General features: G+C 31.4%; 14 protein-coding genes, 1 long non-coding RNA gene and 1 pseudogene across 25 annotated transcripts; 10 read left to right on the top strand and 6 right to left on the bottom strand.

Annotated features, from left to right (window-relative positions):
* The first annotated feature begins 12981 nt into the window (after nt 1-12981).
* LOC107908885 (cyclin-D3-1) lies at nt 12982-14947 on the top strand. Of its 2 annotated transcripts, none has more exons than XM_016836171.2 (4): nt 12982-13786; nt 13876-14077; nt 14164-14294; nt 14377-14947. In XM_016836171.2, exons 1-4 carry the CDS (start codon nt 13316-13318, stop codon nt 14728-14730), a joined length of 1158 nt encoding a protein of 385 aa, XP_016691660.2. In that variant the 5' UTR covers nt 12982-13315; the 3' UTR covers nt 14731-14947. The 2 variants fall into 2 exon arrangements, with proteins under 2 accessions (XP_016691660.2, XP_016691661.2); XM_016836172.2 differs by having other exon boundaries at nt 12983-13786; nt 14383-14947.
* Nucleotides 14948-21948: 7001 nt separating this feature from the next.
* LOC107908883 (putative ribosome biogenesis protein slx9-like) lies at nt 21949-23591 on the top strand. Of its 4 annotated transcripts, none has more exons than XM_041089194.1 (5): nt 21949-22110; nt 22221-22279; nt 22381-22430; nt 23007-23125; nt 23232-23591. In XM_041089194.1, exons 1-5 carry the CDS (start codon nt 22091-22093, stop codon nt 23434-23436), a joined length of 453 nt encoding a protein of 150 aa, XP_040945128.1. In that variant the 5' UTR covers nt 21949-22090; the 3' UTR covers nt 23437-23591. The 4 variants fall into 4 exon arrangements, with proteins under 4 accessions (XP_040945128.1, XP_016691658.2, XP_016691657.2 ...); XM_016836169.2 differs by having other exon boundaries at nt 23004-23125; XM_016836168.2 differs by having other exon boundaries at nt 21950-22110; nt 23007-23137.
* Nucleotides 23592-23650: 59 nt separating this feature from the next.
* On the bottom strand, nt 23651-24625 carry LOC107908884 (stress enhanced protein 1, chloroplastic). Its single transcript, XM_016836170.2, has 4 exons — nt 24439-24625; nt 24254-24358; nt 23978-24162; nt 23651-23886 (listed from the first exon to the last, which is right to left on the bottom strand). The coding sequence occupies exons 1-4, from the start codon at nt 24482-24484 to the stop codon at nt 23779-23781; spliced, it is 444 nt and encodes a 147-aa protein (XP_016691659.1). The 5' UTR covers nt 24485-24625; the 3' UTR covers nt 23651-23778.
* Nucleotides 24626-25308: 683 nt separating this feature from the next.
* Nucleotides 25309-29225, top strand: LOC107908881 (sodium/proton antiporter 1). The gene is made up of 10 exons (XM_016836166.2): nt 25309-25737; nt 26341-26517; nt 26625-26753; nt 27113-27289; nt 27462-27568; nt 27684-27804; nt 27893-27954; nt 28064-28366; nt 28545-28839; nt 28921-29225. The coding sequence occupies exons 1-10, from the start codon at nt 25507-25509 to the stop codon at nt 29038-29040; spliced, it is 1722 nt and encodes a 573-aa protein (XP_016691655.1). The 5' UTR covers nt 25309-25506; the 3' UTR covers nt 29041-29225.
* Nucleotides 29226-29914: 689 nt separating this feature from the next.
* On the top strand, nt 29915-32328 carry LOC107908879 (protein TIC 21, chloroplastic). Its single transcript, XM_016836163.2, has 4 exons — nt 29915-30391; nt 30758-31015; nt 31610-31813; nt 32059-32328. Exons 1-4 carry the CDS (start codon nt 30092-30094, stop codon nt 32170-32172), a joined length of 876 nt encoding a protein of 291 aa, XP_016691652.2. The 5' UTR covers nt 29915-30091; the 3' UTR covers nt 32173-32328.
* On the bottom strand, nt 32193-33711 carry LOC107908880 (reticulon-like protein B11). 2 transcript variants are annotated; one of them, XM_041089193.1, is made up of 5 exons: nt 33462-33711; nt 33092-33272; nt 32809-32950; nt 32703-32736; nt 32193-32574 (listed from the first exon to the last, which is right to left on the bottom strand). In XM_041089193.1, the coding sequence occupies exons 1-5, from the start codon at nt 33517-33519 to the stop codon at nt 32402-32404; spliced, it is 588 nt and encodes a 195-aa protein (XP_040945127.1). In that variant the 5' UTR covers nt 33520-33711; the 3' UTR covers nt 32193-32401. The 2 variants fall into 2 exon arrangements, with proteins under 2 accessions (XP_040945127.1, XP_040945126.1); XM_041089192.1 differs by having other exon boundaries at nt 32667-32736; nt 33462-33702.
* A 1489-nt stretch (nt 33712-35200) lies between these two features.
* Nucleotides 35201-36634, bottom strand: LOC107908878 (PRKR-interacting protein 1). Its single transcript, XM_016836161.2, has 2 exons — nt 36282-36634; nt 35201-35781 (listed from the first exon to the last, which is right to left on the bottom strand). The coding sequence occupies exons 1-2, from the start codon at nt 36522-36524 to the stop codon at nt 35506-35508; spliced, it is 519 nt and encodes a 172-aa protein (XP_016691650.1). The 5' UTR covers nt 36525-36634; the 3' UTR covers nt 35201-35505.
* Nucleotides 36635-42816: 6182 nt separating this feature from the next.
* LOC107908876 (transcription factor MYB73) lies at nt 42817-43924 on the top strand. Its single transcript, XM_016836159.2, has one exon. The coding sequence runs from the start codon at nt 42927-42929 to the stop codon at nt 43635-43637; it is 711 nt and encodes a 236-aa protein (XP_016691648.1). The 5' UTR covers nt 42817-42926; the 3' UTR covers nt 43638-43924.
* Nucleotides 43925-53625: 9701 nt separating this feature from the next.
* LOC107908875 (uncharacterized) lies at nt 53626-55096 on the bottom strand. Its single transcript, XR_001687118.2, has 2 exons — nt 54682-55096; nt 53626-54564 (listed from the first exon to the last, which is right to left on the bottom strand). It is a non-coding gene; the product is annotated as an uncharacterized lncRNA (long non-coding RNA).
* Nucleotides 55097-60777: 5681 nt separating this feature from the next.
* LOC107908874 (cinnamyl alcohol dehydrogenase 1-like) lies at nt 60778-62761 on the bottom strand (annotated as a pseudogene).
* A 7837-nt stretch (nt 62762-70598) lies between these two features.
* Nucleotides 70599-72303, top strand: LOC107908873 (UDP-glycosyltransferase 84B1). Its single transcript, XM_016836157.2, has one exon. It carries the CDS (start codon nt 70754-70756, stop codon nt 72149-72151), a length of 1398 nt encoding a protein of 465 aa, XP_016691646.1. The 5' UTR covers nt 70599-70753; the 3' UTR covers nt 72152-72303.
* Nucleotides 72304-84383: 12080 nt separating this feature from the next.
* On the top strand, nt 84384-86040 carry LOC107908872 (gallate 1-beta-glucosyltransferase). The gene has a single exon (XM_016836156.2). The coding sequence runs from the start codon at nt 84436-84438 to the stop codon at nt 85915-85917; it is 1482 nt and encodes a 493-aa protein (XP_016691645.2). The 5' UTR covers nt 84384-84435; the 3' UTR covers nt 85918-86040.
* Nucleotides 86041-90370: 4330 nt separating this feature from the next.
* On the top strand, nt 90371-92024 carry LOC107908870 (limonoid UDP-glucosyltransferase). Its single transcript, XM_016836155.2, has one exon. It carries the CDS (start codon nt 90401-90403, stop codon nt 91820-91822), a length of 1422 nt encoding a protein of 473 aa, XP_016691644.1. The 5' UTR covers nt 90371-90400; the 3' UTR covers nt 91823-92024.
* Nucleotides 92025-105722: 13698 nt separating this feature from the next.
* LOC107908869 (uncharacterized) lies at nt 105723-107645 on the top strand. The gene has a single exon (XM_041089191.1). It carries the CDS (start codon nt 105926-105928, stop codon nt 107525-107527), a length of 1602 nt encoding a protein of 533 aa, XP_040945125.1. The 5' UTR covers nt 105723-105925; the 3' UTR covers nt 107528-107645.
* A 1392-nt stretch (nt 107646-109037) lies between these two features.
* On the top strand, nt 109038-112057 carry LOC107908868 (uncharacterized). 5 transcript variants are annotated; one of them, XR_001687117.2, is made up of 4 exons: nt 109108-109325; nt 110092-110252; nt 110527-110597; nt 111824-112057. XR_001687117.2 is itself a non-coding variant. In XM_016836153.2 (4 exons), exons 1-3 carry the CDS (start codon nt 109171-109173, stop codon nt 110547-110549), a joined length of 297 nt encoding a protein of 98 aa, XP_016691642.2. In that variant the 5' UTR covers nt 109108-109170; the 3' UTR covers nt 110550-110597; nt 111824-112057. The 5 variants fall into 5 exon arrangements, 4 of the variants coding, with proteins under 4 accessions (XP_016691643.2, XP_040945124.1, XP_016691642.2 ...); XM_016836153.2 differs by having other exon boundaries at nt 110092-110210; XM_016836154.2 differs by lacking the exon at nt 110527-110597 and having other exon boundaries at nt 109038-109325; nt 110092-110210.
* An 898-nt stretch (nt 112058-112955) lies between these two features.
* LOC107908867 (homeobox protein HAT3.1) lies at nt 112956-119328 on the bottom strand. Of its 2 annotated transcripts, XM_016836151.2 has the most exons (10): nt 119222-119281; nt 117841-117952; nt 116326-117636; nt 115329-115494; nt 115088-115211; nt 114865-114977; nt 114207-114752; nt 113669-113995; nt 113408-113497; nt 112956-113281 (listed from the first exon to the last, which is right to left on the bottom strand). In XM_016836151.2, the coding sequence occupies exons 3-10, from the start codon at nt 117621-117623 to the stop codon at nt 113162-113164; spliced, it is 2784 nt and encodes a 927-aa protein (XP_016691640.2). In that variant the 5' UTR covers nt 117624-117636; nt 117841-117952; nt 119222-119281; the 3' UTR covers nt 112956-113161. The 2 variants fall into 2 exon arrangements, with proteins under 2 accessions (XP_016691640.2, XP_040945123.1); XM_041089189.1 differs by lacking the exon at nt 117841-117952 and having other exon boundaries at nt 119222-119328.
* Nucleotides 119329-126948: the final 7620 nt, after the last annotated feature.

Raw genomic sequence — 126948 nt, 5'->3', positions numbered from 1 at the left:
ATTTTTTTATAGGAAAAATTATGGTTATCGGAATCAAATCGGATCGGTCAGTTCGGTCGAGAATTGTTTGGTTTACTAATCTAGAAAAAGCCTTTAGGCTAATTGAGTCGGGAATTGATATAGACCGGTTCAATTGGGGTAAATTCAAGTAGCTTTTAATATTGTTATTTTTATTAAATTTTTAATGATTTATGTAATTGAATCATTCGGATTGATCATACCCATGAATCAATAGCTTGATCAATTTGTTGTCGATTTGGTTTTGAAAAGTTTAAGAAAAACTTGGAATTGACTTATAGGTGAAAATTTTGGGTTTCATCTCAATAGTTGAATATCTTTATTTTTGAAAAAAAAAATATTAAAGTTGGGTGACTAAAATGAATATATTTAATGACAAATTAACAGTGGGTGACTAAAATAATATAAGTATGTAATGGCAATGCTAAAATTACTAATTTTTTATTTTTTGTGCTCAAAATGAAAATTTATAAACATTGAGTGACCAAGTGTGTAGTTTACTCTTTTCTTTTCTTTACCATTTAAGAAAAAAAAACCTTACTTCCCTTATTAGTTGTTGTATCATGGATTCACGGGTAAATTTTAGGACGTTGAAATTTCGGTTAAAATTAAATTAATAAATTGAATTAACCTAATTCGATTGGAGGTTAGTTAATAGTTTTTTGAAAGTTTAGTTATCAGTTAATTCGGCTCAAAATTAGGTAATTGAATTAACCAAACTTAATAATTAGTAATACAAATTATATGTAGTTTTAATTCAAATGATTTGGTCAAATGAACATTATCAAATTATTTTTACATTATTTATACTTTTTTAACAAAAATACATATATAAATTTCGATTAACTGACCGAATTAACTGAAATATTTCGGTTCAGTTAATTTTTTAAAAAAAAATTTAGTTCGATTAATGGTTAAATGATTAAAAAGTTCGGTTATTTAGTTAATATTAATTCAGTTCTGTTAACCGTTTCAACACCTTTAGTAATTTCTATATTCTAATTTAATTAAATTTAGGTTTTGTATTTTTTAAAATTTAAAATTTTAAAATAATAATTGTTAATTTATTAAGTTAAATTTTTAAAAAATATTATGCAATAAAAATATTATCATATATATAATATTAACGTAACTTTTTGTTTCCACGTAATACTAAAAAAACCTAAAATTGAATTATTTGGTTGTTGTTTGAATCCATCAAATATTTGAATTTAGCAAGTCCAAAATAATTTAAAATAAAAAAAATGAAAAGTATAGTTAATAATTAATTCGAAAATATAAGTCTATCATCTATAAAAAAGTAAAGCAATTTCGAATAATAGATATCCAAATTCAAAAGGGATAAATATCAAAATTATACATGAATTATAGTTTAATGTGTAATTATATATATGAACTTTGATTTTGTGCAATTTTATACATAAAATTTTGATTTGATCCAACTCTTGTAAATTATTAACACAATGATTGATATAATATTATTTTATGTTTATATATTGCATACATAAAAAAATTATATTTATCTAATATAAAAATAAATTAATATATTTATTTCTTTAAATGTGTATGATTAAATTAAAATTAAAGTTTCAAGTATACATTTGAACCGCAATTAGAGTTTCACGTGTATAATCGCACCAAATTAAAATTCATGTATACAACTGCACATTAAATTAAAATTCATGTATAATTTTGAAATTTATCCTATTATTTTAAAAAATAAAACGAATTTGAATAAAAAATAACCAAAGGTTAATATCCACATCTACAATGATTTTCTACTAATATTATTAGAATATCTAAATATTATGTGAATCTAAAATATTTAAATTCAATATATATGTTTGAATTCTAAGTATCCATTATCATCATAAAATTAAGTGTCAATTGCACGACAACACCAAAATTCCCGCGTTACGTTGCGATGTCGAGCATTTAATACGGTTGCTAGGTTAGACTGAACGAAAGACTTCAACCCAGCCGAATGAAAGTGAGCTTTAAAGTTCACTCTCAACTCTAGAGGTGCTCATGGATCGAATTTGGGTCGGACCCATGTAAAATATTTAGATTAATTTTTTAAATTTAAGTTTGGATCGATTCAAAAAATGGGTCTATCTTTTTGTCCAAGTTTGACCTAATTTAAGAAAGGTAACCCCGGAACTGGCCCAGCCCATATTTGATTCCTTTTAGATTGTTTTTATTTAAAAATATTTTTTTAAAATATAATGCACTAAAAAAAACTAAAACAAAATTTTTTTAACACATTAAAAAGTATTTATATTAAAAAAATACTACCGTAAATATAATAAATGTTTTATTCTATTAAAAACACAAATAAATATTTGTCATATTAAATATAGTTTTAAAACTTTTATATTTTTGGTTGGGGAAATGTTTTTTGTTTTTATGTTTTGGGTAGTGAGTTTAATTATTATTTGATACGTGATTTAACATAAATATAAATATACATTATTATTTAACATATTAATTAATATAATATTTTTATAACATAATATATTTGTGCTAGGCTTTGGCCAATGTATCTTGCCCAAGGCCCGACCCATATAAAAAACGTGCATTAAATTTTACCCAAGCCCATTTTTTTAGCCTCGTATTAGATCTAAACCTTCCCATTTTTTAAGTGGGCCTTCGAGCCTGGGCAAATGACCTGACCCATAAGCAGGTCTACTCAGACTTATAGATTCACCCTCGGGCATTCAAGCCCATCATTGGGCTCGAGGGCCTGTTAGCTAGCATATAGGAGTTAAACAAGTAACTTGAGTACCACTTAATCCCGCACTAGTTATAGGACATGGGTTCGAATTCCACAAAGCACAAATCATGGATTTGCATAATGGGTGAAGGCATTTCCCTTCCATGAACCTGATGCAACTCTCGACAAAATCAGAAGATAAAGTCTAAAATTAAAATCGAGTATGAACACTCTCAACTAGATACCATATTTAGTGACGGGATTTATCAACCCTCAACAAACGCCAAACACTTCAAAAACATTTCGTTGGAAAAATCAAATTCCCCTAATAAAACCCAGGAGCTGAAATTGATTGGGTAGCTCATAAAGTAACATTTTTACAAAACGGTTCCAATTGAAGGACCATAACCTGAAAACAATGGCATTCTTGTATGGGAAATGGTGATTTCTTCTTCTTTTTTTGGTCCCAGTTCTTGCAGCACAAACTGCAATGTGCTTTGATGTTGAATGCATGCATAAACATATTAGATGAATCCTATGTTGTAATGTCGTATATAATCATTTGTAAAAATAACATGTTCTAGACCTTCTTTGTAAAATAATAAACATGTCCTAAGTTTGTAATATGTCACATATCATAATCATTTGCCTACTATATGAATCTTAATGATTTTGCACACATGTTTCACCTACTGGATTTGGTTAAAATTCTGTCTGTTTTTTGAAGGAATTTTTCATGGTAATCATCTTTTGTCTTTACAAGGACAAAAACAGCTACGAACTAGCTTGATTTATGTCCAAAAATTTACAATATTCTTCTTTGTTGGTTGTTTTAACTAATGATTTTTGTGTTTTTACCCTATAATGATGACTTTGTTTTTTCCCCAACATGAAACAGTTGTTTCACCAGCTCCATGCATAATATAATAACCTGTTCCCACTTTGTACTTCCTGGAATATATATATATATATGTGTGTGTGTGTTAATTTTATATTTTTTTCATTGATTATTGTAATTATGACTTGTTTTTGTCAAACCAGCCTGTACTCATAGCCAACCAGATTGTTAAAAAAAACCTTGAGATCTTCCACAACTGTGACCATTATGATAGTGAATACGTATTTGGGTGCGTAAAAAATTACCAACTAAATTATTAGTTAATTTATGTTTTTATTGTTTAATTTTAAAAGGTTATAAAATGATCTTTAAGCTATCCGAAAGTTCTTATTTAAGTTTAACTGGTGAGCGTCAAGTGATGAATCGGAAATTGATATGGTGGATCAGTATCCATTGACGAGCAAAACATATCTTAGATCTAAGTCAATATGATAGTCGGTGTTGGGGATTAGAGAAAAAAGTTGTTTGGATTTTGGTTAACAGATTTTTTATGTTTAAAGCTATAAGCTATTTCATGAAAGAAAGAGTAAACTGTAAAAGAAATGGGAAAAAAGAGCTCTCAATTAGTGTAAGTGGTGTGAATAAAAAAAGCTACACAACAGCAATTTTAACAGTCCAATGACTTAAATAAAAATTTTCAAATAACTTAGTAACAATTTTATAATTTTTTAAAATTAAATAAGCAAAACATAAATTTACTGATAATTTAATGAACTTGAATATAACTTACTATTACCGTAATTATAACTTAATTTGTCAAACCAGTACTCACAGCCAACCATATTCAAAAAAAGAAAAAAGAATTTGAAAATCTTCCAAAACTGTGTCCATTAGGTGGGTAAAAAATATTAAGTTTAAACAAAATACACTCAACAATACATATCACGTAATTAGCTCGAGTTTTGTGAATAGAGAAATAAATGTTAAAAGAATTTTCTTCGACCCGGGTTAAAGATATGACTCGATTTAACTCTAAATTTAATTGGATCCAATACGATTAGCACACAACCAAAAACAGTGGGAAACAAGAAGTAGTTCCACACCTCCCATCTTTTTCCACTTCATTTCAAGACAGTGGTTGGGGCTGGTTTCACTAATGAGTTCATTAAGTCAAGGATGTCAAGCTCTAGCCATTGAAAGACATGGTCGGTTGGTTGGTTTGGTTTTTCTCTAAATTCTTATAGTTCACATTTTTAAAGGTATGTTTGGTGCTATTGACTGATTTTAAAAAATATATCCGAAATTCGAATTTCAACATCCACAATCTATTTATTTCGATGTGGAAATTGAACCTTGTCTCGTGTATATATATATACACACACTCTCCCTATTGTTTCAATATTCTAGTGTGATGGGAACAAAGACAACCAAACAAAAAAACCTACTTACTGAAAAGTGTTATTGAGCAGTTGACAAGTGCTTTTCTCCTCGTTTTATCAAGTCTTTGTGTATTCCCAAAACACAAGACTTTACATTTCTATATTTTATTAAAGTCATAATTTTAATATATTTTAATTAAATCCTTAAATTATCGATATTTTTTCATTGTTAAAACCATTAATTTAACTGTTAAATGAAATGTCAAATCTTATGTACTATACTTTAAAATAAAATTTTTAAAGAAAAATAAAAACTAAAAATTAAGTAAACTCGAAAAAAGAGAAAACAATAAAACTTCTATGAAAGTTTTCAAAACTTCAAAATCGACATTTTTTTACAATATTCATTCTTATTTAAAATTTTCATTTTAAATTATATTCACATGATATATGACTTTTAATTTAACATTTAAATTAATGATTTTAATAACAAAAGGACCTTATTGATATAACATTGATAATTTAGGATCTAATTAGATTTTTTTTAAGTTTTGAAAACTAATTTAGAAACTCAAATATTTAATATGATGTCAAAACTGAGATATCTTCACTATTTAACTATTTTTAAGTTGATTTGGATGGAAAGTGAGATTAACATTGATGAGATTAAAAAACAGTGACGATGATGAAATTAATTATTGTAGTGACGAAATTGAATATTGTGATGTTATTTTACATTTGTTGCAGATTAATTTAAGATTAAATATTTAAAGGTGCAGCCGATTAAGTATTAGCTTATTTCCATAGATATTGTAGCCAATATAAGAGGACATGGGTTTGAGTTCGTTGAAGTATATTATCCTTCTACTTATGGGTTGGGAAGTACTCAAGCTCTCGACAAAGTCGAGAGATAATACCAAATATATCAGGAATTCTCCATCTCTACTTTTATGTTTTGCAATTTTTTAAAGATTTGGTTGTAATTAACTTTAAAAAGAAAATCAAATCAATCTTTCGGGGGAAAGTGAATGATTTAGTAGCAGCCACCTAATTACCTGTTTGATTAACTGAATTGTAAGGGGTGTTGGCACATCAATTAGGGAATAATAAACATTTTAATTAGCTGATCTAATTTTGGTACGTACCAAATCTAACATTATTATTATTACTTCTCTTTTTTGTTATGCGTAATTTGCTTCTTTTCATGCAACGTGGTGGATTTAATGATGGCTCTCATTTTTCAACGTTACTTCTCATATTATATCGTCCACCAAATACTTCGACCCACATTCTATATTATACAATTTATTTGTCTTTTTATACATCAAAATTTATTAAATCATAACTAAATTGGGTCAATTCAGATTATTTTGAAGCAATCATCGTAGTTTTCGAAGAATTTCGTCCGAGGGTTGCATATAGCTATACATGTCTAGACACCTTGAAAATGTCATTACTGCCAGTCTATTGGCTACTCGATTAATCTCTCTGAATACACGTGTCACTCTAATCATCCAAGGCCGTCGAATAATTTCTTTAATAACTCGTACCACAATTAAATGATATAATCAACTGACTCATCTTGAATCAACTCGATTGTAGTCATATTGTCTATCTCAAGCACAATCCATCCAAGACTTAGACTCCAAACAATTTAAAATAATGTTGGTGGTAGATTCACAAACTAGAACACTTTTTAACCCTAGCAAACAGTCAAACTCTCGGTAAAAGTAGGAGACAAAGTCTCCTACCGAAAAAAATATCAACCCATTAAAAGATATATCAATTTCCAGCAAGCTTATTTAAAAAAAAAAGTCAGTCTCCTCTCAATAAATATTAATGTTTTAAAAAAATTTTTTTTTGAAGTTTTGGTAAATTGAATTATGAATACATTTTTAATATTATTATATATTTTACTTTGAGAAATTGAGTTGGATTTTGGCTGGCAGCCACGTTAATGAATTCCATCTTAATTTTTGTTGGTGTAATTTGATATCATGCATGCATGATGATTGCCATGCAAAGTTTATTGAGTTTATTCCGACTTCTTCTTCTAAAAATAAATATATTAAAATAATAAATAAAATAGATTAACAAAATTAAAAATAATAAGCAAAATGTAACTATCTCATACCAAATTTATATTATATATTACGTAATTTAGTTAATTATTTTAGGAAAGAATCTTTCGTCAATAAAATTTTTAAAATTTCTAACATTAAAATAATATTATTATGGTACAAAATAACTTTTTAAACTTAAATATCTACGAATACGTTTGTAAAGTCATAAGGTAACCAAAAAATGTAATCGTTTATAATTACTCATGTAATTACTCAAATTCTCACTCCCCCATAAGAATTGGGGATTGTAATTAGGGTATTTCGATTAGGCTCCATTCAACGGGACCCATTAATTACAATGACTACTCAAACATGTCACAACTGTGTAATTATAAGTAATTACACTCAAATCTGATAACTAAGTGGCTTTTCAAATATGCCCTTAGTAATTGAATTTCAATGAAATTACTTGTAATTGCGTTTTTGTGTTTCTATAACATGTTTGGGTAATCACTGTAAGTAGTGGATTCTACTAATTTAAGGGTAATTGGAGCACCCCTATTACATTCTCCAGTTATTAAAGAAATGGTGAGAATTTGAGTAATTATGCAGATAATTATAAATAATTATACTCAAATCTAATTATCCCATGCCTTCCAAACTTACTCATACATGATTTAAGTTTTAAAAGTTATTTTTATACAATAAAATTTTAGAATATATATTTTATTTTTAAAATATAGTCATACACTATTTTACTAATTTCGTTTAAATAGTCTAAAATTTTTATTAACAATAGATATTAATTTCTAATATAATTTGACCTGCTAAATAATTAACTAAATTACATATTATTTATTATTAATTATTATATATTTGGTTAAGGACAAATGGACGATAACAAGGAGTTTATGATTGATGTTAGAGAGAAAATAACTCGACAAATATGAAATGATAGAGTAATTATTTTATTAATAATTGTATTATTAAATAAGCTCTTTGACTAATTAAAGAAAAAATTTTCAATTATTATTGATAATTATTATAATAATAAATATTTTTAAAATTTAAAATTTATATAATTATATAATTACAATTTATATTACTAAAAATAATATAAAAGTACGATATAATTAAATTCCATCAGTCAAACACGTTTAGAAAATTAAAATTTCTTATAATTACGATTTGTAAAATCTTGTGGTAGGTTTGATTAGAATAAGAAGATAATAGGAAATGAAAAATAAAAAGAAATTCACCAAAAATAATAAAAGAAAAGGAAATGTGGGAAAGGGAGAGAAGAATAAATGCGAAAGAAAAAGGAAAAGATATAAAGAAAGGAAGAAATGGTGGGACTCGCAATAATAATAGTAATAACCTTAAATTTTTAAAGAAATGACATCTATGTCAGCAATTGATCAACGACACAGTGATCAAAATGTTATAAATTGATAGTTTTAATAATCGTTTTATAACAAATTGAAGTTTAATAACTAAAATGTAAACTTAACCAAACATAATTTATTATTTTTATAGTTTACCTTGAGTCGTAAAACATCAAAACGGAGTCATAAGAGGCAATTTCAATAAGTGCTTATTATATAGGCAATGAAAAAGATATGATAAACAACATTTTTTTGAGTTCAATGTTGTGACGTCCCACGCATAACTTTGTGGCATTACTCCTTAATTATCAACGAATCAACATAACAATAGTCAATGTCCTGACGTTCTATACAAAACTAACCATTTTTTCAACATTAATCTCGTTATTGGTTTTTATAATATTTGCTATTTTTATATAATGCTCAGAACTGTCATAGCCTCTTCCCAATCCTTAAATAGGAGGATAATGCGTTTCAACACACTTAAACCCACGTCCTCCTGCATTAATAACAATACCAATACTAATCGAGCTAAGACTCAATCGGTTAAATAACATCTTTTAACTATTCATTTCTCAACAATGTGAGATTAATCAAAACTATAAACTACCAACATAAAAAATAGTCAAGTAGTTGTTATTTGGTTTGTAGTAGTTACTTGATTTAGTAGAGAGTATCCTACTTCCTAGAAAATGTGGGTTGAGAAGTAGGGAAGTTGTTAATTCTTTAATTTATTTAAATTCTTTTATTTTTGTGAATTAAAATGAGGGTAAAGCCGTAATAGCAACGCGAGTAACGCGACTCAAACTCAAGTTATATTTAAAATGATGGACACTCTAATTATCAAACTAATACACGAGATTCATTTAAACCTTTGTTAAATCATCAATTAAGAACTCATTGGTTCATTCTATTTCTATTTCAGAATCTTTATTAACTTTGATTGGGACCTAACATGTTTCTATTCATTTCCAAATTTACCTTTTGAGTAAAAAAAGTAAAATAACTTTGGAGAATTACCTTACCTTGTACTCCAATGACTAATGGTAATTTCTATGTAAAATCTTGTTCTTCACTCTTTATTCTTTTTACTTTTTACCTTTTCCACTTCTATTGAGATTCGAGAAATTAGTCAAATCCGTCCTTTTTTTTTCATTTAAATTTTCAGTAAATTCTGAGTTTTAAATACAACTAAATTACCATTAGGCACTAAATTATAAATAAATTTTTATTTTTATCACTTAATTAAAAAAATTTCAATTTAATCACTAAAATTTTCGAAAGGATTTTTTTGATCATTTAATTAAAATTTACTCATAATTTAATGATTAATGATGTAGTTTACACTTTAAATATTTGAATTATATCATATCAAATGGTAAGAAATTCGATATAATTTAAATAAAGTTTAAATTTGAGTTTATTGTGAGAATTTTTATTTCGTTTAAGGATTAGACTCTCAATTCCGAATTTAATGGAAACCCAATATAATTATCGAATGTTAATGAATCTACCAATATCTATTCCCAGGAAAAAACACAAGTTCGAATTTAAAAGACAATATTATTGAAAAAGATAATCACGAATCTTGAACATTAACAATAAGACCTAAATTAAAATATAAAAATATTTAAAAAAGAAAAAAACAACGTTTGACTGGTAAATAACTGCTCAGCAGCTCTAAAGTCTAAACAGAATGGACAATCGACCTACATTTGTCTTCCCATATGTTCCCTGTGATCAAGTATAATAATATAAAGCAAAGTTTGACTTTAGATATGATAAAACTTAAAACATTGAAAATTTCTATGTAACTATTATTATATTCTAAATATCATAGCAATTTGCGGATTGAATATTAATTCAATTGATATAAGTATTATTATTAATACAGAAAAATGTAGGTTCGAGTATGTTAAAATACATTGTACATTGTCCTCTTATTTATAAGTTGGAGAGTGACACTAGGTAATTCTAGACATTATATTAAAAAAGCGGATATAACCAATCACGTGCCAAAGTTCAAAATTTCCTAAATTTGATAATATGTATAGTTTAATTGTAAAGTTCATGTCAATACGACCAGTTTGGAAGAGTTTTTTTTTTTAATAAAATTCAAGCAATCATTTTAGGCAGAATAATTAAATTTGTAAAATCAATATTCAATAGTTACATCAATCTCAAACTAAATCTAGAGTCAAGTTTATTGGACCCTTAAATACGGGGCAAGTTCTCCTAGAATTGTTCTCTCTATTCACAAGTAGGGATAACAAAACCCAAATCGCCCCATAGATTTCGAATTGATCTGAATTATTTTTTGACAATAGATATGGAACAATTATGGTAATTGATTGCCACACCTTATTTTACGGTTATATATAGCTATTAAAAATGTAAAATCATGTTATAGAGAAAACTCATATGCTTCATGTTTAAAATTTTTTATAGAAAAATATGTTTAACTTTGGTTGAAAATATTATAAATAACTAGCAAAAATTAAATTAAAACGAGGTAAGGTGAGGCGAGAATGAGTGCATCCAACATTTATATAGGTGGTAATGATTTTTAAAATTACACATCCATTATGGAGTGAAACGAGTGGTAAGCAAACTGTATAGTATGCCAACTGTAGAGAGATGGTAGATTTGATAACATCGATCTTCCCCTTGCTTTGTTGCATACCCATTCACGAAGCAAAACTCACGACACTTAAAATAAATAAATCAAATTTCTTACCATTCAACCTAACAATTATCGGTAAAAGTATCATGAAGGCTCTATGTTAAGAGTCAAATTACATTTTACCCCATCTATTTAAAAGTGAGAAAATTAGTCATTGTACATTAGATTAAAGAGCAAAATGGTCATTTCTATTAAAAATTTCATCTATTTCTATTATTAAAAATTAGTGTTACTTACAAAATAACTAGCCACGGGTACCTCATTCTCTTAAAAAAATATAATGTCTTTTACCAACAATTATCTTTAACCAAATTTAATATTTTCATGTCTTTCAATTGGTTAACACAACATATTGCAAATTTCAAAAAAGGATTCTAGTTTTTTTTTTGGAATAATCTTATTATAAGTTCTAGAACTACCCATAATTCATTCACAATTCATAAATAGGAGGACAATGTGCTTTAACGCACTCGAACCTACATCCTCCTGATAACAACGTCCATACCAATTAAACTAAGACTCAATCAGCAAAATATTAACTTTTTTTAAGCAGGAGTTTATAGGCATTAATCATCATTAAAATAAATGTTTGATGATGTAAATTAAATTATATCTCTAAGTAATTGACTGTCACCCACTTAGAAATCTAAATATTTTTAATATTCCAAAGTTCCAAACTCTCTCTTTCTCTTTGTATTTTCTCTTTTTTACTTTTATCATGGAAGAATGAATGGTAAAAGCACAGTGCATAATTTTATATTGGTGGGCAGAATAAGAAGAGTAATTATCATGGAGGATTTCAGGTTTGAGCTTGGTGTGTGTGCCGCCCCGTTTACCTTCTGCCCCGCCCAACCATTTTACTTTACACCGAAACCACCACCATAGACTTTTCTTCCCAAAAACACATAATAATAAATATATTTTAAGGGTGTTTTCATTATTCATTTTTAGATAAATTTTAAAATTGAGTGCGTCTTGATTCGGATAAAATGAGTTCCATATGGAAAAATTAAACTTGGATTGAATTGTACAAATCAGGCGATAACACCAACTTAAAATTGAACTGAATAATATAAAATTTGAATCAAATTGAATACATCTGTTTGATTCGGTTTTGTCAATCTCTTTCTCAGCCTTAGTCTCTATCTGTAAAATTTAACTCGAGATCTTACTTGAAAGGTATCAAACTTCGGAATTGAGTAGGGTCGAACATTTAAACGAAGGCAAAACTCATTCAGTATTGTTTTTTTATTCACAAGACTCAAAATCATGCTCAGAGAGAATCAAACTTTTTATCACTGGACAAAAACAAAAAAAAACAACAAAAAACTCAGCTTATATATTGATATTATATTAAAAATTCTAATTAAATTAGCATCACAAGTTAATTGGACACAAATTTAATAAAAAAATTGACAAGTTTTGTTCAAAATAATAAATATTATTATAAATAATATTTTTATCCTTTTACATTTTTATATAAAATCTATAAAATTCCTAAAGTATAGAAATTTATTTTGGTTTTTAAAACTCCAAATTTATAGTTTTAATCAAATAGGTGGTCAAACCAATCCCATGATTAATTTCATTGGTTGATCCAATTTTAATTAAATAAATTATAAAAAATTTATCAAAAATAAAATGAAAAATATATTTAAAATTAAGAAAAAATTCAAATGGCTCCAACCAGTTTACCCAATTTAATTTAAAATTGATTCAACTCTTTTTCTGAATCAATATACTAACCGATTTTTAATTTAATCAATTTATTCGATTCGATTTTCATAATATAATATATATGTGTGTGAAATTGAAAAAAAAAAGCATGAAAATTGACGATTCACAATTTCAGAAGCATACAAAATAATATTTATTGATAGAACAAAAAAGGACAAGCGTGAAACCCACTCTGATATCAATCCCCTTCTCTTCCCCCTCTTTTTTTTCCCTTTCCCTCCCATCTCTGCCTTTTACTTTTTTCCCCTTCAAATCCCCATCCCATCTATAGCTATTAGCCACTCTACAGACCACTCTTTTTTAAGCTTCAAGACTTCCCCCTAATTAAAAAGCCTGTTGCTTGTATACATACATTCTCAGCACCACCAAGAAAAAAGAGAGATATGGGTCTCTCTCTCCATCACCTTTTCTTTATGGATGTTTCGTTTTGTATAATGACTTAAAAGTAAGAGGGACTAAAAAAAAAAACAAAAGAACCCCTCTTCGTCTTCTTTAGAATATGGCAATTCAACAACATGAACAAGAAGAATCTTACCCTTCTTTCTTACTCGATGGTCTTTACTGTGAAGAAGATGAAGTTTTAGAAGAAGGGAGTTCTTTAAGTGGCTGTAACAATGTCGGAGACATTGATTTGTTTTGGGAAGATGAGGAGCTTGTTTCGTTGTTTTCAAAAGAAATGGAGTTGGTTCATCTTGGTCCTGAAAATGTGGAAAGTAAAGATGATGAGTTTTTGACAACGGTCCACCGTGAGGTCCGTTGTGAGGCGGTGGAGTGGATGCTTAAAGTCAATGCTCATTATGGGTTCACCACTCTCACGGCGGTGCTTTCTGTTAATTATCTCGATAGGTTTTTAAGTAGTTTCTGTTTTCAAAGAGATAAACCATGGATGATTCACCTTGTTGCTGTTACTTGTCTCTCTTTGGCTGCTAAAGTTGAAGAAACCCATGTCCCTCTTCTTCTGGACTTACAAGTATGTGTGTATCTGTATGTGTATCTGTATGTATATATGTATGTATGTTTCATTTGGAAACACGATGACATGTTTTGGTTCTTTTATAGGTTGAAGGGACAAAATATGTTTTTGAAGCTAAAACCATTCAAAGAATGGAACTTTTGGTTCTTTCAACATTGAAATGGAAAATGCATCCAATTACTCCACTTTCATTCCTTGATCATATCATAAGAAGGCTTGGATTAAAAACACATCTTCATTGGGAGTTTCTTAAGGGATGTGAACATCTTCTCCTTTGTGTAATCTCTGGTAAGTCTCAAACAGGACAAAAAAAAGATACCCTTTTCTGTCTTGTTTCTCATCATTTGGTCTAAATTATGTTCCTTTGTTCGTAGATTCAAGATCTGTGCGGTATCTTCCCTCTGTATTGGCTACTGCAACAATGATGCACGTTATAGACCAAGTTGAGATTTTTAACCCAGTTGACTACCAGAACCAACTTCTGAATGTTCTTAAAAAAAACAAGGTTTGTATTTTGTAATTGTTAATGTAGTTTATAAAACTCATTAAAATAAAAACATTGTTGAATTTATGTTCTTTTGGAACAGGAACAGGTAAATGACTGTTGCAAGCTGATTCTTGATTTATCGACAGGACCCCAAAACCAAAACAATGCGTGTAATGGTTTTTTTTTTGGCCGGGCACTTGCCCACCATAACCACCATAAGAGGAATCTTGAGACGGTTCCTGGTAGTCCCAGTGGGGTGATTGATGTTGATTTCAGCAGCGATAGCTCGAATGAGTCTTGGGTTGTGGGGCAACCGCCTTCATCGGCGGCGCCGTCGGTTTCGTCGTCGCCTGAGCCACCGTTTAAGAAGAGAAGAGGTCAAGAACGAGGGATGCGTTTGACATCATTGAACCGCGTGTTCGTTGACATTGTTGCCAATGGTAGCCCGTCTTAATCCTCACTGTCCAAAAAAGGAAATTCCATATTTATTACTATGTTTTAATTGCAAGAATGGTCCCTTATATTTTAATTATTATCAAAGCAATGGAAGTGGAGACTGGTGGAAAATTAGACCAAGAAAAGAAGGGTTGCATTGAAGAATGTATGCAGTCTGGTCCTCTATTTTTTTCTTCTGCAATTGTCTTTTCAAAGCGTACCCTTTATTATTATTATTATGGATATATATTTATTGTATCGGATATTATATTAATACATAATTGGATACAAATTAAATTGGTTGGATCGAAAAATCAACAGCGGATTTAAATTGCTTTAAACTTATTATTAAATTAATATCTCATTCGTAAATGTTAATTTTTTATTAAATGTTATTTGATATTAAACTTAATATAAAATAAAAAATTAAAATAATAATTATAGGGATGTTTCCACCCTAACTTTTATTTGAGCCAATAGAGTCTTCTCTTTTCTTATCCTCTACTTAATTAGATTAGACTAAACTCCTATTTAACCCACCATTATATTAAAATAAAATAAAAAACTATTTTATTAATTTTAAAATAATTTTTTAGTATATTTTATATTTAAATAAGTTTTATCTTTTTATTTGTGTGCAAATTTAATTGTTAAGAATTTATTTTGATATAATAAAGTATGAAAATTTATTTAAAGAAAATGATAAAGTTAATATTTTTATTAATTTAAGGATAAAAAACCAAAAAAAAAATCATTTCAATGTTCTTCCTTTACCTTTTTCTTTTTTCTTTATTTGTTTTTGCTAATTTGCGCATTTTAATTAAAATTTTAATAATTTTTTTAAAAAAAGTAGAATCTATTTTATTTAAAATAAGAATAAATAAAAGGACAGTATCTAATCTCTTTAGAAAGGTGAAGAACAATTTCTTTTGCTTTTTTCACGTGTTAGGAGATTGCATTTGGGATAAAGCAACATTTAGTCCTTGAGTTTGGTGATTTTTTAATATGGTCCCTTAAAATTTTTATTCACTTTAGTTTCGGAATTTGATAATTTCTTCTAATTTGATTCTTAAATTTATATTTCGTTAAAATACAGTCCCTGAACCTACGTTTTCTTACATTGACAATAATACCTACACCAATTGAGCTAAGACTCGATCTGCTACTTCATTTTGATTTTAAAAATTAAAGTGTTGTATAAGATTACTAATAATATACATGATGACAAAAGAATTATAGCATAGCATTGAGAATACAAAGCCCCACATGTTGTAATTGCTTGTTTAACTTCTGAAATTTAATTAAATTCCAATTCTTTGTCATTTATTTATTTTTTGTTTATTCTATTTTTATCTATACATATATTATATATTTCTTGCTTACAGCTGTAAAGGTTAAAATACAACAAAAGAGATGACTATAGGGGTTTATGGGTCCCTATTCCAACTCTTTTTTTTTTTTACTGAAAAAGAAAATAACTTAAAATTTTAAAAAATAAAATAAAATAAATATTTGGGTTACTTTTTTTTTATTACCCTACTTTAGCTTATTCCATGTATTAAGTATAGCACTTGGGTGTACTTTTTGACCCAAAACCACTTACCAAAATGTTATGATCATTGATCCCCCAACCTTCTTTTTTCCCAACAACATAAAATTCAACATGAATCATGGGAAAATATTCCACCTTTATTGACTCCCTCACAATTGTTTTCTGCCATGTAAGACTTACATCTCTCTCCCAAAGTTAAAAATTTTGTTTAAGGGTAGAGATAAAAGAGTATAAAATTTGAGAGGCCAAAGCTAAAATTTTTATATTAAAAATGGTGGCTGTTAGAGTCCAGGTTGAGCAGTAATGTTTGTTCAGTTATTTGATCACTCAATATACAAGAGAGCTTGAGTATATTTATATGTTGTCTTTTTTGACGTGAGTTTTATTGGATGTTATTTTAATAAGCAAATGACACATTGGACATTCTTATTCTAGTATTCAAAGCTAAAATAAAAAAGGTTGTATTTATGAAGAGTATGTGGAAGAAGTTGAATTCAACTACGGCTTTTGGTGAGAAATTTTTCGATCTCAAAGGCATATATCATGACTTTTTTTAAGGAGATTAATTCTACTTTATCTAAAGATAAGATTGAAAGCTATTTATCCTGATTACTTTATTGAAGAAGAATAGTTTATATTGGACTATGGTAATGGAATAGACTATTATATTAAGCTTATAAATAGTATGCCAATTCGCATGGAAAGGGTATCGATTTAAGGGAGTGTTGTGCTAATTTCACACTCTAGTAGGCTTTCTTTGTGAGGGATTGAACTTAGGTTTTTGGGATGAGTGATTTGTAACGATTGGAGTCAATATTAGGGCTACAATTATTTCTTTGTGTAAGGGTAGATTGGGCTTGAATCAATAGGTGATCTGAAAGATTGTTGAATAAGAATCATTCACTAAGTGAGGCTTCGTAGAGTATGATTGTTTCTGAATTGTATTAACAAATGACTATATGCAAATCTCTCTTTACTTTCTCTGTTTTTCGTTTCCCTTCCACTATCTGATCAATACTGTGATTGAATATAACATTAACAAACTTATTAAACTTATAGTAAATTGACATGTTTTGTCAATGGCACCTATTTAAAGATCTCATTATAATGGATCTCATGAAATCCTTTTTATATCAATAGTTGAAATGAAAAGGGAGAAAAAAAATCCATCATTAATCATGCCATGTAGCATTTGTATTGCGAAACATGAGTTTACCTTTTAACCAATTCAATCGGTTTCAACACTAAAGAAGGAGAGAATCTAATTTCTATAGGAAAATAACGTATTTGATAACTGATTTAACAGGTTCTAGGTCTCCTCATTTCTGTCATTTATCCACCATCGCTAATTTAAAAAGAATCTCATGAGATCCCGCTATAATAAGATCTCACCTTAGACGTTACCATTAAAAAATACTTAAATTAAATTATTAATTTTTCAATAAGATTAAAATTAATTTTTTTTTATTTTAATCAAAAGCTAAAAAGACCTAAATTGAAACCAATTTACCCATTTAAACAAAGGAGGCCAAGACCTCTGCTACCCCTAGTTTGAATGAGAGTAAGGTTCTTTTAACGATGGTTTTTTTTCTATTCACAAGATTTGAATACAATATTTTTTACCACTTGAACGAAGAAACATCAATAAAAACATGTAATATTTGTCTCAAAATCTATAAGGACTATAAATCTTCAAGGGGACAAGGGGATTGTGCCCTTTTGTGGCAGCATTGGCCCCAAAAGAAATCAGAAATGGAGGCCTCAATTTAAAACCACTTTCAAATAACTTTGAATCAAATAATTGTAGCAAGTCAATTCTTGTTACATCCCTTGTATTAAAGAGTTTATGTAGGATACTTCCATCCAATAGGGCATCCAATGTTTGGGCAGTGGTCACTATCTACATGAAATGCCAAGATTGCAAACTAAGCACATGTAACTTAACCTTATCTTCTTCAATTTTTCTAAATTATATAAAAAAAATATATTTAAGTTATTGGGTTGTGAAGTTTCTTTTAAAAAAGTTCGAGTATCGAGCTCCAAATAACAATTCGACGATTAGTACGACGAGTCAATACGCATCGACGAGTAGAATAACATACCTTAGATCCAAGTCAATCTGATGGTCAGTGTCGAAGATCAGAGATGAAAGTTGTTTAGATTTTGGTTCATAGATTCGTGACGTTCAAACTTGTTTCATGGAAAAAAAACTGAATTTTAGAATAAAAGGGGAATGAAAACTTTCAATTGGTGTAGACAGTGTGAACAGAAAAGGCCAGACAACAACAATTTCAACATCCCAATCACTTAAATAAAAACTTTCAAATAATTTAATAACTATTTTTTAACTTTTTAAAGTTAAGCGAGGTTGGGTTAATTTACCCAAAAAAAGAAAAAGAAAAGTGGATGTAGTTTATAGTTAAATGGTGATTTAATCCTTTCAATTCAACCTCAAAGTCGCTATTTTTTTTTTCCATTTTCAAATCTGATTTATTGTTGTTCTTAATACAGAGGAGGAAGGATCTGATGCCTGAGCAAGAGGACGATTTGCAAAACTCGTAAAAAGCTGTGGAACAGCTCATCGGTGAGCTTGATTTTTCTCATCAATTAAAGGGAAAAAAAAAACCCACATTGACCCATACATATCTTGTTCTTCATCACTTGAATGTTTGTCCACCTTTAAGACAACCACGTCTTAAGAATAATTGGAACCACCATTAATCCGTATCAACATAAAAATATTATGGAAGTTTTTGTACGATCAATAAAATTGTATTTTATATTTTCTACGTAAAAAACGATTAAATTAGCTCATTTATGTTAGAATAAATGGTAAATTAATAATTTTTATTGTTGAAAATTGGTGTAGTTGATGAAATAACCAGGCAATTACATGTGACGTGCCACATGTACAGGGGCAAAGCCTGAATTTATTTTTTTAGGGTTAGAATTAAGTTATGTATTTTTATAAGGACTGAAATGTAAATTCATCATTATATTAGCTTATATTTATAATTTTTAAATAATTAAATTAAAATTTTATCATTTTGGAATCAAAGTGCAATTTGACCTTCGAATGGGAAAAATGTTATTTCTGATTTTAGGGGGCTTTGCCACTGGCCCACTGCCAGTCCCTGCACGTGTAACTCATATTGATGTATAGAAATTAATTTTTAATAGTAAAAATTAATATTTTTTAATAAAAAAACTAATTTACTATTTGATCTATCGTTCAAACTAAACTTTACTATTACTTTAAGCTTTAGTACCACCACCCCACCAGTCCCATCGCATCCATAACATTGTTCTTTACCATTATTTCTTACATTCAATGCTTGTTTCATCGTATCACAGCTCATTCAAAGAGACTTAAGGATGGATTATGTTGTGTTTTTTCATTACTGTTTTTTTCTTTCGTCAAAGTGGTGAAATTTCTTTGTAATAAGATGTTGTAGTAATGTTGAATAGGCTTTTGGTTTTGGGCCTCAACAGTCCCTTTTTAAATGGCCAGAGAAAAAGGACAAGTGTGCAGTTTTTTTTAGGTCAGCTAATGTACCAAAATCTTTGAAACTAGGCTGTCCCCTCCCACTGTTACCATGTCTGGTTTTCAGACAAAGATTTGAGTATCTTTTGGCAGTCTTAAGGTGACCCCCAGAATCCAGATCATAATCAAGCTGGTTTTTTCAAACATGGTCTTGTACTATTAGGTTTTTTTTTGGGTCCTTTTTGTTATTGAACCCCAAAAGTCATCTTTCTGATATATAATTATAATCAAACCATGTTCGTGAAATGCTTTAGACCCATTCCCTCTCTTTTTGTAGATAATATATGCTTTTAGGTGAACTAGGAACATGGGGTTTTTATTGACAGTATGGGAAGACAAAGATTGAGACCAATAATCTAATCAAAATATTAAAAGAATAACAAAATAGGTATTGGGTTGAAAGTTAGAGGTGAGTTCGGTTCCATCTGATTCGTTTTTTAAAGTTTTTTTATTTTTTATGATTATTCGATTTGGTTCTTAGGTTTTTCATATTAATTTTGGATATTTGGACTTTATTTTGAGAAAATTATGAGTTTTGGATATTATTTTATAAAATTTTAATTTTTTAGTAAATATTTCTAAAAGGTATTAATTTTTCAAGTAATAAAAAAATTAATAACGTAAAAGTACTATAAAGGCTCCTGTATTAGGAGTCAAATTGCATTTTATTCTCTCTACTAAAAATAAACAAATTAGTATCTGTACGTTAGATCAAATAACATGTTGGTCTTTTTTGTTAAAAATTTTATCCATTTGTACTTTTAAAAACTGGTGTGGCTGATAGAATAACCAGACAATAACGCGTGACGTGCTACATGTACCTCATGCTGATGTACAAGAACCAATTTTTAATAGTAGGAATGAATGAATTTTTTAATAGAAGGATCAATTTGCTCTTTGATCTAACATATAAGGACTAATTTGCCCATTTTTTGAATAGACGAGCCAAATTATAATTCGACTCCTAATACAAGAGCCTTCATGGTCTCTTTCATAGAATTTCTGAAATTAATCTTTTATATAATATCTTAAAATTATTTTTACCTCATTAAAAAAATAAAATTAATTATAAATTAAATAAAAATAAAACTTGATTTGTTTAGACTCCACTCTTTAAACTTTCTTTTCTAACAATCTCATTATAGGTTCTAATTATATCTACTTTTTTTGAGCACAATGCCTAAAACTACTCATAATCCATTTTCAACTTATAAATAGGAGGATAATGTGCTTTAGCGCACTCGAACTCACGTCCTTTTACATTAACAACAATATCAATATCAATCAAATTAAGATTCAATAGACAAGTCCGCTATTTAAACTTATATTCTAAAAAACAATATTAATTTGTGTTCATAATGTGGTGTGACATAACACAAACAATGTAAGAACCGGATGGGTGTACGGGCCATGCCAGTGACCTAACTATGCTTGTTTTGGTTACGGATGGTAACAAATGCAGTAAAAAGGCTATTGAATGAACTTACCCTTGGAACATGGTGAAGAAGTGCAGTAAACTCCATTCTGCTTGGTTAAATTTACAGAAGAATTTTCTTTTTTCTTTTTTCACTTATGATTGATGTGTCCTTTGCTGTCTTTACTGTAATAAATTTGCAGAAACATCATTTAGGTCAGTTTCACAGTCTTTTAGTAGTTCATTGCCAACTATTTCTCAATTAGTTAATATGTCAAAATCCTTATTGACCCACAACACTACAAAAATAGAGATTTTTAATCTAAGGTTTATTTATTTATTTAATTTTTATGATTGGTAGGATTAGTTTTGATGAAAATAAAAATAACGGTGAATCGAGAATTGAAAGTACATTAACTCGATATTAGAAATGTTCATAGGTCGAGTAACTCGTTCGATGTTAGATCGGATTTGAGCTTAAGTTTTTTAATCTCAACTTATTTTACCGTTTAAACATAATAAAAAGTATAAATATATTAATATTTATATAGTATTAAAATAAATGTTAGTAAACACTTTTAAAATTAAAAATCAAGGAAAAAGAAAGTTAAAAGCCCACACATTTTACCCAATCAAAGTTTTGTGCAGATTAATGGCCCATAAGCAGTAAAAACCCTAATTTTTCCTGGGCATGTCAAGAAGGCCTGAACCCTCTAAACAAAGCTAAAATAAATGGGTTTCGTTGCAGGCTGAGCGTTTTTCGTTTTGAGTTACTTCTCTACTTCAGGTTGTGCTTCAATAATAAAAATCCTAAAAACCCTAACTTGGGTTCGTTCCTTCAAAGTTGAAACCTCTGAATTTATTCAAACATGGGGAAACCAAGCTCCAGGTGGGTGTTTTGTTTTGATTTTTTTTTCAGTGTAAATTTACTTTCTTGATTAATGTTAGAAACTTGGGTTTCTGCAATTTTTTATGAATTTCGTGTAATTTTTTTGGCAGACCAGATTCTTCTTCTAAAGCAGATAAAAAGTTCGATAAGAAGGTCCAGTTCTATGCCAGTGAGTTCAAAGTTCAAACTCAGAAATTAACTTTTAGTTAAATTTTTCTGTGATGTTTTAAAGTTTCAATAACTATTTGTTTTATATATATATGTGTGCAGAGGTTAGAGATACTGTTGCTTCATTGACTGCCAAGAAGGACATTACAAAGGTGATAAGAATCTTCTTTACTTGAAAAACACTTTAAATTTAATGATTTATGTTACCATTATCGATTGATATGCAAATATATATGTATTCTTATTTTGGGTTTAGGGTTCAATGCTGGAATTTTATGGCAAATTCTTTTGATGCCATGATTTTTCCATTTTTGCCTATATCTGTGTCTATTTATGTCAATTATGTTATATGTAATTCAGGATTTCGGATATATAACTTATCCGATATGGCTCGTTTCTTTACTGATATCCGTGATTATCAACTTCATTACCATTCGGAAATAGAATCTTACCATATAGATGATTGTATGAATGTATGATTGGGATGTAAGATTACTAACAGTTGGTTTTGATAATCAGTAGTAGAATAATCAATTCTTTGTTATTGTAAGTTACTCGAAAAATTAGACATTGAAAGACCAGATAAAGAATATTTCAGAATTCTAACGAGATTTGTACGGTACCGCTGCATGTCTGTTGGAGCAACTGCTAAATGTGGATTTGGGGTGGGGTTTGGTTGGTCAAATAATACGAAGATTTTTGCTAATGAGCTTGTTTATGATCAGAAGAAGAAGTTTCGAAGTCGACAGAAGAAACTGAAAGCATATGACCTCTCTGCTCTCTCGGAGTTTCTCCCTGAGTTGAAAGCTCCTAGAGCCAATGATTTCAAGCTCAACTGCAAATCTAGGCAACAATTAATGTGCATCCGTTGGTTTTGTGATTCTATCTTTTGTTATAATGTTCAGTTATCTCTCGTAATAACTAACTGATTTTAGTGAATGAATTCTTATCAGATTGAAAGAGGGAAAACAATTGAGTGCAGTTCTCGAGCATCCTGCTTTCCAAGCCGATCCACTAGCTGCCATTCATCAACACTTACAGAACACACAACCTGTTTTAGACGAGAAACCGAAGAAAAAGAAGAACCAGAATGGTGGGAGGAAGAAAAAGAGTAAAAAGTCGAAGGCTTTGTCCAGACAACAATCCATGGATATCTGAGCACATTGACTTTCTGAATTGAAAGCTTTTTAAACCCTTTGAACCCTTCATGAGATATAATGTGTAGTTCACCATTCCCCTTTTTTGTTAACAATGCCATCTCGTCTCTTTATTGATCGAAATATCGAAATGCAAAATGAAAATTTTGGTTAAAACCATTTCATTGCAACTTTGTATCTATATTCTATCTTTATGTTTATGGCTGAAACAGTGCTGAAAATGAAAGGCATTCATTCAAAAGTTGAATTTCTTATACAATGTTAAGCTTATCCTATTGATGACAAAGACAATTGAAGAACATTCAATGAACCAAAAAAGAACACAGCATTAAACATATAAATCTTAAGAACTTTTAGAAGCTGATTGAAAGATGAAAATAGCTGTCAAAACACCAACCAACGCAGTCACTACTAAGGCCACTGTAGGCAAAGGTGTTGTAAGGCCAAAATTCTGCAAAGGACCAAATTGAAAAAAAAACATGTTTTAACATAAAAACACATAAACCAGAAACAAAAATGGGCACAATGGGGGTAGTGGGTACCTCCAAGAGTCCTTTGCCAGTGGATATTTCAACAGTAATGGCTACTGCAAAACCAACCATAGCAAGCCTGCCAAGCCATACATCCAAACTGTTGCTGCTACCCCCCTTGGTGCTTTGCTCACATTTAATGGTAAATGTTGTTGCTTTACATATAGGTTTCCTTTGGTTAAATGATTCCCTTATCACTACAAAAAAAAATATATATACATAAAATGGTTCATTTGTAACGAAAGGAAAGAAAAGGGTATAACATTAAGCAGAACAGGATTCGCTTACAGAGAGGGGAACCAGTGGCAAAAATGGAACCAGTTCCTGAAAAACTGGAAATGGGTACACGAGAAAATTTGTGGGTTGTTGTTGGAGAGATGATAGGGGATACATCTGCAAAGAAAATTGTAATGAAATGGGTTATTAAAATAAACCAAAAATATGAAAGAGACGAAGAATTTGAGAGACAGTACCATGCACGGTAAGAGAAAGGGAAGCTGAGACTTGAGCTAAGGCCATGTTTGCAGGTAGCTCTGAATTTGATTTTGGTTGTTCTGAGGAGAGAGGCGGCCGGCCTTTCTAATCTAATCTTTTCTGGACATTACGCTAGTTGGCAGAGGACCAGACATATTTGAGACATGGAAGCTAACCACGTGTCTTGTCTTTATATCTTAATAATTGTTACTTTCTAAAATTTTACGTAAGGGTTAATTTACTAAAAGTCCTCAAACTATGAATCAGATTTTAAATTGGTTCATAAACTTAAAAGCATTTTAATTGAATACTACTGGTAGTTTAAGTGTTAAATTTTAGAGTATATTTAAAATAAGCGGATTTTGGATAAAAGTATTATGGAGGACTCTATATTAGGATTTGAATAGTATTATGGTCCTACTCATAAAATGGGTAAATTAATCCCTATATATTAGATTAAAGAGCAAATTAGTTCTTATGTTAAAAATTTCATCTATTTTTACCATTAGAATTAGCCCATGTACGTTATCACGAGGTAATAGTGCCATGAATTAGGCTGATTTCACTTGTGTACTTAGCATATGCATGAATGACTTGGATATGATGTATTGAGAAAATAATCTCTTAAATTTTAACAATATTGTTTGTTTTCTTAACATGCTAAATACACACATTCTTACAATTTAATCCAAACTAGCGTATAAAGTCTAAATTGTTGGCTAAATTGACGAAAAGACATGATAGATACAATACAAATACTTTAAGGAAACAATCCGAAAGTTTTGAAGTGTAGGGACCAATATAGAATATGAGCAATAGTTTGGTGATGTTTAGTGGTATTAACCCTTTAGATTCCTTTACAAAATCCCAAGCAGAAAAGAAGTTCTACTCTTTTGCAATTTGCACTCTCATCACCACTGCTTCCACACTCACGTGAGACTGAGACCTTGCAAGTGGCAATAGCAGTGCCCATATTACCATCGTCCCAGATGACTTGTTCCTTGTGAGTGAAAGGCACTCTCTTTCAACCTCCAACTACTTTCCTTTTAAAAAAATCCGGGCTTTTAATGGCTGCCTTATCAATTGGGACTCATTTTTCACCCTCATGTCGTTTCAAGAACCGATCTTTGCACGCGCCTTCTGTCTACTCCTTGCCTAGCTTTGGAACTTCCCTTTATAGAATCAGAGCCCCAAGGTTGCTTAGCAATGGTGTTATTGCTAGAGCTGAGGATAAGGCCAGGGGCTCTTCTTCTCCAAGTCAACGACAAGTTCAACCCAACAATGAAGAGCAGATTAAGGTTTTTGTTCTTTCTATCCCTATTTCTTTAATAAAAATTCGTTTTTTGAGTACCCATTTTCTTGTTTTCTTAATTTATGGATTTGGGTGAGAGCCTTTTTGCTTTGATTTTGTTTGTTTTGTCATGTTTAGTTAAGGGTACCTATTTGCCTGTTCTTTTAGTTCATTGAGTTTAAGATTTTATCTTGGTAGTGTATGTTTAAGTTTGAATTAAGACAGTAAACGAGGAGCTCGTAGAATTTGATGTAGTTTTCAAGCGATTACTATTATAAATTACCTTCTGCGGATGTTTAGAAATAAGATTGATTTGCCAACGAGGCCTTGGCACAGTTGGCAAAGGCGGAGGCTCCGTGTCTTCATTACCTATGTTCTAGATGCACTATGTGCAATCATACGCGTGGGTCTCCTATGTGTGGGTTTTAGTCAGTCAGTTAGTTCTAATCTGGATTGTTTTACTTCTTAGCCTGTTTGTGCTGTAATTGTTTGATTCCATACTTTGCTCCAGTTCTTAGCCCGTTTGTGCTGTAATAGATTTCTACACTTTGTGATTGCTTGGACATGTACTTGTATTTGTATTTTGATTGTTCGTGTAAACTTTCAACAGGGGCTGTCCTCAGAATCTGGAACATGTGATCCTTTATGTTCGGTTGATGAAACTAGCTCGCTGGAGTTTGAAGATGCTTACCAGCCAAAGACTGATTTATTGAAAACTATTGCGGTTTTCACAGCTGCTTTAACGGGGACTCTGGCAATTAACCTAACATGGGTTACTGACCACCAGGTTTATCTTTAGTTTCTTGTGTATTCCTGTCTTTGGGTGATGTTTTTCGTATTATTGGATTATGCACTGAAGTCCCTTTCTTGATTTTATTTGACTTCATAATGCAGGATATTGCTATGGCATTGCTTTTTGGAATAGGATATGCTGGCATTATATTTGAGGAGTCTCTAGCCTTTAATAAAAGTGGTGTAGGATTGTTGATGGCTGTGAGTTTATGGGTAGTACGAAGCATTGGGGTAAGACCGATACTTCTAGTTGTGTTTATGAGCTACTTTCTATTAACATTCTCGTAAATTAGGATGAAAACACAAAAGGCAGTTGTGTATTAGATACTTCATTCAAGCACCGTGCTGGGTTTCTACCTGTTTAGGGTTTTGGGAGAGCTAAATTATGTGTTCATTTGTCTTGTTATTCTATATAAGGATTATGCAAATGATGACTATGACTATCTCTCTTAATTTATGGCATTCTACGGTAGTCTACATATGCCGATTCATCAGACATTTTTCTATTGTTTTCTTACTTATTTTCCAATTTTATCTATCTTTACTTGTTTGATAATGCTGGGGCTGTCACATTTTATTTTCGCTTTTAGGCTCCTTCAAGTGATATAGCTGTTTCAGAATTGACACATGCATCTGCAGAAGTCAGTGAAATAGTGTTTTTCTTGCTTGGTGCAATGACCATTGTTGAGATAGTTGATGCCCATCAAGGATTTAAGTTGGTTACTGACAACATAACCACTCGAAAGCCGCGAACTCTGATTTGGGTGGTGAGTTGATTTCTCCTCAAAACGGTCATATTGACTATCTTATCATTGATGGTTTGCATATGCATCTTATTGAAGGTTCAATCATATTTAGTCTTATGAAGAAATTTTGAAAGTGTGATATATTAGATGAGATTTTGTGTTAGCTGTCTCACCTGCACCTTGAAAATTTCAGGTTGGTTTCGTGACGTTTTTTCTTAGTTCTATCCTTGACAATCTGACATCTACAATAGTCATGGTTTCTTTGTTGAGGAAACTAGTACCTCCATCGGAATACCGCAAGTACGTTACACAATCGAGTCAACTCTTGGTATATTAGGATAGTACATTGAGAACCATTAGTAACACGTTGATTCAATTTTCTTAAAACCATTTATATGAATATATATTGCAATAGGCTTCTAGGAGCTGTTGTTGTGATAGCAGCAAATGCTGGTGGTGCTTGGACTCCTATTGGTGATGTTACTACTACCATGCTCTGGATACACGGTCAAATATCCACATTGCAGACTATGAAGGTTCTTTCATAATTCTCAAGGGTTCACCAATTTTTCGTTTTTACTGACTTTAGGTGGAGTTAATTAACTTTGATTTCGTTGCTAACAGGGTTTGATAATACCTTCACTTGTTTCTCTAACTGTTCCGTTGGCGCTTATGTCATTGACTAGGTATGTTCCTTGCATGGGCAAGACATGTTGGGAAAGTTCAGTTTTAAGAGGTTACCTTAAACTTCACAAAATACTGTTGAAATGATGCATGTTTTCTTTCCTCGTTCAGTGAAGTAAACGGGAAAGGACAAGATTCTCCCAATATTTTGGCATCTCAACAAATGGCTCCGAGAGGGCAACTTGTTTTCTGTGTTGGTATTGGTGCTTTGGTTTTTGTTCCAGTGTTCAAGGCTTTAACCGGTTTGCCTCCTTTTATGGGCATGTTGTTCGGACTTGGAGTTCTTTGGATTCTGACCGATGCTATTCATTACGGTGAATCCGAAAGGCAAAAACTGAAAGTTCCACAAGCTTTATCAAGGATCGATACTCAAGGAGCTCTTTTCTTCCTCGGAATCCTTTTGTCCGTGAGCTGGTAAATACAAGATAACAGTATCCCTGTCTGTTTGAGAGCATTAATTTTTGTCTTGTTTGACATTCAACAACTTCAAATCGAAGCTTCATTGCTTATATTTATCGTTACCTCATTTATATAATTAAGTTTTATATTCGATCTTTCTCTATTTGATATATCTGAGTTGTACTTTCTGCAGCCTAGAATCAGCTGGTCTTCTTCGGGAGTTGGCAAATTACCTTGATGCTCATATCCCTAGCGTTGAACTGATTGCAAGTGCAATAGGAGTTGTGTCAGCAATTATAGACAATGTCCCACTTGTCGCAGCAACAATGGGAATGTATGATCTCACTTCATTTCCCCAGGACTCCGAGTTCTGGCAACTTGTTGCATATTGTGCCGGTACTGGTGGATCCATGCTAGTTATCGGGTCTGCAGCCGGAGTTGCATACATGGGAATGGAAAAAATCGACTTCTTTTGGTATTTCCGAAAGGTAATTCCTCTCTCGGTTACATTCCCTTTTCAGAGAAATAAAAAGGGATCAATTTTTAGTAAAAGATTTGTTTTCTTGCAGGTGAGTGGTTTTGCTTTTGCCGGTTACGCTGCCGGTATTGCTGCTTATTTAGCGGTTAATAACCTTCACATTTCCTTACCCTCGACTTTAGCTCAAGTTCCTTTCCTTTCCGGTTCGTAAATTACAAAGATATACAACTATTTTTCATACCATTTGGATAAGTTTGGTGAAGACATGATCTTCCCTTGCTTACAATTCACGAAATTTTGAGGGAATAAAAGGTTCAAATAGTTATGAAATCTCATGTATTGTCCACAAACATTATGTAAAGACCATGAATTAAGTCATAGTGACGTGCATGTGAAGAGTGAATGTGTATCAATGGCTATGCCGAGCTTGAGAACGTGAATTTGAGTGCGGTTAAGAGCATTTTTCTCTCTATAGAACCCTGTTGTACTAAAGCAGGGCAGGTGCATTGACTGCAATTTCAACAGTTTACCCTTTTAAGGATCCAAACTTTAGCTTCAAGCTATTTCAGCGGACAACGTGAATTTGAGTGCGGTTAAGAGCATTTTTCTCTCTATAGAACCCTGTTGTACTAAAGCAGGGCAAGTGCATTGACTGCAATTTCAACAGTTTACCCTTTTAAGGAACCAAACTTTAGCTTCAAGCTATTTCAGTGGACATTCATTGCTGGAAAAACATACAAATGGAAACATTGGCCTATCCATTAAACAATTAGCTCACCAAGGTGTTTGAGTCACAATGATCCTCATTTATTTAACTTTGCTATGCAGTCTGAAAATACGATTGTTAAGTATCATAGAGGTCATTATATTTGGATTTAAATGGTTAACAAATTAGTTCTTATTATTAAAAATTAAAATTGGCGTGACTAACGGAATAATTAGACAATGACAAATGGCATGTGTGTATATCTCATTCTTAGTTTTTAATGACAAAAATAGATGAAGATTTTAATAGAAGTATCAATTTCTTTTTTTACCAATACTATCACAAATATATTAATAAAAATTAAATTAATACATGGTACAATATTTATGATGGTAAAACCTTAAATGGCAAAAAAAAAATTCAGCAGAATGATTCGACTTCTCCATGAACTTGGTATAAAACAAATGAAATTACAAATCCATTGGGCAAACCCGAACTGCTGCCACTTAACAACCGTCACCGTGCGCAAGCGGCCCCTGCACATCATCCTGTCATCATGCAAACGTTATTGGTACCGCCGGCAACTCGCTCCGGCATTTGTTTGGTGGCGGTGGGTCCCCTCCTTCCAACTCACCGTCGCCGACCAGCGATAACTTTTTCTTCTCCAAATTTTATCGCTTCACTTGAAACTCGGAAACCGAAGCCACTAATCTCCCCGTTCGCTTCCTGGAACCCCCTCAATGTTGAAAGATCTAAGCTTTTGTTGAGCAGAGTCTCTTCTTCTTCTTCTTCCTCCTCAGTTTCACCTGGTTCTACCTCCCCTAATGATGATTCTGACAAGGCAAAGCTCGCTCAGGTACTCCCCTCACTTCCCTTCTCTTAATATTAGATTTCCCCCATTTTAACTGATTCAAGAATTTTATTGGTTTTAGCTCAGGTTTCAACTTTATTGAATTGGGTTTCTGCTCTTTGTTTTAAGTTTTTCAAATTGTTCTGATAAATCTTGAAAAAAGAAAAGAATTGAACCTGTACCCACATTGTTCTTATAATCAGTAACATCAAAACCCAGAGAAAAGCTACAAACCCTAAACCCTAATACAATGCTGTGAGTTAATTTTGGATTGTTTAGTGGGGTTTAGGGTTTAATGGACTGTAAATGAAGGGTTTTTGTCTTTTTTCTAAATCCTGTTTGTTTTGAGGATTTTGAACTGAAATGGTGCAGGTAGCCAAGAGGTTAGAGACCACGTCAAGATACTTTAAACGATTGGGGGATTTAGGGTTTTGGGGGCAGCTAGTTTGCTCGGTGGTTGCGGCTGTGATACTTTCATTTTCAGTTGTGGTTACTGGGAAAATTACATCACCTGCTACGTTTTATGCTACTTTCGGTGGAATTGTAGCTGCATTCATATCGGTTTTTTGGTCATTCGGTTATATTCGACTTTCAGAGAAACTCAAAAGGACTGTTAATGATCCTTCAAAGGTATTGTGAATTGAACTAACAGTTTTGAAGTATCTGATGCATTACTTACAGTGATCCTTCAAAGTGCAGATCTCTTTTTGTTGTTTGTTAGTTACATTATTTAGGATGACTATCAAACAATAAACCGAAACAAATTGGATTATAGCATTCACTTAGACAGATCATTTTAAATTCCGGAGTACTGAGAGATGAGACATTTAAATAATTCTTGTGTTATTATTAATAGTTGAGTTACCTATAGATACTTTTAAGTTAATCATTTTAAACGAATATGATGCTTGATATAGTTGAGTGCAATCTGCACTTGGAAAGTTCATCAACTTATTTGGAAGAAAAGGGTGACATTCTTATATCGTTGGGAAGCTCTTTTTCCTAGTTTCTGTCGCCTTATTTTCTTCCTCGAATTAGAATTATAGACTTAGTGATCGATTTGAGCTCAGTCTAGATTAAGTCACCTATTATGTGTAGAATTCTTTTCGGGTTTGAAGGATTAGTTTATGATTAGGCATGTACCCAAGTTCAGGGCTTATTTGATCTTTTGACGCATCACGTCATTCAACATCCGCTACTAAAAAATTTCCCCTTGAGTTTCAGGCTCCTCCTCGTGCCAATGTTGTGAAAAGCTTGAAAAATGGTATCGTTCTGAATCTTTTGGGAATGGGTGCTGCTATTCTTGGCATGCAAGCAACAGTCGGTTTACTAGTCGCGAAGGCACTTACCTCCTCCACAACTCCTTATTACCAAGGAATTGCACCCGGCTCTAGTCCAGTTCTTGCCTTGGATGTATTCTTGGTGCAGGTACTTATATCTAATTCGAGCCTCATAATGGAATATCTATATAGCATTTAGCTGAATGAGATCCATGCTTGTAAAATCGAGATTTAGAAAGCTGCCTGAGGTCACCTGCTAGCAATTTGTTTTAAATTTAGAGGTGTCTTTATATACGTCACATTGCAGTCATATATTGATATTCATGGTGGTGCAACTGCAGTAACCTTGGTTATCGCATGGCCTTACCCTTACATATCTCTTTGCTTGTGCAGGCATCGGCAAACACTATCCTTTCACACTTTCTGGGGCTGGTGTTCTCGCTGGAACTGTTACGCTCGGTGACATTGCCTAATACAGAGAGTATTCCAATTCCCAAGCTTGCATAAATTCTGCCTTTCATGGTAAATGTAGAATAGTTGAACGTGATTTTACTGCTGATAACTGTTTTACAAGCCACCCTTGGCATTTTTTTAATAAATACATGTATTAATACAACACTGAATTACTGAGTTTCTGATAAAATATAAACAGGGTTTCCTCCACCATTAGTAAATCTGTCCAAAACCCAATGAACATGTAAATTATAACCACAAATGTATAAAACAAGCCTGCAAATCAAGAATGTAGGGGGTATCCACCGTTTGAGGGCAAAGGAAGCTTCCTCAATACCACTTCATCGATTTTCCTGTATTGTGTTTGAATGAATCTGCGTGTCACACAAAGCTTCTCGTCGATGAAGTGCTGGTACTTATCGTATACCACCGGAACTGATAGACTAAGAATAACTCCTACATAAACATCTCTACCAAAATCAGCATATGCGAAGAAGTAAAATGAATCCTCACCATTATTGAAACGAACAGGCTCTTGTAAAGCTCACCAATATAGACCAGAGTGAGGAATTCGAAGAGACTACCTATGTACGAAACTAACCACAAGCTGACGGCAACCTGTAATACTCCGGCGTGTCGTCAAAGGTTCAACAAAAACATGTACGAATAGAAAGGCAAAAGACTTTGGACCTTAAGAAAAAACTTCAAATCTCTTGCAATTGCAATGTTATGTGCAATGGATAATGTATGGTTGATCCATTGGTGTAACACATCAGTAATAATCACAACAGTGTTCTCAGAAATCTCTAAATTAGGAAGGGGTGGCAAAGACCTGCATTAGATACGAGGACATGATATACGAAGATTCTCTAAATACATGAAAAATATATAAAAAAAAAACTAATTATACTCGTATATGTATCTGGCACTTGTATTTGAGTTCAAGCAAGATAGTAATAAAACTGGGGGAAACCTGTTGAGAAGAGAAGCAGATTTGGCCCAGAAGAAGAGAATAGCGACAAGGAGCGACAATACGTTGGCCATGAAAGACAAGAAATTATAACCAGCTCTTTCAAAAAGGTACCACACCATGGTTGACGAGGTGAGCATCACAACACCGCTACACCATTCTCTCCACAGCAGCACATCGGCAACTACCAACAACAGTGTATAAACAATCAAATCATGCCAACCCCATAACATATATTCGTGGAAATAATGGTGGGATCGGTAATGGAAGTGAAATTGATTTATCCGGAAATCAAATGAAGACACTGCTACATACATGTATGAATATATATAGAGGTGTTAAAAGAGAAGAAGAGAAAGGGGGGGGGGAAGACCTGTGCCACCTCCAAGAGCTTGATGAACCGATACGCGAGTAGGGTTGGAATCTGCCATGGGGGGGAGGGGGAGATGGCTGTTCTCGTTTTCTTCTGCTATTGATTTTTTTTTTTCTGGAGAGGAAGGAAAAGGAGGGAGAAAATGAAATTACCAAACGGAAACAGAAATGGCACCAACTTTGAAACGGAAAGAAAGTGAACACTGAGCAGCACGACATGTGCTAGTTAAAATGGTATTTAATTAGCAGGGCGGAGTCAATATCGTTTTGAATTTAAGTAGTCTTTTATTCAAATATTTTTTAGTTCTAATTAGATGAATCAAAGTTGTTGGCTTATTATTTGTTCAACCATGGCTTGCCGCCGTCATAATATTCAACATCATGATTTAAATCATGCAGAGCACTAATACAATGGTTTGACCGCTCGATCATGTAGAGCACGTAGTCATCAAACTATTAAAAATGGTTTGGTTTGGTTTCTTCCGTTCCGTGTCATTAAACAGGTCTACTACTACTCATTTACAGGAGCAACAGAAGTCATGTCAGGCTTGTACTGGCATGTCTAGAAAGCTAGGAATGAGTTCGTCTTCAATAGCATGAAGGGCGATTCGATCACAAATGGCTTGCAACTTCTCACGCTTATGTGAGTTTTAAGGAAGCGATGTTTGAGTCTTCGTCAAATCCACCTCATGCGCACGACCTTACTATGTGGCAATGCCCCCCTCCGAATGCCATAAAGATAAATTGTGATGCTTCCTTGGGGAGGATTGGCCGTCTGCCGAAATTGAACAGGGAGACTAATTGTTGGATTGAGCCTCTGGAAAGTGGTTGGATCAATCAAATCAGTTGAAGCCTTGGCACTCAAACAGGCTTGTTCATTTGCAAGAATGAAAAGGCTAGCATCGTGTGATCATTAAAACTAATTGTAAGGAGATCGTTGATTGCCTTTTCCTTTCTAATCCCCTTACCCTTAATGTACCATACCATTTCATCCAAAACTTTTTGGTGAGAATTGAACTTATTACAAGTTCGGTTAAGATGTAGATCAATCATTGGTAAAAGGATTATGGAGGCCCCTGCATTAAGTGTCAGAATATATTTTGCCTCCTTTACTCAAAAAATGAAAAATATCAAACTAATCTCTTCTGTTAAAAAAATTCATCCATTTCTATTGTTAAAAGTTAGGGTGATTAACAAAAAAGCCAAACAATTATACGAGACATGCCATGTATACCTCATGCTGATGTCCAAGGATCAATTTTTAACAATAGAAACGGATGAAATTTTTAACAAAAGAACCAATTTACTCTTTAATCTAAAGTACAAAGACTAATTTATTTATTTTTTGAGTAAAGGGGGCAAAATGCAATTTGACTACTAGAATAACGTCCTCTATGGTACTTTTACTATGAATCACAATAGCTTCTCAACAAATCCCACCAGAAATAGAGACAATTCATGTGAACAAGAAAATAACAAAACAAAAATGAAACCAGTAGCTAATGGCCGGTGCCAGGGTAGCATTGGTGACACCAAATAAGTCATCAACCACCCATTCCATGATTTGTCCCACAATAACTTATATGCCTCCTAGTCAACCAGGGTAGATTCAAGAGTAGCCAAAGATCAAACCAAACTAATGTCACCATTAAACTAGTACTATCTAAGCGACCCTTTATTTTGAAACAGAAATCTTCCTAGTTTTCATTGTTTCTCATGGTAGAACAGTAATTCAAGTGGTTAGTAAAATATATATCTTCTTGAACCAACATAACTTTGAAAGTACATAACAGGCATCACATGGCATAAATCAGAATAAGCAAAACTTTTGTTACAAAAATCAAATTAATATTTCGGAACCTTTTCTTTTGAAGTTACATTTACCTCCTGCCTCATTGCTTTGCTTGTCACAAATGTGCACACAAGGAAGACTGAGTTCAACACTCCAACTCGGTATAAATAACAACACAAGATCTGGTTCCTTCAAGTTGGAGCCAAGTTTGCAGGACCAAGGTCAGAGAATAGATATCAAAGTAAAAATTTGCTCATTCTACTGTTGCTTCGTCATGTTCAGAGTCAGCTTCATCATCTGAAGACTCTTCCTTCTTGTTCTCTCCTCCCTCAGCACTTGATTTCATCTTCTTCTCCTTTTTCCTTTGCTTCTTCTTTTGGCGTTTTAGGCGCTTCTTAGCCGTCCGTTCCTCGGCAGCTTTTAATCTTTCTTCCCTTCTCATGTTAAACTCGGCTATTTCCTTCCTTTTCTGGTAGTCAACATCCATTCTTGCAAGCCTGTCTTGCTCTTTGCGTCTCATTTGTCGATACTGAGGCAACAGACAGAACACTTTATAAGCAAATCTGGTAAGTCATCTAACAGACCAAAATTATCCAAACAATTATAAGCAATCAAAATTTTACAACATACACTTAGTACCACTAAGGAAAATGCATATACTTTATGGCACATAATCATATGCTGCAAGAATCTAAAAGAAACAAAGATAAGATTCCACTATAAACCTAGAACGAAGCTCCGGTCTGGTACTTTCAGAGCACTGTTTACTGCCTTGGGTGATTAATTTTTAAGCCAAATCAACAGTTCTAAAATTGAAATTCCTTTTCTGCCCTTTTTCATACAATCATAGACCCTAAAGATAACTAAAACAACGATTAACAATCTCCCAAACCGCACATGAAATATAAATTTGATCAGCCAATCTACTAGCAGAGCAAGCAACAATTAAGATTTCGTACTGAAGCCACAAATATAAGCAACAAATAAAAACTCAATAGAGAATAGAGAGCTAGGTTAACAAAAAAAAACCTGGTGGAAATCACCGGAGCCGGAACCGGCAGAACTTCCGGATGTATTGCTAACACGGACGGGGACATTCTCTATAATGCGGCGGAGCTTCACCTCTAAATCCTCTTCCTCCTCCTTGAATGCAGGCTTCTCGTACTCCACAATCGCCGTCGATGTAGTCGACGGAGGTCGCGGTGGGAGCCCCGATTTCGGCTCCACTACGGCCAACTGAGTGTCGCCGTCCTTTGGCCTTCCCGTCGACATTACGTGGAAAACCCTAATTATTTTGGGAATTTGGGATTTCTTCGCAGAATTGAGATTTCCTCGTCTTGTTTTGATTTACGACAGCGAATCGAGTTTTTGTTCTAAAACTAATAATAATATGTGGGCTGGGCTTAAAATAGACCTTTAATTATTTTGGGCTATTTGATGGATTGTTAAATATATAGACTGAAAACATAAAAAGCCCATCAAAATTTTAAGGTTAAGAAAATAAGAGTTAATTGCACCATACATCCCCAAACTATGACCCTCATTTCAAATAGATCCTCAAACTCTACAACATTCTAATTACATCCCTAAACTATCGATGTTATATTAATAAGGTCCTTCCGTTAATAAAATAGTTAATTTAACTATTAAATGAGACGTCGGGTCTTTTATGGTATAATTTAAAATGAAAACTTTAAAGAATAAAAATGAAGATTGTAAAAACTAGGTGTTGTAAAAAATTTGATTTTGAAGTTCTCGAAGCTTTTATAGAAATTGTCGTCCATTCTCTCCTTCTTTTTGGTTTTACTTTCTTAGTTTTAAATTTTAAAAGTTATGCGACAATGTTTTACTTTTCTTTAAAATTTTCAATTTAAATTATGTCATATGAAATTTTACGTGCCATTTAATGGCTAAATTAGCAAATGCAATAATGGAAGGATCTGACTGATATAACATGATAGTTTACGGATGCAATTAGAATCTTTTGAAGTTTGAGACCAATTTAGAACAAGGGTCATAGTTTGGGGATGTCTCATGCAGTTGGTCCCTATATAGTATATACTATGCTCATGTTTTCAATTTAGTCCCTCTATTCTTGTTTTTTTTTTTAAGTAAACAAAATTTCATTAATCAAAAGTCACTTACACAAGAGACATAGGTAAGAGATAAACTAACCCAAACCGATAGATTTACCCCATACACCACATCCTAGATCTCTCAATAGCAATCAAAACACAAGCATTGTTAGAAAAAAATATTCTGCTCAATGTGATTTGCATGTAATAAATTTCGTATAATAAAATACAGAAATTTAAGAATAAAAAAAATCCTACCTCCATTAATCACATGTTTTTCCATCAATTCTCCCAATATTATCTAGTTTTAGATATTAGAAGAATTTCTTTTGGTTTTTTTTTTCAATTAAAATAACTATAAATGAAAATATTTATTTTTACTGTTTTAGATACTAAACAAGGCATGGCCGATTGAGTCTTAACTCGGTTGACAATAGCATTCTTGTTAGTGCAGACATAGATTCGAACATGTTGAAACGCGTTTATCCTCCTATTTAAAGGTTTGAATGAGTTATAGGTAATTATAAATATTGCATCAATTTAGAAACTTTCAGATACTTTTTTTTTTGTATATGCTATCCATGAATATTGTTCTGTTATTGTTTGACTTAGTTTGATTGTAAAAGTATTGTGTTATTCAAGCTTGAATTATTTCGGGTTTTGGTCGTTAAGGTTTGTTATTCAAAAAATTTTCATGTCGAGTCATATTAAGTTCAAGTCATGTCAAAGTCCAACCACTTAGGGTTTAGGGCATTTTAAATTCGAATCACTTAATTTTCATTATTTTTTATAATCAAATTGTAATCCCATAAATTATGAAAATTTTCATAATCCCCACTATACTTGGCCGCAGACACATTAATAAAATAAACAAAGCTGAATCCTCAAGCATATCGATGAACGTTCCCTTTTGAGTTTAATTAATATAAATAACATGTGCAATACCTAGGAAAAGCAATTTTAATTTATATATGGACCGTTTAATTTAATTATTCAACCAATCTTACAAAGCATATAATATACACTCAACTAACCATAATAGGAAGCATCCTGGATCCTTCTTCATCACGTGTGCTAAATATCCTTTCTATTCTTATTTATTTCTCCCATATTCTTTATCATAAACCAAAATCCAACAAATTTAAAATATAAAATTGTTTTTTCCTTATTATAATAATTCATATATTTTTCGTTTTCTAATAACTATGTTTTCAGATAAAAATTTAAAAAAAAAATAAAACGGTATCAATCGAAGAGCAAAGAGAGAACTTTTAAACCTCGAGCCAGCAAGTTCACCATCCTGATTAAGATTTATAATAGACAAGAGTTCATGAATTGTAGCACTTACAGAACCAAAATCTTTTATAGTTTGTGGGTGCCCTCCATATAGAATCATATCCAACAGCGTCGGACTGAGGGGTAGGTAGTGGTCTTGTCCCCCTCATGAAGAATTGTCTATTAATCCCTTTATTTTTTAAAAGAATTTACAAATTAGTATAATGGTAAAATTATACTTTGAACTAAAAAATATTTTATTCATTTTTTACCCAAAGCAATTTTCTAGATATCCAAAATTCCAACCCTAATTTTGTCCTTGATTATATATGTAGAGTAAATTATTAAAATAGTCACTTTTGTTTCCTTCAAGTTATATTTTAGTCATTTATGGTTGAAATGTTACGTTTTAGTCACATACGTTAGCGTGTTGTAACGTTTTACTCATTGAGCTGTTAATTGTCGTTAACGGTGTAACGGTAAGCTGACGTGGCATGTTAAACCATCATTTCTAACAAAAAAATTAGGTTAAATTATACATTGGTCCCTATATATTTCCATTTTGAGCATTTTTTTCTTTTATGTTCTTTTAACTTTCCTTTTTTTTTTTCATTCTCTTCTGTCTCTCCCTCTATTTTCTTCCCTTCTTCATCTCTTTTAACGTAAAAGAAAAAAATTGCTCAAAACGAAAAAGATAATTTAACGTGCCACGTTAACTTATCGTTACACCGTTAACAACAATTAACGCTCAGTAACTAAAATGTTACAACACGAAAACGTAAGTGACTAAAATATAACCTGAGAGAAACAAGAGTGACTATTTTAATAGTTTAGAACGTATATATTAAGATTTTAGACAAGTGATGTAAAGGTTTATATAGGCTAATTATGGTGGGATGTGTCAGTGTAATTCTCATATACATGTGGCGTAAAATGGAGTCACATGTGCAGTGCCTATGGAGAAAAGCAATATCATCATTTAATTAATTAAAGAAACATTGTAAGTTGGCATAGGAAACATCCTCGATTATTCTCTATCTTGATTATGTTGTCTTTGAGAATCTAGATGTTTGATTATGACTGTTAATCGTTCAATATAAGATATTGTTTTTTAATATCTCTACTTGTTGGTAGTAGTGCTGCTTTTCAATTTCATCCTTTCTTTTTTTATTTTATTTTCTCCGCGATTTTGTGTTTTTTTAGTGACAGTACAACGCTTTTTAGCGACGACACTTTTACCGACAATTGAGTTCTATACGGGAAAAAGAGAGGCTCGTTTACCCTTTTTGTTCTTTTTTGAGTCAGAATGTTAACCATCCTCATTCTAGGGACGAAGCCAACAACTCATTATTTGGAAAGGGGGAAAATAGAATTTTAGAAGTTTGAGAGCTAAAGTTTAAAATTTTGTTTAAAAGGAACTAAAAGGGTTATTAAACCTGCCACTCTCTAGTTATACTTGAACTTCAAATCATTTTAATTACATCTGTAAACTATCGATGTTATATTAATTAGGTCATTCCGTCACTAAAATTGTTAATTTAACTGTTAAATGAATATTGTATAAATTTGAGTTTTGACGTTTTCGCAGATTTCGCTCTCTTTTATTTTAAGTTTCAATTTATTTTTTGCTTTTTCTTTTAAGGTAACATTTTTTTTTAAAATTGAATATGAGGATTATAGCTTTAGAGATATTTGTAACTCTATTATCAATATAGATTTTTTTTTGAATAGTGAATTGAGCCAAACCGGATTGACCCAAAGTTAAAAAATTAAACTCAAGTTTGACCCAAAACGAATGATAAGAATCGAGCGAATGATAAGCACCATCATTTGTCCATCACAACTTGTGAAGACAACAAAAATACCTACAAAATAAATCTGTAAACTGAAAAGAGAGAAAACATGTGTAGTCAATGAAAAAAAAAAGAAATAAAGGGTTAATGAGAGAGGAAAAAGGCAAGCGATAACCAGCTCGGAGGTTGGCATCGCTGCCAAGCAAAACAAAAGATAAGAATCGAGCGAATTGACCCAAAGTTAAAAAATTAAACCCAAACTTAACTCAAAACGAACTGAATTGAGCGAATTACCAGACCCATGAACACGTCTAACCCATTCTCATGATTTCTTTTTATGTTATTATTTATCTTTTCTTGCACTGGCACACAGCTATATTATTACTTGCAATATAACAAATTGAAAGCAATTACTACCATATCTATTTACATTTCATTTTAATTCGTATCTATCAACAATATTCAAGATTTAGGGTTAGTTTAGAAGTTTTCAAATTGGATTGTTCAAATTCCAAACATGGTATTAATTTTTAAGAAGATAACTCAAATTGAACAAATCAATTTTTATTTGTTAAAGTGATTAACATCAATGAATTGGTTTTTTCTCGGTAAAGTCTAAGAGAGTTTAAAAGTCTTAGGAGAGTTTAATTACGTGAGGTTTACATTACATAAAATTTTCAACCTTGTTTGCACAAATTTGACTCTTATAAACGTATCTAATTAGCCACGATTTTGATTACCATCGGACTATTGTAGTCGCTTATTTAAAAGGTCTTTGTAACCCTGATTTATACATGCCAATCAATAAAGATTTTTCTCCGACGGTGACAAGATATAGTCGCAGATGAATTTTAGTAAGAGTTTTTATGATAACTATGAAGAAAATTTGTATTCCTTTATTTTGGTTACCCAACTTTAAAAATTTTCGATTCAAGCAACCGTTACTATTTTGGTCGCCCATACTTACATATTCTATTAAATTGACCCTAATTTTGAATAACTCAATAAATTTATTCATTTATACTTACGAATTTTATCAGTTTGATCCTCAAACTTAGAAACGTTATTTTACCCTTTCAACTATAATCCCATCACATTTCCTCCCAGCCAGCGGTGCCTCCATGTCTGTCCCAATTCCCAAAATCAAAATGTAAAGTTACATAGGTATGTAGACCCCGAGATGTTAGTTCTTGCATTATTTCGGTTGTATCAACTTGTAATTAGAAATATTTTGATTTATCATTATATCATCTTTGAATATTTTCATTATTATTATTATTATTGGCCAGAACAACAAATTCATAAATTGAATGAAAAACATAAAACATCACCGCATCAACAAAGAAAAACACCATAGATTAAAATGTTGATATACTTTGTTTGTATGTGCTGAAAAGGTTTTTTTTTTTAATTTGATGTCAGCAATTTGACAGGAGTATTTAATAAAAAAATAAAAGGGTTGTTTTTTATGATAAAAATAAGGGATTAAATAATACCAAATTAATATATATATATTAATAGATTATTGAAAAGTGTGAGATTTTTTAATAATTTTTTTAAATTTTGAAATTTTAATCTTTACTTGATCATTATATCAATTAACTATAATATCGTAATTATTTTTAATATTATGTGATAATAATTAGTTGATATAGTGTTACATATAAGATAATACGATATAAAATTTTAGAAATAATAAAATTTAACAAATTTTGTTAGATTTGGACTAAAATGTAAAAATAGAAAATAAAAGAATTAAATCTATAAAATTTTAATATTACGTACATCGAACTGTTGGGATAAAATTTGGTGCTTTAGGTAAGGAGGGTCGGTGATGAACCCCTCGTGTCGGTGGCTTGAATGCCGTTAATCTCTTCTCCGATGGCAGGTTTACAGGCTGGAATTTTTGAAAGCTGTCAATCAATTTTCCCAGGCTTACTTTGGCTGTTTTTGTCCACATCAGCAATATTTTTTGCTTTTGCACAGCACCCAAAAACCTAACAAAACGACAAAATTTAATTTGTGAATTAAAAAAATCAAAATAAAAAATTGAAGTCCCACGTAATGGTTTCCAGCCTGGCTGAGTCAAACTTATCCTCTTCCAAAATTTCTCCTCAATTTCTCGCGATTTTCTCACTCCTTCGTTTCTTTCCATTTCAGTAACTTCCATAACTGTACGAGTCAAATCAGGAAACGACCGTGTTGAAATTACTAAACTAACCCCACAAGGATATATTCGGGATTATTCAAATTTCAATGTTGGCTTACGTGGCTACCTTGAAGGCTATCCAGCTGGTTGTGTATTCAACCGGTTACCGGTTAATACCGGTTTGCTTTAACGCTTATTACCTGTATTTGTTAACCGGCTCTATCAGTTACCCTAACGCATCGCCCTTTATAAACCCTTCTTGTTCCTCTTTTGCCTCTCACGAATACAATTCGAGAGCTTCTTCGATATTTTTTTTCTTCACCTCCATTGACAAACAAACTGAGATCTCTGTTTATATTTCGAAACTGTTAGTAACAAAGCAATGGATCAAGATATTGATCGTGTGAAGGGACCTTGGGGACCCGAGGAGGATGAGTCATTGCGTAAGCTGGTTCAGCTCCATGGTCCGAGAAACTGGTCGTTGATATCGAGGTCAATCCCCGGCCGATCGGGGAAATCATGCAGGCTGCGGTGGTGCAACCAGTTGTCTCCTGAAGTCGCGCACCGTCCTTTCACGGCGGAGGAAGATGAGATCATCATCAAAGCCCACGCCAAGTTCGGCAACAAGTGGGCCACCATAGCGAGACTCCTCAACGGTCGTACGGACAACGCGGTTAAGAACCATTGGAACTCGACGTTGAAGCGAAGACGATCGGCGGAAGATGGCGATTCGGTTCAGGAATCGGAGAGACGGTCCAGCAAGTTTCCGAGATCCGGAAGCATCAGCAACCCGGGAAGTCCTTCCGGCTCCGACGTCAGCGATTTGGGATTGAGCGTAGCCGAATCGACGCCGCACTCTCGCGTTTCGACCGCGCTTACCCTCGGACGTTCTTGGAGCGACGAGTTGGTCGAGTTGAACAACGATAACTCGTGTACGGATAAAGAGTCGGGCTCAGTAGCGGAAAAGCACGATAACGGGACGAAAACGGCGTCGTTGGGTACGGAACTATTGGCCGCAATGCAGGAGATGATTAGGAAAGAAGTGAGAGATTGCATGGCGGAGTTTGGTTTTCACAACCAATGCTGGGGTTAACGAGCGATTAATTTTAAAATTAGCGAAAACCATTAAAACATCGAATTAAAGAAAAAAACAACTACAGAATCAAACTCAAATCAACAGTACAATAATTTTGGAGGGAATGTACAGTCACAGACTAAACAAACAAACAAAAAAAAGAGAGAGGGAATTTTGATCAGTTTTGTCGTATTAATTATACAAAATTTTGTTGATTAAAAACTTTGGTTTTATTTTAATTTTCTCTGTTTGTTTTTGGTTTGTTTTTAGTGTAATTCTATATTTTGACAGCTAATATATATGTTTTCTCTGGTAATTATTGAATGTAGGACAGTTGGGTTTTTGGTTGGGATATGTTGGAAAACAATTGACTTATGGTTGGCTGCATGTATATGGTCATATAAAATTATAGTGAAATCTTGACCTACTGCCTTCTTAATTATTTCGTCTTGGATTTACTTTTAGGTAATCACTGTATTTGGATTTCTTTTTTTTTTCTCGATGACATAGTCAATCTTTGATGGAATTTCTATATGGTATGATATATATTGTTGATATTTACAACCAGCAAGGAGAGAAGATGGAAGAGGTATAGACTATATAGAGAGAAGGATTGTTTTGGATGCCCCTATTGATGAGGTAAAAGGTTTCTTGGGATGTCATGCTATTGACTTCATATGAAATGTAGTGATTTGATTTTGTAGTTGATGTAGGTGATGGTCGTCTTAATGTTATTAAGGAGTTTGAGGATTGGTGTTAAGTGTTGGCGGCGGAGAAAGGTTCGCATGATATTTAGGTTTCACTCGATAAAGTATTAAGGAGTTTTAGGATTGTTTTTAAGTGTTGACGGCTGAGGGAGGTGTGAATGATCTTTAGGTTTTACTTAATAGAGTATCAAGGAATATTTAGGTTTTACTTGATAGAGTGTTAAGGAGTTTTAGTATTGGTGTAAGTGTTGGCGGCGGAGGAAGGTGTGTATGATATTTAGGTTTTACTAGATAGAGTGTTAAAGAGTTTTAGGATTGGTGTTAAGTGTTGGCGGCGGAGAGAGGTGTGTATGATATTTAGGTTTTACTTGATAGAGTATTAAGGAGTTTTAGAATTGGTGTTAAGTGTTGGCGGCGGAGAGAGATGTGTATGATATTTAGGTTTTACTTGATAGAGTGTTAAGGAGTTTTAGAATTGGTGTTAAGTGTTGGCGGCGGAGGGAGGTGTGTATGATATTTAGGTTTTACTAGATAGAGTGTTAAAGAGTTTTAGGATTGGTGTTAAGTGTTGGCAGCGGAGAGAGAGGTGTATGATATTTAGGTTTTACTTGATAGAGTATTAAGGAGTTTTAGAATTGGTGTTAAGTGTTGGCGGTGGAGGGAGGTGTGTATGATATTTAGATTTTACTTGATAGAGTAAAAAGATTAAAAAAAATAAAGGAACAAAAAGAAAATTAAAAAATATAAATTTTCTTTTGAACATTAATCTCATTATACGTTCTTATTATATCTAAATTAAAGACATTGACTTACAAAATTACAAGGTTACGGTGCGGCCGAAGAAAATTTACGGGAACATTACAAAATGACACATGTCAAACCAAAATTATTGTGGGTCAAAGTCAAAGTTACCATTATGAAAATGATATCATATATGTGTCGTAATTATTTTTCTTTAATTAATAAATAATATTTTTTATATCACCACTAATTAAAAATAAAATACTTAAGTGATAATATCAAATGATTATTTTATCTTTAATTAATTACATTAGGAAGAGATAAATAATAAATAAAATAGTTAAAATTTTGTAAAACAATCAAATGGAGCAGTTAAATTCTACAATAACTCTCTTTTATTCAAGTAATTGGCACTATAAAGAGGGGTCACCCCAAGCCATTCTACACATTCACAAGTTCAATAAGCCTAGAAAATCTTTGCAGAATTCTTTGAAGAAGCCGAAGAACTTGAAGGATTTCTGGAAAATGCCACATCAATTTTGAAGAAAAGTCACCTTTCGATCCAATTCAACCATGTAGAAGAAGCTGAAAGTAGTTTTTCAATCCAAATCAATTGAAGAAAAGACATTTGGAGTAAAGTCAAACCAAAAGAAAAAATTAAAAGAGATTTTCTTGATATGGTAGTTTTTATAAAGTTATCAATAATTTTTGAAGTGGACCACAACTATTACTCAATTATCATACTTTCAATGTGCTTCTACATTTTTATTATTTTTTATATAAAACGATCAAAACATGTAATGAATTTACAATTTATTGTGGCAAATATAGCCGCCGTGTGAATCAAATTAGTAAATATAAAGTTATTTTTTAAAAATCTTATTTATTTTTTTATACAATACTTAGAACTATACATAGTTTCTCATGAACCCTTAAATAGGAGGATAATATGCTTAAAACGTGATAAAAGAATAATATAATCTTAAATGAGAAAGAATAAAATAAAATAAACAATTAAATTTATTCTCTATTGAGTGATAAGTAAGTCTTTTATCTACTTACCATTTTTTACACTTTTTGTAAAAAAAAATTATCTACTTGTTTTTATTGTGGGTTATCATACGTGTTTAAAAACTTAAATAGCTGAAAATATTAATTTTCAAATAATTAAATTTTTCAACACTTTATCAAATAAAGCCTAAATTGTCTGTTTCAAATATTTAAGCCTCAAACTTGACCCAACTCATTTTTAAATTTTTAATATGTTAATTTTTTTAATATTTTTATATATCATATAAATTATTTTATGATAACAAATATTGGAGTTGTTTAGATATTTAGATGGTTTTTTAAATAATTGGGTTAGATTTAATTGGGTTTTTTGGTAATAAAACTCATTTAATTTTATTGGGTTTGGAAATGTATTGTTGGGCTTGGTTGATTTAATATAAATTATAATATAATAAATAATACATATTTTTATAATATTTAATAGTTAAAATATTCCCGTATTTACAAATTTGGAATTCAATCTTTATAATTTTAATTCTAGTAATTTAGTTTCTTTATTTTTTAGATTTCAAAATTCAAGTCCAATTGTTAATACTCATTTGGTAGCAATGTAACTAAAAAAATAACATTGTAATTAACCTGAATTTAACAAAAAAAATCATAACAATGTTAACAGACAAACTTGGATTTTGAAATCTAAAAAACAGAGGGACTAAATTTTAATTTCACGAAGAGTACAATAACTTATTATAACATCCCCAAAATCCCATGAATTGGAAATGGTGTCAAATTAATAGTAAATGAATTAGAATTTGAGGAAGTTATAAATTAGAAATTATCAGTGTTAGTAGAGGATTTAATTCCATAAATAAATAAATAAAAGAAATAAATAAAAATTAATGTTGATTAAGGATAAAGAAAGTGATGATTTAATTTCATCCACTAAGTAGTTTGTTATAGAGAAAAGGAAGAAAGGTGGGAGAAAGATTAAAAGTGAGAAAAATGACTAAATTGTAAAAGATGTAAAAGTTGAAAGAAAATGCAATTATTATGATTAAGTGTGTAACTGAAGTGAAATATGTTGATGAGTGATATGTGGAATGATGTAGTAATGTTATGATAATACTTGCTGAATTATGACAAAGAAAAAGACTAAATTGCAAAATATGCAAAAGTCACATGAGAAATATGGTAAGTTTTAGTAGTAAATTATGGAATTTTTATTAAGTAGTTAGATATGTTATATGTATTAAAGAAAGTTAAAAATTTTGTTTTTGAATTGTTACAATGTGGACTAAACTGAAATAAGTTTAAAGTATTTAAATTATGTTCTCAAATGAGGAAATGAAATTGACTTCGATATAATTGTCTAAGTAGATGACATGAGAACTAGTGGGATATAGATGGCATGGCATTAAGGAAAACTTATCGCGCTCTTTGTTGTGAATACGCATTTCGGTGTTGTCCTATTCTGTTATTGCACTACGATAATTTCTGTACTTTTTTCGTATATCCTATGTGTTCTGTTAAGTCAATGGGCCTTTGTTGAACAATAAAAGATAGCCTCTATTGAATAATGAAATAAGAAGACAAAATTTATTAAAAGGTGACAAGATTGTAAATTGATAAAGAATAGTGATGGATGAAATTATACGTTTATTGAGTGGTAATTTAATGTTATTAATGTTAACAGGTCCTGAACTTATTTACTATAATGACATTGAGTTATGTTTTCCTGTGTAGATAAACTGTAAGTTTGTACTTACTAAGCTTTCATTAGCTTAACACGTGTTTTAAACATGTAGGTAAAAGCTAGAGGCAACATATTATTAAGGATTAGTAGCTTCACATCTCATCATATCATTGTAACTGGGAAAAGAGTAAATTACTTCTCTGTTTTGTTTTTTAGTAAATGGCATGTACCTAGGTGAGTGCTTATGCTAGTAAATGGTAAACAAATGGACTCCCTGCATTATATAAATGTGTTTTGGTAAGTAATTGTAGAATACATATGGAAATTGAGTATGCCTTAGATGATTTAATTTGAAGAAATGGAAACAGGGCAAAAACAAAACGGACGTCACGACGAGGGAGCAATGATGGCAAGTCAAAGAGTGACATCACGACGAAGAACCCCAGACGCTTCGATGTCAGCTCAAATCTTTGGAAACTTCACATTTTAGTCCATGTTCAAACTTAGACCACTGAAAGTGCTATCATAAGCTCGTATATAACCAAAATTGTGTTTGAATCTTGTTGTAAATGTATAATGATCTTATTAACTTGAATGAAATAATGAAATCAACTGAAATTAATTGTCGTTGCTTCAGCAACAAATGTAGCATTCTAATACTTTGATTAGGCGATCGGGTCGAGTATAAGGTGTTACACTTATGATTGTTAGATTCAATAATTGATAACAATCCACAACCAACTATGCAATCAAATGAACTGCCGAAGTTGTTTTAATCGAAGCCGATTTATTTGAATTGATTTATTAAGTCGATTAAATCAATTATCTCTCAACTAATATTTACAAGGTTAAAATATGCCATAGGTCCCTATACTCTTCATAAATTTTGAACTTAGTCCCTAGACTTTTATTTCCAAGAATTTAATTCATCCATTTTTTAGATTTTTAAAATTCAAATTCATTTGTTAACACTATTAATTTTTTTTATTATTAAATTTGCTAGTGTGACATTTTGAAATTAAAAAATATTCACTTTTTATTAACAGTTAAACCCGAATTTTAAAATCTAAAAATAAAAGTATAAAATTAAATTTCTAATTTACAAACAACAGGACTTATAGCATATTTTAATCTATTTAAAATAGTTTGAATAAAATTGAAAATTTATATTTTGAATGGGTCGAAACTTAAACAGTTTAACTTTATATGTTGATGTCATTTATAAGCCCAACTCTAACCTATAAACAAACACCCATACTGATTACATAATAACTCAGGAAAGGACTAAAATTCAAGTGAAAAAGTATATCAAAGGCATACAACTAAAATTCTATTTTGAATTTTGATAAAAAATTATTCTAAGGAATATACACATATCAAAGGCATACAACCATAGAATTCTCTACTCTTTGGACCCCTCACTTAAATATATATATAATATCTATATAAAATTTAATTATTTTTTTTGATAATCTATACTAATTTTTTAATTGATTTAGTATCACGATATTATTATTGAGTTAGTATTTTGAGTTAACTTGATATCAAAATAATTAGAAAATAAAAGATCTATTAGAATAATTTATAAATATTATTATATGATGTTTTTGTCTTTTTATATATATTATTCTATAAAATCTACAATAAATGATTTTTTAAATATATATAATAAGTCAATAATCTCTTGACCTAATAGCAAAAATATTATGCTATAAGCTGAGTTTGGGTTTAATTTCAAGCAATCCCATTCCTCATCCCATTATCAAATATCTCAACTTAAAACATCACACTATCATTCAAAATTAGAAAATATGATATATGTATTTTGATTTAAAATTATGCATTTTTTTAATTACAAAGAATGTCTTGCTTTTCTAGCATGCCTCTGTTTGCTGGTTTCCAGCATGTTCTTGTTTTTAGGTTTTTTTGTTTTAACTTTTGGTTTTTCGGTAGGGATTGATGGTGCTATTATGTTTTTCTTTTAGTGACTCTTTGTTTGCATTTGTTTCGGTGGATCTAGTAAATTTCGTTAGTATGGAGAAAGAGTTAGTGAATTTGTCTTTAGATGAAGAGGAAGACGAGATTTTGCAAGCAAGAACGAATCCTGATTCAGAGACGGAGAGGATGGAGTTTTGTCTGGTCGGTTGTTTTCTGACGGCTAGTGTTATTCACTTTTCAGCAATGAGAAGCACAATGGCCAATCTATGGCATCCAGTTGAAGGGGTTCAGATCTTGGGAGTTAGGGGAAAAACGGTTTTTATTTAGATTTTTTCATACGATGGATTTGGAAAGAGTGATTAAAGGGTCACAGTGGATTTTTAATAACCATATTTTATTGTTACATCGATTAATGAGGGGTAAAGATCCCTAGAAAAGATCGTTTGTTTATGCAAATTTTTGGGTTTAAATCCATGGAGTGACGACAGGTTTTTTTAATGGGGTTTTGGCAAGGCAATTAGGGGATTTCCTCGAAAAATATGTGGAATATGATAGTATAAATCTTGATAGGGGCTACAATCATATTTACGAGTAAGGGTGATTTTAGATGTTCAGCGTCCATTGAAAATGGAGAAGAATATATTGTTTTCTTTTGGGATTTGCTCCTATGATAGCTTTAAATATGAATGTTTGACCATGTTTTGCTTTTTCTGCGGGCAATTAGGGCACAATGACTCTTTCTGTCAAGCTAAAATGGCTCTAGGTTTTGAAGTGGCTGAAATTGGGTGGGATCTATCGTTAAGAGCTTAATTTAGAAGAGCTCTTGCTACGAGTAGTGTGTGGCTATGAGTAGTGTGAGATAGAGGAGTGATAGGAAGAAAATGCCTATAAGGGAGGAAGAAGATTCTACTGAGGGAAAGGAGTTGGGCTCTTTGATAGTTAGAAATAGGAGAGTATTGGGAAGTAACCATTTTTTATTGGCGATTGCCAAGGGGCAAGCCGACCGGTCGCAATGAAAATCATAAGTTGAAATGTCCGTGGTTTGGAAAGTCCATGGGCTATAAAGAGGCCTCGACATGTGTTGAAGATGTATAATCCCCAAATGATCTTTTTTTTAGAGACTAAGTTGAGTAAAGTGCAAATGGAACGTGTTAGAAGGAAGTATGGTTTTCTTGATGGCATTGAGGTTTCGCTAAGGGTTCGAAGAGTGGTATTTGCTTGGCTTGGAAAGGAGATGTTTCGGTAGACCTTAGAAATTTCTCTAACAACCATATTGATGCTGATGTTTTTGAAGTTAGTAAAGGATGCAAATAGAAGTTTACAGTGATTTATGACTCACCTTATGCACGAAATAAAGAGGCTTTATGGAATTTATTGAGAAGGCTTCAGTGTGATTCGGAGATTCATTGGTTTGTTTGTTGTGGTTTTAATGAGATTATGTATGCGAATGAAAAAAATTGTTGGTCTACCTAGAGATGAAAGAAGAATGAAGGCCTTTAGAGGGGTCTTGAGGGAATGCCAATTAATAGCCGTTGGGTACTATGGAGCTTGGTTTACATGGGAAAGAGGAAACTTACCGAAGACTAACGTTAGAGAGAGGCTTCATAGAGGAGTGGCAAATGTTAGTTGGATGAACTTGTTTCCTAATGTGTCTATTCAACATCTAGCACATTTTTTTTCAAATCATTGTCCTTTACTTATATAAATGGCTCAATTTGGGAATAGTGATAGAGGACATGGCTTATGTTTTGAGGCATGGTGGGTTTTGAAGGAGTCCTTTTCTAAAGAAGTGGAGAAAATTTGGAAGGGTTCTTCAGAAGATCTTTTGGGTAAGTTTGTCGTATTGAAAGAAGGGTTGATCAAATAGGCTAAACAAATTAAACAGAAAATGGAGGGATCTAAGCGGTACCTAATTAGTAGACTGGAGGAGTTGATGAAAGCAAAGAGATAATGAGAATCTTGCTAAAATTATCGACGCAAAGATTAGGCTAAATCTTGAGATTGAAAAAGATAAAGTCTATTGGGAATAAAGGGCTCGAGCTAACTGGTTAAGATCAGGGGATAAGAATACCGCTTTTTTTCATAAATATGCATCTCAGCGAAGGTGTGGTAATTATATTGGTTGCTTGATATATGAGGATGGGAGTAGAACTTGTGAGGAAATTGATGAGGAACTGGTTCGGGCCTTTTTTTCATAAGCTATTTTCCTCAAATAGTGTTGGGGATCTAAATCATCTACTTTCCTAGATTGAACGATGTATTAGTGTTGAGGAAAATACGAAGCTCACGTCTAATTATACTAATAAAGAGGTTTGGATGGCGATTAAAGAGATAGGATCTACGAAAGCATCGGGGGAGGATGGTTTTTCTAACCTTGTTCTTTCAAAAATGTTGGCACATTGTTGGAAGGGTTGTTACGACCTTTTGTTTGAAGGTTCTTAATAAAAGTATGGATTTTGAATCTCTAAATGTCACGAATATTGTTTTGATTCCAAAATTTTCACATCCATCGAATCTCAAGAACTTTAGGCCTATTAGTTTATGCAATGTGCTTTATAAATGTGAAAGCTAAAATGATAGTGAATCGTTTTAAAGTAGTAATTTTTAATTGCTTTGATGGAGCACAGAGTGCTTTTGTTCCGAGAAGATTAATTTTAGATAATGTTCTGATTGACTATGAATTATGCATACTTTCCGGTAAAAGAGAGTAGGGAAAAAAAGTTTTATGGCAGTGAAACTTGATATGAGCAAGGCTTACGACAAGGTTGAATGGAAGTTTATTAAGGAGATAACGATATATATGGGCTTTGATTTGGCTTGGGTTTCTTTAGTCATGAAATGTCTCTCCTATGTCTCGTAGATGACTTAGACGAGGGGACCCCCTAAGCCCGTTCTTATTTCTGATTTGTAGTGAAGGACTTACGGCCCTTATGAGGATAGCGATGCGAGATAGCCTGATTAGAGGCGCTAAAGCTAGTAAGAGTTGCCTAAAAATTTCTCATCTGCTTTTTACGGATGACTATATCCTGTTTGGAGAAGCTAGTAATAAAAATGTTCATACATTGAAAACTATCTTGAGAGAATATGAAAGTTGTTCAGGTCAATGTGTTAATTTCAATAAATCAATAGTGGTTTTCAGTGCAGATACTTCTTACGGGGATAGGTATCTTGCATCAGGGATTTTGGGGGTGCGTGTATCGAATAATACAGAAAGATACCTTGGTTTGCCTAATTTGGAGGGGAAAAATAAAAAGCAATCTTTCCAAATTCTTAAGGATAAATTCAAGAAGTGAATTGAAAGTTAAAGCATTAGGGTTTTATCTCAATGGGGTAAAGAGATATTCATTAAAGTCGTTCTTCAATCCATCCTTACTTATTCAATGGCGTGTTTTCTATTACTTAAGTCTTTATGTGATGAGTTAGATAGCATTATGGCCAAATTTTAGTGGCAGAAAGGTCATGATAAGAAAGGTATTCATTGGTGTAATTGAATTCCCTTTGTGAACTTAAGAAAAATGGGGGAATGGGTTTTCAGAAATTTGAAAAATTTAATATCGCATTGTTAGCCAAGCAGGGTTGGCGCCTTATTAATTATGCTAATTCTCTTCTATCCCGAGTTTTAAAAGCGAAATATTTTCCATTAATAGATTTCTTAAATGCAAAGTTAGGGAGTCTACCTTCATATACTTGGAAAAGCGTGTGTATGGCAAGAGGACTAGTTCAAATGGGCTGGGCTGGAGGGTGGGTTCGGGAGAAAGAACCTCCATCAGAGAAGATGCTTGGTTACCACAGTCTACAGGATGTAGGCTGAATGTTACAATCACTAATGATGGCATTGATTTTGCATCTAATTTAATTGATGCTAGCACTAAAAAATAGAAAGAAATTTTAATTTTTAATACCTTTCATGTGGATGTCGCAAAAACTATTATGCATATTCCATTTGCGAGGACAATCTCTGAATATCTACAAGTTTGGTATGACGAATGACTGGTGATTTTACTGTGAGAAGCGCCTATAAACTATTACAAAACGGTTCCCTACTTTCTACTGATGATACATCACATGCTGATTCTAGACATTTTTACAAAAAGCTATGAAATTTACAAATACTTCTGAAAATTAAAACTATGATTTAGAGATTTTCATGGAATTTTATTCTTACTTTAGTCAATCTAAATTATAGAAAGATTACAGTGAATACTTTGTACCCACGCTGCTGCAATTCTATGGAGGATTCTATCCATGTGTTTCATGACTGCCCTATATTAATATAAACTTGGGTTAGTCTTAATCTCTCATGGATGCTGAATAATTCGGATAATAGTTTCTGGGATTGGGTTACCTAGGTGTTTCGGATTGCTACCAGTGAGCAATGTAGAATTTTCTATTGTGGGATTTGGATACTTTGGACAAGCCGAAATCGCCTCGTACATGAAAGGAAAATTGTGTCTGGTAAGGAGATCTCGGATTGGACCATAAGTTATGTTAAAAACTTGAAGGGATTGAAAAGGAAAAGCTTATCTGAACGAGAGATTTTGATAAGTGGGAACCCCCTCATGAACCTTTCTTTAAGATTAACTTTGATGGGGCCTATGACCCCCAGCATGCAAGATCTGGGTCAAGGGTAGTGGTGAGGAACCCAGTGGGGGAAATATTAGCTTCCAGAGCCGTGGGTCATAAAGCAATTTCTTCTTCGCTCGCTGCTAAAGCGTAGGCGTGTGTTCAGGTGCTGCGACTAGGCATTCACATGGGGGCAGAGTGTGCAATAATCGAAGGGGACTCATTGACAACAATAAAGAAAGCCAACTCAGATAGTGAAGATAAATCGGAGATAGGAGCCATTACTAAAAACCTTCAACAATATAAAGAGAACTTTCAACAAATTATTTTCAGGCACATTTCAAGATCGGCAAACTCTCTTGCTCATCATTTGGCTAAAGAAAGATTGAAAAAGGGGGAAGATAATAACCTGAGTGGTGAGTCCCGAATTTCGTACGCAGGGCAGAAGATAGAAGAAGACAATGAACCCTGGATGGACGGTGCGTTTACATGCGGTTAGTGTAAAAACAGCGGTGGTAGTGAGATTAGATACTGTAGCGATACTATAGCGTGAGACAAAAAGTAAACTAAACGCACCGCACCGCATCCAATCGCCCATCCAAACTCACCCTGAGTTTGGAGATTGGAAGGTTTCTGGAAGACAAGCAATAGCATACAAAGGTTTTGATTTTTTGTTTTAGAAACTGCTATTTCTTAGGTATCTGGTAGGTGCATTTAATGGGAATTTAATGGTGATTTGGAGTCCAAGTGCCAGTTTGACTGGATAGAGAGTGACTTTTTCATTTCATTTTTTCTTTTTGAAGTTTGTGGTTGGGTTTGTTTTTGTTTTGTTGTTTTATTTTCTTTGGGTCTGTTTCTCATTTGTTTTGGGCCTTTGAACTTGTTTTTTATTTTTAATTCTTTTTTTTCTATCCAGTCCAATATTGCTTTCAAAAAAATTATGCTTTTTCTATCGATTGTTGATTGGTATCGATATTGTTGTCAGTGCAGGAGGACGTGGGTTCAAATGTGCTGAAGCTCAGGGGCTAGGGATAGTTTTAAGTATTGTATCAAAAAGAATAAAAAAAAATTTATATCGCGAGTTGAAAACACCTACAAGCCCAAGATCTCTTGAACCCGTAATATCAGGATACATTTCTGACAGGGATATAGTATTTGCTACTTACACGTCTCACGTATCCATTTTTCAAACATGACAACTCATACCTACCACAATAAAGTGACAGTAGATCAACTAAATCTCAAGGAGACTAAAACCAATACTTGGATTAAACATGGCACATTGGGCAAAACCTCACATATGTGGATTAAGTCTGAACCGCTTTAACAACTTTTTATGTTTAACGTTTTAATCTTTCTATGTTGCTTATTGATTTACCATTTGATGTATCAACATCTTTTGGCACACCTCACGCTTCGAATTTTTATTTACTATATACAAGTTTGTCATAAAAAAAATACTAATCTTTTTAAAAAGGCTAAACGGGTATATAAACCCCGTTGGTGAAAAAATCAATTAAGTATTTCTATGAAAAATGTAACACCTCCTACTTAATCTGATAACAGACCCGAGCAAGAGATGTCACATTTAAAATTTTCAATAACATTTCATAGCATTCAAATGCTTAATTTACCATTATTGGACTCAATTTCAACTTTTGAAATTCATTTTCGTGTTTTATATCAAAATTTATACATATATATCCACCATCCTATTTAATTTTATACATAATTATTTATCAAATATTTTATGTAATCGAGTATATAACTATTATGTCAATATTTAGCCCCTATACCTCAGATTTTACAATTTTTACAAAACAGTCCTTAAAATAATTTTTATGATTTAGTCTCTAAAACCCCAAATTTACACAATTTTACAATTCAGACCCTGAAAATTAGATTCTATTATTTTTACAGTTCAGTCGTAAATCTCAGTTTGCATATTTTTGCAAAACAGTCCATTTTCCAAAATTTCTAGATTTTACAAGTTAGTCCCTACTATTAAAATTTTGTAAAATTTTCAAAAATTAGTCCTTGATTCTCAAACTTCAGATTTTAGAATTTTAAATTCTCAAATCATATAAATCAATACTAAAACACATGTACAAATTGGTTCTTTTAAAACATGCTAATTTAAGTACAATTTTCCTATGCTTTAGATACCATGTTTATAGTCTTATCATAAAAATCCAAACTTTAATTTCTCTATTTAATTACTTGATTTTGAAATTTTACATAATTATAAATTTAATCCTTATTTAATTTTTTTATCAAATTAATCACTTCAAAGCATCCACCAAATTATTCATAAAATCATTCACCATTCACATCACACATGAACGTAATATTTCACCCACATCCATCTTCATCTTCGAGCCTCCATGATTGGTTCATGTGACGATGCTCTTGAATTAGAAATGGATGTGATATCTCACTTTAATTTCAAAGAATTTAAAGTTAGGCATATGCTTGAATAAGAAAAGTACAAATAAATGGAAAACTTTTTTTTTCCTTGTCTCCTCTGTCCATGCACCCCACGTTGGGGTTTCTATTGAAGAGAATAATTTCTCCTCATCTCTCTAGATTTTTCTTTATTTTTCTTTAGTTAATTAATTAAATTAATGGTTCACATTTAATTATTTGATTTTAATCCAATGGCTATAATTTTTCCATAAAATATCTCTCTTTTATGATTTAAAAATAAAAAACAACATTTAATGACAAATTTATCAAATTGCAATTGAAAATATTTTTTTGTCATATTTAAGACATAAGAGTAAAGTAGTCCTTCTATCCTTTTCCATTACTCGTTTGTTTGATATGTAAATCTTATTTATTCATGGTATAATTACAATTAAGCTATTTTCTCATGAAATAGTTAAATTATACTTTGGTCCCTATATCTCAATTTTCCAATTCTACCCATCAATTCACGGCCATTTGATATTCATAAAAAAAAGATATTTCTTAAATTTTTGCCCCCTTTTCTAAAATAGTAAATTTGCACTTTTAGTCAATCTTCATCTGTACTAAAATTTTACTATCCTTACTTTCTTTTCCAATATCAAATTTTGACCTTACTATTGATTGTTCAATTAATAAACTCTTATTTTTTGGAAAAAAAATTGTTATTAATCTTTCGAAATACCACTATTAGTGGCAATAAGATTTTTGAGGTGTTACGAAAAATGCACTCAAATAAACCCTCAAACTCTCAAATTGTATCTATTAGGCTCTTTGACCAACATTTTTTTTATCTTTGACTGTTATGACATTGATGTGGCAGTTAACGACACTAATTTGATCGTTCCAATCAAAAGTTTTAAATAATATTTTATTTTTTTATTTTTGCTAATATGGAGCGACACATCAATCTTGTAATGATCAAAGACAGAAAACGTTGATAAAAGAGCTTAATTAATAAAGTACGTTTTTTGCGAAGGAACTTAATGATTATATATAAAATATGATTTTAATAATCAAAACATAATTTATTGTGATTTAATAAAAGAAAAAAAAATCAAAACTATAAAAAAAGAGAGATTATTTTGCAATGATTTAAGAATAAAATTAATCAAAATGATAAAATAATACAAAAATAACATTTCAAAATGAATCTTACATTATTTAAGAGATGATAATAATATTACTTTTTCTCTGAGACATGACATGTGTTCAACAAGAAAATAAATAAAAACATGACATTTTTGCTTTTCTTTCTCATAATATCAAATTTAGCCCTCAACATTTACCTTTTATATCAATTTGGTCATTTTTAAGCTAAAATTAACCCTCAACTTTTAAAAAAAGTTACATTTGACCACAAATTTTTCAAAAGAATCTAATTTTTATTTTAAATATAAATATGGACTAAAACATTAATTTTTTAAACATAGAATTGAATTTTTTAGTTTACAAATACTTTTTTATAAAATTTAAATTATTTATTGATGTTATAAATAAGACAAATAGTGTCATATTAATATGAAATATACATGAACCACCACGTGGGCTACTATGCCAACATCGTTAAAATAAGTTTTAGTCAACATTTTCGTAAAAAAAGTTATTTGACTTTTTTTGCAAAGATATATAATAGCTAAATTTAACTAAAAAATGAATAATGGTCAAATTGATAAAAGATTTAAATATTGTGGGCTAAATTTAATATTGTATTTTTTGGATGAAATAATGAAAAAGATGAGGTGAGTTTGGTTTGATTTGATTTGGTTTAAATTGATAAGATTTTATGAATTTTTTATAATAATTTGATTCGTTTTGATTTGATTCGATTTTCAATTTTTCTATATTGATTTTGGGTTTTAGATGTTATCTTAATAAAATTAGCTTTCTTTTGTGGCTTTTAGACATTATTTAGTAAAATTTCAAAGTCATTATCATAAATATTTTTAAAAAAATACTTTTAAGTAATTAAAAAATTCAATACCTATTTTTGAAAAAAAATTATTTACTAATTATTTTTATTATTTTAAATATAAATTATTTAATAAAAATCAAAATTAATTACAAAATAAATAAAAATAGAATTCAAGTCAATTTATATAAGAGTAACTTTTTTTAACTTGTGTTTTAAAAAAATCGGCTAAACACCACAATTTAGATAAATTTTCGATTTCTCAAATATTTTACTCAACTCTAATAAAATGCCATTATTCTGTATGTTTTTGGTAAATTTAGCTTTTCTACTATAATTATATAATTTTCATTTAAAAAATTATCTCATACATAGTTAGAGGTGGATTTAGGGGCTGAAAGGAGCCTCGACCCTTTCTATTTTGATCCTTTAAATTTTAAAAAATTTATACATGTTTTTTAAATGTGAAAATGAATTGTTTTAATAATTTCTCTTAGTTTGGTGTGAACTTTTTAGTCACGAAATAAACAACTCCACCGACTACCAAATCTTGGTCAACAATTCACAAGTTTTGCCATAACTGCAATTAATTTCAAACTTTTTAAAGTTAAATTTTACTATTAATGTATGTAATATGTATAAATTGTCGTAGATGGTGAATGACAAGTTCTATTAATATAACAAAGGCTTTAGCCTTAGCATCAATAGAACATTATGACACGTTGACAATTAATTTTGTTACAACTCAAACACACATATTTGCGGTGATTGTAAGCACTTAATATGATAAGAAAATAACCCTGGATGGTCTAAAGTGGCAAGCAAAAATCGATAAAAGAATCGAGCATTCACCAAACTAAAGAGGACGACAACAAAACCATCCCTAAAATCACTTGTAAAACTAAGATTGTATGCATAAGCATGACTAAAAAACGTGCTACAAGAGCAAGCAAAAACTTCTAAAATTGAAGACTTGTTAAACAATGAAAAAACAAACAAAAAATATACAAAACTTAAGACAACACGAATCCAAATCGACTCGTGAAATAATTTATTATTTTGAAATACTCTCAAAACAGAAACATATTAAGGAGCTGACGAATAGTCACCCACTTTTCAAGAAAAACTATTGGTGGCCAGTGGAGTTTTAGTAAACAACAGACACCGTCATCTGTCCATCGCAATTTATGAAGACAACAAAGATACCCATAAAATAGACATGCAAACTGAAAAAATGAGAAGACATGTGAAGTGAATGAAAAGAAAAAAAAAGAAGAAATGATTGGTGGGAGGGAAAAAATGAGGACGACTGCCAGCTCGAAGTCTAATTTAGTTATTTTTAATTTCTCAATTTTTGAAAATTTAAAATTTCAATTTTGAATACAAGTTAAAATTTACTATTACCAAAATTTTATGTGGCAATATCAACTTACTATTTTCATATAAAAAAATCATATTATTTTAGATAATAGATTTAACAATTATTGCTTGAGTGAGAGTTGAATTATCAAAAATTTAAAAAATATAAAAACTAAAAATGATCAAATAGCCAATAGGGACTAAATTCATGACTTATGGACCAACAATTGAATTTGACCTAAAGGATTTAAGTAGTTAGATTATGTTATGAGTCCTACTTTACGAAAGCTGTGGTTTTAATTCATGTATTTTAATTTGGTATTTTTTTAGTCCATATATTTTTTAAAATTTAAAATTTCAATCCTCATCAAAGATTTGGTGCAACAAATATATTATTATATGTGTAATACGATATTAGCTTGTTATTTTCATATATTACTCACTAAGAACTCAATTAATAGATTAACGAGTATTATTTGCGTCAAAATTAGAATTTCAAAATTCAAGACGTATAGAGATTTAGGATGATCTAATTTGAAAATATGTATCAAATCTACGACTGTACGCATCGTACATAACTAGTAATTGAATTTAACCAATTTGTTTGACTACTATTATTTAAGTTAGGACTAAAAATTTAAAATTCAAACAATATAGGAACTAAATCAATAACTTTCGTGAAATATATAGACTAATAACATAGTTTAACCATTTAGCTATTATTTAGTTCAAGAATGAAATTCTTAAAACGAATTAGTAGCATAATTCTAACTTAAAACATAAATTTTACTTTTTTTAGTAGATTATAAGAAGATGATAAAGCCCTAACAATAATACGATTAACGCGACTTGAATCTAAACCACACCTAATAGGTTAATCACCCTGAACATCATCCCAACACAAAATTAAAACACACACCTTATTTTCTAATGTAAACAAAAACAGAGTCACATTTATATATATATATATATATTATATTATATAGTTCTATTGGTCATCAATTTTGCTTCCTGCAACATCAACCACAAACCTATATCGAACATCATTTTTCTCAAGCCTCTCCATAGCTGTGTTTATATAATCCATCTTCACCACTTCGACCATTGAGGTCAAAATTTTCTCCTTACAAAAGGCCAACATCTCCTCTTGTTCCTTCATGCTCCCAATGAAAGTCCCTGCAATGGACTTCCTCCCTGTTTCCACACAAAGCTTTAGACTCATGGAAAAATGAAAACCCAGAAAGAATTTCAAATTGGACTCACCAAGCATGACCGTTGGGGTGAGGAATTGAAGAGGGGTGTTAATAACGCCAGTCAATATCAATTTCCCGTCGATTCTTAGCAATGAAAGGTAAGGCTCGAGAGGGTGAAAAGCAGGCACGGTGTCGATGATGTAGTCGAGTGATTCGGCTGCTTTTTGCATCGCTTCGGTGTCAGAGCTGACTAAGTACTCATCGGCACCGAGGTGCTCTAATGCCTCTGTTTTTTTCTTATCGGTAGAGCTTATGACAGTGACGTGATGTCCCATTGCTTTCGCCATCTTCACCCCCATGTGCCCTACTCCTCCGAGTCCTAATATTGCTCCTCTTAGACCACTCTCCTTTAAGCCGAAGTGATTCAGTGGGCTGTAAACTGTCACCCCGGCGCATAACAGTGGTGCTGCTTGTTCTGGTGCTAATCCATCTGGGATTTTCACCACAAACCTGAGAAACATAACAATAAATAAGTTCATTCAAAAAGAAAAACAAAAGAGAGAAACAACCACAACTCGAAAGAACTCGAAAGAATTAATCTTTCATAGTAAAATAATCATAAAATATTCTAATTAAATCTTTAAAATATCCTTAATCATATAAATCTTGCACTTTCATCAACTTAGTAATCAATTCGAATTCCGAACATTATATATTAATTCGAATTAATAACTAGATTGATAGATGTACCTAATTGTCATGGTACTTATATTTTGAGAACTTAATTAAAATTATTTTGAAGTTTAAGGATGGATTTTTAATTATTAAATTGACATGGTTTTGTTGAAGTGGTGGGCGATTCTTACTTTTGATCAACAACCATGGAACCAGAAAAGCCACCTTGAGTAGGTTTACCGTCGGTATAAACATCATTGAACGTTCAGATCTTCTTAGCACAGTATTGTTCACGGTCGGTGTTGCATGGGCTACAATTCTTGCAACATCCAACAACATAACCGACGCCGACGATGTCTCCGGCAGTGAACTTATTTACACCCGATCCTACTTCCACCACCTCACCAACCACTTCATGCCTGAAAAAAATAAACCAAACTTAATGAAAAATCACAGCCCAACAGGGTCAAAAATCATGAACTTAAATAACATGGCAGCTAAAAAAAAGAAAAAGTACCCAGGAACCATTGGGTAGTTTGACATGCCAAGATCATTTTTGGCTTGATGAATATCAGTGTGACAGATTCCACAACATATAACCTTGATGAAAACGTCTTCTGAACCAGTGTTCCTACGACATATATACACATGATTATGTTAAGAACAAAACCAGAAAACTGAACCTAAAAAAGAAGTGAAAAAAAAAAACCAGTAAAATTAAGAATACCTAAGAGAGTAAGTATAAGGAGACAAGATGCCAGAAGGGTCTCTAGCTGCCCATCCAGTTGTTTTTCTCTCATTTTCAAGGCTACCCATTTTAGGTTTTTGATCAAAAGCTATTTTGGGATTGTGTTTTAGAAAAATATATTTTATTTTTTGGTATTGTGAATGGGGTACCCACGCATTCAACAATGGGTATTTATAAAGAGGAAAAAGTAGAGCATGATTTGTGGTCCATGAACCAAAAGGGGGCGGGGGGCGGGGGGCGGGGTTTTGGGCTTCACTTATGCAATGCCATCTCAGCACTGCGTAGGTCCACAGTAGGTGGGTGAAAGTGAAAGATGGGGTAAAACTAAAATGGAGGACCTTATTTAGGAGGAATTGCATTTTGTTTTTTTAAAAATAGGTAAATTAATTTATGTTATATTAAAAAGCAATCTGGTTATTTTATTGAAAATTTCATCTATTTTAATAATTAAAATTTGGTCAATATATGTCAAAATGAGGTACGCATAGCACATCACATATCATTATCTGATTATTCTGTCACCAACACTAGTTTTTAACAGTAGAAATTGATGAAATTTTTACTAATAAGGCCCAATTTACTCTATATATGGACTAATTTATCTATTTTTTAATAAAGAGGGTAAAATATAATTTAACTCCTAATATAAGAGCATCCATGATATTTTTACCAAAGATGGGTACAAAGTTGGAAGAAATGGGGATTGATTTTTTTTCAAAGTATTTGAATTAAGTTTGAATTCTAAAATTATTATTGTTGGGAAGGTTATATCTAATATCAATCTCGACATGAATAGATTAATCTCAAACCATGGGATGGATGAAGACAATTCTCAAATAGTGAAATGGAGTTAAAATTACTATAAAAGCTCTTGTATTAAGTGTCAAATTATATTTTACACCTTTACTCAAAATGAGCAAATTAATTATTAGATGATAGATCAAAGAGTAAAGTGGTCATTTTTGTTAAAATTTCATCCATTTTTATGGTCAGAAACTGGTGTGATACTTCATTCCGAAGTACAATACCATAAAAATGGATGAAAATTTTAACAAAAAGAAACTCATTTGTTTATTTTTTAAGTAATAAAATTGATGATGATTTAATTTTAAGAATAAAAAACTTGTGGTTAATTGGTTCACCTCAGCCACATAGAAGCATCAAATGTCCTTCTCTTTCCTCTTTCTGATGTAACTAATGTTTTAAAAACCCAACTTGTGATGGAATCATTTAGATAAAAAAGAATTTAGTTACCTTTTGATTGGTTTAATCCGCAATTTAACAATAATTAAATAATTAATTAGAAATTAAAAAACTTATAAATTAGTTTAGCCGCCTCGGCTTTTGATTTAGATATTAAGTTAACAGTAATAATTTTCAATCGATTCGTGTTGGATATGATCAGAACTTATAGTAAAATTATTTAAAAAAATTAAAGGAATAAGCAAAATTTCAAAGTCTGATATTAATTTTAACATTCTTAATTGGATTGAAAATTTTGCATCCAATGAAATTATGGCACGTGTCTTTTGCGTTGCAAAGTTAGCCTTTAAAATAGTTGAAATTATCATTAGAGCTATCCGCCGTCGCTTTCGGGTGGGTTGGAGTTTAGGCCTTCTAAATTTGGAGTACCAGACTTAATGGCTTACATCCCCTGTTGGGCTTCCAATAAAAGTAAAACACTTTAGGGTCTAATCATTTACACTTTCACTTACGGACTCTTGTTAGTATTAATTTTATCGGTATTAGTATTGTTATCAGTACAAAAAGACGTGAATTCAAATAAATATGATAATAAAATTTATATCAATTATGAATTACACCATGAATCCCTAATATTCTTAAAAATAAATATAAAATTATTAACAATTAATCAAATTCGTTAATATATATGATTCGATAGTTCACTAATAATAATGTACATAATTTTAATAAAATATTTAAAAAATTAGAAATTGGTTTATGAAATTTAATAAAAGACTAGTTTTCTGGTGTTTTAATCTTTGTATTTTTCGAATTGGTCAATTTTAGTTTTTATATTTTTGAAAATTTGAAATTTTAGTTTTGAACCAAAAATCTATTTAGTTGAATTCAATTATTATTCATGTTACTCATGCACTATGTGTATGATTGTAGATTTGCCTCATATTCTCTAATTAGATCATTTTAAATCTTTATACTTATTATATAATCATAATAAAACAAAAATTACCCAACCCGAGGTTCGACCCGATATAATAAAAAGAAACCTAAACCCCAAAGTGAGGGGGGATTCCTTCTAGAGCTTCCATTTTTTCTCAAGAGCAAGGGATACCGTTTTCTCTCATTTTTTGGAACTCCGTCTTTACTTCCGTTGATTCTTTGTATCGACAATACTTTTTTTAAAAAAAAAATTTAATAAATTTAGCCTTAACCCAAATGACAATCATAATCTATTAAGTATTAACTAGATTTTTAGTGAGTAATATGTGAAAATAACAAGTTGACATAGCATTACACATATGATAATATATTTGATATGAATCTAATTTGAAAAATAGCATAACTCAAATGAATTTAATTGTTATTATGTGATAAGGATTGGAATTCGAAATCTGAAAAATATCAAGATTAAAAATACCAAATTAAAGCATAAATGTTAAATCTACAACTTTCGCAAAGTATAGGGACTAATAACAAAATTTAACTAAAAAATTGAAGAAGGGTAATAGATATAATTGATCATATTATTCTCACATACACCTGTTGAGCTGAGTGGTGAGTTACTCGTATAATGTCGAGAGAGTTTTGCTTTCATCCGATTTGATTCGACTCGAAATTTATTCAAAAACCCAACTCAAAAAACCCGATATCAAAAATATGAAACTAAACAAAAAGAAAACGAAGAGGACGATGGAGAATTTATAACTTTGTTCAACAGGCTAATGGTGTATATCCTGACTCGGTGCATCACTAGCTCTATGTCCTGGACCACTCGTACTGGGTCCAGAATTATCCTTTATCCCCAGAAATGATGAACCCTTCTCGATTTCTTCCACCGAGCTCGCTAACTCCAGTCTCCTCGGTGACCGAACACTTTCAGTTTCGGGGATGAAGAAAATGGTGAGTACTAGCAAAATAAAAGCAATGGCATTCACCAAACGTGGTCGCCTCGCCATTGTTGAATGTGAATGCATATGTATTTGGCTACTGATTTTGCATGTATATATAGGAAAATTTTCTCATTCATCGTTTTCGGAGTTTTTAAAATTAAACTAAAACAAATGAAAACACATGTAATTATATATAAAAAAATCCCATATATATTAAGTTTAATTTATAGTGTACTTGCATGAGAGTTGTGAATTTGCTTAGTCCAAAGTAGCATCATGTGAAAATTTCTTTATTTTCAACTCAAGGACTTCCAAGTTGCCAGAATTTTGGGATCAGTTTGAGAAAACCAAAAAAAATAGAGAAAATATGTGTGCATTGAAAGGAGAAAAATTATTTAATTACACTTTTATTTTTCATTTAATAACATTTTCCTGTTTGGTAATTTCGAGTAAACACACTGATTATAAATCAATTTTGTATTAGTGTTTTTTTATAATTTTTGCTATATATTAGCAGACGAATATTAATAGGTGTTTTTTTTAAACTAGCAATTTTGTATTAGTGTTAGAATCAAATTAAAAATTTTAAGGTCAAAGGGACAAATTTTATATTTAAAAAATCTAAATTAAATTATAATTTTTGAAAGAGATTTAAAATGGCAATTTAACCATTTGAATTAAGATGGCCTAAAGCTGCTAAATTAGCCAAATATGTCGAAAAACTTTGTTAATCGGTCATATAGGCCGAATTTTTGAAAATTTAGCGAAATAGGCCTTTTTTTTATAAGAGTTGCTGACATGTCAGGGAAAGCGCGCCGAGCCAGACGTATTTTCTTTGGAATTTTTAGAAAACGCTTCTAGCTGGACACGCTTTCTCAACATGTTAGCAGAAAGCTTGCCCAGCTGGACGAGCTTTCATACATTCTCTCTAAAAAAGACGTATTTTCCTAAATTCTAAAAAAAATGACATATTTAACCAATTAACATTTTTTTTTACGTATATGGCTAATTTAGCCGCCTAAAGCAGCCATCTATTCCATAGATTAGCCCCTAAAGAAAGAAAAAAAAACTAAAATGTTGCCATAATTTGATGTATGAATAGTAAAATAGGAGAAAAAAAAATTAAATGTAACATACATGTAATATTCGTCACATGAGTAAATTTATATTTTAAATGTCACATAAGATTATTAATTAAATTCAATTTTTAAATAAAAAATACTAAATTTTTAAAATTAAAAGTTGAGAACTTAAATTTCGAGTGAAAAGTAGTGGTAGGGCAAAACTAGGGGGCTGGCAAGGGCACCCGACTCCTCAAAAATAGAAAATTTTTCATTTAGGCCTTTAAAATTTTTAAAAATTTAAATTAATAAAGATAAAATTGCACTTTGGCCCCTTTAAAAATATAAAAAAATTGACTTAATCCTTTAAAAAATATAAAGTTAAAATGGTGAAATTACATTTTGTGCTATTGTAAAAATTATTATTTAATTTCGGCTCCCTAAAAAAGTTTCTGGTTTCGCTTCTGAGTAGGGGCGACTATAAAGTGGTTAGGATGGGCCATGGCCCCGCCAAAAATGAAAAAAAAATTTAGTCCCTCCATAAATGATAAGTTAATACATAGTAATGTTGTACTTTACTCTGTAAATGAAAAGAATTATGTTTAGTTCTGTTAAAATTTATGAAATCATAAATTAATACATGAAAAAATTATAATTTTACCTTTCAAAAATTTATAATTCAATTTCAACCCCTAAAAAATTTTTTTGGGTTCACTCCTAATAAAGAGTACAAAGACTAAGAGTAGAATTAGACCAAAAGAGGGCTATGTGACTTAATTTATGCTTCTTCGGATTGAATGAATGATAGATATTGAACCCAAGTTCTAACTCGTTATTCAAATATCCATTTTCTTTAAGAATAATCTAAGTTCGAATCAAATTCATTTTTGGTGAAGTTCTCAGTTTTTGTCATTGAGATGATTAACATTCTTTAACGTTTATTCAAAATAAATTATGAAGAGAAATGCATGATTATGTATAAATTAAATGAAACTGAATATATTTAAATAAAATTTTGAATTCAACAAATTTATGAATTTAATAAAAAATAATGTATTTAAAATTTCTGTTAAATTGAACCCTATGTGATAGTCTGATGGTCAAGAGTATTCACTGTCCCAAATATGACTTGGGTTTGAGTTGCGTTTATTGGGTTTGTAGTTCATATTTTGTCCTATTATTGTAATTCACTGAAATTTGTGTTAAACCAAATTTGTGTCTTAAATCATGAATATTGTGACTAATCAACGGGAGGAATATTCTTCAATCTCACGTTATTTAAAATATAAATTTTTAAATTATTTTCTTAAATTTTATGGTATGAATATATGGGCCCCGAACACGTGCAATAACATTACTAACATCTCGGACTTGATGACACAAACTTAAAAGTCAAACTGCATTTACAAAACATTGTAGATAGATTATTGAAAATTAACGAATGAAAAAAAAAAATATCTATTACAGATTGAGTCTTAGTTTGATTGACATCAATTTTATTGTCAATGCAGGATGTCTTAGGTTTGAGTGCGCTGAAGTGCATTATCCTCCTATTTTAAGGATTGGAGGAGGGCTATGAGTAGTTATAGATATTGTATAAAAAAATAGATAATTTATAAGGTTATTAGTTTAAAACCGGGTAAATTTTTAGAAACTTATAAAACTACGAAAAAACAAAGGCATTATTGTAATATAGGTTTATATCTCGAAAAAGCTTTTAAAAAAATGCAAAAAACTCAACTAAGTTATTGTATTAAATTTACATCCAATTAAACTCTTGTTGTTAACTAAAATAATTAATTAATCTCCTCCATTAACAGTTTTCGTTATTGATGATATTATCTGTTGAAATAAATTGGCTGACCAATCAGATGGTGACACGTGAATTTTTTTATTTAATCTAATATATTTCCAATAAAAATAATTAAAAAAATTTAAAAATTAAAAAAATTGTAAAAAAATTATAAATATTAAAAGAATTAAGATTGACATAAACTTATAAAAACTTATAAATATTATAAAAATTCCAATAAATTATAATTTTTTTAAAAAAATAATAAAACATATTTAAAATATTGTAAAAATGTATTAGAAATCTTAAAAATCATAAAAAATATAAAAGAAATATAAAAAATATTAAAATTCATATAAGCTTATAAAATATATATAAAAAACCATAAAAACTTGAACTGGATCGAGTAAGTCGATTGGACCGGTTAGATCGAAACCGAAAAAGATACAGGTCCAAAAAAACTAGTAGATCAGTTGACCTAAGAATTGAGGGATTGAATCGATTTTTTCTATATTTGAGGCAATATTGAGGGTAAGTCATTTTCTTGTGATTTTTATATTTTTTAGGTCATGAGGACTTGTAACCCCTAAAGTTTCAACTTATTTGTTGTTTTTGCCAGATTAAGTTCATACGGAACTTATACTTTATTTGCTACAATGTTGAATTGGAGGATTGCTTCCTTTTCCTTTTTTATGACTGTTTCTCCCAACAATATTATCTCTAAGGTTCAAACCTACGTTCTTCCATTAGAAGTGCAATGTGCCTTACCGTTGCATCAAATCACATATCGGTTATTTAGCAAGGTACTTATTTAATATATATAATTATTTAAAGATTGTTGTCGTTTTTCATTGGTGGCCAGCAGATTCGTTTTGTCTTAAGATACTTTTTGCCACTATTGTTTTGTCTTTTACTAATTTTGGTTCTTTTTACAACACGGGTTCGATTTCCTACACTTCAAACTTTATTATTTGATTTGGCAAATTTTGGAATATCTGTGAGTTAAGTCCTTTTGGCTTTGCATACATTTATAATTTAGTCCCTATTTTAATTTAATTTGTTTATTGAAATTAGTTTTTTTTCTTGATATGGCATAAAAAATGATTGTAAAAAGATATTTTTTTTAGAAAATCTTTAAACATACATAAAAAAATTAGTCAACTTATTAGAGTTGTGGTCCAAATTCTTATTAAAATAAAATACAAGTGGCAAGATAAGCGGATCCACAAGGGCGAAACGGCACAGGCTGCAGAAATTTACTTCTTCTGTTTGATATTGATTTGAATAATGTATTTTAACCTTATTGCACTACTTCTATTAGAGGTTGATTAGAATAAGGTTTTCTAAACCTATAAATAGACGCAGTCTATACTCATTGTAATAACTCGAATTCGACATAGTAAATTTTCTTCTCTTCTGCCGTGATTTTTTTTTCCGAAAGGGTTTTCACGTAAAATTTGTCTGTTCTATTTTTCTCTCTTTTCTTGCCATTATTGACATTCTATTTTTTCAGAACTAAGTTTTTTCCATAAGTAAAAATTTATTTAAAACTTTGTTTTTAAAATTAAAAAAAGTAACATATCTATTATTTCTAAAATTATTTCTAAAATAAAAAAATAAAATTTTATTACTAAATTAAAAGTATTAGATATGTTTTATTTCTAAAATTAAAACTTTATTTCTAAACCTACGTATATGCGTTAAGATTTTGAATCATATATATATAAATTTTATCTTTCAATTTTTTTTCATAATTGAAGCATAAAATATATTTATAATATTAAAAATTTATTATATTATATTTAAAAAAATTTAATATATTTTTTAAGTTGTTTATATCATAACAATTTTATACACAATATTCTTCTTCTTTTGTAATCAGGGGTGAAATCAAAAAATTTTGTTAGAAAGAACAAAATTAAATTGTAATTTTTACACTAATAAAAATGTAATTTCATCATTTTAATAGTCTATATTTTTATAATTTTTATTTAATTTTATTTTTATCAATTTAAAATTTAAAAATTTTTGAAGGGTCTAATGAGGGTCTGGAATGTAATTACCCTGGTATATTCAGTTGCTTTAAGTTCCAAGTCCTACCACTGGTTATCTTCGAGCCTTATCTCTCTCTCGCTCTCCTTCAGTTCATCACCGTACCGCGCATAGATCTATAATATCTATCAATGGCGTTGAATGAGGGCCAAGAAGAAATCCATGTACTCATGGTGACATTAACAGCCCAGGGTCACCTTAACCCCATGCTTAGACTTGCCAAACGCCTGGTTGATGAAGGCCTTCACGTCACCCTCGCCACCACCCAATTCGGTTGCCACCGTATACTCAAAGCCGTCACGACAACCACCACCACCACCGACGCCACCAACTTCATGTCCGGGATACGACTTCTCTCTTTCCCGGACGGGTTCAACCTAGACTACGACCGCGGTGCCAATTTAGACCATTACATGGAATCCTTAGCCAAAGCCGGACCCCTTAACCTCTCCAACCTCATTAAACAACATTACCACCGCACCAAACTCTCTTGCATCATTAGCAATCCCTTCGTTTCGTGGGCTGTCGATGCAGCTTTGGAGAATGGAATCCCTTGCGCCATGCTTTGGATACAACCATGTTCGCTTTACGCCATTTATTATCGGTTTTACAAGCTAAACCAGTTTCCCACCACATTAATAAGCAATATGATTATTGAGCTACCAGGTTTGCCTTTGTTGCACACCGAGGACTTGCCTTCGTTCCTTCTTCCATCAAATTCTTTCGGAGGTGTATTCAAGCTGTTATCCGATATGTTTGAAACCATAAAGAAATATAAATGGGTATTGGCCAATTCGTTCTTTGAGCTAGAGAAAGAAGCCATTGAGTCAATGACCGAGCTGTGTCCGATACGACCCGTTGGTCCATTGGTACCTCCTTTACTACTCGACCAACACCAAAGTCTTGACGTTGGTATCGAAATGGAAAAACCAGACGAAACCTCCTTAGATTGGCTAAACAAGCAACGACCCCATTCAGTTATATACGTATCATTTGGTAGCTTAGCCGTCTTGTCGGCCAAAACAATGGAAGCCATAGCAACAGCTTTGAAGAACACCAAGCATCCATTTTTATGGGTGGTGAAGACTGCAGGCCAGTTGCCGTTAGGGTTCGAAGAAGAAACCAAAACTCAAGGGCTCATCATCCCATGGAGTCTACAGACAAAAGTTTTAGCCCACCCATCGATCGCTTGTTTTATAACACACTGTGGATGGAATTCCATGTTGGAAGCATTAGTAGCTGGTGTACCAATGATAGCATATCCACAATGGTCTGATCAGCCAACAAACGCCAAGCTTGTTGTCGACGTTTTCAAGGTTGGTCTAAAATTGAAGGCTGTCCCCAATGGAGTTATTAGCAATGAAGACATAGAGGAATGTATAACCCAAATGCTTAGTGGGCCGGACTTTGAAGGGTTCAAGAAAAATGCTGCAGTGTTGAAGCAGGCCGCCTGTGAAGCAGTCACTAGCGGGGGATCCTCAGAGCGGAATATTCGGCTGTTTGTGAATGAGATTGCTCGGAGATCTTGATCTCTTTAGTTTATTGTGCTAAATTGTAAGTAAATTGGACCATGCAGGTACGTGGGTTGGTTCAGTGATAAAATTTGTGAAAATTTTAAATGAGTTTGGTTTGTTTGGGGGTAAGACTACAAATTAATAAAATAAATGTTGTATTTTTTAAATAGTAAATGTTAATTTTGTGAAAATTTAATTTTATTTATATCCTTTTAATAGTATGATGATTAAATCTATCCATTTAATAATCAAAGGATTAATCTGATTTATCCCTATATATAAGGACCTAAAAGGTAATTTTACCAAAAAGTACAGGTAATGTTTTGATCATTAATTTTTTTTAAATATGTAACTAAATAATTTTTATTAATTAAATAAATAGAAACACATATTTATAGTTCTTCTATAATTTTTAAAAGAAATCAACTATTAATCTAACGTCACTCATCAACGAATTTCAACTCAGTTGAGAAATGATTTAAAATCTTGATTTTTTTACAAAGTTAAGTATATTATTACGAGAATATATATAATCTACACATAATAAAATTTGAATTTGAATGGATTAAAATGAAAAAAATTAAGGATTTAGAGATCTTGTTTAAATTTCATCAATTTTTAATTTATTTCTAGTTTAAATAAAATTATATAAAAATTAGAAAAATAATCTCATAATAATATCCTCTTTTGAAATAAATCTTTATACGAAAATATTTTATCAAAATTGATATTAAATTAATTTATTACATCAAATTAATTAAGATAGTAAAGATAAATTTAAAAAGAAATGCACCAATAGAGGATTTGCATGGGAGGTTTGGACGTATCATCGATGTGTCATGTGTGCGCATGTTGTCGTGGTATAAAGTAGAGAACTGAGAACAAATCCTTCAATTACTTGAACTCCATTCTCATAGCCTTCTTTTAGAGGATATTGTGCCAATCAACACCTCATTGAGAGCGACACCTCGTCAAGACTAAGTTTGTGAACATACATATGCATACTACCTCGCCATTAACACGTGTTGGTCATTCCTTGCATGAATCATGGGACCTCAATCATCTTCATCCTATCGCTACCTATCTAGAGAACTAGAGTGGTCTTTAAGTGGTTGATCAAGATGCGACTTGTATCGTACATGTATCAAGATTCAAGCTAAGAGAGTGTGACCCCTTAACTATAAGAATAGTACTCCTCCACCCATGACTCTTCGCATGACCTCCGTCATATGAGCCATTACATTCTCCTTCTCTACTAATTTATTATCAACAACATGAATAATGGCATGTGACATGATATTACCATATCACTCAATCATTAATTTATAAAGAATTGAATAAAATTTAAAATTTCATAATGTCACATTAAATTTTTATACAATTTTTAAATAACTTACAAATTCGTTTAAATTCTTAAATTAAAGAAAATGACGCACTTAAACATGTTTGAACTCACAACTTTCAGATTGCTACAATAAATATAATATTAACTGAGCTAATGTTGTTTTTCGATATAATTAGACAATCAAATTTAAACACTATATGGATAATATATTTATTTTGGAGATATTTTTACAAAAATTTTTGTGCGAATGTAAAAGAGTTTCAAGTCAATATTAGTTTGATAGAGAAAGGGAAGCAAAAGGTGGAAAAATCCACGAGACAAATACCAAAAGATAGGGATAAGTAGGAAAAATTGAGAAATTGAAATTTAACTTTAATTGAGGTGTTTGAATGATCTATAGAATATAAATTAAAAAATTATAATTATTTATCATGTAAAATATAAATATTTTATATTTAAAATAGTAAAAATAATTTATCGAACCATATCTTTGGGTTGAACTGAGATCATAGATTATTTCTAGCCCATCAATGAAGATTATATTACTTGAAGAAATAAATTGAGAGAATTGGATCGGATTGAGTTTATCTAATCCCTTAGATCGAGGAAGTTAGATCAAATTGGAACGTTGAAGACTTATTAAGCTGCCAATAGTCCAATGTTTAATTTACCTTGGTTGTTATTAATATATTTTTTTCAGCTTATTTAATTATTGTTTAACAGGGATTGTGATAGATCTTCACTATGTTAGCAAGTCTCGAAAAATTCTATATAATTGAGAGACTTGTATAGGTTATGTACCGTGAATTGAGAGCACTTAATCTGTTCAAGGAAGGAACACTAATTGTGAGAGCGCATTTGAGATTGTAAAACCTTTGTGTTGTGGTTTTACAAACTAAATTTACAGGGGGATAATTTAGTGGTGAGAAGTCTACTCTTCAAAAATGCAAACAAGGGCAAATCCAAAAAAAATTTAGCGGGGCCTAGACCTTAATTATAATTTTTCCATATATCAGAAATAAACTTATTATGTCTTAATTTATAATTTCATCATTTTTGAAGGGACTAAACATAATTTTATTCATTTTTATGGGGGCTTAAGTGTAATTTCACTATATTAATTTATAATTTCTTTATTTATAAAAAGACTAAATTGATTTTTATCATTGGGGTGCTATATATTTAATATCATTACTTTTACTTAATTAAGCTTTGTAGACATAAGAAAATTGGATTGCGTAAATAAACTTTATTATCTCCTACTTACTTTATATTTTCATAGCACTCGGAAAAATGACAACTTCCCCAAACACTTTGTTGCTTGGAGTAGTCACCTTCAATTGGCACACTTTTAGGCAAAAGGTTGATGGCTATCTAGTATGAGGTGAGAGAATTGGGAAGAGAAAAACACTTCGCATTTGTCTTTCTTTCTAAATTATTTTAATTCGGCTTTGTATTTGGGTCAAGGCGTTTCTCTTATTCAAAATATACTAATAATGTCTTTTCGTTTGTCAGATGATTAACTCAACGTTAAATGCTAATTTAGATATGATATTAAGGTACTATAATTCCGTTCCTTAAATATTAAGGGTCTCTTTAGATGAGCGTATGGTTTTTTTTTGTTCACGTTACAGTATCGCTATATTATCTAATTTCATCGTCAACATTGTTTTTATACTAACCGTAGGTAAACACACTTCCCATCTAAAGAAACCCTAAGATCCCATCTGGTATAGTAGATGCGAAAGAGGGGTGATGTGTTAAATAATACTCATGTATTAAAAAGATGAGTGTTACTATGTTTGGTTGTTGAAAATTGTGATACCTATTAGTATTCTTGTGTTTTGACAAGCGTTAAAAGATAAGTATTATTTGTGAATGTATTATATTATCCTTAAAATTTTAATTTTATATTATTTTCATTATTTTGATAGTAAAATAATTTTAGACATAAATTAAAATATAAAATATTTTATCTATAAAACTATACATTCACATGATGAATCATAAGCAAACACAACCTACACCCAAATAAAAACACTATAAAACATTTGATTCCTAATAAAAATCATTTAAGCAATTGATAAAATATTGTGAAAAGTTCCAACATTTAGTTATCATCACTCAAATACATTACAGAACTATTAAAAATATGATAAAATTGAACTTAAAAATAAATAAAGAGAGAGAGTTTAGAATTTAGAAACAAGTTCAACTTCAATATAAAAATTAGAAGAGAAATGTCGATTGAATCTTAGTTCGATTGACATGAACATTGTTGTTAATATAGGAGGATGTGAGTTCGAGTGATCTGAAATGTATTATCCTCCTATTTATAAGCTGGAGAGGGGCTATGGGTAGTTTTAGACATTGTCTCAAAAAAAATGAATATAATCAGAACCTATAATGATTCAAAATCTAAATAAAGATGAGAATTATAATTTATTTAATTACATGAGGACATAATTGAAAATTGATATAAATTAAATTACAAAATTTTCCAACCAAGGGTTTTTTTTTGTAAGTTTCCTCTTATTCTAATTAATTAGTTTTGTTGGATAAAACTTTGCAAAATGAAGTAAAAAAGCATTTGCATGGATTCTCAAAATAGAAGTTTGCTTGGAGTAGTCACCTATAATTTGCACATTTTTAGGCAAAAGGTTGATGGCTATGTAGAACTAGGTGAGAGAATTGCCTCATAAAAGATAAAATTTTAAATATATGTATACTTATTATATGGATAATTTAAATTTTACATATTATAAAAATAGTCCTCTTAATTTTAATAGCATTGTGTGTTCTTTTCAATATGATAGATACAAGCCATCCATGTAATATGTATATATGTGTTATAAATAGGGTAAACTACCTAGTTAGTCACTTAATTTTTCGGACCCAAAATGAAAGCTTTACAATTTCATCACTCAACTTTTGGGGTACTTTCATTTTAGTCACCCAAGCATTAAATCTCTAACGGCAATTGACTGTACATGCCACATCATGTTTACACTTTCATTTTGGTCGCACATAAAAATCTCTTTTTTTTTAATATTGTTAGGAGTAAAAGAAAATTAAGGATTAAAGTGAAAAAGCGGTAGAAAATAAAACAATGCATTAAAAATTGTCAAATTGTAATTTGTTTACCCTTGCCAAAAGTTCTAAATTTCTTTTTTTTTTTAAATATTAAAATATTAAATTTTAAGACACCAAAATCAATTAAATAAGTTATTGAAAAAAAATATCCCTTATAGTGTCAACCGATTTGTTATTATAATAATGAAATTAATTAAATTAATAATTTAATCTTCATCTTCATCTTCATCTGAAATTTAAAATTTTATTTTATGTTTCCAAATTAAAATCAACTCAGATAACTCGTCTTTAATAATTTCTCTACAAAACCCAAATTTCTTATGATTATATGATCTTGAATATTCTATATACTAAGCTAAAAGCAAAGATAAAATCCTTATAATTAATTAATTTATCTTCCATTTCAAACAAAATCCAATTTTTTTCATAACTTCTTTACCCAAACAAAAAACATTGCAATTAATTTAATTTAATTAATTGCAATGATTTTTCTTTACATTTATCTTAGCATGAAAAATTCGAGAGTATATAATCAAAGGAAGTTTAAGTTCTGTAAAAAATTAGTAAATATGAGCTATTTTAGTTGATCTCGTTAAGAATAAATTGGAAACATAAACTGAAATTCTAAACTTTATAAGGATAAAAAATTTTCAATAACTTATTTAATTAATTTTGATGTTTTGAAATTTAAAATTTTAATATTGAAAAAAGATTAGAACTTTCGGCAATGGGATAGACAAATACACTTTGATAATTTTTTTAATGTATTATTTTAGTTTCTACACTTTTTCACTTTAATCCTGTGAAAATGATATGACATGTACAGTCAACCGCTGTTAGAAATTTAACACTTAGGTGACTAAAATGAAAGCGGCTTAAAAGTTAGGTGACAAAATTTCAAGGATTTCGTTTTGGGTGATTAAAATGAAAGCACCCTAAAAGTTGGGTAACCAACTGGGTAGTTTACTCTTATAACTATGCAACTAGCATTTAACGCCTAAGTTGGCAATAGGTTGGTGGAAGGATCTAATTATTATGATATTGATAATTTGAGGACTCAATTAGAATGCTTTAAAATTTAAGAACGAATTCAAAATTTTTACTGTAGTTTGGGTATGTCGAAACCATTTTTATAAAACAAAAAAAAAAGTTTTAGGTTGTCGACTTTAAAAATAAAAATTGGGAGTCGCCACCAATCTTTTATTGAAGTGTGATTGGATCACCTAAAAAAACGACTTTGGTCTACGAGTTTTAGAAAAACAGATTCGGGAGTCAGTTCCGTACGAGGAAGGATTAGCACCCTCGTAACGCCCAAAATTGGTACCTAGTTAATTAATTAGTGTCTTAAGGTCGAGAATTTTTAAAAAACGTAATCCTTAGCAAAACTTAAAATTGTTAATTAATTAGTGTCTTAAAACGTAATCATTTCAGAGAAAGAAGATACCATACCCAATGCGTTAGGGCACAACATTCTAATTTTCCCCAAAATGAATTGGGCCAAAATACTTGTACAATAAAACTTTAAAAGAACATCCACTTATCCAAGATTTAAGAAATTACACCCAATACGTTAGGGCACAATTCCTTTAAAATCCCAAACTCAGAATATTTCCTTTATTATTTTAAAAAAATCTTCATTTTGAGAAATCAATGCATCACATCCAATACGTTAGGACACAACGTGTTGAATTCCCAATAATGAGTTTTTATTTTTTTGATTGAAGAGAAATGCTCGATTGTCGGATTTAACGAAGAAAATCGGAACCCAATACGTTAGGGCTCAATTCCCTTGAAAATCCTAAATACGAACATTATCTCAATTTTAAAAAATTTTCTATCTTTAAATTTGAGTAAAAAAATGATGTAACGTGATTTTATACATACAAATGCTACAATAATAATAATAACAATAATAAATACATCATCGACATAAAAATAATATAAGCAAATGAATAAACGAAAATAAAAAAGGGTAATCCATGACATGCAAAATATTAAATGTAAACACAATTATACAATGGATGGGATAGCAAACAAATAAATAAGGATCAAAAGATGTACACATGGAAATTATGAAGATTGAAAATATACATATAATTTACAAATAAAATTTTAGGTTATAGAATTTATATATAAATACAACACATAATATACTTATGAAAATAAAGAAAAAAATAATTATACATACATATATAAAATAATAAAAAATAAATATATTTTAAAAAAGGAAATAAAAGGGTGAGTATTTAATCACCTAAAAACGTAAATATATACATATATATATATATGAAAATATTCATAAAAAAGGAAAATATTCGTTTTAAAAAAATATATATGTGTACATATAAAAGGAAAAAAATAGAATAAAAATAATAATTACACTATTAATTAATAAAATAAATAAAAAGAATATAAAAAAATTAAATTGAATTGTAATTAAAATATATGGGAAAAATCCGCAAATAATTAAAAGTAAAAGGACTAATCTGAACGCACGAGTTACATAGAGGGGCTGGAAGGGAAATTTTTCCTTCTCCTCTAAAACGACGCCGTTCAAATGGATCTAATTGGAAATTAAAATAAATTAAAGGTCAAATTAAAAAAAATAAGGGCACTTATTTGAAAATATATAAAAAGGCGGAGGGGCTCAAAACGCAATTTTCCCCTCCGCATGAAAAACACGCGGAACCCTGGGCCCGGGTCGGGTCGACGCGCGGACCCTCTCCTCAATACGACGCCGTTTTCAATCGGCTACTTAAACCAAAGTTTAAAAAAAAAAATTCATTTCTCCGTTCTTTAAAAAAAAAACAAGAATTCCTTCCACAAAAAGCTCTCAACCTCCGGCACCGGCCTCCGATTGGTCAGTCATCGGCCCTTCGTTGGCCACCGCGTCGGCCGCTGATATCCGGCGCCGGCACCACCGTCTGCGGTGGCCGGAGAAAGGAAGAAAAAATTCCTTGTTAGCCTTCTTGACCTCATTTGCCCAGATCTGAGCATAAATCCCTCAAAACACCAACGAAAGTGCCCCAAAAGCACTGAAACCTTTCGACTTCCTATCGTCTTTCATCGGAGACGATACCCTCAGCCGTCCACGGTGATCTAGGGCTCAAAACAGAGGTTGTATCTCTCTTTTCCTTATTTATTAATAGTATATAAACAAATAATAAATAACAGATTATAAACAACCTTAGATTTTCGTTGTATCTCTGTTTGTGCTGTAAAAACGTATTTTATTATTGATCTCCCCCCATCCCCATTACAGTATGCTCGATGGCCTCTTATAGCCTTATGAAACAAATCTAAAAAGGAAAGAAATCTATTCTTGATTTGATTTACAAATATTGTTGATTCCTTTTCCATTTTCGTTTTTTTCTTGCTATGCAGGTAAATCCATGGGGATTCGGAGCTTGCGGCGCGAGATCCATCCCAGAAACCCTAGGGTTTCTGTCACTGCTTTTGGGCCCCCTAAGTTTCGGGTTTTGGGCCTTGTGACCTGTTATTTATTTTGGTTTGGGCCTTGCGGTCCACTTGTAATTCGGGATTTTAGACCCGGGCAGAATTGGGTATTTATAGGGTACATTCAATGGAATTAATCCTCTTTTTTTTAAATAATAATAATCTAGCTTTTATTTTATTTATTTATGTATATCATATATTCGCCTGTAATTGAGTTGGTGTCATCAATTCAATTGAGTAATGAGTAAAATACTATTATTTTACAATGTAAATTTTATTATTTAGAGTGTGTTTCTAATTTTTATTATTTTGATTTCAATTGAGTAATAAAAATATATGTTGAAATTTGAACTTGAGAAACAAAAGTTTTTAACATCTCTACTTCATCGTTTTAACTAAAAGTATAAGGCTTAGTTCATAATTTGGTCGCTAAAGTATATTTATTTTCACATTTTGGTACCTAAACGTTTTTGTCCCAATTTGGTAATTAAAGTATCAATCACTTCCCAATTTGGTACCTAAAGTATACTTTCGTTATATTTTTTAATCTATTTTTGGCAGACGTTAAAAAAAATCTTATATCCAATCACAAAGCACCATGTGGCGTCTTTATGTAAAAAAAATATTTTCTTTTACTAAATGTATATACACATTAAAATATATAAAAAGATGGAAATAAATACATAAAAAATTTCAGAAAAATATATAAAATCTAGAAAAAAAACATATAAATTATAAAAAAAGTTATAAAAATAAAAATTATAAAAAAATAAGATAATTGAAAATAAATTAGTTGAAATTAATAATATTATTTAAAAATGTAAAAGAAAATTGTAACAATTTTTTTTAAAAAAACTTCAAATAATTTTTTATAAAATTCTAAAATATATAATTCTAAAATTCTAAAAATTTATTTAAATTTCAATTTAACCAAAACACTTTTGACTTTGATTGATCGTTGATGGGCTGTGGACATGTGTTGACCGACCACACGACACTATTAGAATACATCATTTGTCTTTTTTATTGTTTTAATATTATATATTATATTGATTAAAAATGTAAAAAATAATATATAATGTATAAATAAAATTTATAATAATTTTTTTATAAAATTCAAAAATATATAATTATAAATTTTAGAAATTCAAAATCATATATAAAATTGAAAAATGTTATAAAAATTAAAACATGTATTTAAATTTCAAGTGATTGTAAAAAAAAAACTTGAAATTTAAATACCTTTTTAGAATTTAATAAAAAATATTTTAAACTTTTTTATTTTTGTACATTTTTTAAATAATTTTATTAATTTCAACTAATTTATTTTCAATTGTCTTATTTTTTGTAATTTTTATTTTTATAATCTTTTTTATAATTTATATGTTTTTTTCTAGATTATTTATATATTTTTCTAAATTTTTTATATATTTATTTCTATTTTATAATGTGTATATACATTTAATAAAAGAACATATTTGTTTTTTTACATAAAGGCACCACACGGCGCTTTGTAATTGGCAATAAGATTTTTGTTAACGTCCGTCAAAAAATGAACTAAAGAAATATTCGGATGCATACTTTTGATACCACATTGGGAAATGATTGATACTTTAAAAATCAAATTGGGACAAAAAAAGTTTAGATACCAAAATAACAAAATTTATATACTTCAACAACCAAATCATGAGTTAAGCCAAAATATAACAATAAATATAGTTACTACATAATTGTGAATGTGCCATAATCTAGCACTTGCCAATGACAATAAGTAAAACTATAAATATAATCACAATCGTAAACAATACATTTTTTTTGTAGAAAAGACAATACAAAGTGATTACATCAAACCCTCAAACTAAATCCACATGGAAGCATTGCAATAAGCTAACAATAAATTAACCACAGAGGATGGTGGCTCCTCAAACCACTATAGAAGTGCGAGCCCACTTACAGTACCTTTTGCCATATGATCAGTTACTTCATTCAAAGATTTTGGAATGAGATGAACCCTTACTTTCCAATTCCTACTTAGAAGCTAATGTACTAAGTGTAACTCCACTAATCTACTATCGGCATGCCATCCAACTAAAAGCAACTCGATCAAGAGTGCATTATCACATTCCAATTCAATCTACTTGAACCCCTTGTCTCATGCTTTGCTCAAACCTTCCAAAATTGCTCGAGCTTCAATCTTAAAGATAGATTCTTTGCCAATCCTTATTGAATAGCCACCCAACCAATTTGCATTAGAGTCCCTAAACACACCCCCAATAGAAGCAGTAGTGTTACCTGAAGCCAAAGCCCCATCAGTATTAAGTTTTATTCAGAATATCATTTACACAATTATGATCATTAGAAAAAAAAAACAAAGAGATTGTTGTTCTTACTAAGCAACCAACATAGTATGAAAAAAAGAAATAAATGTTGGTCATCTATCTCCCGTGTAATGGGAGTGCGCCTCCAACCCTGATGAATTTAGATTTGCATCCCCTACACATGAGGAAGAGCATTAATTTAGTAATTCAATAATTATTGAGTTGGTTTACATATGTGTATATATATATACAAGTTCCACACTTGATTCCCAATCAATGTGGGACCAATGCTTTTCATTTTTCTCAACATAATTCACAAGTAGCTTGCTTTGAGCATCAATTTATCATTCATCACTCAACTATTTTGAGCATATGATATACCGCTGTAAAAATCTCCTTGAGTCAAATATAAAACCATAATTTTATGATTCAACTCTCCACATATACCTTAAAGTTTTCAAAAATTACATTTTTTTCAGCAAAGAGTTCGCCAATCCACCTCCATACTACCACAACTTCATGTATTATGCAAGTTACATAATAACCATTCATTATTAAGAGGCAATAATAAAAACGTAAATTGAGCATGAACCTGCACCACACATCAACAAATTCCCAATCTCGAGTACCATACATAAGTGCCAGTGTTATTGTTAGTTAGCATCATATGCTAATGTTTAGAAAAATAGCACTGAGAAGGGACCACATAAGGAACCAAAACATCCATATATGATAGCAGAGTATTTAGTATGCATTGCATTCATCGACTTCGTCTCTTTGTTAATAAGTGAAGTCGCAAAATGCCAATTTCTCTCGCTTTTTCTTTTTCTGATTTAACCCCGTCCCAGCACGTCATTCAGTACGTCATCGAGCCACTCCTGTCGTAATTAGAAATTTCACCCGCAAAATTTAAGATTTTACATGTATAATTGCATTAATTTATCGATTTGAAAAAGTTGAAGTTATATCAAATTGGTAGATATAATTTTTATTTTGATTATTATATTTAAAATAAAATATGATATAAATTCAATTAATGATTTATAACATGTTAAAATAATTTTATATTTATATGTAATTGAGATGGTAAATTTGTATAAGTATGAAAAGAAAAGCATTTGAAAGCTACTAATAAATATATTACGAGTGAACCGGAAAAAAATGATAAATATTAAAATTATATATGAATTTTAATTTAATATATAATTAAATCACATATAAAATTTTGTTTGTTATTTAAATATGTATAAATGAAAATTTAATTTTTATTGAATTATGAATCATGGTTTCATTACAACATCGTTTAATATAAGGGCTTATGTCACGGGATTAAAATTTTAGCCTAGCAAATAGCGCGGTCTTAGGCGATTTTTTTGCTCCAAATCTATTTAAGTAAATCTAACTCTTGCAAAAATGAGAATTCTCACACAAATTCTCTAAGGCACCAATGTATAATAAAAACAAACTTGAACAAAAAAAATTAAAGGAAAGTAATGCATATAAGACGTTTGAGCAAATACCCTCAATATATTTTTTAACTCTGAAAGAATGAAGTGATTACAAACGAAGTAAGAGACCTCTATTTATAATTTGAGCTCTCTCAGATCCAATAGTACAAATTAGATTACATCAATGACCGAGATTAGTTTCCATCTACAATAAAAGAATCTTAAAAGATTTAAATTCTTTATCTTTTAGAATTTACAATAATTATGCTAATAAAATTGAATTCAAGTAGATGGGCCTTGAGTACCTTACAAATGATTGGTAAATCCTAACTGATGAAATGATCCCAAAGAAACATGAATTATTACACAAATAATCACGTCAATAACATTAAAAGTTAATATTGAAATCAATATTTTAAATAAAAAAACAATATAATTAAAAGTTTGAAAGTTAAAAAGGTGAAGTAATAAAAACAAAAAACAAAACGATCATTATGCCAAATAAATGCGCTGCTTGGAATTTGATTTGTCGACAACACGGCATGTATTCCTCGGTTAGCATAAATCACTATATAAGCGCACACTGCCATTTCTCTCTTCAAGAGACAATCAAAATCTTCCTCTTTTTTAAAGCATACAATGAGAACTGAGTCTCTGCTTCATGTCTTTCTTGTTTCATTTCCAGGCCAAGGCCATGTAAACCCTCATCTTAGACTCGGCAAGCGCCTCGCTTCCAAGGGTTTGTTTGTCACACTATCTACACCCAAAGGCTTCGCCCAAAAGATGGCTGAAGCCAACAACATCACTGACGACCACCCTATCCCAGTGGGCGACGGCTTTCTCCAGTTCGGATCGTTCGAGGATGGCTGGGACGACGACGACCCCAGACGCGCACACCTCGACCAATACATGCACCAACTGGAGCTCGCTGGCAAACCAGCGATTTCAGCGATGATCGAGAGATACGCCGAGCAAAACCGCCCCGTTTCTTGCTTAATCAACAACCCTTTCATTCCTTGGGCATCTGATGTTGCTGAAAGTCTCGGCATCCCTTCTGCAATGCTTTGGGTGCAGTCTTGCGCGTGTTTCGCCGCCTATTACCATTACAATCATGGGTTAGTGAAGTTTCCTACTGAAACTGATCCTGAAATTGATGTTCAGTTGCCGTCCATGCCGCTTCTCAAGCACGATGAAGTTCCTAGCTTTTTGCACCCTTCAACTCCTTTTGCTTTCTTGAGGACGGCCATTCTTGGTCAATTTAAGAAACTTGATAAGCAATTTTGTGTATTGATGGACACTTTCCAAGAACTCGAGCCTGAAATCGTTGAATACATGTCCAAGTTTTGCCTTATAAAGACCGTTGGTCCATTGTTCAAGTACCCCGAAGTACCAAACAACACGATCCGTTGTGACATCATGAAACCTGATGACTGCATCGAGTGGCTCGACTCCAAACCGGCCGCGTCAGTGATATATATCTCGTTTGGTACTGTTGTTTACTTGAAACAAGAACAAGTGGATGAAATAGCTGAAGCGCTGTTAGCCACTGGTATCTCATACTTGTGGGTGATGAAACCGCCGGCAAAGGAGTCTGGCCTTCCAATCCACACTTTGCCTGAAGGGTTCTTGGAGAAAGTGGGTGACAATGGCAAGGTCGTGCAATGGAGTCCACAAGATAAAGTGCTGATTCACCCTTCGGTTTCCTGCTTTGTGTCGCATTGCGGTTGGAACTCGACGATGGAGGCACTGTCATGTGGTGTGCCCATCGTTGCGTTCCCTCAATGGGGCGATCAAGTGACGAACGCTGTTTATTTGGTCGATGTGTTCAAGACCGGGGTGAGAATGGGCGGTGGAGAGGCAGAAAACAGGATAATTCCAAAGGAGGAGGTGGCGAAATGCTTTGTGGAAGCAACAGTGGGGCCGAAGGCAAAGGATTTGAAGCGCAACGCCTTGAAGTGGAAGGCGGCGGCGGAGGCAGCGATGGCAGGTGGCGGATCCTCTGATAGGAACATACAAGCCTTCATTAATGAGGTGAGAAGGAGATGCACAAGCACTGACAATGATGCAGCTACTATGAATTTTGTGAATAAGCACTCCCCGACAGAGGTGGAGATAGTTTAGCAGTGATATATGGATGTTTTGTAAGGTAATGTAATGATGATGGAAAATAATAGAAATAAATATAATTATGTAACTATAGCTTTTCCATTTACGTATAAACATGTTAAGTTATTTGAAAGTAAATTGTATGAGTTTAACTCTGTTAGGATTTGGTTTGAAAAAATTATTTATAGATAATTTAGTATTAGAGAATATTCAAAAAATTTATAAAACAATTTATAAGAAAAAAAAAGTGAAAATAAAAATCGAAACCAATCATTAATTTAAAAAAAAATAATGATTTCTTTAAGGTAAAAAATTTTAAAAATGATTTAAAAATTATAAAATAAGAAAAGTGTTTGTTTATTTTTTTTTAATTTTTTAATACTTTAATTAAAGTTAAGCTTTTTTTAATTAATTAAAGTTAAATTAGAGAAGATATTAAATATCAATGCGTGTATAATAATACTTTTACATTTTTAAAGGTAAATAATGCGATACCATTTTATCGGTACTTAAAAATTAAATATTTTAAAATCATCCTAACATAATTTATACCCTTTGCTAAATATATTAATTTATAAATGTGTCTAATATATATAATGATTTATATTTTTTTCATTCATATTTAAATCTTATTTCAAGTTTCTAAACATTATATATTTTTGCTAAATATATATTTTACTTACTGGTTAAGAGTTTGATTCCGGTCTAGCTCTAAATTTAATCGAAAACTAACATGATTATAAAATATCGAAAGATTTTGGACGACAAATTAATACGTTGGGTAGTAATTTCAATATATGTTAATAATGGCAAAAGTCATATTAACAAAGAAAGTATCATGAACCAACAAGTGTTGGGTGCAAATAGTGAGGTACATTGGATACCCTCAAGGAGAGACATAGGTTCAAACCTAATAATGGAGATATAGTAGTAATCACACTACTGAAAAGGTTTGTTTTCTCACTTGCTTCTAGTGATGAAACTTCTTACCAAACTTAATGGAGATTTTACCGGAAATTTTATTTAAAAACAATATCAAACTTCTTATCACTCAATCCAATAAAAATCGATTACCTATATAAATAAAATAAAATACAACTTCTAAAATTTTAAGTAAAAAGCATTACAAATCAATATCAGATGATTGAACCATCAATTTGTTCTGAATTTTTAATATTTTTAATTATGGTAAATTATCAAAATAGTGACTTTTGTTTACCTCATATTATATTTTAGTCACTTATGCTTGAAATATTGTTACATTTTAGTCACTTACGTTAATATGTTATAACATTTTAGTCACTGAGCCGTTGACTGCCTTTAACAGTGTAACGGTAAGTTGACGTGGCACGTTAAATCATCATTTTAAATAAAAATTTTAGGTTAAATTATACAGTTGGTCCCCATATTTTTCATTTTGAGCAGTTTAATTTTTCCATTTATATGTTTTTAACTTTTTTTTCTTTATTTTTCATTCTCTTCTGCTTCTCTATTTGTTTTCTTCATCTCTTTTAACGTAGTTTTTTTTATGTTTTTTATTTGTTAAAAATAGTCCCTATACTTTTATTTTTTGAACAATTTATTTTTTTCTTTTTCCCCTTTAGTTTTAACAAATGAAAAACATAGAAAAACTACATTAAAAGAGATGGAGAAAGGAGGAAAAGAGAGGAAGAAGCAGAAGAGAATGAAAAACAAAGGAAAAAAGGATAATTAAAACAACATAAAAGAAAAAAAATTAAATTGCTCAAAAAGAAAAAATATGGGGACCAATTGTATAATTTAACCTAAAATTTTTGTTTGAAATGATAATTTAACGAGCCACAACAATTAACGGCTCTGTAACTAAAATGCTACAACACGTTAACGTAAGTTACTAAAACATAACATTTCAAACATAAGTGACTAAAATGTAATCTGGGATAAACGAAAGTGACTATTTTGATAGTTTACCCCTTTAATTATTTATCAACCACTCAAATATATTACCATATCCTACAAATTTTAATCAAATTTCCATAATTATCCCTTTTCTTAGAAATTTCATTTCTATCTCAAAGTCACATACATCTTATTTCTCAATAGAAAGATACAAATATTAAAGATTTAAATAAAGCCCAACTATAAGACTATTTATGGCATATAACACCAAAATAATATCAAAACCTACAAAAACCAGACTACACCAAAAGGCATTGCAAACAAATAGTGCCCACATGCATGTAGAAAACCAACTCCTATAATGAAGACTTTAGGAGTTTACTTCAAACACCCAAATTACCTATAATTGTATAACATGAAGCACATCATCTTAAGTGAAAATTTGTTTAATAAAAAGAAAAAAAAACAACAACATCAAACCTGAGAGGTTTGTTAAAAAGTTTCCTCTTTCTATAATAAGAAACACAATTTTAAGCGGAAAATGTGTAGGCCTTAATATATCTTTGACATTTGTATCTTTGTTAATCCTTGACAAAGATAAAAAATTATGGACAGATTCTGTAATGTCAGATGATTTGGAACATTTAATAGTATAAAAATATTGAAGGGGCCTACTTCTATATTTGGGAGGGCCATAATGAGAAAATTGAAAAATCTTAGACCTTGAGGGGTCATGACCCCGTGGTCTCATAGTGGCTCCGCCACTATATATATGAGTAAAGTAAACAAACTTAAGTTTAAAGTAAAGGACATTATGCACTTAAACGAATTTAAATTTAAATGTATTCACTCGCTCGATAAGTAATCTAGCTCATAATTCACACCACATCACCGTCTCAATGGCCTAATTTGTTATATGCTCCAATATGCTCACATCTTACGTAGAGAAACCTTAAGAATCTATTATCATACATACGTAACATAACAGATACATAAATACGTCTTAAGAAGCTAATTGAAGTTGATAATTGAGCTTATATTTGTCATTTTATCCCACCTGAAGAAGGGAACACACATACACATAGTATCCAGAAACATCAACTATGTATCCTTTGGGAGAAAAAATTGGTTTGCACCCAGTCATTCCCCACGTCTCTTCGTTAATAAGTGAAGTTGAAAATGCCAATTTTCTCTCTTTTCCATTCTATGGCTTTAAAGAAGTAGGTAAGTATATTAATCTCATATTAAGAAAAGTTTAATGCAACCTGTAGTTTTTTTTTTTTTTTACGAATACCGCTTTTCTTCCTTTGTCTTAGAGGTGTTCATGGATCGAGCCCAACAAAAAATTTTAAGCTCGTTTGCTAGATCTGGGTTCGGCTCAAAAATGAGCCTAAAATTTTGTCTAAGCTCCGCCCGAATTAAAATGTTAAATTCAAGGCTCGAGACACCCGTATTAATTTTTTTATATAATTTTTTTAAAAATATAATACATCAAAAATATTAAAAGTATTAAAATAAATGTTTCCTAACAAATTAAAAACAAATTAAAAATATATATACTTAAATAACACTAAGATAAGCGCAACTTAACAAGCAAATGCCTCTAAAATAGTAACAAAATTAATAATAAAACAAGACTTATAACAAAATAATAACAAAATAGTAGCTAACATAATAGTGAAATGGTAGCAAAATAGTGAGAAAAAAAATAAGAAAATAACAACAAAACAGTAAAAAAAATATATATTTTTTGCATATTCGGTCCAGGCCGAGCTTAGAGCCAAAAAAGCCTTACTCAAGGCCTGATTCATTTTCTAAATGAGCCATATTTTTTTTGCCCAAGCCTATTTTTTGGGTCTACATTTTTACTCAAACCCTTCCACTTTTCGGGTTGGCCTTCAAGCTAGGCCGGGTGGCTCGACCCATGGACATGTCTATTTGTCCCCTAAATTGGCTTATTTCAATCCCTAACATTATTAGATGTTCTCAGTTCAATCTTTAACTTTATCAAAAGTTTTCAGTTCAGTCCTTTGGACGTTAAAAAAAAAAGATGTTGTGATATCCAACCAATCATAAAATTATCTATGGCCTACACTGATGATGCAATGATGCCATCATCCAAAAAAACCTAAAAAATTATAAAAATTTAAAAAATAAATAAATTATAAATATATATATTTTCGTCATTGTTAGCGTATCATAGCCGACAGTAGTAATTAATGCTCTCATTGCAAGTGCTCTTCGAAAAGGTAAACGGCTGGCTATGAAATGTGCTCCATTCCCATGAGTGGGGATCGAAATAAATAAATATAGTTGTTTAAAAAATTAAAAATATGCTAGAATTTTTTTAAAATGGTAAAAAATAATAAAATTATTAAATGAACTATAAGAAATTATAAAAATATTAGAAATTTGAAAATTATTGTAAATTTTATAAAAAAAATAGAAAATGTAAAAATGTAAAAATTACAAAAATATATAAATTTTAAAAAATATTAAAATATTATATCTTGAAATAAATCATTATGTGTGTGTGTATATATACACACACACTACCATTTCATTCCTCCATATATTGCTCAATAGATAATTGGCATCTTTCTCTTCTTTTAAGCGTAGAATGAGAACTGAGCCTCTGCTTCATGCGTTTCTTGTTTCATTTCCAGCCCAAGGCCATGTAAACCCTCTACTTAGACTCGGCAAGCGCCTTGCCTCCAAGGGTTTGCTTATCACACTATCTACCCCCAAAGTCTTCGGCAAACAGATGGCTAAAGCCAACAACATCACTGACGACCAGCTTATCCCTGTGGGCGATGGCTTTCTCCGATTTGAATCGTTCCAGGATGGTTGGGACGACGACGACCCGAGACGCGCACACCTCGACCAATACATGCACCAACTGGAGCTCGCAGGCAAACCAGCGATTTCAGCGATGATCAAGAGATACGCCGAGCAAAACCGTCCCGTTTCCTGCTTAATCAACAACCCTTACATTCCTTGGGCATCTGATGTTGCTGAAAGTCTCGGCATCCCTTCAGCAATGCTTTGGGTGCAGTCTTGCGCGTGTTTCGCCGCCTATTACCATTACAATCATGGGTTAGTGCCGTTTCCTACTGAAACTGATCCTGAAATTGATGTTCAGTTGCCGTCCATGCCACTTCTCAAGCACGATGAAGTTCCTAGCTATTTGCGCCCTTCAACTCCTTTTGCTTTCTTGAGGACCGCCATTCTTGGTCAATTTAAGAAACTTGATAAGCCATTTTGTGTATTAATAGACACTTTCCAGGAACTAGAACCTGAAATAGTTGAATACATGTCCAAATTTTGCCTTATAAAGACTGTTGGTCCATTGGTCAAATACCCGGAAGTACCAAACAGCACGATCCGTTGTGACATGATGAAACCCGACGACTGCATCGAGTGGCTCGACTCCAAACCGGCCTCCTCAGTGATATACATCTCGTTTGGTACCGTTGTTTACTTGAAACAAGAACAAGTGGATGAAATAGCTAAGGCGCTGTTAGCCACTGGTATCTCATTCTTGTGGGTAATGAAACCACCAGCAAAGGAGTTTGGCCTTCCATTCCACACTTTGCCTGAAGGGTTTTTGGAGAAAGTGGGTGACAATGGCAAGATCTTGCTATGGAGTCCGCAAGTGAAAGTGCTGACCCACCCTTCAATTTCCTGCTTCATGTCGCATTGCGGTTGGAACTCGGTGTTGGAGACGCTTTCATGTGGTGTGCCCATCATTGCGTTCCCTCAATGGGGCGATCAAGTGACAAATGCTGTTTACTTGGTCGATGTGTTCAAAACCGGCTTGAGAATGGGCCGTGGAAAGGGCAAAAAAGGGATAACTCCAAAAGAAGAGGTGGCAAAATGCTTTGTGGAAGCAACGTTAGGGCTGAAGGCAAAGGATTTGAAGAGCAACGCATTGAAGTGGAAACTAGCGGCGGAGGAAGCAATTGCAGACGGCGGTTCCTCTGACAGGAACATGCAAACTTTCATTGATGAGGTGAAAAACAGATGCAGAGCACAACAATGAATCACCTTGACGACATTGATGCTGATGCTATGAATTTTGTGAACAAGTACCTAATGCAGCAGCATCTACGGGGCTGCTAGTTACTTTAGCCGAACTTGAAGAGTTTGGGCACTGAAAGTCTAATGGGCCATAACATGAAAATCTTAATTCGAGATTTGTGATTATTTTCTCAATAATATTATATCCAAAGTTCAAATTTGCAGCTCCATTAGAAGTACAATATATTTTTGAAACTTTATACTATTTTCGTGACACGTTATGTAACAAACTAAATAAATTAAAAAAAACTAAATACTAGTATGCATACATCTAAAAACAAATAACTGTTATTAAATTCTTTCAAAAGAGCTATTAAGGCTCCGTTTGTTTCACTGAAAATGGTTTTTGAAAAAAATTTCTGGAAAATGACTTACTTTCTTAGAAAAGCTAATATTTTCTGGTGTTTGGATGAATTTATGTAAAATATTTTCTGTTGTTTGACAGATCTCCTGAAAATATTTCATGAAAATTGTTTTCAATGAAACAAACGTACATTTGAGATTTTATTATTTTTTCATTGTTTAATTGATTTTATTTCATAAAGCTTATTTATATTTTAATTAATCATGTTTTAGTTTTAATTAATCTTAATTTACTTAATTAAGCTTAATTGTTAATTTCGTACATTAGAGAATATATATAAATTTATGTTTAATTAAGTTTAAAGTGGTAAATATTTATTTTTAATATTATTTGGATGAGTAAGTTGAAAAATATTTAATTTGATAAAAAATTGAAGTAAGGACTAATTTGTAAATTTTGTAAATTTTCAATTTCTAAGGGTTTGAGTAGTGAAATTGAAACATTGATGTAGTGATTATGAAAGATGAAAATTTGGAAAGTTGAGCATAAAATAGTAATGTTTGAAACTATAGGGGTTAAATTGTAAAGATTTCAAAACTTGAGTTTTTGGACTAATTTACATTATTTGAGAATTTACAATTTTGAAAAATAGAATATGAAAGTTTAACTATTCAAAAATCAAGGACTTAATTTTGGAAATTTTGACAATTTTAGTTGTAAGGAGTAAATTATAAAATCTAGAAATTTTAAAAAATGGACTATTTTGCAAAACTGTACAAAACAAGGTTTAAGACTGAAGTGTAGAATAAGAAAATCTAGTTTTGAGGAATTAAATTGTAGACTAGAAAAAATTTAGATTTCAAGGACTAAATCATAAAAAATATAAAATTAGAATATAAGGGGCTTTTTCTTCGACAGTGCCTCTATTGCTCTGAAAGCTTCCCCTTTTTATTTCTTCTACGGTGAAGACAGTGAACAGAGCTTTATCAATTTGGAAAATGTCTTATAGAAAAAAATTGGTAAGACATTTTTCTTAAAAAAACCTTGATTTTACCCTCTTTTTTAAGAATGATTTCTTTGATAATTCATTTTTCACCAAATAAACACAGTAAGTAAAGCGGATATTTAATTTTGAGTAACTTTATTATTACCTTCAGAAACACTGCTCAAAGCATAAATATTAATAGCCGAAATTAAATATTTATTGTGGATAAACAATTGTTTTTGCGAACATCAAATGGGAAAGGGCCCTCCGTAACTACACATTATTATATATTTACACATACATGTTGATATATATGTACTCACGTGCGAAAATGGAAACGTCGAAAATTAATTGGAGTATTGATTTAGAGAAAGATATTGGATTGGTTAATTCAAAAATTGATATAGACTTAATTAAACTAACAACTTAACCAGTTAGACCACCAGTCTAAACTTTAGTTTTGACAGCGAAAATGTGGCAAACATTCCATTGCACCACAAGGAGTTATCAGTTATAACTAAACTATATATCCATACTATTATAATTTGTGATTGATCGAATTGGTTTTATTCATTAATCGAGTCTTGATTCAACTGTAAAATTACTAAAAGCCTATTCAGTTTTTAACGCAACAAATATTATTTCGAGAATATGTATATATTTTTTATATTTTGATAAATCTATATAAATACATACATGTTATAAGAATAAGGGGATTTAAACCTAAGACTTCATGATTTTTATAAGCTCGATTTTACCGTTTAAATCTAATAGCATGGTATGCAGCTGAAAAAAAATGGTTAAAATATGTTATTAGTCCTTATACTTTGATAAATTTTGAGATTTAGTCTATGTACTTTAAAAGTTAAAAAGAATTCTAATTAAATCATTATTATCATTGATAGTTACCATAAAAATTTGTCAATTGATCAACATATATGCCTTGTCATAATCACAAGAGAACAGCCTAATCAGCATATTAAATTGACAAATGCTAACAGAAAATATTTACATTTTTAATAATTGTACTGAGTTTTTTAAATAAATTTTTTTAAGTATAAGATTAAAATTAAAATTAAAATTTTATCAAACTACAATATATTTTTAACCCCCCCAAAAAAAGGCTGCCATGGTTGGTCGATCCACTTGTATTATTGTCGTTTGTTTATCATAGATGACTGAAGACCAAAATATATTGTCTAATATATGATGTTCCCATCCCTTTATTCTTGTTTTCCTATTTTTTTTTCTCAATTTTAATTAATTTAATTAATGTCCGATTAACCCGTAACACTAATTCAATAAAAAATTAAATTATATATATATTTACAAACTATAAATTATAACTTGAATATAAAAATTGTGTTTTTTTCTTATCCTCTCCAACATTTGAGCTAATTGATGATAGAAATTAATTTTTTAAAAGTGCATTATCAAAATCCGAATAATAAACGTGATAAACGTGATTCAAATACAAGCCACATTTAGGACAGGGAATATTTTGATCATCTTATATATATATATTAAAAAAGGGAAAAGTTGTTGGGTGTTGGTGTGGAAGCATTAATCATCCCAAATATTCTAATGCATGTTATTATTCTTTTCAAAGAAAAAGGCAACAAGAAAGAATGTTTCAAGAAATGTATATTTAAATGAAGCTTGAAAGGGTAAGAATGAGCTTTTAGGTACCAATGTGTCTTATATTTAAATCCCTGTAAGTATTATTTTAAATTTATTTCATGTTTAAATTAATATTTTATAAATTTTATATAAAAATAAAAAACCCTCGTTGTAATATTTATTATTTATAAAAAAATAAATCATTTTAAACTAAATTGATCAAAAAAGTTAGAGAGTCGAAATTAAATCATTTTTTTTGTGATAACTTATGATTTCATCACTTCAAAAAGGACTAAATAATAATCTTTTTATTTTGGAGGATCAAAGTATAATTTTACAAAAAATATCTTTTAATTTTATCATTTGTTAGGGGGATTACAATGTAATTATTCCATTTGAGGGAAGCCAAGCCCCTCTAAAATCGCCCCTATCTTATTGACCTGTGATACTAATTATTAAAGCCCTTAAATATCAAAATTAGGGCCACCCTTACATGACACCTGACAAATATCAAAATTAGAGACAGTTAACTTTAACGGTCGACTGTTAAAGATAACGGTTAAATGACTTTTTTAATACATTTTAAAATTTCAAGTATCCAATTTAGTGCAGAAAAAAATGACTTGATTTTTTTTTTAAAGTTTAAGAACCTTGTATACCCTTAAATCGAAAAATAATTACCTTAACAGGGAACGTGGGTAGGAACTATACTAATTATTATATAAAAGAAGTGTTGAAATTCAAAGAAAACCATTCCAGGCAGCAACTATTAGAAATATAGAAATAGTGGTGTTCTTACTTCTTATTGGGTGTATATAATTAAGGTATTTAATTTCACAAAAGCAAAAAAGAGATCACGTTCCATTTCATAAGCTTTTTATTATTATAATTTCCATTCCATTTTTGTATAAAAGATAGAAAGTAGAAGTTTTATCAAATGGGTCCTTTCTTTTAAAGAAGAGAAAAATTATTAAACTACACAAATAGTTCAAAAGTCAAAGTTATGACTTTGAATGTAGAGTTTAAACTTAAAAAGGTGTTTTTGGTAAAATGAAAAGATGGAAATAGATGAGCCAAAAGTGTGGAAAATGGGTGTATTACGTGCATTGGTTTGATGATTAGGGTGTTCACCGCCTCAAGTGTAGCTTGGGTTCGAGTCGTATTAGTCGCGATGCTGTTAGGGCTTTGCCCTCGTCTTGTAATTCACCAAAAAAAATAGAAGAGGAAATAATAAAGATGATCGTTTTATAATGCTTAATGATAAAATAATTATCCAAATTGGAATGAAAAAAAGAGAGAGAGAGAAACTAAATGAGTCCAATTGTAAAATTTTTCAAAGTACAAAATTGAGAAGTTAATTTATATATTTTAATTTTTAGAATTTGATACTCATATTTCATGAAAATTGTGACGGTAGTCAAGTTATTAACAAACACGTGAATTTGAAGGGTTATTTTTGCTAATTTGTTGCATATAAATTGCTAGACTACTTTATTTTTACTAATTTCTTGTATTTAAGTTATTCAATTGATGATTTCCAAATCAATGATTTAAAAGTAAAATTTAACAAAATTACCCTATTAGACTAACTTGTTCGTGTCATTAAGTACAAAGATTAAATTTTGAAAAATTAAAATGGATGGGCTAACTTCTCAAGCTTTATAAAGTAGGGGATGAAACTCATAATTAGATCAAAATAAGAGATATGTAAGTTTGCTAAGAGTTAAATCATTATTTGGGTCTAAACTTGATAAATTTTTCCACATTGGGGTTTAAACTTTTTTTTATCCAAGTTAAGCCCTAAACTTAACAATTGTTCTCACATTGGCCAACTAGGCAACTATTTCCATATTAGGGCTTAAACCTTTTTTGTCCAAATTAGCCCTTAGACTTGGCAATTGTTCCCACATTAGGTCTGAACTCTAAGGTTTTCAAGCACTAAGTTGGAAAAAAAAAGTACAAGCCCCAATGTGGAAACAATTTCCGTTCAAGGCCTAACTTGAACAAAAAAAAGTTAAAGCTTCAATGTGAGAGAAATATTACCAAGTTCAAGCCCCAAAAAATTATTCAACCCTTTTTTAAATACAATTCCTACTACTGCTCAGAAACCCCAACCCTTAAATAAAAAAATAATACTTGCATGCTTTCATAAAAAGGGATAATATATGTTTAATCAGACTTGAACCCACATCTTCCTGGTAGTTACAACAACAACGATGCCAATTGAGGGTAAAAGTACCACAAAACCCCCTATACTATACCTTAGATTACATTTTAGCCCCTCTATTGAAAAAAAAAGGACAAATTAGCCCACCTACGTTAGATTAGAGGTGATCATGGGCTGAATCGGGCTGGGCCATAACAAAAATCCAGGCTCATTTGATAGGCTCGGGCTCAACCAGAAAAATGAGCCTAAATTTTTGTCCTAGCCCAGATAAAAAGAAGCTAAAACCCGAGCTCGATTTGCCCATATTAAATTTTTTATATAAAAATAAATTTAAAAATATAATACATCAAATACACTAAAAACATTAAAATAAATGTTTCCCAACAAATTAAAAATACATTAAAAAAGTTTTTATGCTTAAATAACAAGCAAATGCCTCTAAAATAGTAGCAAAATTAACAATAAACAAGAGTTATACAATATCCAAATAATAACAACAAAATAGTAGCAATATAATAGTGAAATGACAGCAAAACAGTGAAAAAAGCTAACCTGAGGCGCAGCTCATTTTCTAAACGAGCCTTTTTTGCCCAATTCCATTTTTTGGGTCTATATTTTTGCCCACACCCTCCCACTTTTCGGGGGACCCGACTCATGATAAGGTTTATGTTAGATGAGTGAGCAAAACAACCCTCCATTAAAATTTGATGTATATATAAGGTATAATAACAAATTTAGCCTTCAACCTTTATACATTTATTTAATTTGACCCCTACTCTTTTATTGGAAGTAAATTAGAATTTTTTTTTAACTTATAAGGCTAAAGAGTCAAAAAGGCCTTGGTAACAAATTAAAAAAATCAATTAATCCCTTTTAAAAATTTAAAATTATTAAAAAAATCATAAAATTATTAACAAAATTTATAAAAGAAACTTATAATAATTTTAAATTTTTAAAATTCTTATTAAAAAGAAAACAATATTTATCCATTAAAATCTAATGGTGATTTTGAAAAAAAAAATTGTTAGGTCATTATTATTATGTTTTAATAAAAAAATTATAATTTTAAATTTTTTTATAAATTTTTTTAATAATTTTCATGATATTTCAAATAATTTTTAAATTTTAAAAGGGCTTAATTGATTTTTTTTAGATTTGTTATTAAGGTCTTTTTGACCCTTTAACTATATTAATTTCAAAATTTTCTAATAAAGTAAGAGTCAAATTAAATAAATATGTAAAGATTGAAGACTAAATTTATTATTATACCTTATATATAAAAAATAAAAAGTTAAATTTTAATTATAAAAAAATATTTATGTATAACAGTGTTACATTAACTATCATTAAATATTTAAGTAACATACTGGTACTAACTTTTATGAACTTATATTATAAAAAGGTACCCTTGACAACACACAAGATGATAAAAAAATGATTGCATACGTTTACGATTTCAAAAAATAGTATTGATTATCTACACATGCGTGACATGTGCTTGATATAATTTGTATTTATATATGTGTGCAAGATTGAGAAACACTGAATATCTTAATATTTGTGCAAACCATCATAATATATTAATATGGGCAAATCCAAAATTAAGAGAGGATTAGAAATTCAAACACTACATTCGATAAAAAAAATCCATTTACATTACGTAACATATATCTTGTAGCAAGCAAGCATGGACTGATTTCTCAATTTCTAGAGGGATGAAATTCAGATAAAAAAAAGAGACTGATTTGTTCTTTCATTTAAGGTATATGGATTAATTTGCGTATTTTTAATAGAGGAGTAAAATGCAATTCAATTCTTAATATAGGGACTTTCATGATAATTTTATCTATATATATATCGTGTTGCAAGCATGGAAAAAAATTAACAATTTTTTTTCAACTCTATGACTTGCCCTCTTAGGATAAAAAAAAATACACCATTATGAAGGTGCTTAGTCCTTAGGGCATGCATGAACATATGGCTGCTAGGGTTACCTAATATGATCCCCTTCATCAATACTAAAAACTTAGCTACTTCATTGAACCTTGTGACCCAATGACCTGTGATGGGAAAATAGTATTTAACACGAAAGATGTCAGCTTCCGCCAATGGTCGGCTCTGCAGCAGCTAGTTATCGGAGTAGCTATGTTTATACTAAAGCCCTTTATATCTGAATTCGAAAGAGAAGAAGAAGAAGCCCTTTGATGATCTTTTAAGAACCTTCAGCCTCAACATTCAAAGAGTTTGAGGCGAATAGAAAAAACCTAGAAGAATAATATATATATGTATTTAATTGTGCTGGAATCCACATTCTCTTTTGTAGTTACAAAGATGGGCAGAGAAATGTATGTTAATAACATATTATCTATCTTTATACTTTTTTTAAATTTTTTTTATTTTAATATGTACGTGTATATATTCTTTCATGTTTAAATTTGAATAAATGATTTATTAAATAAATAAATAAAAAAGAGTGCAAAACGATTTTTTTATGTAATGCCTTTTTTTTACTTATAATTCCTTCCCAACATTTAAATGGAAGGAAATGTACACTTAAATACGCTTGAACTTATACGCTCCTCTGATTGCTACAATTGCAACAATGCTTGAACTTATACGCTCCTCTGATTGCTACAATTGCAACAATGTCAACCAGGCTAAAGAGTACAAAGAAAAACTATAAGGATAGAGAATGATATTAATTAAAGATATATATATATATATAATCATCCACAGTATAAATAATTCATTGATAAAATATTGGACCTTCAATAATGATAATCTTCAATCAATCTTAGGCAGCAAGAAGTACCACAAAAATTGTAATTTGTATTTATATAAGCGATCATAATATGGGCAATCCAAAATTAAGTAAGAGAGGAATAGAAGTTCAAACACTACATTCATTTGTCTGAAAAAAAAATCATTTACATTACATAAACATTAAATATATTACATATTTATATCTTGTAGCAAGCATAGCAAAAATGCTAAAAGAAATTTAAAAAGAAAACTTAAAAAAAAAAATCAACTCTATGACTTGCCCTTTCTTAGGACAGAACAAACACACACACACACACCATCATGAAGGTGCTGAGTCCTTAGCGCATGCATGAACATGGCTGCTAGGGTTACCTCGTACGATCTCCTTCATCAAATATTAAAAGCTAGCTACCTGACTGAACCTTGTGACCCAGTGACCTTGGCGATGGGAAAATAATGTTTAACACGAAACACATCGGCTTCCGTCAATGACCGGCTCCACGACGGCTAGGACCGGAGTAAGCTATGCTTATACTAAAACGCTTTATATAGGAAATTGAAGAAAAAGAAGAAGATGAAACCCCTTGATGATCTTGTAAGAACCTTGATCCCTCAACATGCAAAGAATTTGAGAGCAATAGAAAAAATATGAAGATGAAAAGGAGATTAATAACTTGGATCATATTGCTAGAACCCATTTTTCTTCTCTTTCAATTTGGTTCAAAATTTGAGATATATGGGTTACAATAGAGTTACACACAAATATATATATATATAAAGGTGGTGTGGGGGGATTTTGGTACCCAATCGCATATTTGACTTTTGTAAAATTGTAAAGTTGAAAAGAGTAATAAATTTTGAGGGAGTTGAAAATGGTGGGTTTTTGAAAACGTAAAAACCACGGTTTTGACTTAGTGATATGAAATATATGAATAAGTCAATATGTTGGAAAGAAAGGAATTAAAATTAAAATGTTGGTGAGCGAATATTAACTCATAGACTTTAGTCACTACTAAGTTTGACCTCGATTTAAGTTGGAGTTAAATCATATTCAAGTTGAGTTGTATTAATTTGTTAGGTGAGTGTTGATCGAGTCTTAGTTCTATTGGTATAAATATTATTATTACTGCAGAGTGACATGGGTTTAAGTATATTGAAGCGCATTATTCTTCTATTTTTGAGTTGGGGAGAGGAGGCTGTGAGTAGTTGGAAGTAGTAATTTTATTATTTTAGTGTTGAATTGCTTTTTTCTTTTTGAAGATTAATAATTTGGTCCTTTAAATCAACTCTTTCGGCTTTATCGTGATGGACTTTGCTCATTTCGCCTCCACTTCCTTACTCAAAAACATTCAAACATCTAAAATCAACAAATAAAATATTAAAAAATGGGGTTTAAACATGTAGGAGAGAATAATCGCTTTTTTGACAAATTCAAGTGTTGGAACTTTATGGTGAGGGACGTAAAAGGTCGAATTTGTCACCTAATCCTCGTTCGAAACATCCCATTCAGATTTAGTCCAAAATCTCTCACAAATGTAAACGAGATCATCCAAATGTAAAGCTATATATGTGAACCCTTTTTTTCAAGGGGAATTCTTTCTCGGTCTAAAGTGGATGGGTGTGAAAATCTTTTTTCTTTTCTTTTTTTATTTCAATACACTAATTATCATCATTTAAATGTGTAGGACTCATCCATAAATTAGCAAAGTGATCATATTTGTAAATGGTGATTAAAGTTGTATTAGATAATAATATATGGCTAAACTTAGAAAAGAATTGCAACATTTAATTGTAGCTTCAAATTTTTACAGGAGCTAGCATTTAGTATATGAAGATATTTATACTTCTTTTCACATACGAAAAATATGAAATTCAGACTCATATGATAAGTTAAGGTCCTGAAAGAATCACTAATGAAATACCGCACCTAGAAGCCCATTTACTCTGCAATTTAGACAAAAATAAAATTGTGATGCTGGGATCTTGGGTGGAGATGGGCGATATTTTAGTAGATAAATTAACGCCTTAGGTGGCGAAAGAATCATCGTATACTCCAGAAGATAGATTATTACGGATCATACTTGGGATTCAAGTATCCACTTCAAAGGAAACTTGTCTAAAATTACCTATAGGTAGGAGGGGTTGAGTCATCGATGTGAGATGGGTCTAGAGAAAAGGAGGTTCTAGTTATAATCCGGAAACGATTCATGTATATATTTTACAGAAACGCGAAACCAAAGTAGGCACGACATGGTGATTAGTGAGAAGTAGAAGTGTTTATGGACTAAGTAGACTACGTGACCCAATTGACTTTAACTATTTGAACAAGAATCTGGTCTGGCTTCTAACTTTGATTGATTAAGGGGTCACGTCTCAAACATTTGCAATCCCTCTCCAAAGTGGAGGCCATGACTTCGTACATAGATTTTGTGCGCATCACTTGAACCCACAATTGATCCGACTGATTTATTAAATTATGGGAAGGGATTGTATGAAATTGTGATTCCACATCATCCTTATTCCTTTCCAATAGGAGAATGACAAATCATATTTTTCCTTCTGATTTTCAACTTTTTTCTCATGAAAAAATTTAAATCCAACTAAAACTGCTAAAAATAAAGAGAAAAAATCTAATTTATCATTCTTTTATTGGAAAGGGATAGAGATGATATGGAATCACGGTTTCATATAATCCTTTCTCATTAAATTATACCTCAACTTCTTAAGAAAAGCACCATTTTGAAACTTCTTTTTAAACCCCCAAATCTCCTACTCAACGGGTAGACATATCCCTTTCCAATTGACAAGACTAATTTTTCTCTTCTATATAAAATTCCGAATCATTTTACTTTCCATTCCCAAACAAATACCTTTTTGAACCACCATCGACTGCATCACATAAATTGGTATAATCGCTAAAACAGCTTTGGCCATTGTAATTCTACCCGCAAGAGAGAGGTTTTGTGCCTTCAAACCATATAACTCTTATCGCATATTCTCAATTAGGTAAAGGGAAGTTTAGAAGGCATCACTTCAAACACCGCATCCCTCACCTCTTTATCCAAAACCGGCCTGCAAAGATCCATAAGTTCACCATCATTAAACCTATAAAAGTACCCAGTTAACGGAAATCCACTCATGCATCTGAGGGTCTTTCGCAAACAAACTTTAAACTGAACCACTTTCTCTTGCTAGTATCTCTGATCATCACACCAAATACCATTATCAACTTTAAGCGCTTTAATAAAGTTCACTCTCCTTTGTTAAAGGTACTAATATGAAAAAAACTTTGTGTTCCTGTTACCCTCTACAATCCACTTAATTCTAGACTTTTGATACCAGAGGCTCTCCTTTTGAGCAAGAACCTCGTCAAGCTCACCTTTCAATTTGTTAGAAAGATCCAAGAGGAAAGGAGAATTCTCCTAAAGACACCTTTCAATTCCCCTAATATAATTTAACATATTCAACTTCCTCTTGTCAATCCTCTCAAAAAGTGACTCTAGATTACACGGCCTCAGTCTATTACACGGTTTGGGGACACAACTGTGTGGTTCAACTCCATACGGCCTCAACCTGTCACACGGCTGTGTGACTCCTATTTTGTATTTTTGTCACACTTTTTTAAAATGTTTCAAATTAATCCTTGTTTTGTTCTAAAATTATTTTAGAGCTTCCTTAAGCTCGATTTAACCCCGATAATGTATGAATGACATGTTTTTAATTATATGATTGATGAATGATTATTGTTTAGAGAAAATTTGAATTGATATAGCATAATTCTATTTTGTTATGCATTGTAGCATCGCATAACCCTAATCCGATGACAGAGACGAGTGAGGGATGTTACAATAATAGTCAGACTCATACTCCGTTTAGTCAACTCATAAACCCGTTTAGAGAAATTGATCTCAAGATATTGGCCCTTCATTGAAACCTGAACATCATCTTCAAGAAGAGAGATCTCACCATTCTCTTCACCATTTTCCGCTGCATCAGATTCCTTTGAGTTGCTCGTGAGCTTCTCTTTGACAGTAGCTTTCAAATCTCTTGTTCCATCTTCTTTACCTCTACTATATCCTCTCTATTTTTTACCCTATTAGTGGCTTTTTCAAGGTCCACCGGCAACGGCAACCCCGACCGTCCAAAGCTCCTGAGAGAATCCACATTAACCTCCATTTTTTTTTTCAATTTCAATTACTCAAAGAGATCTCTTTGAATTGTTGAATTTTTGTTTATATGTATAAATAAAAATTTGATTTTGATTCAACTGTGCACATTTAAAGAAATGAATGCATACTTTTATTTTCATATTGGATTAATATAATTGTTTGTGTATGCAATATATCAGCATAAAATAGTACTAATTTGATAATGTTGTCAGTGATATGAAACCAAAATTTCATATATAAAATCACACAAATCAAAGTTCATATATGATATTACAAATTGAATCAAAGTTCATGTATAATTTTGATCTTTATCTCTTTTTTTTAATTCATTTTTTTTATTTGGACTGGACAATCTGAGTTGGGCTGATTGAGTTTTTTTTTTTAAGACATGAAATTTAATTAGGGTAAATAAATCCTTACCCATTCTCAAAAAATTTATAATTCAATCTCGAGATAATAAAAATCTTAATTTATCACCTATCTCGTTTCTAACACTATCTATGATAAAATGGATACTTCAACTCAAGAGTTGGGACAAACTATGTGTCCGTAAAACCAGAGGTGGTCTATGTTTTAAAAGAAAGAGTGGGGTAAACCAACCTCTACTAGGCAAGCGAGAATGGAAGCTTTATCCAACCCAACAAATTTGCTTATTGGAGAAATGTTGGGAAAGAAATATTACTTATAAGGAAAAACATCCTTTATGGTAAAGCCTAGAGGGATCCCCTACATAAATTTACTCATTGAAAAAATGGTGACAGCTTGTGGGGGTCATCCAGGTTAAAGGACCACTCAGACATTGCTCTCACTAGAGAAGAAGACCATGGGGATACAAAACAAACTAAATGCATGGCCAGGGTGGCCTACATGGCCTTATTACGTGTTTGTATGTATTGGTTATGTTTTCATTTCGTTGCTGGGGTTTCAATCACTTGTTGTTAACCTATGATTCTCAAAGATATTCACGAGCATTGATAGGATAAGAAAGAACAGACATTAAACGACCCCAGATTTTTTTTTTCTTTTTTGTGTGATTCAAGTTCAGACATGTAAACTTGTCCAGTTCCGCCTCTGAACATGACACGTCTAGGTCGATACATCCATAAAACGTTAAACGACGGCGTCGGGATCTGCAACGTATTGTCCATGCAAAATCACCATTGCTTTCCTTATCAGGCCGCCAAAAGCCAGAAATTGAAATAAATGAAAGGGAGTGAATGAAAAATCAGCGCTCTAGTATACTAGTATTAAATAAGACATAACGACCAAACAACTTAGCACCACCAGTTTAATTCCAGGCAGTTCTTTCATTGGTGATTTTCATGGCTTACGTTTACTTGCAAGTTGGCGAATCTACCATCACTCATTCTTTCCTTAAAATTTTAAGGTGCAATAAGGTCTTCTTGTCAGCCTAGATGTTACTCTAAGGTGGAGGCAAGGGCCTTAGGCTGAATGGTGCATTTGCAACCTTAGTTCTTCCAATTGTTAATCTCTTTTAGCATCTTTATTAAATAAAAATAATTTGCATTTTTTACTCTTATCAAAAGTTTAAAATTCAATTTAAGTCATTTCAATACAAATTACTTTAGTTATGCCCCAAAGTTTTTTTATTTTATCTCGGTTCTCATCACATAATTCTTGATTTCTCCACACGTGAAGTATATTTAAAACACATAAATTAAACTTTAAATATAATACTTACCCGCATGATCTACCATGTTAAAGAAAAATAACCCTCCCAAATTTTAAATACACTTTTTTTTTCTTTTCTAAACGTTATATCCAAACTATTTATGCAGCAAGTCTATATGTATTTAGAATTTAACATCTAATATGACAATAGACTTATGGAAGAATTTGATTGATATGATCTAATATTTTGGGGACTCAATTAAAACATTTGAAATTTAGCAAACAATTTAAAATCTAGACCATAAGGGACTTCAAGTGCAATTTACCCGATTCCTAACAACATCGTGAATCTTTCTCTATAAAACGAAACAATAGGTCTCCAATCTTTTGATATCCCCTCAAAGGCTGAAACCCACCAAGCAAACATGATGGACATTTGGTCTTGGATATGTGAGCTTCCTAACAATGACGATTGGGGTGAATCAGACCCACACCCACCACTCGCCTTTACAATGGCGAGTTCCGAGGAAGGCGACTCAAGCTCAACTCGTTCGATCCAACTCAAAGCTGAGCGTACCATGGGGTCCGATTCAGAGGTCTGTATAACCTTCACAATAAGCTTCGAAGGGTTCCAATCTTCACCTCTTTGGGTCTCTGACCCCTGTCCTCTATCTTCAGAGCAACCTTTCCTCGCTTTAGTACTTCAGCTTCTCCAAGAAACCATCAGCCGTTCACCAGCAATGCCCAACACCATTTGCCCGAGGTCTCAGCTTCAAAAACTCAAACCCGAACCGATTTCTTGGATCATTGAGTCTCACTCACCCGAGTCATTCTCGAGTTTCTTTAACCTTGTCCTTCTCACACGCTTGTTTTGGCTATGTTCTTGGGATGCTCCTAGTGAAATCGGGTCTTTCTATTTCCAGTACTTACTAGGTCCAAACATCGAAGCCTTAACGTTTAAACAAGTCCCCGTGCTGAGGACCTTTCTGGTCTCCACTGGTGTCGACACCGAGCTGTGTTTCATGCGAACCTTGGGGTACATGTTGACCAAATGGATCATTTTAAGTGAACTCAGCGTCGGATTAAAAACGCTAATAACTCCTTTAAAAGGGCAGCAGCAGCATTTGGGATTTTCATATGCAACCGAGGCTCATGGATATTGGACCTTGAAAGGGTATGCACCGGTTAATGCAATGAAGCTATTACATTCAAGTGATCAGAAAAGCCAATTTCCGGCCACCGGAGCAAAGGGTTCACTGTTAAGGTACGCACTAGCACACCAGCAGCTCGAGGCCGTCATTCAATTGGAATACACCATTGGATTCCATGATGGGTACATTCAAGTGAACGCACGTGTGGATAACTTACGCTTCCACGTGGCTAGACTAGGGTTCAGCAAAAAAAACGACGACATGGATGATTTCTTGAACGAGAAACACTTCCCGTCGAGGATCCGAGTTTGGGTCGGACCGGAAGTCGGGTCAACGTACGTGTCCGGGTTAACCTTGGGTCGGTCCACGAACAATGGTGAAAACGAAGTCGAAACACAAAGGATCCTTAAAGGGAGTTTCGGGAAATATTCAAAGGATTCCTCCCATGTTAAAGCAAGAGAAAGGGTTTCCATGAAGAACAAGATGAAGAACTGGAGGTGGGATCAAGACGCGGAAGGGAACGCCGCGGTGTTCGACGCGGTGCTATGCGACAGCGTGACGGGCCAAGAAATCGCAACGTGGAAATCGCTCTATCAAAATAGCAACGGCAGCAGCCATGGTTTCCAGCATAGGTACTATGGAGCTAACAGGCCATTTACCAAAGCTGGTGGATTGGTATTTGCAGGAGATGATTATGGAGAAGGTGTAGGATGGAGATTGAACAGGGACATGGAAGGGAGTGTTTTGAAATGGAGAATTGGAGGTGAAGTTTGGTTGAGTTATTGGCCTAATAATGTGAGGAGTTCTTATGTGGAAACAAGGTGTGTTGAATGGTGTGATGAAGTTGATTTGCCATTAATCCCGCCCGAAAAATAAAATAGAGATCTTAAAAGCTTGTAAAAATTATAGTCAACGTTTCGGTTCATTTTTTATTAATGTAAAAATAGCGGTAATAATAAGATGAGTAAATTATAAAAATAGTCACTTTTGTTTACCTCATATTACATTTTAGTCACTTATGTTTGAAATGTTACGTTTTAGTCACTTACGTTATCATTTTATTACGAAGCGGTCACTCTACCGTTAAGCTTTTTACCTCCCTAACAACAGTTCTATGTGGTAGTCTAAATGGGTTTTAAATGCCAACTTGAATGTTCTACATGACAGTCCAAATTAAATTTATTTAATTAAAAACTTATTTTCATCCCAGCAAATGGACATCCAAGTTGACATTTAAAACCCATTTGGATTGCCACATAAGACTAACGTTAGGGAGGTAATGAAGTTTAACGGTAGAGTGATTACTTCGTAACAAAGTGATAACGTAAGTGACTAAAACGTAACATTTCAAACATAAGTGACTAAAATGTAATCTGAGACAAACAAAAGTGATGACTATTTTTGTAGTTTACCCTAATAAGATTAGATATTGTAACAATATGCACCGTATCATATCTAACCGTCCATCCAAATCCCTTTCTTTATTTACAATTTGATGTAATAAAGAACTAATTTATAGTAGAGGTCTTCCTTAGCTTGCACAATTGCATCATATCATATTTTTATGTATGATTACTAAAATTTAACCTTTAAATTTTGATTTTTAAGATTTAAATTTGAATTTTTCTTTTATATTATTATTTATTGTTATCGTAGATGTAACGAATGAAATAGCTAATGAGTTGTATTTTTATGACTTTTCTCAATAGATTATTAATATGCAAAATGCAAATCCATCCATGGCTACACTTTCTCCGCCAAATATTGGAACCCATGTCCTCATATACAAAGAACTAATGTTTAGCACACTATGGCTGGGAGATTCCTACAATGGCTAACATATGCTAGTAGATTTGGACCTAAGTAATTTAAGCCTTGGGTTGTTCACAAGATTCTCTTTAATTTTTCAATAATTTTGTTTAAGAGTCAAATTATGCATCTAAGCTCCTTTATTAATTTAATATATTTGTTAATTAATTTAATATTTGACAAGATTTAGAAAATTTTAATATACTAAAAAATAGTATAAAAAAATCGATTGAGTGTTAGCTTGATTGGTATTGATATTATTATCAGTACATGAGACCGTGGATTCGATTTATATAAAAAAAAAAGCAGAAAGTGTATAGAAAAAGAATTAAACCCATTAGATAATAGGTTTGTCTTTGGTTTATAATAATATTTTTTATTTTATATATTATATAATTTATATTACATGAAAATTAAAAATATAATACTATACTGTAAATTTTGAAAATTTTAATGTATTTTAAAATTTTAGTAAATAAAATTACCAAATATTAAAAAATAGCATATTTTAAAATAAGTTTAGTTAAACTCTATAACACATATTTCTGAATGGGCCGGGCTTAAAAGACTACATCATAGACCCATCCGAAAAGGATCCGACCCGAATCATGGATACAGGCACACCCCTTAACCCTAACCAAAACCTTTACGCAAATCACTACTTTATTCAGCTTCTCTCTTAGTGAAACGCTTCGATCTTCACTGTGAAAATGGCTTGGCGAAGTGCAGGATCCTTGTCTCGCTCTGTCATCTCTGCCGCGAGGGCTCCTTCACTCCGCTCCCCTCCACCGCTACCCCGGCTACGTCCCTCGGTTTCCTCTGCTCCTCGCCTCCAGTCCCGCCGCCTCTCTTATGCTCCTTCCAGGTCATTGTTTTAAACACCTCTTTTGACTCCTTAGTGGATGAAACAAAAGATAAGAAACGCGAAATTGCTTATTTTCCAGTCAACATTGTTTACTTTTCTTCTTTTTTTTACTATAAATTATTAGAAATGTCTGTTAGTGGAGATTTATAGACTGCGATATCCAATTCATGATGTGTTTTTGAAATTATTTACAATCTTCATTATTTGGGATTTAGCAGAGTAATTTTACTGATGACTTTAGTCTTGTTATATTCAATTAGGTTAAAATATGCTCCAAGTCCCTGTACCTTTTGTACATTTGGAAATTAGTATCTCTACTTTTCAGATTTCAAAATTGAAGTCCAATTGTCAAAACAATTAAAATGTTTCTGTTAAATTCCATTGTGTGACATTTTGAAATTAAAAAAAAAAACTTGCTTGGTATTCATATAACCAAAAAAAAAAACTTTGTAACCTAAACTTAATGGAATCATTTTAATGATGTTAACAATTGGATTTTCTTTTTTAAATCTGAAAACTAGATTAAAGTAGAGTTACTATTTTCTCTGTTTTCAAGTAAGGGAAGCTAAAATATTCTTGCCTTTTGCCTTAAAATTTCCCAAGATTAAATAGGTTCTTAAATTTCTAAGGCGGTATGGATTAGTGAGAATCATACAAGAGACTATTTTGTATGAAAAAGAGTTTCATAGTTTGCTGACATTTTCCCATTGACAAAAGGAAGCTTGGATGTCAAAATTGATTTTGGCTAGCCTTATGTTTGTTTCAGAAATTTGGGAGAATTGGGATGTGTCCAATCGTTCTTGCCTCTGCATAGCATGGTTCCTACGGCTTGTCTCACGTCACACCTGACTGTTAACGTGCGGGCTTGTTGCGAGCTGTCTCACGGTACCTTCTGCCGTACTTGTCAGGATCGCTAGTAGTCTCTTTGTGAGTCTTACTATTTCTAGGGTACATGAAAAGGAAAAGGAAGTTTGTTATTCACATCTCTTGAACCTTGAATAACTTCAATTTTTTTCCATTTTTTGATAATTGCTTTATAATGAATGCCATTGTTAGGACAAAAGAAAAACATTTGCTTTTCTTTGTAGTTGCTTTATATCTTTTGTGTTAAATTTACCTAAACAAGCATAAATTAGGTGAATTTGTTAGTTGAGTTCTTTAAATTCAGTTAATGAGAAGGAAATGGGATTGAGATTTATAGGGAGGAATGGAAAAGATGGGTGATGCACGTGGACTTTCAATCAGCTAAAGGAGAGAGAATTGTACCACATTGTAGGTTTATATTTTTCTTATTTTTATTTTACCTTTTATTATGAAATTATAGACAAATGTGCTTAATCAATAATTCATATAGAGTAAATAGAAAATAAACCCTTGGATATAAGCTAAGGCACATGGATTTAACTGCTCCTATGCTTGACATGTTTTAACCTCTCTCTTTTTTTCTCTTTTTGTTCTTAATAACTAGCTCTAATATGTTGGTCATTCTATGCTGCTGTTGTCATAGGCTATATGAGAAAAGAAATGGGTCTAAAGACCTAACATTTCCTTGTCAAATAAATCATTATAAAATGCTATTTAATAAGTCATTTCCCTTTTAATTCTTCTTGGTGATGCTACTGTTCTCAGATTTAATTCATGTTTTCTTGCTTATCATTACTAGATATATTTATATATATGTAATCTTTTTATTATTGCACCAAACTTTTTTCTTTGTGTTGAACTACAATAAAAGAGTAAGTCTTTACCCATGTTAGACTCAAGCGGTTGGTATCAGATACTAACACGGCTATGCTAAATTTTTTCTTATATTTAGAGGATGAATTCTCATACCATGTTTGAATGTGTCAAACACAGATTCTTTGAAACAAATGAAGAATTGGAGCCATTCCTTGTTTCACTTTAGCTGTTCAAATATTTGATCTTTAGTATGCTGTAGAAATTCATACTGGTGGTGTAGTACCTTGTAGTTAAACCGAATGTCATTTTTGTATTGCATACTGTCAAATGTTGGAAATGGTTGGATTGTTGTCAACGGAACATCTTGTCAATGTTGCATACCGTCAATGGTATTTAGTGCCCTTGTTCTCGGACCTCAATATTAGATATCCAGTTCATTAAGAATTCATACTCTCATTGAATGCACTACTCCCTGAAACTCGATAATTAGAACAACAATGCCATGCTAGGGTGACTGTTTTTCTTGCGATTTTGCTTAAGGTGATCACTTAAAGCACTTTGCTAGCTTATTGCAACTATCGGGAACCTTCCTATAGTTTTGTTCCTTTGTTTGTGGGTATTTTTCTCAGACTTTGAGTTTCTAAGATTTGTGCTTTATGTTTCTTGCATGCAAGTAAAATTCAATCTTGAATTATGATTTTTGGTCTAATAACATTTGTTCACATCAAATAAATTCAATGAAGCAAGCTGTGGCTAAACAGCTCTATCCAAAATGATCGAGAACCTTGTGAAGATAACTTCACGAATTTTCATTGCAGGTACTTGAAAGGCCATGGATGAGCACAGCAGAGTGCAATTGGATGTCGAAGATTAGTTTGTTACCGTGGGGAACCAGAGGCTTAAGTCGTCTGATTAGAAAAATCTCAATAAAAAAAAGACGTTTTCTATTTACGATACTGTAAGGAAGATACCTGTAATTCTCTTATATGATCACCTTGTTAAGCACATTTAGATTTTTGCTCCAATTGATCATCAATTCCTTTGGTTTGTGATGCTTGACTGCATGTTTTTGATAGCTTTAACATAATATTTTGTTTTGTAATTATTGTGCTTATGGTTTTTACGTTTTACATGCACATAGTGAATTATGCCTTTTCGGTTTTGATACTTCTCTCATCGCATGGGTGGCTCAAATGAGCAAAGGCTGTTCTTGCGGCATGACCTATTTGACCGACCCTTTGCATTGCAATTGAAGAACCATCAATTTGAATCTAAGTTCCAAGTTGTGGTCTATTCTTCAGGACTTTACCTGATACAGGAGTAGGAAAAAGTTTAATTTGATATGTATAATCTATATCAAATCGATGAACTCGATTTTGAATAATTCAAATGACAGATTGGGGTGTAAGTATTTTTTGATCTTTGTTAATTTTAAAAATGAACAAGTTGATCTCTCCACAAAAATTACAAAAAAAGTTAAAACAATTTTAAAAAATTTAAAATAATTTTTAAAAATCTAAATATTTATAAAAATTCTAAAATTTATTTTTTAAAAAAATTATAAATTTTTTTTAAAAAAAAAACTAAAGAATATATAAAGTTAAAAATTTCTAAAATTTTTAAAATAATAATTTTAGGACCTAAACAGGTTAATTAGTGATTCAAGTTTATCATACCAAAGTATTTTTTATTATTATTTTGCTTTAAAAAAATTTTTCAAATTTATATCGTCTAACATGAAATTAGTTATACTGTAATAATATTTTAATTTGACATGTTTAATTCTTTAATTTAACTCAGATCGAGTTAGAATGGTAAAATAAAATTTAACTTAATTAACATGAAACTTTTCACTCGTCTGATCAAATGCCCACCCCTATTTACATTCATTCATTCTTTAAAAAAAATCCTGAAAAAGAAACCTATATAAAAAAATAATTAAAACAGAGATTTTAAAAAATAAAGCATTTAAATATCTATTTGGATAAGGGTCACAACTTCATTTCACTGCAAATTTTCCTCGAGCAACAAAGTTCCTTCTATTCCTATCCAATAATGTTCATTAAATTTAAAGCTATATAAATCAACTGCCTCAATACCTCTCCATTTCACCAATTTTGATTTCTCTCTTTCTCCCTCTCTACGATGCCGATCATTCAGTTTTTCTTCGGAACAACAGAGGTTATGGCATTTTCTGCAACTCTTTTAGCTGTGGTTTCCTGATTAGATGTTGGATGATTGAAGCTCCAACGAGCATTTTCAAACCATTTGCTGACCTTCACGAATAAGAACCCCGAAATTAAACCAACAACATTAAGTTGTTGAAGATTCTCAAGAAAAGAAAATGAGATAGTTGAGAAAATATGGCATTTAGTTGCATTGCAAGTAGAGAGAGGTAATACCTGCCGGAAAGTCATATCGAGATCTTTACCTAATCTCTCTTTCGTGGCTCGATCAGGATACTGATTTTCCCTGAACGATTCACAAAGCCTCTGCACACCAAAATATCCACCCAAATTAAATCACTACATTTTTACAAGACAAAGATTCGAAGTATTAATAAAGTTGATCACTACTTTTTCACAAGCAAAAAAGCTTTGATTATACAAATGTTTGGTTTTCGTTCCGAGTCATTTATCAGTCGTATAAGACACCCTGTATACCTGCTTTTCAGTTTCTACGAGTCTTCTATGTGTTGATGAACCTGCTTTTTTACCACTTGAACCCGATACGGAAGTGCCACCCTTTGATTCAGCAGGGGATAAATTTGTATCCTTAAAATTTGAGTTCTGGCGCATGTTTCTCCTCAGTTTATGCTCTGGATTCAGCTTTGAACCTTCGGAAATTGACACACTCCTACTTGAAGAAGCATTTCCATTTTCTGGTGCTGAAGAGGCTCCTGCGGCATGTCTCTTCCTTTTTCTTGGTGCAATGGTATCACTCCAATCTTCATCATCACTTGAACTAGAAGGAAAATTGACATATGTCTCCTGTGAATACCCAAAAGAAGATGAGCAAACCAAGAAGGAACGACCAAAACATTTTTAAATGACTGAACTGTCAAAAAAGTTACATGAACTACTATAGCATTGGATCTTGGCAAGTTCTCTAAATGGTGAAATTGAAAAACGGAGAATTGAAAAATATGCCAGGAGAGGTAACCATGTCTAAGATAATACTTTATTTTGAAATGACACTCACATCATATAACTTTTTGTAGTCCAACTTTTCGCTGCTTCGTTTCTTAGAAACAGCAGTACCATCTTGTCCAGAAGCTGAATCCATTATTGATGACGGTTTATCACTCCGGGACTCATTTCCGCCAAGTTTAGGTTTTTGTCCTTTGGAATCTGTGGAACCAATGTTAGACACAGGTCCATCTTTTGGGGAAGAGCTATTATCTTTTAACATAGCACCAAGATCCTCAGAATCAGATGTAAAATCTGAAGTTGAACTTTCGGGCTCAGCCACATTATCATGATCTGGACCATCAGGATCATAATTATCATCCTCCGAGTCATCAGACAGAAGCCCTAAACATGGATCAACATTACGCGGTACTTCCAATTCCTCAGATGAACAAGTGAAATCAGATTCATCAGAACTTGACTCATCTCCTTGATCCTTCTCATCAGGTTCTGAATTCTCGGCATTATAATCACTATCATCAGAATCATCTGATGGTAGTTCTAAGTTAGGATCCTGATTTTGTCCACCTGCAGCTACTACTGCTTCAGGAAAGACCTTCTGTTGATAGGAAGGAACATGGTAAGGACTTAAAATAGATATATGTGTGCGGGCGCACATGCGTGCATGGGTAAGTAATAACTAATAAAAAGAAAGAAAATCTGTTATCAACCTCCCAACTGTCAGCAAGACAAAAACTTGTTCCTTGAGATTCATTAACCAGTTCGATACAAAAGAGTTTGCAATAGCATCCGGGGCATAACCAACCCTCATCACCGGGAGGAACTGTGGCAAAAGGGGAATAGGTAGAAAAAGAAAAAGCATTAATGATAAGAAAAAAAATTCAAAACCCACTACCAATTCATTAGTCTAAATCAGGCAATGGAGAGTATTACTGTCTTCTTTTAACAAAGGCGGTTGCAGGCAATATTGATGGAATCCACGGTCACAAACACCATCACAGAGTATGATATCATTGTTGGCAGACAGGTCCTTAGACCCACATTTTGCACAGAATATCTGCAATTCAAGGATTTCATGTCTAAGCATTTCCAATTCCAAGACAAATTATTATCATCAATAAGAAAATAGCAATTAAGAAAATACAAGCAATGCTTGTAACTATGATTCTCCTACATCCTCACTGTCAATTTCTCCTTTAGAATCAAACAAAGATTCTGGTAGCCTTCCTTCAGCACATAATGAATCGATACGTTGAAATAGGTCTCTAATTTTCAATTTGCGTCGAAGAATTTCAGATGTAGCACGTTGAAGCTCCTTCTCTGGCTTTAACTTTTCTAAGCTGCAGGTTACACAAACAGTCCAAAGCAACAAACAGATGTTAGCTATCCATAGGGAAATGGACAATCAGGTTGATGACAGATGTGAAGTATCAGTATCAATTTCAGTCCAAAGCAACCTACTCTCTGCAGATTAATGCTGAATTTATTCTTCAAATCTCAACAGTTAATACACAAAGACAATTGAAGTTATAAATCTATACTACCTGATTTGGGTTATAAATTTATGATATCTTTTTGGGAAATCAATCTTTAGCACTATAATCATGTAAACAGTTCCTTTTACTATTAAAATTACACAATTTTCAAATACTTTTTCCTATCTGGGAAACTGCAAAGTATTTGAGGATCTTTATAAGTTGTCATCTCTATAATACATAATAGCACAGATACAACCACAAAAATGAAATACATACTGCACCAATTACACTGATGGTGAAAACAATATGAGAGAAAAAATGACAATATGAGGAAGGCACTAGTGAGAAACAACAAGAAAGCTTGTAGAAGCTATAATAAGTATACAGGCCCTGATCCTAGAGACTAATTTTGTTCATGATGATGAAGATTCAATGCCACGCTTTTATAACCATTCCATTAAGTTTGAAATTGGTATTAGACGATCTATTCTTAAGGCAGTACAAGTTTTTGGTAGTATTTAGATGGTTAAATTTGTATTCTTTTCTTTGACCTCCCTTTGGCAATTCTATAATCTATGACATGATAGACTTAAGATCAAGACAGAAACATTTTGTACCATTGCTATAAGAATCAGCTCATAAACAAAATATTGTAGCAACAACAAACAAGATAAAACAGTAAATTAAACAAACCTTAGTCCCTTCCAGCCTTCTGTCGAATATGCTGCAATCAGGCTTCGTTCATAGTTTATTCGATTCACTAAATACCTAAGATGTGACCTGATTCTTGAATATTCATCAGAAACTTCTCTTTTTTCAATCATTTTATTCCTGTTCCTCCCTTTTTGCTGCTCACTAGAGCCAATATCAGTGATATTATTGCTCAACTCACTAGCTTTAGACTTCTCTTGCGATTTTGAACGCAAGACCCTGTCACTGCTTGTCAAAGGTCTTGGCGTATACTTTTTCCTTGTTTTTGAAGATTCTCCATCCCTGCCTCGGACAGAATTCTCAAGTAAATTCTTAGGCGTTGCTTCATGCTGTTCTACACCAGAACTTTGAGCCATGTCTTCAGAATGGAGCCTTGGTTGTTGAACACAAGAATTTCCAGATTCAAATCCTGGAGGCAATCCTAAAGGGTCAACAAGATAACTCTTTCCAGTCTGAGAAACAATGCTAGCACCTTCAGAAGGTGATTGAAAACGTTCACCACAATTACTCTGGTTCATAACTTCAGGATACAATTCCAAGGCTTGATAAAAAGCATTACTAGATGTAGCAGTAGGACTTTTTCCTATACCATTTGATAAACTTTCAGAACCAAGCTGTTGTTGCTGCTCTGTTGGTTCACCAAGTTCCTTACATGTATTTATAGAACCAAAGGCAGCTGTTGGTTCCACACTACCTAGTTGCGGACATGAAAGTTGATCAATCTGGGTGCACTTGCTTGAATCTTCAGGCAACACCCGTAAACTTTCAGTGCGAGCATTCTTGGAAAAATCTTCAGAACATGGTCGCAAATGTTCAGCAGGAAGGCCACAAACCAAAGTGCATGCTTCTTCAAGATTATTTTGAACAATATCAGAACCAGGCTGATGCTTCTTTTCTGATGTCTCATGCACATATCCAGAACCATACTCATGTGTCATCCCTGATACGGTTTCTTGATGACAAAAACTATTATCGGGAGGGTTATGCTCACTCGCATACTTAGGAAGCAAACCCAAATGTTCAGGTGGAGACTTCTTATCCACATATCCAGAAGATGATTCGTGAATGTCAGAGAAAGACACACCAGTGGCAGTTTCAGCTGATTCGTTTCGAGTTATTGCATAACCACATGGATGTTTATTTTTAGAAAGTTCAGTATGTAAATATTCACTACCTAATTCATGGGCCTGCTCTGCTGTTGTCTCTTCAGGGGCAAAATGGTTTCCTTTTTCGCTCTTTGTTTCTGGTGGAGAAACGCCCATATGTTCAACATTGATCATATCAGGTAGAAAGCTAGCAATGAAAAATATCAGCATCCATATTACCAAAATAAGTAGGGGATTTTTAGTTTTAGCAAATAAATAGATAATAAAGTTTGACAGAGCAGAGGGTAAAATTATTCAGAAGACAGAATCCAAAGATCCAAACATACAATTGAAAGCCCAAAACTGTAACATAAGTTTCACCTAAATTGACAATAAAAAGAAGAAGTCTTACCAATCACAATTTGTAAAAAAAAAAAAAAATTGCAAGTGATAGCAATAATTTTCAAGAATGTTTCATGTAGAATTCAATGCACCAGCAGCAGCCATCCTACATCCCAATTAACCTAATGAAACTCGAGAGATGGAATATTATAGGGATCAACGTTAATTAACCAACCGAAATAAGTAAAATATCAACTATCAGTCATCTAATGTTAAAGCAGACCTAAAATACTCGCAAGGAAACACAGTAAAAGGAAATAACAATGAATAAAGTAAGAAATCCTAAGACATTAAGCTTCATTAAAAACCAAGCTATTGCCAGTTTTACTACTTTGTTGTTTCATAAGCTAACGAATAGAGTTCGCTATTTAGGACCATTTATTTCTCCAAGCTAGATCATAACAGAAATTGTCCAATGCATCTCCATTTATTTATGCATTTGAATAAGAAAAACACTATAATATGGGGAAAAGCGGAGGGAGAGAGACAGCGAGAGGAAAAAAAACTAAAAATTACCATGTCTACAAATGTAATAAACAGTATTATTATAATAAGAAACTTCATCGAAAATAGGCAGTGGAGGTAAATCGCAATGCAAAATCTTTGTTAAAAACAATTTAGAAATCAAGATATCATATAAAACACCAGATGTTCAAAAGATAAACTTAAGAACAAATTACTCAGAGCAGACTTTGAAAGAGCTACCTTAAAACATCAACTATCGCCTCGACACAAGGCCATTGCATACCCTAACTTAACTTTCTATTAGTAGCATGCAAGTGACAATGTGCATTTTCAAATGTACATCTCTGTACTTCACTATCAGAATTTATCATTTAACCAAAACTATATATTTACTTTAACTAGCCAGCTTACCAATCTTTCCTGCATTTAACAAAGAGATCTTCAATATCTAGGTGTCATTTTCTACATCAAACCCTAATGATAACATAACATCATTCACAGCTCAATTTAACAAAGAAATTGCTCATATCCAGCTTAAAACGGATGAATTTTCACCAAAAAAAAATCTTAATGTAAATAGAGACATAAACTGAGGACACAAATAGTAACCTAAGCAAAATCGATCAACTCCACACAGAAAATTAAATGAAATTCGAAAAACCTTCCCATTCTTTTCTATCTTGACCTCAGTTATCTCAGCAAATACAAAACGAAATTAAACAAAAAAAAAAGGAAAACAAGGAGAACAAAATTCAAAAAGCTTCACTGAGATGACATTTCGAATATTCTATTGAACAATTGAGAGAACAACAATGAGAATTAGATTTGAAATTATTAGTGCTTCACTTAGAGATTTTCTTCTTTTTTTTTCTTTCAACAAAATAATAATTAAAATTATAAAAAATTAAGGTTATAAAATAACTGACCTTGAATCTAGTGCGTTGGATTTTGGAAACTATACGGAGAGAGAGGAGATTTTCAGCGCGGTGATAGAAAGAAGAAGAAGAAAGAAGAAAAAGAAAATTGAGAAAAAATCAAGGGGTGTTTATGCAAGGATTTATTGTAAGTTGACCCTTAAACTATATCCTAATACTCAGATTGGTCCTTAATTTTTTTTAAGATAAAGAAAGGATACCTAAACTATTAATTTTGTTTCGGTTTACTCAAAAATTTTATGAACATGCAACGTGGCATTTTTATTGGATGTTGTACAATTTTTTTTTTCAAAATGAGATAAAATAAAAAATTAGTATCATTCTTTGAAAATAATATAAGGATCAATCTCCAAATTGAGGTATAGTTTAGGGGTTTATCTACAAATAAAGCCTTTATGTAATAGTGAAAAGGGCCTGTGAACCTGGACTTTGTTTTACCAGTTTCGTGCTATTTTGCGCTGGTAGCGAAAAATGTTTCTCCAGATTTTATGGGCTGAAATTTATATTTGGTCTTTTGCAATTTTTTAATTAAGAAGTGCTAATCAGTGGCTTTGGCCCAGTGGCTCCTGTTCTCTCTACTAGTTTGATCTTATTGGTTTACATTAAATAAAAGTACCATGGAGCCCCTATGCTACGAGTTAAATTATATTTTACTCTCATTTACTCAAAAACGAGTAAACTAGTCTATTTGCATTAGAACAAAAAGTATACTAGTCATTTCTATTAAAAATTTCATCCATTTTTACTATAAAAAATTGGTGTAGCTAGCGGTATAGCTAGACAGTTACACGTGACGTGTCAAATATACCTCATGCTAATGTACAAGGACAAGTTTTCAACAGTAGAAATAGATGAAATTTTTAATAGAAGAACCAGTTTACTCTTTTATTTAACGTACAGGGACTAATTTGTCAATTTTTTAGTAGAGAGAGCAAAATGCAAATTGACTCCTAACACAGTGACCTCCATAATACTTTTATGGTTCACACTACACATATTTTTTGACTTGGAGTTACTCATCGATAGAAAAACGAATTGGAAATTGAACCAATTGAATTTTTTGTTATCGATTTAATGGATTGAATCGAGCAGTATAATTATATTAAAAATTTTAAAAATGGTAATTATGAATAATTAAAAATCTAAAAATAAATTAAAATAATATTATATTTAAAAATAGATTAATAAATCAACCAAAAAACACTAAATTGTCGCACAACGTGAGCCAAAAAGAATTTATGTAACAAAAAAATTTATAAAATAAATAAGGCTCTAGTTAAAACGATAAGGTTAAAATAACAAAAGCTTTTGTTTATTGGGTTCAAATCTTATTATACATATATTATTCTAGATACGATATCAAAATACAAAAAGACGAAAAAACCTCATAATATAGTTATTATTTTTTAAAATGATTGGGTATTTGGTAATTTTCTAATTGAGTTGGGACCCGGTTGATAGATGACTATTTAATTGTTTTTAATCAATCTTTCTAGTTTTCAAGTCTCTATCTTTTACCAGTTTTGATAAAAAAAATTTTGGATAAATATCAAAGTCATACATGCATTTTGATTTAATGTGCAATATAATACATGAACTTTTTATTTTGTGAGATTTTATATATGAAATTTTAATTTGATTTAAGTTTCACAAATCAGTAACAACATTATCAAATTAGCATTGTTTTACGTTGATATAATGCATACACAAGTAATTATATTAATCCAATATTAAAATAAATTTATGTATTCATTTCTTTAAATATGTATAATTGAATCAAAATCAAAACTTCAATTACATATGTTGCGGGCAGCGTCTACTGCGTCCGTAGCTCAAGTGGTACTAGGTTTGCTTATAAGGTTTATATAAAGCCTATGTTGGTGGTTTGATCCATGGTGCGCCCATATACCTCCATATATAATTATTCACACGCGCAATATTAACACTTAACTCTTCGTGAAGGTTGGGGGACAAAACCTCGACAAGAGGACAATACTTTCGATTGTTAAAGGCAACGTCGACTACTTGGCAAATGACACTTCAAAGACTAATTCTTGCGAAGGAGTCGACCTCCCTCAACAACACATGAACCATAGTTCAAGTTTCATATGTATAATTGCATCAAACCAAAATTCATGTATCAAATTACACATTAAACCAAAGTCCATATATAAATTTGATATTTATCTCTTTTATTTTTGAAATTCAATATTTTAAATTGTAAAATTAACTAGTTAATTTGATTAATTTAATCCAATTCTCCCGATCATTATTCAACTTATTGATACATGCATAATTTTTTTTGAACAATCTCATTATAGATTCTGATCATAATAGTTCTGTTTGACACAATCAGGCTCGGCCCTAGGGGTTATTTGAGAGTGCAGCTGCCTTGGGCCCAAGGCTGGAAGTGTAACACCCCTTACCCGTATCCAACACCGGAATAGGGTACGAGGCATTACCAAAACACATACACTTGTAAACGTATTTAACCGAGTTATAAAATTTCATCAAAATTAAAACTTTCAAAATAATTAACATGTTTCTATAACTTTTCCCAATATATCCTCAAAATATTATAATCATAATAATTAGGGCCCGCGAGACCCGATACATACTCATGCAATTTAATGCTTCATTTCCATTTCATTCAATTCGCAATTTCTCATGCTCATAATTTAAATCATATCACTAGCAATTTCCATTTAATTCACGTGCAATTCAATGACATCAAATTCAAAACTAATACGTATTTACCATTTAACTCAATGTTTATTGATTATACCATTCAATAACACATTTATGAAATTCTCAATTTAGCAATGAAAATATCACTTTAGTTTGAATAACAACATCGTCCTGATATAAATACACTACCACTTATCCATTTACTTTAATTCTTTTGGGCCCATTTGTCACTTACCATCCTTAATCAAATTAGGGAACGGTCACGGAAAATTGAGTACTTCACTTTCACTTTGCCATAGTATAACTATGATCTTACGTATGATCACTTATCACTTGTCCCTGATCAGATAAGTGTAGCCACCTATCACTTTGTTTCTTGATCAGATAAGTGTAGCCACTTATCACTTTGTTTCTTGATCAGATAAGTGTAGCTAAAGCTATCACTTATCACTTTTCACTTGTCACTTGATCAGATAAGTGTAGCCGAAGCTATCACTTATCACTTTGTCACTTGATCAGATAAGTATAGCCGAAGCTATTACTTATCACTTTCCACTTGTCACTTGATCAGATAAGTGTAGCTAAAGCTACCACTTATCACTTTGTCACTTGATCAGATAAGTATAGCCGAAGCTATTACTTATCACTTTCCACTTGTCACTTGATCAGATAAGTATAGCCGAAGCTATTACTTATCACTTTCCACTTGTCACTTGATCAGATAAGTGTAGCTAAAGCTACCACTTATCACTTTGTCACTTGATCAGAAGTACTCAAATCCGGCGTTCCGCTCAATTTGATCATTTATTCATATATCAGGCTTACCAACATGTGTTAATTCATAAACCATTCATGGTATTATTTCATGCCAAATCATATACTGAATATACCATACACACATACTATGAAACTTTATTTTCACACATGAGCTTAAACCATGACCAATAATGCACAAAAATAAGCATCATTCATATTTCATCGTTTATGAGTTATAATCAAACATATGACCATTTATACACGAATCATTCATATATTTCCCAATTTTCCTCCTCCTCCTCTCCATTCCACATCCTTAATGTGTATAACACACTTAAACAACATTAACCATAATTTCAATATTCACTAACATGTATATTCAAAGCAGTTTATCCGAGTCAGAGTCACTAAATTATTTTTATCCGGAGCTACAGAGATCCAAATTAAGATCCGTTAATTTTCCCTGAAACTAGACTCACATATCTTCATACCATAAAATTTTCATAATTTTTGGTTCAGCCAAATAATACAGTTTATTCTTTAAAGTTTCTCCTGTTTCGCTGTCTGACAGTTCCGACCACTCTTCACTAAAAATTAATTATCTCATTTTACAGAATTCGGATGATGTTTTAGCTTGTTTCTTCTAAAAATAGACTCATTAAGGATTCTAACCATATAAACTATAACTCATAATCATTTTTGTACAATTTTTAATGATTTTCCAAAGTCAGAACAGGGGAACCCGAATTCATTCTGACCTTGTCTCACAAAATCTATTATATCTCATGATTTACAGTTCCATTGCTCACATCATTTCTTTTATAAGAAACTAGACTCAATAAGCTTTAGTTTCATATTTTATTCATCCTCTAATTCAATCTCTACAATTTTTGGTGATTTTTTAAAGTTACACTACTGCTGCTGTCCAAAACTGCTTTAGTGCAAAATGTTGATTTCCATTTTGCCCCAAATTTCACAGTTTATACAATTCGGTCCTTTCTCAATTAACCCCTCAATTAATCTAATTTTCTCAATTAGTACTTTACTAGACATTATAAGTTGTTACACAACTATTGAAATTCAGAATTTCCACATATAAATCTATCTTCAAACTCTTTTACTATTAGGTCCCAAACATTCACTTTCTATTCAATTCTTTCAATAAAATCAGCATATGAACAATTTAAAGCTCTAATTTCATGCTAAATCATCATATACTTCCAGCACATATTCATATCAACTTTCAACTTCTTTCATAAAATCAAAAACTAATGGATTTAACAAGTGGGCCTAGTTGTAAAAGTCATAAAAATACAAAAATTTCAAGAAATAGTCAAGAATTGAACTTACTTGTAATAAAAATATGAAGAACCAGCTTGAAGAAGCCCTTCCATGGTGTTTTAGCTGATGAGAATTCAGAAAAATGAAGAGAAATCTGGATAATTTCACTTGGGTCCTAACTTTATTAAGCAAATTTTGCAATTTTCCAATTTTGCCCTTAATTCTCCTTACTTTCTTGCTGATTTCATGCCTCTGCCGTCCAGCCCAAATAGACCTTGGGTCTATTTGCCTTTAAAGCCCTCTTCCTTTTATCATTTAAGCTATTTAATCATTTCCCAAAATTTTGCATTTGTTACAATTTAGTCCTTTTTGTTCAATTAATTATCGGAACTTTAAAATTTCTTAACGAAACTTTAATACTAACTTTTTAACACTCCATGAATATTTATAAAAATATTTATGGCTCAGTTTAAAATCCCCGAGGTCTTGATACCTCATTTCGATTCTAATTATTTTAATATTTATTTCTAGTGCACTATTCACTATTTCAAAAATTTTCCTAACTTCATATTTAACTTATACTTACTAAATTAATAATATTTTCTACCCATTTGTCGAATTTAGTGATCTCGAATCACCGTTCCGACACCTCTGAAAATTCAAGCCATTACATTTTTTTTTCGTCGGATTTGTGGTCCCGAAACCACTGTTCCGACTAAGCCTAAAATCGGGCTATTACAACTCTCCCCCCTTTAGGGATTTTCGTCCCCGAAAATCTTACCAGATGGTAGGTTAATGATTTACTTCCACAGTATATTTCAAATTCACACATGATTTTGGATTTTCATATCTTTTACAGATAATCACATAGATTCATAAGAAAATCAGGATAGCGATATTTCAACATCTGAAGCTACACAAAGTATCGAAAAATTACAATCCATATAGAATGATATCCATTTTGATAACCTGAGTAGTTTTCAGAACTATCAAATATTTCTCTCTTTTTATATTGTCCTCATTTTCTAATTCATTCACTTTTCCGACCACATTATTATTCTCCCGTACACGAACTTCTGTAACACTACACTCGTAAGCTTATTCAACCAAAATCTCACAAATTTCATTGTAACATTTTACTAATATGGGGGTGAGTGTAGTAAAGCCTCAAATTTATCTTACACATAAATGCGCATAACACATATCATCACAAATAGCCAATTCATTACTAAGTTCACATTCTCAAAGCATTTAATAAACATTTGCTTTTAATCACTTTTGTTCTCAACACAAAATTCTAACTCAAATCACTAATTCACAATCAAAATTTCTATATAGCATCATAATCCAAATATCATAACTCATATGCTTGTATAATTATAACATTCATCAATAAAAAAAAATGTTTTATTCTTTGATCCATACCTTTATGAGTTTCAACTCATAATCAATACATTTTCACTCAAACATTTTAGTATTTATTTCTATACTATTAGAATTAACTCAGTTGAAAAACATATCTGTCTCATCAAGATAATTTTCGTCATAGAACAATACTGATAAGGGGGTGATGGTGAAGTCATAAATCTTTCAACTTGCTCTCATAGATACATATATATATATGATTTTGTATTCATCATCAATGTAATACCATCATAACCACGTAATTCATTCCAAGCAAATTAACACATCTATTTATTACAAATGTTTTCTGTCACTCACAATTTCACACAACGAATTTACTTACTCAAGCTCAACGTTAATATCTAATTAAATTCCAATACTTGGCTTCTATTTTACTTACCGACATTTGCCAAATTAGAGAACGTCTTACGGAATTGAGTACTTCGTTTTCTCGATGCCATAGTCCAACTATGGTCTTACACGTAATCACAAATCACATACCGATGCCATAGCCCAACTATGGTCTTACACGAAATCACATATCACTTACCGATGCCATAGCCCAGCTATGGTCTTACACGGAATCACATATCACACATATCACTTACCGATGCCATAGCCCAGCTATGGTCTTACACGGAATCACATAATCACATGTTCACATGTTGCCATGGTCAAACCATGGTCTTTTCCGTCAATTCATCACATATCACTGAACGAAAGTACTCATTCCTGCGTTCTACTCAATTTGACTTCCAATTCAATTTTTCATACTATTATAATATTCATGGTTTAGACATAAAACAAAATATCTTATTATCTTTAATTTAACAATTAAACATAAGATTCTATCATATGAACATACTAATTTCACTTATTCAAGCAGATGTACATACACACGTTCCATCTATTTAAGTAAATTTGCTTATCATATTCACTTAATCAAATATGTTGAGCACATAGCATTATATAATCACCAACATACTTGGATGAGCTTGTCACAACATAAACTTTTTTTTTTAACTTATAGTCATCTCTTTTCATACATGAACACATCCATATCACAAATTTTTATACTTACCTTTCCAAATTCCAACATAACGTGAGCATATTTCATTTATCTCAATATCATTTTTAGCATTATCGAAAATAGCTCGATTGAAAATCATCTCTGTCTTAACAAAGCAATTTCGTTAGAGCCCGGAGATATCACATCATCAAGAGTAATAACGTGGCATGTATAGCTAGGCTCCCATATGCTATGTTTGGTCCGAGAACCGACTAAACCGTAGCTCTGATACCACTAAATGTAACACCCCTTACCCGTATCCAACACCGGAATAGGGTACGAGGCATTACCAAAACACATACACTTGTAAACGTATTTAACCGAGTTATAAAATTTCATCAAAATTAAAACTTTCAAAATAATTAACATGTTTCTATAACTTTTCCCAATATATCCTCAAAATATTATAATCATAATAATTAGGGCCCGCGAGACCCGATACATACTCATGCAATTTAATGCTTCATTTCCATTTCATTCAATTCGCAATTTCTCATGCTCATAATTTAAATCATATCAC

Source organism: Gossypium hirsutum, chromosome D02 (assembly GCF_007990345.1).
Source record: "Gossypium hirsutum isolate 1008001.06 chromosome D02, Gossypium_hirsutum_v2.1, whole genome shotgun sequence".
Lineage (NCBI taxonomy): Eukaryota > Viridiplantae > Streptophyta > Magnoliopsida > Malvales > Malvaceae > Gossypium > Gossypium hirsutum.
This window is presented reverse-complemented; position numbering and strand designations above follow the sequence as displayed.

Excerpts from the sequence above, each read along its gene's own strand:
- LOC107908885 (XM_016836171.2), top strand. The coding sequence starts at position 13,316 with ATGGCAATTCAACAACATGAACAAGAAGAATCTTACCCTTCTTTCTTA. Across the intron at positions 13,787-13,875 it reads CTCTTCTTCTGGACTTACAA|GTTGAAGGGACAAAATATGT; the intron begins GTATGTGTGTAT and ends GTTCTTTTATAG. Across the intron at positions 14,078-14,163 it reads TCTCCTTTGTGTAATCTCTG|ATTCAAGATCTGTGCGGTAT; the intron begins GTAAGTCTCAAA and ends CTTTGTTCGTAG.
- LOC107908883 (XM_016836167.2), top strand. The coding sequence starts at position 22,091 with ATGGGGAAACCAAGCTCCAG. Across the intron at positions 22,111-22,220 it reads ATGGGGAAACCAAGCTCCAG|ACCAGATTCTTCTTCTAAAG; the intron begins GTGGGTGTTTTG and ends TTTTTTTGGCAG. Across the intron at positions 22,431-23,003 it reads CCAAGAAGGACATTACAAAG|AAGAAGAAGTTTCGAAGTCG; the intron begins GTGATAAGAATC and ends GTTTATGATCAG.
- LOC107908884 (XM_016836170.2), bottom strand. The coding sequence starts at position 24,484 with ATGGCCTTAGCTCAAGTCTCAGCTTCCCTTTCTCTTACCGTGCATG. Across the intron at positions 24,359-24,438 it reads CCTTTCTCTTACCGTGCATG|ATGTATCCCCTATCATCTCT; the intron begins GTACTGTCTCTC and ends TTTTCTTTGCAG. Across the intron at positions 24,163-24,253 it reads TGCCACTGGTTCCCCTCTCT|TGATAAGGGAATCATTTAAC; the intron begins GTAAGCGAATCC and ends TTTTTTTTGTAG.
- LOC107908881 (XM_016836166.2), top strand. The coding sequence starts at position 25,507 with ATGGCTGCCTTATCAATTGGGACTCATTTTTCACCCTCATGTCGTTTC. Across the intron at positions 25,738-26,340 it reads ACAATGAAGAGCAGATTAAG|GGGCTGTCCTCAGAATCTGG; the intron begins GTTTTTGTTCTT and ends AACTTTCAACAG. Across the intron at positions 27,955-28,063 it reads GCGCTTATGTCATTGACTAG|TGAAGTAAACGGGAAAGGAC; the intron begins GTATGTTCCTTG and ends TTCCTCGTTCAG.
- LOC107908879 (XM_016836163.2), top strand. The coding sequence starts at position 30,092 with ATGCAAACGTTATTGGTACCGCCGGCAACTCGCTCCGGCATTTGTTTG. Across the intron at positions 31,016-31,609 it reads CTGTTAATGATCCTTCAAAG|GCTCCTCCTCGTGCCAATGT; the intron begins GTATTGTGAATT and ends CTTGAGTTTCAG. Across the intron at positions 31,814-32,058 it reads TGGATGTATTCTTGGTGCAG|GCATCGGCAAACACTATCCT; the intron begins GTACTTATATCT and ends TTGCTTGTGCAG.
- LOC107908880 (XM_041089192.1), bottom strand. The coding sequence starts at position 33,519 with ATGGCAGATTCCAACCCTACTCGCGTATCGGTTCATCAAGCTCTTGGA. Across the intron at positions 33,273-33,461 it reads AGCTCTTGGAGGTGGCACAG|TTGCCGATGTGCTGCTGTGG; the intron begins GTCTTCCCCCCC and ends TGTTGTTGGTAG. Across the intron at positions 32,575-32,666 it reads CCTCACTCTGGTCTATATTG|GAGTTATTCTTAGTCTATCA; the intron begins GTGAGCTTTACA and ends ATGTTTATGTAG.
- LOC107908878 (XM_016836161.2), bottom strand. The coding sequence starts at position 36,524 with ATGTCGACGGGAAGGCCAAAGGACGGCGACACTCAGTTGGCCGTAGTG. Across the intron at positions 35,782-36,281 it reads GCTCCGGTGATTTCCACCAG|TATCGACAAATGAGACGCAA; the intron begins GTTTTTTTTTGT and ends CTGTTGCCTCAG.
- LOC107908876 (XM_016836159.2), top strand. The coding sequence starts at position 42,927 with ATGGATCAAGATATTGATCGTGTGAAGGGACCTTGGGGACCCGAGGAG.
- LOC107908873 (XM_016836157.2), top strand. The coding sequence starts at position 70,754 with ATGGCGTTGAATGAGGGCCAAGAAGAAATCCATGTACTCATGGTGACA.
- LOC107908872 (XM_016836156.2), top strand. The coding sequence starts at position 84,436 with ATGAGAACTGAGTCTCTGCTTCATGTCTTTCTTGTTTCATTTCCAGGC.
- LOC107908870 (XM_016836155.2), top strand. The coding sequence starts at position 90,401 with ATGAGAACTGAGCCTCTGCTTCATGCGTTTCTTGTTTCATTTCCAGCC.
- LOC107908869 (XM_041089191.1), top strand. The coding sequence starts at position 105,926 with ATGATGGACATTTGGTCTTGGATATGTGAGCTTCCTAACAATGACGAT.
- LOC107908868 (XM_016836152.2), top strand. The coding sequence starts at position 109,171 with ATGGCTTGGCGAAGTGCAGGATCCTTGTCTCGCTCTGTCATCTCTGCC. Across the intron at positions 109,326-110,091 it reads CTCTCTTATGCTCCTTCCAG|AAATTTGGGAGAATTGGGAT; the intron begins GTCATTGTTTTA and ends TGTTTGTTTCAG.
- LOC107908867 (XM_041089189.1), bottom strand. The coding sequence starts at position 117,623 with ATGATCAATGTTGAACATATGGGCGTTTCTCCACCAGAAACAAAGAGC. Across the intron at positions 114,753-114,864 it reads GTCTTGCTGACAGTTGGGAG|AAGGTCTTTCCTGAAGCAGT; the intron begins GTTGATAACAGA and ends TCCTATCAACAG. Across the intron at positions 113,282-113,407 it reads TCGATATGACTTTCCGGCAG|GTCAGCAAATGGTTTGAAAA; the intron begins GTATTACCTCTC and ends TTATTCGTGAAG.